General features: G+C 34.2%; 11 protein-coding genes across 45 annotated transcripts; 5 read left to right on the forward strand and 6 right to left on the reverse strand.

The window, feature by feature from the left end:
- Window positions 1–2,593: 2,593 nt before the first annotated feature.
- On the forward strand, window positions 2,594–8,766 carry LOC140006538 (BTB/POZ domain-containing protein At5g17580-like). 5 transcript variants are annotated; one of them, XM_072048597.1, is made up of 4 exons: window positions 2,594–2,899; window positions 6,582–6,708; window positions 6,786–6,855; window positions 7,009–8,766. In XM_072048597.1, exons 2-4 carry the CDS (start codon window positions 6,674–6,676, stop codon window positions 8,629–8,631), a joined length of 1,728 nt encoding a protein of 575 aa, XP_071904698.1. In that variant the 5' UTR covers window positions 2,594–2,899; window positions 6,582–6,673; the 3' UTR covers window positions 8,632–8,766. The 5 variants fall into 5 exon arrangements, with proteins under 5 accessions (XP_071904698.1, XP_071904696.1, XP_071904697.1 ...); XM_072048595.1 differs by having other exon boundaries at window positions 6,603–6,708; XM_072048596.1 differs by having other exon boundaries at window positions 6,610–6,708.
- Window positions 8,767–10,456: 1,690 nt separating this feature from the next.
- LOC113723514 (uncharacterized) lies at window positions 10,457–22,925 on the reverse strand. 8 transcript variants are annotated; one of them, XM_027246569.2, is made up of 9 exons: window positions 21,147–22,925; window positions 19,554–19,728; window positions 18,678–18,793; window positions 16,565–16,624; window positions 14,896–15,043; window positions 14,390–14,456; window positions 11,811–11,882; window positions 11,617–11,682; window positions 10,457–10,875 (listed from the first exon to the last, which is right to left on the reverse strand). In XM_027246569.2, exons 1-9 carry the CDS (start codon window positions 21,373–21,375, stop codon window positions 10,741–10,743), a joined length of 1,068 nt encoding a protein of 355 aa, XP_027102370.2. In that variant the 5' UTR covers window positions 21,376–22,925; the 3' UTR covers window positions 10,457–10,740. The 8 variants fall into 8 exon arrangements, with proteins under 8 accessions (XP_027102370.2, XP_071904733.1, XP_071904732.1 ...); XM_072048632.1 differs by lacking the exon at window positions 19,554–19,728 and having other exon boundaries at window positions 18,678–18,768; window positions 21,147–21,300; window positions 21,389–22,923; XM_072048631.1 differs by lacking the exon at window positions 19,554–19,728 and having other exon boundaries at window positions 21,147–21,300; window positions 21,389–22,922.
- Window positions 22,926–24,484: 1,559 nt separating this feature from the next.
- Window positions 24,485–27,947, forward strand: LOC140006540 (BTB/POZ domain-containing protein At5g17580-like). 3 transcript variants are annotated; one of them, XM_072048601.1, is made up of 4 exons: window positions 24,485–25,190; window positions 25,784–25,889; window positions 25,967–26,036; window positions 26,190–27,947. In XM_072048601.1, exons 2-4 carry the CDS (start codon window positions 25,855–25,857, stop codon window positions 27,810–27,812), a joined length of 1,728 nt encoding a protein of 575 aa, XP_071904702.1. In that variant the 5' UTR covers window positions 24,485–25,190; window positions 25,784–25,854; the 3' UTR covers window positions 27,813–27,947. The 3 variants fall into 3 exon arrangements, with proteins under 3 accessions (XP_071904702.1, XP_071904704.1, XP_071904701.1); XM_072048603.1 differs by having other exon boundaries at window positions 25,791–25,889; XM_072048600.1 differs by having other exon boundaries at window positions 24,485–25,889.
- Window positions 27,948–29,637: 1,690 nt separating this feature from the next.
- Window positions 29,638–42,106, reverse strand: LOC113723515 (uncharacterized). 8 transcript variants are annotated; one of them, XM_027246570.2, is made up of 9 exons: window positions 40,328–42,106; window positions 38,735–38,909; window positions 37,859–37,974; window positions 35,746–35,805; window positions 34,077–34,224; window positions 33,571–33,637; window positions 30,992–31,063; window positions 30,798–30,863; window positions 29,638–30,056 (listed from the first exon to the last, which is right to left on the reverse strand). In XM_027246570.2, the coding sequence occupies exons 1-9, from the start codon at window positions 40,554–40,556 to the stop codon at window positions 29,922–29,924; spliced, it is 1,068 nt and encodes a 355-aa protein (XP_027102371.1). In that variant the 5' UTR covers window positions 40,557–42,106; the 3' UTR covers window positions 29,638–29,921. The 8 variants fall into 8 exon arrangements, with proteins under 8 accessions (XP_027102371.1, XP_071904718.1, XP_071904717.1 ...); XM_072048617.1 differs by lacking the exon at window positions 38,735–38,909 and having other exon boundaries at window positions 37,859–37,949; window positions 40,328–40,481; window positions 40,570–42,104; XM_072048616.1 differs by lacking the exon at window positions 38,735–38,909 and having other exon boundaries at window positions 40,328–40,481; window positions 40,570–42,103.
- A 1,559-nt stretch (window positions 42,107–43,665) lies between these two features.
- LOC140006541 (BTB/POZ domain-containing protein At5g17580-like) lies at window positions 43,666–47,128 on the forward strand. 3 transcript variants are annotated; one of them, XM_072048605.1, is made up of 4 exons: window positions 43,666–44,371; window positions 44,965–45,070; window positions 45,148–45,217; window positions 45,371–47,128. In XM_072048605.1, exons 2-4 carry the CDS (start codon window positions 45,036–45,038, stop codon window positions 46,991–46,993), a joined length of 1,728 nt encoding a protein of 575 aa, XP_071904706.1. In that variant the 5' UTR covers window positions 43,666–44,371; window positions 44,965–45,035; the 3' UTR covers window positions 46,994–47,128. The 3 variants fall into 3 exon arrangements, with proteins under 3 accessions (XP_071904706.1, XP_071904707.1, XP_071904705.1); XM_072048606.1 differs by having other exon boundaries at window positions 44,972–45,070; XM_072048604.1 differs by having other exon boundaries at window positions 43,666–45,070.
- A 1,690-nt stretch (window positions 47,129–48,818) lies between these two features.
- Window positions 48,819–61,287, reverse strand: LOC140006544 (uncharacterized). Of its 8 annotated transcripts, none has more exons than XM_072048618.1 (9): window positions 59,509–61,287; window positions 57,916–58,090; window positions 57,040–57,155; window positions 54,927–54,986; window positions 53,258–53,405; window positions 52,752–52,818; window positions 50,173–50,244; window positions 49,979–50,044; window positions 48,819–49,237 (listed from the first exon to the last, which is right to left on the reverse strand). In XM_072048618.1, exons 1-9 carry the CDS (start codon window positions 59,735–59,737, stop codon window positions 49,103–49,105), a joined length of 1,068 nt encoding a protein of 355 aa, XP_071904719.1. In that variant the 5' UTR covers window positions 59,738–61,287; the 3' UTR covers window positions 48,819–49,102. The 8 variants fall into 8 exon arrangements, with proteins under 8 accessions (XP_071904719.1, XP_071904726.1, XP_071904725.1 ...); XM_072048625.1 differs by lacking the exon at window positions 57,916–58,090 and having other exon boundaries at window positions 57,040–57,130; window positions 59,509–59,662; window positions 59,751–61,285; XM_072048624.1 differs by lacking the exon at window positions 57,916–58,090 and having other exon boundaries at window positions 59,509–59,662; window positions 59,751–61,284.
- A 1,559-nt stretch (window positions 61,288–62,846) lies between these two features.
- On the forward strand, window positions 62,847–66,309 carry LOC140006542 (BTB/POZ domain-containing protein At5g17580-like). Of its 3 annotated transcripts, none has more exons than XM_072048608.1 (4): window positions 62,847–63,552; window positions 64,146–64,251; window positions 64,329–64,398; window positions 64,552–66,309. In XM_072048608.1, the coding sequence occupies exons 2-4, from the start codon at window positions 64,217–64,219 to the stop codon at window positions 66,172–66,174; spliced, it is 1,728 nt and encodes a 575-aa protein (XP_071904709.1). In that variant the 5' UTR covers window positions 62,847–63,552; window positions 64,146–64,216; the 3' UTR covers window positions 66,175–66,309. The 3 variants fall into 3 exon arrangements, with proteins under 3 accessions (XP_071904709.1, XP_071904710.1, XP_071904708.1); XM_072048609.1 differs by having other exon boundaries at window positions 64,153–64,251; XM_072048607.1 differs by having other exon boundaries at window positions 62,847–64,251.
- A 1,690-nt stretch (window positions 66,310–67,999) lies between these two features.
- Window positions 68,000–80,526, reverse strand: LOC140006547 (uncharacterized). Its single transcript, XM_072048633.1, has 10 exons — window positions 80,509–80,526; window positions 78,698–78,851; window positions 77,105–77,279; window positions 76,221–76,336; window positions 74,108–74,167; window positions 72,439–72,586; window positions 71,933–71,999; window positions 69,354–69,425; window positions 69,160–69,225; window positions 68,000–68,418 (listed from the first exon to the last, which is right to left on the reverse strand). The coding sequence occupies exons 1-10, from the start codon at window positions 80,509–80,511 to the stop codon at window positions 68,284–68,286; spliced, it is 996 nt and encodes a 331-aa protein (XP_071904734.1). The 5' UTR covers window positions 80,512–80,526; the 3' UTR covers window positions 68,000–68,283.
- A 1,508-nt stretch (window positions 80,527–82,034) lies between these two features.
- Window positions 82,035–85,497, forward strand: LOC113723513 (BTB/POZ domain-containing protein At5g17580-like). 3 transcript variants are annotated; one of them, XM_072048610.1, is made up of 4 exons: window positions 82,035–82,740; window positions 83,334–83,439; window positions 83,517–83,586; window positions 83,740–85,497. In XM_072048610.1, exons 2-4 carry the CDS (start codon window positions 83,405–83,407, stop codon window positions 85,360–85,362), a joined length of 1,728 nt encoding a protein of 575 aa, XP_071904711.1. In that variant the 5' UTR covers window positions 82,035–82,740; window positions 83,334–83,404; the 3' UTR covers window positions 85,363–85,497. The 3 variants fall into 3 exon arrangements, with proteins under 3 accessions (XP_071904711.1, XP_071904712.1, XP_027102369.1); XM_072048611.1 differs by having other exon boundaries at window positions 83,341–83,439; XM_027246568.2 differs by having other exon boundaries at window positions 82,036–83,439.
- Window positions 85,498–87,187: 1,690 nt separating this feature from the next.
- On the reverse strand, window positions 87,188–99,921 carry LOC140006543 (uncharacterized). 2 transcript variants are annotated; one of them, XM_072048612.1, is made up of 10 exons: window positions 99,556–99,921; window positions 97,716–97,869; window positions 96,123–96,297; window positions 95,247–95,362; window positions 93,296–93,355; window positions 91,627–91,774; window positions 91,121–91,187; window positions 88,542–88,613; window positions 88,348–88,413; window positions 87,188–87,606 (listed from the first exon to the last, which is right to left on the reverse strand). In XM_072048612.1, the coding sequence occupies exons 1-10, from the start codon at window positions 99,781–99,783 to the stop codon at window positions 87,472–87,474; spliced, it is 1,221 nt and encodes a 406-aa protein (XP_071904713.1). In that variant the 5' UTR covers window positions 99,784–99,921; the 3' UTR covers window positions 87,188–87,471. The 2 variants fall into 2 exon arrangements, with proteins under 2 accessions (XP_071904713.1, XP_071904714.1); XM_072048613.1 differs by lacking the exon at window positions 96,123–96,297 and having other exon boundaries at window positions 95,247–95,297; window positions 99,556–99,914.
- Window positions 99,922–103,110: 3,189 nt separating this feature from the next.
- LOC140006997 (uncharacterized) lies at window positions 103,111–105,129 on the reverse strand. The gene has a single exon (XM_072049668.1). It carries the CDS (start codon window positions 105,127–105,129, stop codon window positions 103,111–103,113), a length of 2,019 nt encoding a protein of 672 aa, XP_071905769.1.
- Between the last annotated feature and the right edge of the window lie 3,502 nt (window positions 105,130–108,631).

Here is a 108,631-nt window from a genome sequence, read left to right on the forward strand (position 1 = left end):
CGTACAAAAATTCTCTCAACACATTTTTAAATTGCATTTTTTCCTACCTCGTATATATCACATTGCTAAACAAAGAAAAAGAATGATAGAAATGGGATGGAAATTATTGATAGCCATAGACGAATCTGCCTACAATACATTCATGTCCCTATTCATTGTTTGTATAAAATACTACTATGTATTATTTTGATGGGAAAACATGAATAACTAAGCAAAGAGATTGACTAGACTATTAAACGACTAAATTCATTGGAGAAAAAAAAAATTGATCCTCTCTGTTCATTGGAGTTTGTGTTAAAATTAAACCTCCTTTTAATTTTTAACCACCATTTTATGTTGTATAAAAAATTGCTACTTGAATCAAGAAGGATCATTCCATTAAAAAATTGAGCCCCTTTGTACAATCTTTAGAACAATGGCAGATGAACAAACAGGTATTTCTTGAAGTAACTTTTTATCATTAACCCATCCAGCTCACTATTTTTGCAGAAATTTCCTATCAAGATTAACACTTAAGTACATAATTAAAACAATCAGAAGAATCCATCTATATGAACAAACTACTGTACAATTCATAAGAATACCTTTTTTTTGCATGTCTACTGAGACAACAAAATTAGAAGTTGCAGGAGGATCAAGCAGCCAAAACCAAGAACACATGAATCAATTTTAGAAACATGGTGGAGAGTGAAGCCATTTTACATAAACATAAATTTGTCTCTCTCTTTGTTTTCCTCAATGGATTAGGCAGTATCACTTATTCCTACCCTGGAAATTGGGTTTTAATGACAACCTGATTTCTTCAAGAGATCAGCCTTTAGTTTCAGCTGTAAAGTAATAAGCAAATGTTTGCTGCAATCAAGGAAAATCTGCTGAAGCCTGCATAAACTGGAGCCACACCAAATTTCTTCACCAGTTCAAGCAAAAATAGACACACCAAAACGTTGCATACCTGATCAATCATCACGAAAGCAGAATAACTCAGATGGGGTATAAAACTAAGATGGAGAATCAAGTAGCACAAAAGCACATAGATTTTTCTCTTTATGTTATATGAGAGCTTATTAGAGAAAACACCTCAACTCCCTTAGATTCAACTGTTTAGTCACTATTGTGGATATTCCAACAAGCCGGCAGTATAGCTTGGTGGACAAATTGAATACAAAAACCATGATTTCACTGACAAATACTTTTAAACATCTGAAATATTGCAGGATGAAATAAACAGCAACACCAACAGAGTCCATAGGAAAGCAATTACCTGATGATTGCACCAAGAACAAGAGGTATTGTGTCTACTTGAAAACCAACTTTATCCACAAGAAGACCAGACCTTATGCTTCCGATAAATGCACCACCAATAAATGTACTAACGACAAGTTCCTGGAGAAAGGAATTTCCTTCAGAACCAAGTTCACAATAGATACAATAGGACCATTCATCACTCTGCACTAGACAACCAAGAAAGTTAAAAGCAAACATACAATCTAAGAAAATCAGTACCTCAATAAATGTTAGATTGTTCATGACTCAGATAACAACAAACATGGGTATGTATTTATTTTTGAGTAAAACAAGATTATGTATAACAGTAATTTTTTTACCAACTTTAGCACATGTAATTGAGAGAGAGTGATGCGGATAAGGGTGTGCAATAACTTCAACCTTGGGTCAAGGATCCTTTGGTCAACATTGATGGTCCGATGACAAGATCAAGATCCAAGAAGGTGAAGGAAGCTTTAAGAGCCTTGATCATTCACCATACAAGCAAGGAGCAGGCTAAGTTTGAAGAATTAATGGACCATGAAGTTACCTTGCTCACTTGTACATTTGAAGTGCAAGAATGATCTCCTACTTGGTAGATTAGTTAGTTGTTTTAAAGCTGCCTAGTTTAGTAGTTGTTAGGCGTTGAGTATTTTATTACTTATTGCACAGATACTCACATATCTGATCACTTAATCGAGAAAGCAGCTTCTGCTCTTCCTGCTGCTCTTGCTGTTCTTGCTGCTGTTTTCTGGTGGCTGAAACTTGAAGTCGCTTCTTGTAGTCTGAGCAAGAAAGGGAATGGAAACATGGGCTCTGCTTGGATTAGCTATTTTTAGGGTTGTTTTTCAAAAACAGCACTGTAGCATTTCGTTTTTCAAATACAAGTCCGTTTGAATTAGTTGTTTTTGTAATTATTTTTCAAAAACTATATTCCAAACTTCTACTATAAATGTTTTATGGATTATTTTTTGATGTATTTTTAAAACATATTTTCGAGTATTTTTATAATTTATAATTTTTATATTTTTATAACAATATACATTTATACATTTATAATATATTTATAAATAAATATATTTATATAAAAATATATAAATGTATTATATTACATAATATAAATATATTTATAAATGTATAAATAGGGGTGCAAACGAATCGAGTTGCTCGCGAGCAGTTCGGTCAACGCTCGACTCGAGCTTAGTCAATATCGAGTTCGAACTAGTTTGTTTATAATACGAGTCGAGTTCGAGCCTCGCGAGCCGTGTAAAATTACATAAATACCCCTACTTATTTAACTAATTACTAAACTAGAAACTAGATACAATTTCTCCGAGGACTAAGGACCAAGAGTCCAAGACAGCGGACACCCCTAACACAAACACGCCTCTTTCTTCTTCCCACTCGGCTGTTCCGCTGTCGGCAACTCGGCATTCCTCTTTCCCCAAATCAAAAGCAAACCCTAGCCGCCGCTACCACTGTTTTCACCACTCACCAGTTGGCCACTTCTGCCACCACCACTGCCGTCCTTCAATTGAAGAGCCCTTTCTCTCCGAGTCCCAGTTTGTTGGCCAACGTTAGACTCAGCTACGGTAGACATTTCATCAGCTCCATTGGTGGAGGGCCTCGCGAACAGGTAATCCATCACTCTTATTCCCTTATTCTCTGTTTTTGTTGCTGTATAATGATGCTTGGTGGTAGAATAAGTGATTGTTTCCTGTCATTAAAGCCAGATCGACTTCTTCACCTCGTTCCTGTTGTAGAATGTATAGATGTAAAATTATTACTATTAATTTCCTCTTTCCTGTTAATGGCGACGGAGCTGGAGCTCTCGTTAGACTTAGATCTCCTCTTCCTTCCCATTTCCGTCCCCAATTTCAATCAATTAGCCGAAAAAAAAAATTTGTCTCTTCTCAGGTATTCGGTGAATTAAGATTGTACTGATATTGATTGGAAGTTGGAACAAGCGTTTTTGTCTATGTATTTTTTTCTCCTTATTTTTTTTTTTTTTTTTTGAGTTTGGATTTAGGACGGTTTTTGAAGATTGGTAAGAACGTTGGGTTTCTTTTTTTAACTTCTTACATACATTTTCATGGAATATACCTTCTGTTTGATTGAAATAATTTTGGTTTGTAGTTTTTGATTGTTCACTTTTTATTTTCTCATTCTGGGGTAATTTTTAGCTTGTCCTGTTAGAAAATGCAAGCTGGATTGCGTTTAGAAATTATGTGCTTAGTGAACTTAATCAATGTTAAAGTATAAATGGCCTTTTCGGCTGCTGGTGATAGGAGAAAGTATAAATGTTAAAGATATGACAGATTTGTGCACTAAGAGTAAATGGAATGACTTTGATGATATTTAGTCAAGGGTAAGAGTAAATATGCAAAACTCAACTAAGAAGGTAATTAAACATAATCTTTGATATGATTTTTTTTATTTTACATAATCTTGGCTTATGTTACGATTGGATTATCAAGAAGGAACCATATAAAATTATAAACTACCAAAATTACCATGCTATATTCGCCACAAAAAAAAATAAAACAAAATAAAATAAAATAAATCATGGAAGTCAATTTCATTTTTTGTTTTCTTTTCTTGGAAAAAAAATAAGAATCTTTGTGGTCACATTTTCAAGTTTGTGTCCAACCACATTAATATTTTGTTGGTGATAATTGGTGGATATATCAATTTTGCAAGAAAATTAGTTTGTTAATTATATTTCGGAAAATAACTTAATTTTTTTTTTAAATCTAGCTAACGTTCTAGTATGGCTTGTAGAACTTTTCTTGCTTCATTTCTTATTTTCTTCTTGGTTTTATCCATCTAAATCTTTCAGAGATTTGAAAATAACAGAAAGGGATAATTTCAGAAACCTCCCCTGAGGTTTATAACAGTTTCACTGCCCTCCCTTGAAGTTTTCAAAATATCATTAACCTCCCTTAAAACTAATGTTCTTGTAACAAATTAGTCTAATTCAAAAAATCAACAATAAAAAAATGATTTCAAGAGTAAGAAGAATATTTCATACCAAAAATACCCCTTAACTTATTACTAATTGGTTATCAAAAGGAAGTATTAGTTAAAAATAGATAATAAAGACTAAACCCTAGCATGAATGTAATAGAATTTAGTAATAATAACCATTTTCATAGTACTATATAAAATAACAAAATCAAAGTATTGGAGAGGAAAACTTATTAATTTGGAATCAAGATTTATGCAAAAATTTTCTAAACTCTTATAACTAGTTTGGGAGCTGCGATTTGATGAAAAAAAATGTGATAAAAAAGACACTCTTTCTAGTATTTGGGAGTTTTTAAAGAACAGCAAAGGATGAAAAGCGTCTAATTTGGACGAATGAGCTCCCATTGTTATGACTACCAAAGTTTTCCGCCCAAATGCAGGCGGAAAGCATTACAAAAGCCAAGAATGCCTAATAAAATTTTTCTAAATGCCAATTTTGTCCTCAAGGGTATACTAAACAAATTTTTATTGACATATATACCCAAAATCATGCCTTTTCCTACTTTAATTCTCAAACAATATTAAAAACTCTTCTCTTCTTTTCTTTCATAACTTAACATTTCCCATGTTTTTTTTTCTAAGCTAAACATTCAAACTAGCTATTAGTATCAAAATTTGAAAGATTTTGAAAAGGAATTGAACAAAACAAGTATGGCCTTTATAAGAAAAAAATCACTATAGATGGCAAATGATAAAAAATATGAGTAACTCTTATATATACTAACAGTGTATACACTATCACGGTTCGATGAATGATATTTGCGCAAAATTTGGGTTTCAAATTTAGATTCAGATTATGTGTCGTGCATCCAATGGTAAAAATGCATATACTGTTAGTGTATAGAAAATGAATAGAAATTTCCATCATTTGTAATTTAAAAAAAATACAACTCTCAAGTAACGTTTGGATTAATAAAAGGGTATGATTTTAATGGAAAAGCAAATAAATCAAAGTAGAAAAAAATTTTTCTAACCATTTTGTTTGGATTACTTATACAAAGAAAATAAAAGAAAGACCAAATATTTTGGAAAAGAAGGGAAAGAATAGATTATGTGCAGTTACATTTTATCCATAACTTAATAAAATCTAATTGTAAACATATTTAATACTTTACCCTCTTTTGTGTATTTTCATATTCATCTTGTTTTTCTTATGAAAAAATTATGAAATAATAATATTTAATCAGAATTTTAATCTTTGTTTAGGAGAAAGAAATTATAAGAACTACTAAAATATAGAAAAAGAATTTTAAAATGCTAGCAATTATCGTTATAAAATTTAGTATTCAAGATTTTCAATTTTTTTATATTCAAAATCATGGTTAATTTAGTACAAGTAACTAAATTGTTTCTCTCCATATAAATACGTAATATTTCCTAAGTTGTAAGGATAGTATAGTCATGTCACCATTTATGAGATAAGCATTGGGTTCCAAATGACTAATAGGGGAGGTAAGTGGTATTTTCAAAACTTCAAGAGAGGGCAATGCAATTATCAGAAACCTCAAGGAGATTTCTGAAATTATCCCTAACAGAAATCCTGATTTTTGGGTTGAACGTTGGAAGAGTCAAACAGTAGGATAAACATTCACATGTTATATGTTCATCTACACTTATATGTCTAGTAACAATGAAGAGAATTCTCAGCTTTCACAAAATATGCAAAACTTTTGTGTTGCTGCTGGATCTAGTACTAAGGTGAAAAAGCCCTTCAAGAAGGTACTACCATTATTTTCCACACCTTTATTACTTCACTATTTTCCAAAATTTTCCTCTAGTTTACCAATTTGTCTTTTTAAAACGTGGTTTTGGGGAAGTTTTACAGTGCATTTTGATGTCTATTATGACACGCATGTTTTATTGGTTATATTTTTTGCTGGTGCAATTATTGGAATTGAATCACAAGTTGCAATGGTCTTTTAGTGTGAGTGATGATCATACTTGGCTTTAATTTGACTGAGTTACACATTAGGCTGCCTATAGCCATTGAAAACTGTTCTTTACATCATCTACAGGATCTTTGTTGTTCAAAATAAGCACTAAATTTCATGATTATGTAGCTAAAAAGTTTATACCGTATTCAATGTAACACTGATACCAGAAGTTATTTAAGTTTCAATTGAGCATCTGTTGATTGAAGTATGGGCTGGAAAACTTAAGTTATGGTTACTGCATTACATATCACCTCAGATGCACTGTTGTTGCTTCACAAATATCTGTATATTATTGCAAATGAACCAAGTTAAGAACATACTAATTTGTTGTATTACTGGAGAATAATTTGATCTCAGGGTTTCAAGATTTTTGTCTAGCTTGCAGATTTGAATAATCATCATCTCCTTGTTCTGGAACCAATTTGTTGTATCACTGGAAGCTATATATAATGGCCACCGGGCAGTTTATAGATTCTGCAACCAGGTAATAAGTTAAGGACCATACCCTTCTTTGTTAATCTAGGAATCAATTCTGTAAACCATTTTTTCTTCTTTGATCAGGAAGTCAAAATCTAAAGCATCATCAGAAGTGCAACTTTGTGTTGATGGTGTACCTTTTACACTAGACAGGGTAAGAACATCCTCTAGATGCAGCCATTTCGCTTCCCATTTTTTTCATCCTCTAATTGGTTAAGGAAATCTTGTCTTTTAAAGGCCCTGATTTAGATATCCCTTCTGCTTTGTTTAAAGTTTATATAAATCTGATAGTTGTTAACTGTATTAGGAACTTCTGGCTTCTAAATCATCAAAGCTAGCTGTGTTGCTCAAAGATCATCCAAGTGAGGATCTCACAAATGTTCTTAGAGATGCCCCTGCTGACCCAGAAACATTTGAGCTAGTTGCAAGATTCTGCCATGGTTACGAAATCAACCTGTCAACCGAAAATGTCACGCATGTTGCTTGCCTAGCCCACTACCTTGGAATGACTGAGAGCCACTGCACCAATAATTTGTTCAGCAAGGCTCTGGACTTCTTTGAACACCAAGTTGTTTCTAGTTGGAACAAATCCATTAGAGCCCTCAAGGCCGCAGAGGATATTCTTCAACAAGCAGCGGATCTTGGCCTGGTTGGTGCCTGTGTCGAATCAATAATCTTAAAGGCTTTGGAACATCCACATCTTCTTGGAGAATCATTCAAGGACTTGACCTCCAATGATGAAGGAGAGGACAATGAAAATTACTTCAGGCCAAATGTGCGGAGGAAACTCTTTGCTTTGGAATGGAAATCTGAAGATTTGTCAATATTGTCTCTCAGGCTCTATGAGCCCATCATTGGTGCAATGATTGAGCGGGAAATCCCAGCAGAATACATAGCTGCAGCTGTATGTCAGTATGCAAAAAAGTGGGTACTTTTCAGCATGAAAGAAGGGGATGATGGTTCAATTTACAAGAAAAGTATCCAGAGAGAGATAATTGAAGCAGTGGAGAGAATGTTACCAAATGCAAGAGGACTAATACCCTGCGCATTACTATTTGAAATGCTACGGTCTGCAATAGCCTTGGATGCTAGTAACGAGTGTAGAAATGGATTTGAAATCAGGATTGGGAAGCAATTAGACCAGGCGACTGTGAAAGATCTCCTGATACCTTCTCAAGGATATGCCAAGGAAGAACGGTATGACACAGAATGCGTGAGGAGGCTCATGAAGAATTTCTATCGCAATTATACTGGAAAAGATGGACATGAATTGATCACAGTGGCAGAACTTATTGAGAACTTTCTGATTGAAATTGCTAGTGACATAGACTTAAAGATGAGCACATTTATATCACTTGCTGACTTTTCACTTGCAGCATCTAGAGGAATTCTACAAAATTCAGATGGAATGTACAGGGCTATAGATATCTACTTAGACAAGCATAGATATCTGACAGAATCTGAGAGAGAAGAGGTATGCCACCTGTTGGATTGCAGCAAGATGTCTCCAGAAGCTTGCTTACATGCTTCAAGGAATGAAAGATTGCCTGTGAGAGTAATGGTGCAAGTGCTATTTGCAGTTCAGTTGCAAATGCGAGAGACTATGCCAAAGGAAATCAAGGGATCAGAGGAGGGGAGATTATTTTTAAAAGGGGCAGAGGAAGAGGAAGAGGAAGAGGAAGCAGCAACAAGGGGTTGCAACAGCGAAGAAGAAGTGATCAAGGCAGAGATGGAAAAGATGAGCAGCAAAGTGTTGGAACTGGAAAGAGAATGCGATATGATGAGAAGGGAAATCCTGAATGGTAGCTGCAGGAAAGCTAGAAAAGGAAAAGTGAACATGTGGAAAGAAATGAAGAGGAAGTTAGGATGCATAACCAGCATGCATGATTGCAACTGCCATGTCAAGAAGAAGAAGGTCCATCCAAAATAGGAATGCAAATATCAGCTTTCTTTCTTTGTACTCTTTTTCCTTATTCTTTTGTTTTTTTGACTTGAATATGTCTGATAGGATATTTCTGGAGATTGCTTATTAATTGATGGGACGACTATGAATGTTCTGCTCTAACTAGACCTTGATCTTTTGGCAGTTCTAGTTTAAGTGGTTCTCATTTCAAGTTTCATTTTTTCAATTATTTGTTGCTAAGTCAAAAGTTATTTTCTACTTCTTAGATTATGTTGGAAAGTGAAACTATGTAATTTTCCATAGTACGGCACAGCACCTGTGATGATACAGATTTTTGTTGGTTATCATTTCCTGCATCAAATGTGAATGCAGAATTAAGTTCTTTTCTTCTAGTGTTAAGGATGGTTGGTGGCAATAGAAAAACCAAATGAAGCCATGATCTGAGTTTCAAGCAAATTGTGCTACCTGTTCTGCAATATTGCACCAAGTTTTTTTCCATTGATATTTTATGTAGCGTTAATCATGCTTTGCCCTCTCAACGCAATACGGAATCACCCTTTATCATTCCAATATTGGATATATCCACTTTGTTCCCCACCTCCTGCCTTTTCTTTCTCTTTTGGATCTAACGTCAACAATCTATTCTACTCTTATGCTAGAGGGGAGAGCGTAATTAGACTTGTACGAGATTGGAGGTGAGTTTTTAAACCAGACAAGTGTATTAATGCATTTTCTAAATCTTATGACGAAAGGAAGTATTATACTTCCCGCTAATGCACGAGGGAGGGCAGACCAAAGCCCAATGGTTGCATGTATACACTTTGTCACCTCACTTGGGCAAATTTTTAGAAATAATGTAAAAAAAAGTCACAAATTTAGGGGGAAATGCACACCATTTCTTCATATAGGGTCACTGCAATTGAGCTATGCAGCACCTTGACATATCATTTCCTTTTTCATTTTTTTCAACACCATTTGCAAACTTTTGCATTCGAATCCCAAAAAGAATTTTTTTTTTTTAAAATGGTGTCCTAGATGTGGCGACACTGTTAATTGATAATTTGTGGTATCTCATGGGATGTACAGCTATATATACCCAAAAAAAAAAGGTACGCTTTTTGCAAAAGTCAATACAAATGGCCTTTGCAGTAAAGAGCCAAAATTTGCCATCCAAGCGAACCTTTGCCACAAAGATTTCTATTTACTTCTCTTGCGTATGTACCTCATTTTGTATTTCATAATTTCAGCAGCATTTTTGAACAATTGACTAACCATAATATATTTCAAAACATACTTTTTAAATTTATGATTTTCTAATATTTTCATTATCAATTAACACTGTAGTCGAAATATTGGCACTCAGCATTGTAACAGACCTCTCATTATCATTGCCGATTTTTTGACCGAATTTTTTTCCCCTTCTTTTGGTGGAATAATTCGATGAATTAATTGCTTTGGCGTTATTTATCCCAACTTAGCTTTGTTGAACTGATGGGAATACTGAGAATCTTATTTTAGATGAATTAACTTCAATAAGAATTGCCCAAACAAATTGTATGTTATTGTAAATTGGTTTCTCTGACAAAATGAAGCATAGCAAAGGATTGTTACTGCATACGCTTTATCTAGAGAAGAGGCAAACTCATCTAATCTTATTTTAGATGAACATCAGATTGAAGATTTCTTGGTGCTCAATATATATGTATATGTGTGTATATATATATATATATAGACATGTATAGACACACATCATGATTCCAACATTAATGGAAATTCTCGACAAAGAAACAACATCTTTATATTTTTTGACCCTTAAAAAATCGTTTTGAATTAGGACAAGAAGATGCAAAAATGAGCAAGCAGCAAAATTAGCACGTTGTTAAGCTGTTGCCTGCAAAACTCCCCCCAGAGTAAAAAAAATACAAGATGGTCACAAATTCTATAGTACAGTCTATATTGATATCCTTGTCATCTCTATTTTGCACAATAAAGCTGTCGCTGATACGCAGGTAGGAGCTGTAAAGTCACAGGTGGTATTGAAACCCTTTTGGCATGAAGGCAAGCACAAAAGAGTCTTTTCTGCACCGAATTGGGGTGAATATATCCTCGACAGATTGAGTTCAACAACAAAATGTTTCAATCAACCTCTTTTTCGGGTCCAACGTACATAGTACAACATGCTGAAATCAAGATAAGTGTACAGCCAACTAGTCTACCAAATGTTGGAACTATTCTAGATAAGCTCATTCCAAGCAATTGAGTTGAAGCAGCCTAATAACAACACCAAGGAGAAGGAAAGAGGATGCAATTAGCAAGAGATATTGTGTTAGGTTTCAAATGCAGTCGTGTAACTAGCATGAAATTAGGATATCAATTCAGCAACTATAATAATTATACAAGAGCCCAACAAATTCCAAATTCCAAACTCCATCTAACTGCTAACAACAGGGCCTTTAACTGCTACACTGTTAATCGTGGTGTTTGAACTAACTAACAACTTCCTATTAGCTAACACTTCTTTCCCGGCTTGTAAATTGCGGAGCGGATTAGAAATCTAACACTTCCATAAGACACTATCACAAACATGAAAGCATACAACTGCATATTTTTCCCTTTCAAGGATTCTCGTAGATATGAATCTCGAGTATATGTGGAGGCATATGGAAAAACTCATTAAGTCAGTGTTATTACATACTGTCAGTACAACTGATCAAATGTTGCATACTGTCATTAAGTCAAAGTTATTATCCAAAAAATAAGAAAAAAATCATTAAGTCAATGTGATCACATAACTACTTACAGATACAGGAGAACTCCCACAATAATAGGCCAGTTTGTTTCCACCTTTTTTTAATATATAAATTACCAAAGCCATAAAATGTATCATGACATCATCAGAAAGACACTGCATGTTCCTAACTGAATGTTACCACATAGAGAGTGAGACAGCTGGTATAAAAGAACTGCATCATATCCAGACTAAATGGTACAGTATGAAGCACTACATAATACCTGAAGATACAGAATATTCACAACTTTGCTGGTTTTCTCAAGCTGAAGTGCACGTGCTACAGTTATCTGAAGAGAGAAAAATGTGTCAATGGGCATCCAAGAAATAGTTATGATCAATATTCAGCCACAATTCGTTTTCAGATCAAATTTTGAAATTCAAACAATGTGAAAGGATTAGAGCTTCAGAGAGTGACCTCTGCCAAGAAAGCTAATGAACCAAGTATCACCATCAGAAGAAGAGTATAAAAACCAGGAAGCACAAAACCCTACATGAGTACACGAAAAAGAAATAGTTGTAAGAAAGCAAGATAAAAAATGATACATCATGTAGTTGGTAAACAGCAGATGTCTTTTAAATCAGTGCAATGTCTAAAACACGCAAAAGAAGCACACATCAGACGATCATTTACATACTTTTGTCCATGCCATTCGAAGCAAAAGATTACAAATTACAATCTTTATTCAACAAAAGAACCTAAACCAAGAGATATGATTAAAAGCTCGTGTCATCTTAATGCTTAATTCACTTAGAGAATAGAAAGGCTACAGCATTTACCTACGGAGTAAATATATATGGCCAAAAGACTCCACTTGTACATTGGATCTGACCTTTTACATTTTCTTGCACATAAAAGGACCTTCTAAACAATTTTCACAAGATTAAAATGTGCCCATAGGTATATCTATCTCAGGATGACAATCGACAAGCAACAATAGATTCTGCTGTTCGAGGTTAACCCGTGACCATGTAAGAATTACAACTCCAACAATCTACCTTTTTTTTCTTTTATTTGCACTTGCATTTTCTAATCTTTTATGTGGCAGTATATGTTGGCTTTCTAAATTACATTCAGTAACAAAACCATCCCATTAGTACCTTATACAATTTGATTTTCTAGTCAAGTTGTTGATTATATTTGAACTCCAACTTTCATATTAGCTTTATCAGTAAACAAAGGCATAAGATTATCTGCTGATAAACTTCCTTAGAATTTTGCTTTTACTTGAGTAGTTTATGCCAATAAAACTAAATAAGTTTGAAATTGCTATAATCTGTTAGGCAAAAAGGAAAAAATAGACTACCAAGCAAAGCCACAATAAAACCAAGTAGATCCAATGCACTCATCAGACAACCATAGTAGAAGCAACATTTTTTGTATGATTTATTGGGGTCAGGATTCTATAAAAAGAAAGTAAAAAAGGAAAAAAGCTCTTTTGTAATTCTTCTCCTTATTTCTGTCCTTGTGATGGCAAGATATAAGCTGCATAGTTGAAAGGAAAAACGCCGGCATTCAGGTCTGTTGAAAAGTTAATAATATTGTTATTACCACTGCTTGAGGCACACTCCATTTGTGTGCTACACAAGGGTGTGCTAAATAAGCAGAGAGAATGTAATTGTTGATTTAGGAGGTGATATATAGTCAATCTAGTAACTCAAAACCAGTAAGGAATTTTTTGAAACCACAAAAAATGACATGACACTAGTCTATCTTCAGGCTATAGATAGAGTAAGAGAAGATTATTGAAAGGAAAAGTCTACAATAAGTCTTTTTAATGAGATTGTATGTCCTAAACCTAAATGAAACATGAGATTGCATGTCTTCACAAAAGCACAGAATCTTTTTGAGGATGACGGCAGATAGGAGTAATCATCCCAAACTCTATGCCCAAGCCAAGAAAGTGTATATTTTGGACAAAAGAAACTACATGAGCAATAAAAGTGAAGGGGACTGAGTCTTGTTATGCAGGAGACTAAACAGACTATTCCTTCTCTCTTACAGATACCTTAGTCTCTTTTTTTCCACGAAGGGGATGAAGGGGGTTAACATACCGAGCTATCCCTTCTCTATCATTTTTTTGTGAGTTCTGAGCTCCTAAGCACCTTGCTATAAAGTTCTTAGGGCTGTTTAAAGTAGCTTCCATTCGCTCATTGTTATTTCCTAATGCCTTTAGTGCATGGACTGATATTATACAAAAAGCAAAAGAAAAACAGTACTTCCCTAATGAGAGCCCCAACTAGAATACAGTGGTGACCAAAATATCATAAAAAAAGCAAAAGAAACTTGCAAAAGCATATAATAAATAAATAGTATCTATAAACAGCTTGAAACCAATAATGAATTACCTCTACTTTTCAGTTTTAACATTAAAAAAGGCATGGGCACATTGTAAAACAAGACAAATGGAGAAAGATAAAGATACTCAGTTGAATATTTTTTTTTTAAATGCGTTTTAGGAGATATCAGTTCAAATGAAACCTGAAAATTGTCAGCAACTAATGGCACAGAATAATCACTTAAAAGTTTAACTCATCCAAACGAAATTGTGTTAAACAACATATATGAGAAAGTTATACACCCTCATTACACAAAAAGGAACTACATTTCTAGCAGCCGTCACAATTACAAATCACGCACTAGAGCACATTGGTAACATTAAAAAGGGAGTAGAAGCACCTTAGATCTCTTGAAATTTCATATGAAAAGACTTGCACCACATTCACCACCTACCCAGTCCCCAAGTGATTTAAGTCTCAATAATTTTTTTTTTTTTTTTTGACAGTCACAACAAGTCATGGCGCAACTAGATGCAATAGCTTTCAGATAAGCAAATAATTGCAACCCTTTTCAATTTAATTTGGAAAACATCATCATTTCAAATATCCATAAACTTGCATGTAATAACACATCTAGGCAATAGCTCATAAAGAAACATGAAATGAATGATACAAACATACAGCAATAAGAAATTTTAACTCAAATTGCAATCTTACTTCAAAGATGAATGCACATATTGCTGCAGCAGGAGTGGCAAATAAGCCAAATGCAAAGACAGTGAGTCTGAAACATCAAAAGAAAACTATCAGAAAAATTGGGAACAGATAAAAAGGCCAATTATGACATACCCACTCATGTAATTTGTATACTTCAAAGGTGTCCAAGATGAAAACTAACATCACAATTTGTTTGGATGAATATCACTGGTCTATCTGATTAAAGCCTCAAACCAAAAAGACAAATAACAGTTCTCAATGTCATAGGAAAGCAACTCTAGTATATTTATTAATGTAAGAAGACAACCAAAGGAGCAAAATATACATTGATAAATAGGACCAAAAGTTTTAGAAATGTAACTTTATTAAATGGGGTAAACCAAAGTTCTTTTCTCCCTCCATTTCCCCACTAGTCAACTATACTCATCCCACCCATCTTCTGAAGTGTAGGAAGTAAATATGTACAAATCAATCAATGAACCAGACAAGCAAACCATTGATCTTACAAAGGTTGATCAGCTGCCTTAGCTCCAGCCCTTATAAAGCAGTAGCTAACTCCGCCAACTGTTGATGAAACTAAACCAACTAGAACTGCATATAAATGATTACTTCCCTTGACATAAGAAATATTTGCTTCTCCAGCTTCAGTTGAGCCTGCCACAAAAAGTTGGACAAATGACACTAATAACAAACAATTCAGTAATGCTAAAGCAGGACATAAGGTATCTGATTATACTATTAGAACATCAGAGGGTGCAGAAAAATTTTATCACTCCTCTTATTTATGATCCCAAGGAAAATAGTAGAGGACAATGAAAATCCTTAAATGGTTTTATGCCTATGGTGGTAAAACTTATTTTAGAAGGCTTTAAGATATTAAAAATTTAGGAACTTGCTAACTAGTTAAAAAGTATAGATGGAAATAGTGCTCTTACAAATATAAATAATAACAGCAACCAGAAAACTAGAATTTTGAGAGAAGCTTTGCAGGATAGTTGCTAATTAACAGGGAGATCCTGGGTAATTTCTGATTTTACAGCATTTCAGATCATTGTACTACTAATTAGAGTATAGATTTCTCTTGCATAGTAGCATAGACCTTTAAAATTTCCATGAATACCATAGAAAAAACTAATGCTTTCTTGACCTTTCATGGGTCAACTACCAGAGAATACATGGCAATCCTCTGCATAGCTTTCAAAATGAAATGACAAATGACAGCTCTTCTAAGTGTTGTGGCAAAATATCAGTCAGGAAATTGTAAGCTAGGAAAAATAATCACCGATTATCCGCTGCTTTAGCAAAATTAATGGTTTGGAATTGAATTCAAACAGGAATCCTTTGGAGCAAACATGCCGAATATATTCCTAACCCTGAAAACATTTACATAAGGATTAAGGACAGCCTAAGCTAGATTAGCTTCAGCTGGGTAATGTTATCTTTCTTCTCTTTTAAAGGTAGTTCACTTGCAACAATTCAGAAAGGAGATTTGTGATCTTAGTGGTACTCTAGTAACTGAACATGGACAAATGGAGACTGTATAAGCATTTGAGCTGTGTAAAGAGATGCACTGGCAAGTTAGGACAGTGCCATAGAAGTATCTATTACTTCTTGCATTTAGTATCCCAGTTTCACGCTAAAGTTTGTCAAATCTTGATAACAGCTTGAACTTTTTTTATTTCTTTCTCTAGAACTATTTCCAAGATCCAGCTTATTCTTATTTTTAATTAAAAAGCAATTAAATATCTAGCTTCCTTGAACTCTTGGATGCTAAATTTGAGGAATAAAATGGAATTACCCATGTCAAAGATGCATAAGGATTGCATAGCTAGAAATATTTTGTATTCTGATAAGTTGGCATTAAGATAAGGTTTGAAGATCCATGCACTAAGTACACTAAGCTTTTAATATGTCATCAGGCTTTTACACTAGGCAGAAATGACAGCTGCAAATATATCTTTCCATATATTTAGAGAAATATGCTTACTTGACTCAGTTTAACAGGTTGTGTTCTGTATAATGTGATCATTGTTATAGAAGTTGAAACAAACATAAGGAAAATGAAAATGCAGGTACATGGGAATATCGATACTCAAAATTAATAAGTTGCATTCCTTCTTCAAGAAGCCAGTCTCATAGAATTACATAAGAAGCTCCACAAACTCGCTTGTTTACCTTGTATGTTGAGCACTGGCCGGAAGATAAAAAGTACGCCAAAGAAACTGCAAGCAAGACCTGTAGAGTGGGTCAAAGTAAACACAAAATGAACAAAAAAGAGGAATACAAAATAAAAAGAATATTTATATTTAAGGGACACAACAAGCAAAATGAAAGATAAGATATAGCTGGAACAGAAGATAGAAAACTTGAAACCTCTTTACACCCAAAGGTGAAGTAAAAATTGGAAATGACGAACTTGTCTCCTACAGTCTTCCAAATGACCCAACTAACTAGTAAACACTTCTAATGCACTGTGATCTTCAGATTCAACATAGGCAACAAGGATATGGTTAGACATCAAATTCGGAATGAAAAAGCAGCAATGTGAGCTTGTCCCTAATTATGCTCATTCCTTCCCTAATTAAACACCCCACTGTTGCATCAATAATGATCTTACTAACAAAACTTCTAAAACTTCTTGGCATTCATGGTGTATTTTCTGAGCATTAAGGTAAGACATCAAATTCGGAATGAAAAAGCAGCAATGTGAGCTTGTCCCTAATTATGCTCATTCCTTCCCTAATTAAACACCCCACTGTTGCATCAATAATGATCTTACTAACAAAACTTCTAAAACTTCTTGGCATTCATGGTGTATTTTCTGAGCATTAAGGTAACATTGACCTATTTTATCTTCCAATTTGCTTGTCCCTGTGGAATGGCTCTTACAAGAAACGAGATCTTGAACCATTTGTCCAATGAAAAGAATCTTTGGGGCATGCTTTAGATTCCTATATAACAAGAGGACCAGCTTTCTGATTAGAGGCAAGCAACATGGGGAAGCATATATTGGTGAGTTTGATGATTCAGCCTAAGTAGGAGGATTAATGAATGATGAATTATCTGTTAGAGGCCCAGTTGTTAAAAATCTAGTAATTCAGCTGCTTGATGCTAAAGCTGGTTCGGGAGTTGAAATAAGGAATCCTACAGAAACTTGTCCTCAAGGTGCCTCCCTGGAAACAACGGACGCTGAGCCTTAATGAGAGTTCTTATTGGAGAATACTGCATCACATGTCAATAAGCAGAAGACCTGCATCTGCTGCCCTTTGCTCTTAAGAATGTTTTTCGTTTGGTTTTAGCCACTAGAAATCAAGTCTTCTATAATCAACAGAATGAAGCAATAAATTTAAGGAAGAGTAAGTTTACTGCAAACATTGGCTAACTTCAAAAAAAACCATGTTCAGAGATTGGAAACAGTTTTGGGTTATGTAATGCTGTCACAGTATATTAATGATTCCTCTAGCATTGAGCATGGTTTCCAATATAACTGCATCAAAGATATTTCAGAAATTTTGGAAGTACTTTTTATGTATTTTTTAGGTTTGGCATGTAGTCCACTTGGATTAGGTTTTAAAAGCGCAAATATATTTGGGGTTGGAATCAAGTCCTATCAGCAATCGATAAAACACCAAGGATAACTTGTTGCTAAGGCACAAAAGTCAACCTCAATCAGATTTAGCTGGTCTCAACAATATTTCTCTGTGTAGTATCTGATGCCAATGTCCCAAGGTAGGGCATCCCAAATGCTCCAATTAACGATGACCCTTCTTGTAGCTATAATTCAAGCTTTGCAGCCATTCTTTTAGAGTGTATGATGTTATTACAAGCCTAATGTCTTTAGTATTTAGGTCAAACTTCGCACTTACCTGTTCTTTAGAGCTAATTCAAAGCTTCATTTTCCTCTTTTACCAGAAGAATTTCAATACTCAGAAATCCGATATTCCTTAATCTTAACCAATGAAGATTGCATAATTTCCTTAACCAACTTCGTTTTTCAATTAGACCGTCTAAGTCGTACTAAGTAGTACTTGAAAACTTTTCTCAATGCGTCTTCAGGAAATTTTCTACTTCATGGAGAACTTGTAAACTTTTCTCCTTTTCTCTTCAAAAGACCTAGTTGTGTCCAAGGCCTACTAAGCAGTACTTCTAGACTTTTATCCTTATCTCTTCAGATTACCTTCTACTTCCAACAGACTGATAATTGCAAATAGGTTTGCAGTACATGTAATAGTTGCCTAAATTACAGATATATTGTCACTGTAGAATGTCTAATAACAAAGAAAATTACCTCCTATTTCTGCAATTTTTAACTTCTCATGCAATATGACTCTTGCAGCAACTGCAGCCACAATTGGAGTAGTAAAGTTCAACATGATTGCCTGAGAAAGAGGTACTCTTTGAATGCTGAAAAGGAAATTAGCTCACACATTGTCACAAGTAAATCATCAAAGTCCACAAACATAACTCACCAAAAAAGAAAAACCAAACGCATGGAACAGCAGAGTAAAATAAAAGAACAAAATATTTAATTATGCAAATGAGAACATCAACCCCCCTCCCCTCCCCCCCCCCCCCCCCCCAAAAAAAAAGAACTAGCTCTGACGAACAACCCAAAAAATAGAAGAGAAAAGAAATTATATAACGGCTAAAAATGCTGCAAATGAGTTCCTTAGAAAGTCAAAGAATAGAACATGAGCAGATTTATTATCATTCCAACTGCCAATAAGGGTGATCTAAGTGCTACTTGAAAAACTGAAAGCAGCGTTGTAACAGATACAGTTTTTGCATAGTGGTGTGTAATATTGTGTAAGCTCAAAAGCTGTATTTGACAAAACAAAATAATTTAGCATGTGTACATCTAGAAAATGTTTAAGAACCAGAAAGTAAAAATGTAAGATAGATAAAAATATAGTGGCTTTATACACAATCTCAAAAGCACTCTAAGTTCTGCAGACAAGACCTAAAAGAAGCACTTCTGTAGCAACAGAGTATAGATACAATCTGTAATAAGTCCTCGGAAAAGGCTAAATCATGCTTCCACTTATTAAAATGATGTATAAACTGCATGGAAGAGAAATTTACAATAAACAAGATCAGCAGCTGAGCTTACTAAGTTGTTAGTCTGACCAAATGCAACTCAATTGGTTCAAGCATTAGAACTCACCAATAAATAAAACTCAACAATGAGAGGTATCCCATGAATGCTCTTAGAACCAATAGTTTTCTGACACTTGATGTACCAAATATTGGCTGTCTGCTTCTTTTCAACCATACAAACGACAAAATCAAAATAACTGTACATCTGGTAAATGCCATCTCAAAAAGAGGAATTGATTGAGCTGTCATTAAGGATGAGCAAAACGATTTATTCCATTAGAATGGGCACAACTTGAAGCATGGGAAGAGACAAGACATTACATGCCCTGAATGAAAAGATTACCCTGTCATTTTAATGACGAAAGATGAAAGTATAAAAGGACCCATTTCAATTAGAGATTCATATCAAAGTAAATAAAGGGGTAATCACGAAAACTCAGAACGAATGCTACATAATATACTTCTAAGATTTACCAAAAACCACCATTCTAACATCTAACTCTTTGCTCTGATTAAAAATCTGTATTGAGTTTCAAGATGGACATTATCGTGGTTGAAGCTAATATTGCAGAGCTGACCAAGCACTAAAAACAGAAAAATCTGTAACATGGTGACTTATAGAGCCAGGGCACCGTAAATCTTGCAGATCCATGGTCCAATTTTAAATGGAAAGCAGCATATTGAACTTGAAACATTTCTCACAATTCTCAAATATGTAAATAGTTGTTCAGCTTTAGCTGAAATGCCCACATTTGCATTAATTAAGCAGAAAAAAGAAAAGGATGTATTCAGACTTCTAAACAAAATAAATTAACTAGTAAAAAAAGAAACATTGCAATTATAGAGGAAAAAAGAGTAATATCCAGTCAATTCACCAAAGAATTGTCAATCAGTTAATTACATTTACTAAGACAAAAATTTAATGATTTATTACTTCATGAAAACATCTAAATATCATCTCTTCATATAATGGTTCAACTTTATATTTCTAATTGGATATTTTACCATCCAATTACTCTATGTATTATGGTCATCAAAGGACTGGAGAATCCATTAGTTTTGACAAACCAAAAAAGGATTTAACTGAAGGAAATCTCAACGTAAAGGAGATAAGAGGAAATCTCTGGCATAATTAAGCTTATATATGCCTTAAATGTCTTTGACTCTTTGACTCCTAAGACCACTATTTGACATCACCATAATTTAAAGCTATGCATACAATATTTTCCATGGTCGAGTGGGGGACATAGTCAAAGAAAATACAGCCAGTCATGGAGGAGAGGAGGGAAGCTCCCATATTTGAAAGATAAGGAACCTTCAAGCCCGAATCATGTACTCCACCTTTTCAATTGAAGGCCCAAATTTTCATCTACATAGTTCGGAAGGATTAGCTTTCACTCCTTACATTGATCACATAAAGTTATTAATGAGAGGACAAATCTTCACCAATCTCTTTCTCGTAAAGGAAGATGTAATTGGCCTCATGTTTATTCACACCAAGAAAAAAGATGATAACTAAATAAATCACACAAAGCTTATAATTGAAACCACAGAAATAAAGATCTCTCTTCAAAGTGCTAAGCAACTAACAACTTGTTCAAAATAACTTTTTGTTTGATTGAGAGCTATTATTCGTAAATTGAATCAGTGAGTTACTTACCAGTGAAAACATCTGAAAGAACTTCCATGATACAGTAGATAATAGATGATAAGGCCATGCATAGCATACCAGAGTACCTAGAACCATCCCATATCCAAACGGTAAACTGCACGAATGGTGATGTCTCTGTTTCAGCCAATCTTGTTATTTGCTCCTGTAAGATACTAAAAGTAAGAAATATAATAGCCTTTCCTATGTTTAACCAACATATTTGAAGCAGAACAAGCATAAGTGATTCATACCAATAAAACTATGGCCAGAAACAATTTACTTCTCTGGGAAACCAAATTAGCACATGAAATACTAGCCATCAACCAGATAACAAATTCTACCCACTGATGCATTCTGAACAAGACTAGAAATTTTTTTTCTTGATATATGTGTGTAAATTGGAATAAAACACAAGAATCAAGCAGCAGTACAATGCCTTTACATGAGAATCCCAACTCAAGAAAATTAAAAGACAATAAAAACTAGACAGCCAAAACAAAGACTTTTGAAGCTTCAATTTAATCATAATGATCAGCCAACCACTAAATACTCATCCTACTGCAAGAATTGATACTTCCTATTTCAGACAGATGTAACTTTGACTCATCATATTTTCAAACAACATCAGAAAACTATAAAAAAAAAAAATCAAAGGAAAACAGTAACAGATACAAAAGAGCTACTTATAGCATTCAATTAAATTTAAGGAGAAAGAGCAATATCCCAAATCCACTAGAAATCTAACACCAGTCATGTAAAACAAAGAGAATGATATTTCAGTAGGTAATCAAGTTCTTTTAAGTTATGTAGAAATAAGTGGCAAATAATGCCGTTACTCCCCTTTTCCAGTAAGGGTTTTGGTCAGTGAATTGTAATTAGTGTTTAGAGTTAACTACAGTAAACAATCACCAGCAATGACAGAATAGTCTATTTGCCCCTTCAAGAGTACTAACAGAATTAAACAGCTGGGACAAGATTAAAAGAAATTCAGATACTTGGGCTTCCATCTGAGGAGGTTAACTGTCATTAATGTTCTCTCCCACTTAGAAATTGTCAATTATGCTTCCTAAAGTATTGGAAGAAAACCAATAAAGTGAACAAGTTCCATGGAATTTCCAATGGGAAGAATATAAACCATCTCATCTTCATCAATTTCTCAGCTCAATCTTCAGCAATTCCTGATAATCTATCAAACTTAGAATCACTTGGCCATAAAATCCATCTTACTAAACCATCCACCGATCCAGCATTTGATACTACCAGATATTCATCGTCTTTCAAACAGGTAAAGTACTGGATCTAAAACCATTCCCTTTCAAATAATAATCAACCCTTTTTTTCAAACAATCAACCTTATAATAGCACAAAACTTTGATCGCCAGCTCAACACAACTAACCAAAAATCGAAAATTAAGTAGCTTATATTCAAAGCTTTGAAATTTCATCCTTTATCACAAATAAATAACTATTACATATATTTTCCTATTCATAAGTAGTTTCTCAAGAAATATAATTGACAGTGATCACCCAACAACAAAAAGAATACGATTCCAGTATAAGCAAAGTCAAGTCTATGCAATTTTAAGGAGTGAAGTTCAACTTAGATTAGAAACATATCCGAATTTCAAATACTAGCTCCAAAAATCTACTATACTAAGCTCGGCTTGATCAAATAAATAAACATTTTTTTCCGTTTGAGTAATTAACTATCTATAGAACATTATTTCTACTGTAAATTACACAAATAAACAAATGTTTGAAGCCAAAAAAAAAAAATTCATAAGAAGGAACCATATAAAATTATAAACTACCAAAATTACCATGCTATATTCGCCACAAAAAAAAATAAAACAAAATAAAATAAAATAAATCATGGAAGTCAATTTCATTTTTTGTTTTCTTTTCTTGGAAAAAAAATAAGAATCTTTGTGGTCACATTTTCAAGTTTGTGTCCAACCACATTAATATTTTGTTGGTGATAATTGGTGGATATATCAATTTTGCAAGAAAATTAGTTTGTTAATTATATTTCGGAAAATAACTTAATTTTTTTTTTAAATCTAGCTAACGTTCTAGTATGGCTTGTAGAACTTTTCTTGCTTCATTTCTTATTTTCTTCTTGGTTTTATCCATCTAAATCTTTCAGAGATTTGAAAATAACAGAAAGGGATAATTTCAGAAACCTCCCCTGAGGTTTATAACAGTTTCACTGCCCTCCCTTGAAGTTTTCAAAATATCATTAACCTCCCTTAAAACTAATGTTCTTGTAACAAATTAGTCTAATTCAAAAAATCAACAATAAAAAAATGATTTCAAGAGTAAGAAGAATATTTCATACCAAAAATACCCCTTAACTTATTACTAATTGGTTATCAAAAGGAAGTATTAGTTAAAAATAGATAATAAAGACTAAACCCTAGCATGAATGTAATAGAATTTAGTAATAATAACCATTTTCATAGTACTATATAAAATAACAAAATCAAAGTATTGGAGAGGAAAACTTATTAATTTGGAATCAAGATTTATGCAAAAATTTTCTAAACTCTTATAACTAGTTTGGGAGCTGCGATTTGATGAAAAAAAATGTGATAAAAAAGACACTCTTTCTAGTATTTGGGAGTTTTTAAAGAACAGCAAAGGATGAAAAGCGTCTAATTTGGACGAATGAGCTCCCATTGTTATGACTACCAAAGTTTTCCGCCCAAATGCAGGCGGAAAGCATTACAAAAGCCAAGAATGCCTAATAAAATTTTTCTAAATGCCAATTTTGTCCTCAAGGGTATACTAAACAAATTTTTATTGACATATATACCCAAAATCATGCCTTTTCCTACTTTAATTCTCAAACAATATTAAAAACTCTTCTCTTCTTTTCTTTCATAACTTAACATTTCCCATGTTTTTTTTTCTAAGCTAAACATTCAAACTAGCTATTAGTATCAAAATTTGAAAGATTTTGAAAAGGAATTGAACAAAACAAGTATGGCCTTTATAAGAAAAAAATCACTATAGATGGCAAATGATAAAAAATATGAGTAACTCTTATATATACTAACAGTGTATACACTATCACGGTTCGATGAATGATATTTGCGCAAAATTTGGGTTTCAAATTTAGATTCAGATTATGTGTCGTGCATCCAATGGTAAAAATGCATATACTGTTAGTGTATAGAAAATGAATAGAAATTTCCATCATTTGTAATTTAAAAAAAATACAACTCTCAAGTAACGTTTGGATTAATAAAAGGGTATGATTTTAATGGAAAAGCAAATAAATCAAAGTAGAAAAAAAATTTTCTAACCATTTTGTTTGGATTACTTATACAAAGAAAATAAAAGAAAGACCAAATATTTTGGAAAAGAAGGGAAAGAATAGATTATGTGCAGTTACATTTTATCCATAACTTAATAAAATCTAATTGTAAACATATTTAATACTTTACCCTCTTTTGTGTATTTTCATATTCATCTTGTTTTTCTTATGAAAAAATTATGAAATAATAATATTTAATCAGAATTTTAATCTTTGTTTAGGAGAAAGAAATTATAAGAACTACTAAAATATAGAAAAAGAATTTTAAAATGCTAGCAATTATCGTTATAAAATTTAGTATTCAAGATTTTCAATTTTTTTATATTCAAAATCATGGTTAATTTAGTACAAGTAACTAAATTGTTTCTCTCCATATAAATACGTAATATTTCCTAAGTTGTAAGGATAGTATAGTCATGTCACCATTTATGAGATAAGCATTGGGTTCCAAATGACTAATAGGGGAGGTAAGTGGTATTTTCAAAACTTCAAGAGAGGGCAATGCAATTATCAGAAACCTCAAGGAGATTTCTGAAATTATCCCTAACAGAAATCCTGATTTTTGGGTTGAACGTTGGAAGAGTCAAACAGTAGGATAAACATTCACATGTTATATGTTCATCTACACTTATATGTCTAGTAACAATGAAGAGAATTCTCAGCTTTCACAAAATATGCAAAACTTTTGTGTTGCTGCTGGATCTAGTACTAAGGTGAAAAAGCCCTTCAAGAAGGTACTACCATTATTTTCCACACCTTTATTACTTCACTATTTTCCAAAATTTTCCTCTAGTTTACCAATTTGTCTTTTTAAAACGTGGTTTTGGGGAAGTTTTACAGTGCATTTTGATGTCTATTATGACACGCATGTTTTATTGGTTATATTTTTTGCTGGTGCAATTATTGGAATTGAATCACAAGTTGCAATGGTCTTTTAGTGTGAGTGATGATCATACTTGGCTTTAATTTGACTGAGTTACACATTAGGCTGCCTATAGCCATTGAAAACTGTTCTTTACATCATCTACAGGATCTTTGTTGTTCAAAATAAGCACTAAATTTCATGATTATGTAGCTAAAAAGTTTATACCGTATTCAATGTAACACTGATACCAGAAGTTATTTAAGTTTCAATTGAGCATCTGTTGATTGAAGTATGGGCTGGAAAACTTAAGTTATGGTTACTGCATTACATATCACCTCAGATGCACTGTTGTTGCTTCACAAATATCTGTATATTATTGCAAATGAACCAAGTTAAGAACATACTAATTTGTTGTATTACTGGAGAATAATTTGATCTCAGGGTTTCAAGATTTTTGTCTAGCTTGCAGATTTGAATAATCATCATCTCCTTGTTCTGGAACCAATTTGTTGTATCACTGGAAGCTATATATAATGGCCACCGGGCAGTTTATAGATTCTGCAACCAGGTAATAAGTTAAGGACCATACCCTTCTTTGTTAATCTAGGAATCAATTCTGTAAACCATTTTTTCTTCTTTGATCAGGAAGTCAAAATCTAAAGCATCATCAGAAGTGCAACTTTGTGTTGATGGTGTACCTTTTACACTAGACAGGGTAAGAACATCCTCTAGATGCAGCCATTTCGCTTCCCATTTTTTTCATCCTCTAATTGGTTAAGGAAATCTTGTCTTTTAAAGGCCCTGATTTAGATATCCCTTCTGCTTTGTTTAAAGTTTATATAAATCTGATAGTTGTTAACTGTATTAGGAACTTCTGGCTTCTAAATCATCAAAGCTAGCTGTGTTGCTCAAAGATCATCCAAGTGAGGATCTCACAAATGTTCTTAGAGATGCCCCTGCTGACCCAGAAACATTTGAGCTAGTTGCAAGATTCTGCCATGGTTACGAAATCAACCTGTCAACCGAAAATGTCACGCATGTTGCTTGCCTAGCCCACTACCTTGGAATGACTGAGAGCCACTGCACCAATAATTTGTTCAGCAAGGCTCTGGACTTCTTTGAACACCAAGTTGTTTCTAGTTGGAACAAATCCATTAGAGCCCTCAAGGCCGCAGAGGATATTCTTCAACAAGCAGCGGATCTTGGCCTGGTTGGTGCCTGTGTCGAATCAATAATCTTAAAGGCTTTGGAACATCCACATCTTCTTGGAGAATCATTCAAGGACTTGACCTCCAATGATGAAGGAGAGGACAATGAAAATTACTTCAGGCCAAATGTGCGGAGGAAACTCTTTGCTTTGGAATGGAAATCTGAAGATTTGTCAATATTGTCTCTCAGGCTCTATGAGCCCATCATTGGTGCAATGATTGAGCGGGAAATCCCAGCAGAATACATAGCTGCAGCTGTATGTCAGTATGCAAAAAAGTGGGTACTTTTCAGCATGAAAGAAGGGGATGATGGTTCAATTTACAAGAAAAGTATCCAGAGAGAGATAATTGAAGCAGTGGAGAGAATGTTACCAAATGCAAGAGGACTAATACCCTGCGCATTACTATTTGAAATGCTACGGTCTGCAATAGCCTTGGATGCTAGTAACGAGTGTAGAAATGGATTTGAAATCAGGATTGGGAAGCAATTAGACCAGGCGACTGTGAAAGATCTCCTGATACCTTCTCAAGGATATGCCAAGGAAGAACGGTATGACACAGAATGCGTGAGGAGGCTCATGAAGAATTTCTATCGCAATTATACTGGAAAAGATGGACATGAATTGATCACAGTGGCAGAACTTATTGAGAACTTTCTGATTGAAATTGCTAGTGACATAGACTTAAAGATGAGCACATTTATATCACTTGCTGACTTTTCACTTGCAGCATCTAGAGGAATTCTACAAAATTCAGATGGAATGTACAGGGCTATAGATATCTACTTAGACAAGCATAGATATCTGACAGAATCTGAGAGAGAAGAGGTATGCCACCTGTTGGATTGCAGCAAGATGTCTCCAGAAGCTTGCTTACATGCTTCAAGGAATGAAAGATTGCCTGTGAGAGTAATGGTGCAAGTGCTATTTGCAGTTCAGTTGCAAATGCGAGAGACTATGCCAAAGGAAATCAAGGGATCAGAGGAGGGGAGATTATTTTTAAAAGGGGCAGAGGAAGAGGAAGAGGAAGAGGAAGCAGCAACAAGGGGTTGCAACAGCGAAGAAGAAGTGATCAAGGCAGAGATGGAAAAGATGAGCAGCAAAGTGTTGGAACTGGAAAGAGAATGCGATATGATGAGAAGGGAAATCCTGAATGGTAGCTGCAGGAAAGCTAGAAAAGGAAAAGTGAACATGTGGAAAGAAATGAAGAGGAAGTTAGGATGCATAACCAGCATGCATGATTGCAACTGCCATGTCAAGAAGAAGAAGGTCCATCCAAAATAGGAATGCAAATATCAGCTTTCTTTCTTTGTACTCTTTTTCCTTATTCTTTTGTTTTTTTGACTTGAATATGTCTGATAGGATATTTCTGGAGATTGCTTATTAATTGATGGGACGACTATGAATGTTCTGCTCTAACTAGACCTTGATCTTTTGGCAGTTCTAGTTTAAGTGGTTCTCATTTCAAGTTTCATTTTTTCAATTATTTGTTGCTAAGTCAAAAGTTATTTTCTACTTCTTAGATTATGTTGGAAAGTGAAACTATGTAATTTTCCATAGTACGGCACAGCACCTGTGATGATACAGATTTTTGTTGGTTATCATTTCCTGCATCAAATGTGAATGCAGAATTAAGTTCTTTTCTTCTAGTGTTAAGGATGGTTGGTGGCAATAGAAAAACCAAATGAAGCCATGATCTGAGTTTCAAGCAAATTGTGCTACCTGTTCTGCAATATTGCACCAAGTTTTTTTCCATTGATATTTTATGTAGCGTTAATCATGCTTTGCCCTCTCAACGCAATACGGAATCACCCTTTATCATTCCAATATTGGATATATCCACTTTGTTCCCCACCTCCTGCCTTTTCTTTCTCTTTTGGATCTAACGTCAACAATCTATTCTACTCTTATGCTAGAGGGGAGAGCGTAATTAGACTTGTACGAGATTGGAGGTGAGTTTTTAAACCAGACAAGTGTATTAATGCATTTTCTAAATCTTATGACGAAAGGAAGTATTATACTTCCCGCTAATGCACGAGGGAGGGCAGACCAAAGCCCAATGGTTGCATGTATACACTTTGTCACCTCACTTGGGCAAATTTTTAGAAATAATGTAAAAAAAAGTCACAAATTTAGGGGGAAATGCACACCATTTCTTCATATAGGGTCACTGCAATTGAGCTATGCAGCACCTTGACATATCATTTCCTTTTTCATTTTTTTCAACACCATTTGCAAACTTTTGCATTCGAATCCCAAAAAGAATTTTTTTTTTTTAAAATGGTGTCCTAGATGTGGCGACACTGTTAATTGATAATTTGTGGTATCTCATGGGATGTACAGCTATATATACCCAAAAAAAAAAGGTACGCTTTTTGCAAAAGTCAATACAAATGGCCTTTGCAGTAAAGAGCCAAAATTTGCCATCCAAGCGAACCTTTGCCACAAAGATTTCTATTTACTTCTCTTGCGTATGTACCTCATTTTGTATTTCATAATTTCAGCAGCATTTTTGAACAATTGACTAACCATAATATATTTCAAAACATACTTTTTAAATTTATGATTTTCTAATATTTTCATTATCAATTAACACTGTAGTCGAAATATTGGCACTCAGCATTGTAACAGACCTCTCATTATCATTGCCGATTTTTTGACCGAATTTTTTTCCCCTTCTTTTGGTGGAATAATTCGATGAATTAATTGCTTTGGCGTTATTTATCCCAACTTAGCTTTGTTGAACTGATGGGAATACTGAGAATCTTATTTTAGATGAATTAACTTCAATAAGAATTGCCCAAACAAATTGTATGTTATTGTAAATTGGTTTCTCTGACAAAATGAAGCATAGCAAAGGATTGTTACTGCATACGCTTTATCTAGAGAAGAGGCAAACTCATCTAATCTTATTTTAGATGAACATCAGATTGAAGATTTCTTGGTGCTCAATATATATGTATATGTGTGTATATATATATATATATAGACATGTATAGACACACATCATGATTCCAACATTAATGGAAATTCTCGACAAAGAAACAACATCTTTATATTTTTTGACCCTTAAAAAATCGTTTTGAATTAGGACAAGAAGATGCAAAAATGAGCAAGCAGCAAAATTAGCACGTTGTTAAGCTGTTGCCTGCAAAACTCCCCCCAGAGTAAAAAAAATACAAGATGGTCACAAATTCTATAGTACAGTCTATATTGATATCCTTGTCATCTCTATTTTGCACAATAAAGCTGTCGCTGATACGCAGGTAGGAGCTGTAAAGTCACAGGTGGTATTGAAACCCTTTTGGCATGAAGGCAAGCACAAAAGAGTCTTTTCTGCACCGAATTGGGGTGAATATATCCTCGACAGATTGAGTTCAACAACAAAATGTTTCAATCAACCTCTTTTTCGGGTCCAACGTACATAGTACAACATGCTGAAATCAAGATAAGTGTACAGCCAACTAGTCTACCAAATGTTGGAACTATTCTAGATAAGCTCATTCCAAGCAATTGAGTTGAAGCAGCCTAATAACAACACCAAGGAGAAGGAAAGAGGATGCAATTAGCAAGAGATATTGTGTTAGGTTTCAAATGCAGTCGTGTAACTAGCATGAAATTAGGATATCAATTCAGCAACTATAATAATTATACAAGAGCCCAACAAATTCCAAATTCCAAACTCCATCTAACTGCTAACAACAGGGCCTTTAACTGCTACACTGTTAATCGTGGTGTTTGAACTAACTAACAACTTCCTATTAGCTAACACTTCTTTCCCGGCTTGTAAATTGCGGAGCGGATTAGAAATCTAACACTTCCATAAGACACTATCACAAACATGAAAGCATACAACTGCATATTTTTCCCTTTCAAGGATTCTCGTAGATATGAATCTCGAGTATATGTGGAGGCATATGGAAAAACTCATTAAGTCAGTGTTATTACATACTGTCAGTACAACTGATCAAATGTTGCATACTGTCATTAAGTCAAAGTTATTATCCAAAAAATAAGAAAAAAATCATTAAGTCAATGTGATCACATAACTACTTACAGATACAGGAGAACTCCCACAATAATAGGCCAGTTTGTTTCCACCTTTTTTTAATATATAAATTACCAAAGCCATAAAATGTATCATGACATCATCAGAAAGACACTGCATGTTCCTAACTGAATGTTACCACATAGAGAGTGAGACAGCTGGTATAAAAGAACTGCATCATATCCAGACTAAATGGTACAGTATGAAGCACTACATAATACCTGAAGATACAGAATATTCACAACTTTGCTGGTTTTCTCAAGCTGAAGTGCACGTGCTACAGTTATCTGAAGAGAGAAAAATGTGTCAATGGGCATCCAAGAAATAGTTATGATCAATATTCAGCCACAATTCGTTTTCAGATCAAATTTTGAAATTCAAACAATGTGAAAGGATTAGAGCTTCAGAGAGTGACCTCTGCCAAGAAAGCTAATGAACCAAGTATCACCATCAGAAGAAGAGTATAAAAACCAGGAAGCACAAAACCCTACATGAGTACACGAAAAAGAAATAGTTGTAAGAAAGCAAGATAAAAAATGATACATCATGTAGTTGGTAAACAGCAGATGTCTTTTAAATCAGTGCAATGTCTAAAACACGCAAAAGAAGCACACATCAGACGATCATTTACATACTTTTGTCCATGCCATTCGAAGCAAAAGATTACAAATTACAATCTTTATTCAACAAAAGAACCTAAACCAAGAGATATGATTAAAAGCTCGTGTCATCTTAATGCTTAATTCACTTAGAGAATAGAAAGGCTACAGCATTTACCTACGGAGTAAATATATATGGCCAAAAGACTCCACTTGTACATTGGATCTGACCTTTTACATTTTCTTGCACATAAAAGGACCTTCTAAACAATTTTCACAAGATTAAAATGTGCCCATAGGTATATCTATCTCAGGATGACAATCGACAAGCAACAATAGATTCTGCTGTTCGAGGTTAACCCGTGACCATGTAAGAATTACAACTCCAACAATCTACCTTTTTTTTCTTTTATTTGCACTTGCATTTTCTAATCTTTTATGTGGCAGTATATGTTGGCTTTCTAAATTACATTCAGTAACAAAACCATCCCATTAGTACCTTATACAATTTGATTTTCTAGTCAAGTTGTTGATTATATTTGAACTCCAACTTTCATATTAGCTTTATCAGTAAACAAAGGCATAAGATTATCTGCTGATAAACTTCCTTAGAATTTTGCTTTTACTTGAGTAGTTTATGCCAATAAAACTAAATAAGTTTGAAATTGCTATAATCTGTTAGGCAAAAAGGAAAAAATAGACTACCAAGCAAAGCCACAATAAAACCAAGTAGATCCAATGCACTCATCAGACAACCATAGTAGAAGCAACATTTTTTGTATGATTTATTGGGGTCAGGATTCTATAAAAAGAAAGTAAAAAAGGAAAAAAGCTCTTTTGTAATTCTTCTCCTTATTTCTGTCCTTGTGATGGCAAGATATAAGCTGCATAGTTGAAAGGAAAAACGCCGGCATTCAGGTCTGTTGAAAAGTTAATAATATTGTTATTACCACTGCTTGAGGCACACTCCATTTGTGTGCTACACAAGGGTGTGCTAAATAAGCAGAGAGAATGTAATTGTTGATTTAGGAGGTGATATATAGTCAATCTAGTAACTCAAAACCAGTAAGGAATTTTTTGAAACCACAAAAAATGACATGACACTAGTCTATCTTCAGGCTATAGATAGAGTAAGAGAAGATTATTGAAAGGAAAAGTCTACAATAAGTCTTTTTAATGAGATTGTATGTCCTAAACCTAAATGAAACATGAGATTGCATGTCTTCACAAAAGCACAGAATCTTTTTGAGGATGACGGCAGATAGGAGTAATCATCCCAAACTCTATGCCCAAGCCAAGAAAGTGTATATTTTGGACAAAAGAAACTACATGAGCAATAAAAGTGAAGGGGACTGAGTCTTGTTATGCAGGAGACTAAACAGACTATTCCTTCTCTCTTACAGATACCTTAGTCTCTTTTTTTCCACGAAGGGGATGAAGGGGGTTAACATACCGAGCTATCCCTTCTCTATCATTTTTTTGTGAGTTCTGAGCTCCTAAGCACCTTGCTATAAAGTTCTTAGGGCTGTTTAAAGTAGCTTCCATTCGCTCATTGTTATTTCCTAATGCCTTTAGTGCATGGACTGATATTATACAAAAAGCAAAAGAAAAACAGTACTTCCCTAATGAGAGCCCCAACTAGAATACAGTGGTGACCAAAATATCATAAAAAAAGCAAAAGAAACTTGCAAAAGCATATAATAAATAAATAGTATCTATAAACAGCTTGAAACCAATAATGAATTACCTCTACTTTTCAGTTTTAACATTAAAAAAGGCATGGGCACATTGTAAAACAAGACAAATGGAGAAAGATAAAGATACTCAGTTGAATATTTTTTTTTTAAATGCGTTTTAGGAGATATCAGTTCAAATGAAACCTGAAAATTGTCAGCAACTAATGGCACAGAATAATCACTTAAAAGTTTAACTCATCCAAACGAAATTGTGTTAAACAACATATATGAGAAAGTTATACACCCTCATTACACAAAAAGGAACTACATTTCTAGCAGCCGTCACAATTACAAATCACGCACTAGAGCACATTGGTAACATTAAAAAGGGAGTAGAAGCACCTTAGATCTCTTGAAATTTCATATGAAAAGACTTGCACCACATTCACCACCTACCCAGTCCCCAAGTGATTTAAGTCTCAATAATTTTTTTTTTTTTTTTTGACAGTCACAACAAGTCATGGCGCAACTAGATGCAATAGCTTTCAGATAAGCAAATAATTGCAACCCTTTTCAATTTAATTTGGAAAACATCATCATTTCAAATATCCATAAACTTGCATGTAATAACACATCTAGGCAATAGCTCATAAAGAAACATGAAATGAATGATACAAACATACAGCAATAAGAAATTTTAACTCAAATTGCAATCTTACTTCAAAGATGAATGCACATATTGCTGCAGCAGGAGTGGCAAATAAGCCAAATGCAAAGACAGTGAGTCTGAAACATCAAAAGAAAACTATCAGAAAAATTGGGAACAGATAAAAAGGCCAATTATGACATACCCACTCATGTAATTTGTATACTTCAAAGGTGTCCAAGATGAAAACTAACATCACAATTTGTTTGGATGAATATCACTGGTCTATCTGATTAAAGCCTCAAACCAAAAAGACAAATAACAGTTCTCAATGTCATAGGAAAGCAACTCTAGTATATTTATTAATGTAAGAAGACAACCAAAGGAGCAAAATATACATTGATAAATAGGACCAAAAGTTTTAGAAATGTAACTTTATTAAATGGGGTAAACCAAAGTTCTTTTCTCCCTCCATTTCCCCACTAGTCAACTATACTCATCCCACCCATCTTCTGAAGTGTAGGAAGTAAATATGTACAAATCAATCAATGAACCAGACAAGCAAACCATTGATCTTACAAAGGTTGATCAGCTGCCTTAGCTCCAGCCCTTATAAAGCAGTAGCTAACTCCGCCAACTGTTGATGAAACTAAACCAACTAGAACTGCATATAAATGATTACTTCCCTTGACATAAGAAATATTTGCTTCTCCAGCTTCAGTTGAGCCTGCCACAAAAAGTTGGACAAATGACACTAATAACAAACAATTCAGTAATGCTAAAGCAGGACATAAGGTATCTGATTATACTATTAGAACATCAGAGGGTGCAGAAAAATTTTATCACTCCTCTTATTTATGATCCCAAGGAAAATAGTAGAGGACAATGAAAATCCTTAAATGGTTTTATGCCTATGGTGGTAAAACTTATTTTAGAAGGCTTTAAGATATTAAAAATTTAGGAACTTGCTAACTAGTTAAAAAGTATAGATGGAAATAGTGCTCTTACAAATATAAATAATAACAGCAACCAGAAAACTAGAATTTTGAGAGAAGCTTTGCAGGATAGTTGCTAATTAACAGGGAGATCCTGGGTAATTTCTGATTTTACAGCATTTCAGATCATTGTACTACTAATTAGAGTATAGATTTCTCTTGCATAGTAGCATAGACCTTTAAAATTTCCATGAATACCATAGAAAAAACTAATGCTTTCTTGACCTTTCATGGGTCAACTACCAGAGAATACATGGCAATCCTCTGCATAGCTTTCAAAATGAAATGACAAATGACAGCTCTTCTAAGTGTTGTGGCAAAATATCAGTCAGGAAATTGTAAGCTAGGAAAAATAATCACCGATTATCCGCTGCTTTAGCAAAATTAATGGTTTGGAATTGAATTCAAACAGGAATCCTTTGGAGCAAACATGCCGAATATATTCCTAACCCTGAAAACATTTACATAAGGATTAAGGACAGCCTAAGCTAGATTAGCTTCAGCTGGGTAATGTTATCTTTCTTCTCTTTTAAAGGTAGTTCACTTGCAACAATTCAGAAAGGAGATTTGTGATCTTAGTGGTACTCTAGTAACTGAACATGGACAAATGGAGACTGTATAAGCATTTGAGCTGTGTAAAGAGATGCACTGGCAAGTTAGGACAGTGCCATAGAAGTATCTATTACTTCTTGCATTTAGTATCCCAGTTTCACGCTAAAGTTTGTCAAATCTTGATAACAGCTTGAACTTTTTTTATTTCTTTCTCTAGAACTATTTCCAAGATCCAGCTTATTCTTATTTTTAATTAAAAAGCAATTAAATATCTAGCTTCCTTGAACTCTTGGATGCTAAATTTGAGGAATAAAATGGAATTACCCATGTCAAAGATGCATAAGGATTGCATAGCTAGAAATATTTTGTATTCTGATAAGTTGGCATTAAGATAAGGTTTGAAGATCCATGCACTAAGTACACTAAGCTTTTAATATGTCATCAGGCTTTTACACTAGGCAGAAATGACAGCTGCAAATATATCTTTCCATATATTTAGAGAAATATGCTTACTTGACTCAGTTTAACAGGTTGTGTTCTGTATAATGTGATCATTGTTATAGAAGTTGAAACAAACATAAGGAAAATGAAAATGCAGGTACATGGGAATATCGATACTCAAAATTAATAAGTTGCATTCCTTCTTCAAGAAGCCAGTCTCATAGAATTACATAAGAAGCTCCACAAACTCGCTTGTTTACCTTGTATGTTGAGCACTGGCCGGAAGATAAAAAGTACGCCAAAGAAACTGCAAGCAAGACCTGTAGAGTGGGTCAAAGTAAACACAAAATGAACAAAAAAGAGGAATACAAAATAAAAAGAATATTTATATTTAAGGGACACAACAAGCAAAATGAAAGATAAGATATAGCTGGAACAGAAGATAGAAAACTTGAAACCTCTTTACACCCAAAGGTGAAGTAAAAATTGGAAATGACGAACTTGTCTCCTACAGTCTTCCAAATGACCCAACTAACTAGTAAACACTTCTAATGCACTGTGATCTTCAGATTCAACATAGGCAACAAGGATATGGTTAGACATCAAATTCGGAATGAAAAAGCAGCAATGTGAGCTTGTCCCTAATTATGCTCATTCCTTCCCTAATTAAACACCCCACTGTTGCATCAATAATGATCTTACTAACAAAACTTCTAAAACTTCTTGGCATTCATGGTGTATTTTCTGAGCATTAAGGTAAGACATCAAATTCGGAATGAAAAAGCAGCAATGTGAGCTTGTCCCTAATTATGCTCATTCCTTCCCTAATTAAACACCCCACTGTTGCATCAATAATGATCTTACTAACAAAACTTCTAAAACTTCTTGGCATTCATGGTGTATTTTCTGAGCATTAAGGTAACATTGACCTATTTTATCTTCCAATTTGCTTGTCCCTGTGGAATGGCTCTTACAAGAAACGAGATCTTGAACCATTTGTCCAATGAAAAGAATCTTTGGGGCATGCTTTAGATTCCTATATAACAAGAGGACCAGCTTTCTGATTAGAGGCAAGCAACATGGGGAAGCATATATTGGTGAGTTTGATGATTCAGCCTAAGTAGGAGGATTAATGAATGATGAATTATCTGTTAGAGGCCCAGTTGTTAAAAATCTAGTAATTCAGCTGCTTGATGCTAAAGCTGGTTCGGGAGTTGAAATAAGGAATCCTACAGAAACTTGTCCTCAAGGTGCCTCCCTGGAAACAACGGACGCTGAGCCTTAATGAGAGTTCTTATTGGAGAATACTGCATCACATGTCAATAAGCAGAAGACCTGCATCTGCTGCCCTTTGCTCTTAAGAATGTTTTTCGTTTGGTTTTAGCCACTAGAAATCAAGTCTTCTATAATCAACAGAATGAAGCAATAAATTTAAGGAAGAGTAAGTTTACTGCAAACATTGGCTAACTTCAAAAAAAACCATGTTCAGAGATTGGAAACAGTTTTGGGTTATGTAATGCTGTCACAGTATATTAATGATTCCTCTAGCATTGAGCATGGTTTCCAATATAACTGCATCAAAGATATTTCAGAAATTTTGGAAGTACTTTTTATGTATTTTTTAGGTTTGGCATGTAGTCCACTTGGATTAGGTTTTAAAAGCGCAAATATATTTGGGGTTGGAATCAAGTCCTATCAGCAATCGATAAAACACCAAGGATAACTTGTTGCTAAGGCACAAAAGTCAACCTCAATCAGATTTAGCTGGTCTCAACAATATTTCTCTGTGTAGTATCTGATGCCAATGTCCCAAGGTAGGGCATCCCAAATGCTCCAATTAACGATGACCCTTCTTGTAGCTATAATTCAAGCTTTGCAGCCATTCTTTTAGAGTGTATGATGTTATTACAAGCCTAATGTCTTTAGTATTTAGGTCAAACTTCGCACTTACCTGTTCTTTAGAGCTAATTCAAAGCTTCATTTTCCTCTTTTACCAGAAGAATTTCAATACTCAGAAATCCGATATTCCTTAATCTTAACCAATGAAGATTGCATAATTTCCTTAACCAACTTCGTTTTTCAATTAGACCGTCTAAGTCGTACTAAGTAGTACTTGAAAACTTTTCTCAATGCGTCTTCAGGAAATTTTCTACTTCATGGAGAACTTGTAAACTTTTCTCCTTTTCTCTTCAAAAGACCTAGTTGTGTCCAAGGCCTACTAAGCAGTACTTCTAGACTTTTATCCTTATCTCTTCAGATTACCTTCTACTTCCAACAGACTGATAATTGCAAATAGGTTTGCAGTACATGTAATAGTTGCCTAAATTACAGATATATTGTCACTGTAGAATGTCTAATAACAAAGAAAATTACCTCCTATTTCTGCAATTTTTAACTTCTCATGCAATATGACTCTTGCAGCAACTGCAGCCACAATTGGAGTAGTAAAGTTCAACATGATTGCCTGAGAAAGAGGTACTCTTTGAATGCTGAAAAGGAAATTAGCTCACACATTGTCACAAGTAAATCATCAAAGTCCACAAACATAACTCACCAAAAAAGAAAAACCAAACGCATGGAACAGCAGAGTAAAATAAAAGAACAAAATATTTAATTATGCAAATGAGAACATCAACCCCCCTCCCCTCCCCCCCCCCCCCCCCCCAAAAAAAAAGAACTAGCTCTGACGAACAACCCAAAAAATAGAAGAGAAAAGAAATTATATAACGGCTAAAAATGCTGCAAATGAGTTCCTTAGAAAGTCAAAGAATAGAACATGAGCAGATTTATTATCATTCCAACTGCCAATAAGGGTGATCTAAGTGCTACTTGAAAAACTGAAAGCAGCGTTGTAACAGATACAGTTTTTGCATAGTGGTGTGTAATATTGTGTAAGCTCAAAAGCTGTATTTGACAAAACAAAATAATTTAGCATGTGTACATCTAGAAAATGTTTAAGAACCAGAAAGTAAAAATGTAAGATAGATAAAAATATAGTGGCTTTATACACAATCTCAAAAGCACTCTAAGTTCTGCAGACAAGACCTAAAAGAAGCACTTCTGTAGCAACAGAGTATAGATACAATCTGTAATAAGTCCTCGGAAAAGGCTAAATCATGCTTCCACTTATTAAAATGATGTATAAACTGCATGGAAGAGAAATTTACAATAAACAAGATCAGCAGCTGAGCTTACTAAGTTGTTAGTCTGACCAAATGCAACTCAATTGGTTCAAGCATTAGAACTCACCAATAAATAAAACTCAACAATGAGAGGTATCCCATGAATGCTCTTAGAACCAATAGTTTTCTGACACTTGATGTACCAAATATTGGCTGTCTGCTTCTTTTCAACCATACAAACGACAAAATCAAAATAACTGTACATCTGGTAAATGCCATCTCAAAAAGAGGAATTGATTGAGCTGTCATTAAGGATGAGCAAAACGATTTATTCCATTAGAATGGGCACAACTTGAAGCATGGGAAGAGACAAGACATTACATGCCCTGAATGAAAAGATTACCCTGTCATTTTAATGACGAAAGATGAAAGTATAAAAGGACCCATTTCAATTAGAGATTCATATCAAAGTAAATAAAGGGGTAATCACGAAAACTCAGAACGAATGCTACATAATATACTTCTAAGATTTACCAAAAACCACCATTCTAACATCTAACTCTTTGCTCTGATTAAAAATCTGTATTGAGTTTCAAGATGGACATTATCGTGGTTGAAGCTAATATTGCAGAGCTGACCAAGCACTAAAAACAGAAAAATCTGTAACATGGTGACTTATAGAGCCAGGGCACCGTAAATCTTGCAGATCCATGGTCCAATTTTAAATGGAAAGCAGCATATTGAACTTGAAACATTTCTCACAATTCTCAAATATGTAAATAGTTGTTCAGCTTTAGCTGAAATGCCCACATTTGCATTAATTAAGCAGAAAAAAGAAAAGGATGTATTCAGACTTCTAAACAAAATAAATTAACTAGTAAAAAAAGAAACATTGCAATTATAGAGGAAAAAAGAGTAATATCCAGTCAATTCACCAAAGAATTGTCAATCAGTTAATTACATTTACTAAGACAAAAATTTAATGATTTATTACTTCATGAAAACATCTAAATATCATCTCTTCATATAATGGTTCAACTTTATATTTCTAATTGGATATTTTACCATCCAATTACTCTATGTATTATGGTCATCAAAGGACTGGAGAATCCATTAGTTTTGACAAACCAAAAAAGGATTTAACTGAAGGAAATCTCAACGTAAAGGAGATAAGAGGAAATCTCTGGCATAATTAAGCTTATATATGCCTTAAATGTCTTTGACTCTTTGACTCCTAAGACCACTATTTGACATCACCATAATTTAAAGCTATGCATACAATATTTTCCATGGTCGAGTGGGGGACATAGTCAAAGAAAATACAGCCAGTCATGGAGGAGAGGAGGGAAGCTCCCATATTTGAAAGATAAGGAACCTTCAAGCCCGAATCATGTACTCCACCTTTTCAATTGAAGGCCCAAATTTTCATCTACATAGTTCGGAAGGATTAGCTTTCACTCCTTACATTGATCACATAAAGTTATTAATGAGAGGACAAATCTTCACCAATCTCTTTCTCGTAAAGGAAGATGTAATTGGCCTCATGTTTATTCACACCAAGAAAAAAGATGATAACTAAATAAATCACACAAAGCTTATAATTGAAACCACAGAAATAAAGATCTCTCTTCAAAGTGCTAAGCAACTAACAACTTGTTCAAAATAACTTTTTGTTTGATTGAGAGCTATTATTCGTAAATTGAATCAGTGAGTTACTTACCAGTGAAAACATCTGAAAGAACTTCCATGATACAGTAGATAATAGATGATAAGGCCATGCATAGCATACCAGAGTACCTAGAACCATCCCATATCCAAACGGTAAACTGCACGAATGGTGATGTCTCTGTTTCAGCCAATCTTGTTATTTGCTCCTGTAAGATACTAAAAGTAAGAAATATAATAGCCTTTCCTATGTTTAACCAACATATTTGAAGCAGAACAAGCATAAGTGATTCATACCAATAAAACTATGGCCAGAAACAATTTACTTCTCTGGGAAACCAAATTAGCACATGAAATACTAGCCATCAACCAGATAACAAATTCTACCCACTGATGCATTCTGAACAAGACTAGAAATTTTTTTTCTTGATATATGTGTGTAAATTGGAATAAAACACAAGAATCAAGCAGCAGTACAATGCCTTTACATGAGAATCCCAACTCAAGAAAATTAAAAGACAATAAAAACTAGACAGCCAAAACAAAGACTTTTGAAGCTTCAATTTAATCATAATGATCAGCCAACCACTAAATACTCATCCTACTGCAAGAATTGATACTTCCTATTTCAGACAGATGTAACTTTGACTCATCATATTTTCAAACAACATCAGAAAACTATAAAAAAAAAAAATCAAAGGAAAACAGTAACAGATACAAAAGAGCTACTTATAGCATTCAATTAAATTTAAGGAGAAAGAGCAATATCCCAAATCCACTAGAAATCTAACACCAGTCATGTAAAACAAAGAGAATGATATTTCAGTAGGTAATCAAGTTCTTTTAAGTTATGTAGAAATAAGTGGCAAATAATGCCGTTACTCCCCTTTTCCAGTAAGGGTTTTGGTCAGTGAATTGTAATTAGTGTTTAGAGTTAACTACAGTAAACAATCACCAGCAATGACAGAATAGTCTATTTGCCCCTTCAAGAGTACTAACAGAATTAAACAGCTGGGACAAGATTAAAAGAAATTCAGATACTTGGGCTTCCATCTGAGGAGGTTAACTGTCATTAATGTTCTCTCCCACTTAGAAATTGTCAATTATGCTTCCTAAAGTATTGGAAGAAAACCAATAAAGTGAACAAGTTCCATGGAATTTCCAATGGGAAGAATATAAACCATCTCATCTTCATCAATTTCTCAGCTCAATCTTCAGCAATTCCTGATAATCTATCAAACTTAGAATCACTTGGCCATAAAATCCATCTTACTAAACCATCCACCGATCCAGCATTTGATACTACCAGATATTCATCGTCTTTCAAACAGGTAAAGTACTGGATCTAAAACCATTCCCTTTCAAATAATAATCAACCCTTTTTTTCAAACAATCAACCTTATAATAGCACAAAACTTTGATCGCCAGCTCAACACAACTAACCAAAAATCGAAAATTAAGTAGCTTATATTCAAAGCTTTGAAATTTCATCCTTTATCACAAATAAATAACTATTACATATATTTTCCTATTCATAAGTAGTTTCTCAAGAAATATAATTGACAGTGATCACCCAACAACAAAAAGAATACGATTCCAGTATAAGCAAAGTCAAGTCTATGCAATTTTAAGGAGTGAAGTTCAACTTAGATTAGAAACATATCCGAATTTCAAATACTAGCTCCAAAAATCTACTATACTAAGCTCGGCTTGATCAAATAAATAAACATTTTTTTCCGTTTGAGTAATTAACTATCTATAGAACATTATTTCTACTGTAAATTACACAAATAAACAAATGTTTGAAGCCAAAAAAAAAAAATTCATAAGAAGGAACCATATAAAATTATAAACTACCAAAATTACCATGCTATATTCGCCACAAAAAAAAATAAAACAAAATAAAATAAAATAAATCATGGAAGTCAATTTCATTTTTTGTTTTCTTTTCTTGGAAAAAAAATAAGAATCTTTGTGGTCACATTTTCAAGTTTGTGTCCAACCACATTAATATTTTGTTGGTGATAATTGGTGGATATATCAATTTTGCAAGAAAATTAGTTTGTTAATTATATTTCGGAAAATAACTTAATTTTTTTTTTAAATCTAGCTAACGTTCTAGTATGGCTTGTAGAACTTTTCTTGCTTCATTTCTTATTTTCTTCTTGGTTTTATCCATCTAAATCTTTCAGAGATTTGAAAATAACAGAAAGGGATAATTTCAGAAACCTCCCCTGAGGTTTATAACAGTTTCACTGCCCTCCCTTGAAGTTTTCAAAATATCATTAACCTCCCTTAAAACTAATGTTCTTGTAACAAATTAGTCTAATTCAAAAAATCAACAATAAAAAAATGATTTCAAGAGTAAGAAGAATATTTCATACCAAAAATACCCCTTAACTTATTACTAATTGGTTATCAAAAGGAAGTATTAGTTAAAAATAGATAATAAAGACTAAACCCTAGCATGAATGTAATAGAATTTAGTAATAATAACCATTTTCATAGTACTATATAAAATAACAAAATCAAAGTATTGGAGAGGAAAACTTATTAATTTGGAATCAAGATTTATGCAAAAATTTTCTAAACTCTTATAACTAGTTTGGGAGCTGCGATTTGATGAAAAAAAATGTGATAAAAAAGACACTCTTTCTAGTATTTGGGAGTTTTTAAAGAACAGCAAAGGATGAAAAGCGTCTAATTTGGACGAATGAGCTCCCATTGTTATGACTACCAAAGTTTTCCGCCCAAATGCAGGCGGAAAGCATTACAAAAGCCAAGAATGCCTAATAAAATTTTTCTAAATGCCAATTTTGTCCTCAAGGGTATACTAAACAAATTTTTATTGACATATATACCCAAAATCATGCCTTTTCCTACTTTAATTCTCAAACAATATTAAAAACTCTTCTCTTCTTTTCTTTCATAACTTAACATTTCCCATGTTTTTTTTTCTAAGCTAAACATTCAAACTAGCTATTAGTATCAAAATTTGAAAGATTTTGAAAAGGAATTGAACAAAACAAGTATGGCCTTTATAAGAAAAAAATCACTATAGATGGCAAATGATAAAAAATATGAGTAACTCTTATATATACTAACAGTGTATACACTATCACGGTTCGATGAATGATATTTGCGCAAAATTTGGGTTTCAAATTTAGATTCAGATTATGTGTCGTGCATCCAATGGTAAAAATGCATATACTGTTAGTGTATAGAAAATGAATAGAAATTTCCATCATTTGTAATTTAAAAAAAATACAACTCTCAAGTAACGTTTGGATTAATAAAAGGGTATGATTTTAATGGAAAAGCAAATAAATCAAAGTAGAAAAAAAATTTTCTAACCATTTTGTTTGGATTACTTATACAAAGAAAATAAAAGAAAGACCAAATATTTTGGAAAAGAAGGGAAAGAATAGATTATGTGCAGTTACATTTTATCCATAACTTAATAAAATCTAATTGTAAACATATTTAATACTTTACCCTCTTTTGTGTATTTTCATATTCATCTTGTTTTTCTTATGAAAAAATTATGAAATAATAATATTTAATCAGAATTTTAATCTTTGTTTAGGAGAAAGAAATTATAAGAACTACTAAAATATAGAAAAAGAATTTTAAAATGCTAGCAATTATCGTTATAAAATTTAGTATTCAAGATTTTCAATTTTTTTATATTCAAAATCATGGTTAATTTAGTACAAGTAACTAAATTGTTTCTCTCCATATAAATACGTAATATTTCCTAAGTTGTAAGGATAGTATAGTCATGTCACCATTTATGAGATAAGCATTGGGTTCCAAATGACTAATAGGGGAGGTAAGTGGTATTTTCAAAACTTCAAGAGAGGGCAATGCAATTATCAGAAACCTCAAGGAGATTTCTGAAATTATCCCTAACAGAAATCCTGATTTTTGGGTTGAACGTTGGAAGAGTCAAACAGTAGGATAAACATTCACATGTTATATGTTCATCTACACTTATATGTCTAGTAACAATGAAGAGAATTCTCAGCTTTCACAAAATATGCAAAACTTTTGTGTTGCTGCTGGATCTAGTACTAAGGTGAAAAAGCCCTTCAAGAAGGTACTACCATTATTTTCCACACCTTTATTACTTCACTATTTTCCAAAATTTTCCTCTAGTTTACCAATTTGTCTTTTTAAAACGTGGTTTTGGGGAAGTTTTACAGTGCATTTTGATGTCTATTATGACACGCATGTTTTATTGGTTATATTTTTTGCTGGTGCAATTATTGGAATTGAATCACAAGTTGCAATGGTCTTTTAGTGTGAGTGATGATCATACTTGGCTTTAATTTGACTGAGTTACACATTAGGCTGCCTATAGCCATTGAAAACTGTTCTTTACATCATCTACAGGATCTTTGTTGTTCAAAATAAGCACTAAATTTCATGATTATGTAGCTAAAAAGTTTATACCGTATTCAATGTAACACTGATACCAGAAGTTATTTAAGTTTCAATTGAGCATCTGTTGATTGAAGTATGGGCTGGAAAACTTAAGTTATGGTTACTGCATTACATATCACCTCAGATGCACTGTTGTTGCTTCACAAATATCTGTATATTATTGCAAATGAACCAAGTTAAGAACATACTAATTTGTTGTATTACTGGAGAATAATTTGATCTCAGGGTTTCAAGATTTTTGTCTAGCTTGCAGATTTGAATAATCATCATCTCCTTGTTCTGGAACCAATTTGTTGTATCACTGGAAGCTATATATAATGGCCACCGGGCAGTTTATAGATTCTGCAACCAGGTAATAAGTTAAGGACCATACCCTTCTTTGTTAATCTAGGAATCAATTCTGTAAACCATTTTTTCTTCTTTGATCAGGAAGTCAAAATCTAAAGCATCATCAGAAGTGCAACTTTGTGTTGATGGTGTACCTTTTACACTAGACAGGGTAAGAACATCCTCTAGATGCAGCCATTTCGCTTCCCATTTTTTTCATCCTCTAATTGGTTAAGGAAATCTTGTCTTTTAAAGGCCCTGATTTAGATATCCCTTCTGCTTTGTTTAAAGTTTATATAAATCTGATAGTTGTTAACTGTATTAGGAACTTCTGGCTTCTAAATCATCAAAGCTAGCTGTGTTGCTCAAAGATCATCCAAGTGAGGATCTCACAAATGTTCTTAGAGATGCCCCTGCTGACCCAGAAACATTTGAGCTAGTTGCAAGATTCTGCCATGGTTACGAAATCAACCTGTCAACCGAAAATGTCACGCATGTTGCTTGCCTAGCCCACTACCTTGGAATGACTGAGAGCCACTGCACCAATAATTTGTTCAGCAAGGCTCTGGACTTCTTTGAACACCAAGTTGTTTCTAGTTGGAACAAATCCATTAGAGCCCTCAAGGCCGCAGAGGATATTCTTCAACAAGCAGCGGATCTTGGCCTGGTTGGTGCCTGTGTCGAATCAATAATCTTAAAGGCTTTGGAACATCCACATCTTCTTGGAGAATCATTCAAGGACTTGACCTCCAATGATGAAGGAGAGGACAATGAAAATTACTTCAGGCCAAATGTGCGGAGGAAACTCTTTGCTTTGGAATGGAAATCTGAAGATTTGTCAATATTGTCTCTCAGGCTCTATGAGCCCATCATTGGTGCAATGATTGAGCGGGAAATCCCAGCAGAATACATAGCTGCAGCTGTATGTCAGTATGCAAAAAAGTGGGTACTTTTCAGCATGAAAGAAGGGGATGATGGTTCAATTTACAAGAAAAGTATCCAGAGAGAGATAATTGAAGCAGTGGAGAGAATGTTACCAAATGCAAGAGGACTAATACCCTGCGCATTACTATTTGAAATGCTACGGTCTGCAATAGCCTTGGATGCTAGTAACGAGTGTAGAAATGGATTTGAAATCAGGATTGGGAAGCAATTAGACCAGGCGACTGTGAAAGATCTCCTGATACCTTCTCAAGGATATGCCAAGGAAGAACGGTATGACACAGAATGCGTGAGGAGGCTCATGAAGAATTTCTATCGCAATTATACTGGAAAAGATGGACATGAATTGATCACAGTGGCAGAACTTATTGAGAACTTTCTGATTGAAATTGCTAGTGACATAGACTTAAAGATGAGCACATTTATATCACTTGCTGACTTTTCACTTGCAGCATCTAGAGGAATTCTACAAAATTCAGATGGAATGTACAGGGCTATAGATATCTACTTAGACAAGCATAGATATCTGACAGAATCTGAGAGAGAAGAGGTATGCCACCTGTTGGATTGCAGCAAGATGTCTCCAGAAGCTTGCTTACATGCTTCAAGGAATGAAAGATTGCCTGTGAGAGTAATGGTGCAAGTGCTATTTGCAGTTCAGTTGCAAATGCGAGAGACTATGCCAAAGGAAATCAAGGGATCAGAGGAGGGGAGATTATTTTTAAAAGGGGCAGAGGAAGAGGAAGAGGAAGAGGAAGCAGCAACAAGGGGTTGCAACAGCGAAGAAGAAGTGATCAAGGCAGAGATGGAAAAGATGAGCAGCAAAGTGTTGGAACTGGAAAGAGAATGCGATATGATGAGAAGGGAAATCCTGAATGGTAGCTGCAGGAAAGCTAGAAAAGGAAAAGTGAACATGTGGAAAGAAATGAAGAGGAAGTTAGGATGCATAACCAGCATGCATGATTGCAACTGCCATGTCAAGAAGAAGAAGGTCCATCCAAAATAGGAATGCAAATATCAGCTTTCTTTCTTTGTACTCTTTTTCCTTATTCTTTTGTTTTTTTGACTTGAATATGTCTGATAGGATATTTCTGGAGATTGCTTATTAATTGATGGGACGACTATGAATGTTCTGCTCTAACTAGACCTTGATCTTTTGGCAGTTCTAGTTTAAGTGGTTCTCATTTCAAGTTTCATTTTTTCAATTATTTGTTGCTAAGTCAAAAGTTATTTTCTACTTCTTAGATTATGTTGGAAAGTGAAACTATGTAATTTTCCATAGTACGGCACAGCACCTGTGATGATACAGATTTTTGTTGGTTATCATTTCCTGCATCAAATGTGAATGCAGAATTAAGTTCTTTTCTTCTAGTGTTAAGGATGGTTGGTGGCAATAGAAAAACCAAATGAAGCCATGATCTGAGTTTCAAGCAAATTGTGCTACCTGTTCTGCAATATTGCACCAAGTTTTTTTCCATTGATATTTTATGTAGCGTTAATCATGCTTTGCCCTCTCAACGCAATACGGAATCACCCTTTATCATTCCAATATTGGATATATCCACTTTGTTCCCCACCTCCTGCCTTTTCTTTCTCTTTTGGATCTAACGTCAACAATCTATTCTACTCTTATGCTAGAGGGGAGAGCGTAATTAGACTTGTACGAGATTGGAGGTGAGTTTTTAAACCAGACAAGTGTATTAATGCATTTTCTAAATCTTATGACGAAAGGAAGTATTATACTTCCCGCTAATGCACGAGGGAGGGCAGACCAAAGCCCAATGGTTGCATGTATACACTTTGTCACCTCACTTGGGCAAATTTTTAGAAATAATGTAAAAAAAAGTCACAAATTTAGGGGGAAATGCACACCATTTCTTCATATAGGGTCACTGCAATTGAGCTATGCAGCACCTTGACATATCATTTCCTTTTTCATTTTTTTCAACACCATTTGCAAACTTTTGCATTCGAATCCCAAAAAGAATTTTTTTTTTTTAAAATGGTGTCCTAGATGTGGCGACACTGTTAATTGATAATTTGTGGTATCTCATGGGATGTACAGCTATATATACCCAAAAAAAAAAGGTACGCTTTTTGCAAAAGTCAATACAAATGGCCTTTGCAGTAAAGAGCCAAAATTTGCCATCCAAGCGAACCTTTGCCACAAAGATTTCTATTTACTTCTCTTGCGTATGTACCTCATTTTGTATTTCATAATTTCAGCAGCATTTTTGAACAATTGACTAACCATAATATATTTCAAAACATACTTTTTAAATTTATGATTTTCTAATATTTTCATTATCAATTAACACTGTAGTCGAAATATTGGCACTCAGCATTGTAACAGACCTCTCATTATCATTGCCGATTTTTTGACCGAATTTTTTTCCCCTTCTTTTGGTGGAATAATTCGATGAATTAATTGCTTTGGCGTTATTTATCCCAACTTAGCTTTGTTGAACTGATGGGAATACTGAGAATCTTATTTTAGATGAATTAACTTCAATAAGAATTGCCCAAACAAATTGTATGTTATTGTAAATTGGTTTCTCTGACAAAATGAAGCATAGCAAAGGATTGTTACTGCATACGCTTTATCTAGAGAAGAGGCAAACTCATCTAATCTTATTTTAGATGAACATCAGATTGAAGATTTCTTGGTGCTCAATATATATGTATATGTGTGTATATATATATATATATAGACATGTATAGACACACATCATGATTCCAACATTAATGGAAATTCTCGACAAAGAAACAACATCTTTATATTTTTTGACCCTTAAAAAATCGTTTTGAATTAGGACAAGAAGATGCAAAAATGAGCAAGCAGCAAAATTAGCACGTTGTTAAGCTGTTGCCTGCAAAACTCCCCCCAGAGTAAAAAAAATACAAGATGGTCACAAATTCTATAGTACAGTCTATATTGATATCCTTGTCATCTCTATTTTGCACAATAAAGCTGTCGCTGATACGCAGGTAGGAGCTGTAAAGTCACAGGTGGTATTGAAACCCTTTTGGCATGAAGGCAAGCACAAAAGAGTCTTTTCTGCACCGAATTGGGGTGAATATATCCTCGACAGATTGAGTTCAACAACAAAATGTTTCAATCAACCTCTTTTTCGGGTCCAACGTACATAGTACAACATGCTGAAATCAAGATAAGTGTACAGCCAACTAGTCTACCAAATGTTGGAACTATTCTAGATAAGCTCATTCCAAGCAATTGAGTTGAAGCAGCCTAATAACAACACCAAGGAGAAGGAAAGAGGATGCAATTAGCAAGAGATATTGTGTTAGGTTTCAAATGCAGTCGTGTAACTAGCATGAAATTAGGATATCAATTCAGCAACTATAATAATTATACAAGAGCCCAACAAATTCCAAATTCCAAACTCCATCTAACTGCTAACAACAGGGCCTTTAACTGCTACACTGTTAATCGTGGTGTTTGAACTAACTAACAACTTCCTATTAGCTAACACTTCTTTCCCGGCTTGTAAATTGCGGAGCGGATTAGAAATCTAACACTTCCATAAGACACTATCACAAACATGAAAGCATACAACTGCATATTTTTCCCTTTCAAGGATTCTCGTAGATATGAATCTCGAGTATATGTGGAGGCATATGGAAAAACTCATTAAGTCAGTGTTATTACATACTGTCAGTACAACTGATCAAATGTTGCATACTGTCATTAAGTCAAAGTTATTATCCAAAAAATAAGAAAAAAATCATTAAGTCAATGTGATCACATAACTACTTACAGATACAGGAGAACTCCCACAATAATAGGCCAGTTTGTTTCCACCTTTTTTTAATATATAAATTACCAAAGCCATAAAATGTATCATGACATCATCAGAAAGACACTGCATGTTCCTAACTGAATGTTACCACATAGAGAGTGAGACAGCTGGTATAAAAGAACTGCATCATATCCAGACTAAATGGTACAGTATGAAGCACTACATAATACCTGAAGATACAGAATATTCACAACTTTGCTGGTTTTCTCAAGCTGAAGTGCACGTGCTACAGTTATCTGAAGAGAGAAAAATGTGTCAATGGGCATCCAAGAAATAGTTATGATCAATATTCAGCCACAATTCGTTTTCAGATCAAATTTTGAAATTCAAACAATGTGAAAGGATTAGAGCTTCAGAGAGTGACCTCTGCCAAGAAAGCTAATGAACCAAGTATCACCATCAGAAGAAGAGTATAAAAACCAGGAAGCACAAAACCCTACATGAGTACACGAAAAAGAAATAGTTGTAAGAAAGCAAGATAAAAAATGATACATCATGTAGTTGGTAAACAGCAGATGTCTTTTAAATCAGTGCAATGTCTAAAACACGCAAAAGAAGCACACATCAGACGATCATTTACATACTTTTGTCCATGCCATTCGAAGCAAAAGATTACAAATTACAATCTTTATTCAACAAAAGAACCTAAACCAAGAGATATGATTAAAAGCTCGTGTCATCTTAATGCTTAATTCACTTAGAGAATAGAAAGGCTACAGCATTTACCTACGGAGTAAATATATATGGCCAAAAGACTCCACTTGTACATTGGATCTGACCTTTTACATTTTCTTGCACATAAAAGGACCTTCTAAACAATTTTCACAAGATTAAAATGTGCCCATAGGTATATCTATCTCAGGATGACAATCGACAAGCAACAATAGATTCTGCTGTTCGAGGTTAACCCGTGACCATGTAAGAATTACAACTCCAACAATCTACCTTTTTTTTCTTTTATTTGCACTTGCATTTTCTAATCTTTTATGTGGCAGTATATGTTGGCTTTCTAAATTACATTCAGTAACAAAACCATCCCATTAGTACCTTATACAATTTGATTTTCTAGTCAAGTTGTTGATTATATTTGAACTCCAACTTTCATATTAGCTTTATCAGTAAACAAAGGCATAAGATTATCTGCTGATAAACTTCCTTAGAATTTTGCTTTTACTTGAGTAGTTTATGCCAATAAAACTAAATAAGTTTGAAATTGCTATAATCTGTTAGGCAAAAAGGAAAAAATAGACTACCAAGCAAAGCCACAATAAAACCAAGTAGATCCAATGCACTCATCAGACAACCATAGTAGAAGCAACATTTTTTGTATGATTTATTGGGGTCAGGATTCTATAAAAAGAAAGTAAAAAAGGAAAAAAGCTCTTTTGTAATTCTTCTCCTTATTTCTGTCCTTGTGATGGCAAGATATAAGCTGCATAGTTGAAAGGAAAAACGCCGGCATTCAGGTCTGTTGAAAAGTTAATAATATTGTTATTACCACTGCTTGAGGCACACTCCATTTGTGTGCTACACAAGGGTGTGCTAAATAAGCAGAGAGAATGTAATTGTTGATTTAGGAGGTGATATATAGTCAATCTAGTAACTCAAAACCAGTAAGGAATTTTTTGAAACCACAAAAAATGACATGACACTAGTCTATCTTCAGGCTATAGATAGAGTAAGAGAAGATTATTGAAAGGAAAAGTCTACAATAAGTCTTTTTAATGAGATTGTATGTCCTAAACCTAAATGAAACATGAGATTGCATGTCTTCACAAAAGCACAGAATCTTTTTGAGGATGACGGCAGATAGGAGTAATCATCCCAAACTCTATGCCCAAGCCAAGAAAGTGTATATTTTGGACAAAAGAAACTACATGAGCAATAAAAGTGAAGGGGACTGAGTCTTGTTATGCAGGAGACTAAACAGACTATTCCTTCTCTCTTACAGATACCTTAGTCTCTTTTTTTCCACGAAGGGGATGAAGGGGGTTAACATACCGAGCTATCCCTTCTCTATCATTTTTTTGTGAGTTCTGAGCTCCTAAGCACCTTGCTATAAAGTTCTTAGGGCTGTTTAAAGTAGCTTCCATTCGCTCATTGTTATTTCCTAATGCCTTTAGTGCATGGACTGATATTATACAAAAAGCAAAAGAAAAACAGTACTTCCCTAATGAGAGCCCCAACTAGAATACAGTGGTGACCAAAATATCATAAAAAAAGCAAAAGAAACTTGCAAAAGCATATAATAAATAAATAGTATCTATAAACAGCTTGAAACCAATAATGAATTACCTCTACTTTTCAGTTTTAACATTAAAAAAGGCATGGGCACATTGTAAAACAAGACAAATGGAGAAAGATAAAGATACTCAGTTGAATATTTTTTTTTTAAATGCGTTTTAGGAGATATCAGTTCAAATGAAACCTGAAAATTGTCAGCAACTAATGGCACAGAATAATCACTTAAAAGTTTAACTCATCCAAACGAAATTGTGTTAAACAACATATATGAGAAAGTTATACACCCTCATTACACAAAAAGGAACTACATTTCTAGCAGCCGTCACAATTACAAATCACGCACTAGAGCACATTGGTAACATTAAAAAGGGAGTAGAAGCACCTTAGATCTCTTGAAATTTCATATGAAAAGACTTGCACCACATTCACCACCTACCCAGTCCCCAAGTGATTTAAGTCTCAATAATTTTTTTTTTTTTTTTTGACAGTCACAACAAGTCATGGCGCAACTAGATGCAATAGCTTTCAGATAAGCAAATAATTGCAACCCTTTTCAATTTAATTTGGAAAACATCATCATTTCAAATATCCATAAACTTGCATGTAATAACACATCTAGGCAATAGCTCATAAAGAAACATGAAATGAATGATACAAACATACAGCAATAAGAAATTTTAACTCAAATTGCAATCTTACTTCAAAGATGAATGCACATATTGCTGCAGCAGGAGTGGCAAATAAGCCAAATGCAAAGACAGTGAGTCTGAAACATCAAAAGAAAACTATCAGAAAAATTGGGAACAGATAAAAAGGCCAATTATGACATACCCACTCATGTAATTTGTATACTTCAAAGGTGTCCAAGATGAAAACTAACATCACAATTTGTTTGGATGAATATCACTGGTCTATCTGATTAAAGCCTCAAACCAAAAAGACAAATAACAGTTCTCAATGTCATAGGAAAGCAACTCTAGTATATTTATTAATGTAAGAAGACAACCAAAGGAGCAAAATATACATTGATAAATAGGACCAAAAGTTTTAGAAATGTAACTTTATTAAATGGGGTAAACCAAAGTTCTTTTCTCCCTCCATTTCCCCACTAGTCAACTATACTCATCCCACCCATCTTCTGAAGTGTAGGAAGTAAATATGTACAAATCAATCAATGAACCAGACAAGCAAACCATTGATCTTACAAAGGTTGATCAGCTGCCTTAGCTCCAGCCCTTATAAAGCAGTAGCTAACTCCGCCAACTGTTGATGAAACTAAACCAACTAGAACTGCATATAAATGATTACTTCCCTTGACATAAGAAATATTTGCTTCTCCAGCTTCAGTTGAGCCTGCCACAAAAAGTTGGACAAATGACACTAATAACAAACAATTCAGTAATGCTAAAGCAGGACATAAGGTATCTGATTATACTATTAGAACATCAGAGGGTGCAGAAAAATTTTATCACTCCTCTTATTTATGATCCCAAGGAAAATAGTAGAGGACAATGAAAATCCTTAAATGGTTTTATGCCTATGGTGGTAAAACTTATTTTAGAAGGCTTTAAGATATTAAAAATTTAGGAACTTGCTAACTAGTTAAAAAGTATAGATGGAAATAGTGCTCTTACAAATATAAATAATAACAGCAACCAGAAAACTAGAATTTTGAGAGAAGCTTTGCAGGATAGTTGCTAATTAACAGGGAGATCCTGGGTAATTTCTGATTTTACAGCATTTCAGATCATTGTACTACTAATTAGAGTATAGATTTCTCTTGCATAGTAGCATAGACCTTTAAAATTTCCATGAATACCATAGAAAAAACTAATGCTTTCTTGACCTTTCATGGGTCAACTACCAGAGAATACATGGCAATCCTCTGCATAGCTTTCAAAATGAAATGACAAATGACAGCTCTTCTAAGTGTTGTGGCAAAATATCAGTCAGGAAATTGTAAGCTAGGAAAAATAATCACCGATTATCCGCTGCTTTAGCAAAATTAATGGTTTGGAATTGAATTCAAACAGGAATCCTTTGGAGCAAACATGCCGAATATATTCCTAACCCTGAAAACATTTACATAAGGATTAAGGACAGCCTAAGCTAGATTAGCTTCAGCTGGGTAATGTTATCTTTCTTCTCTTTTAAAGGTAGTTCACTTGCAACAATTCAGAAAGGAGATTTGTGATCTTAGTGGTACTCTAGTAACTGAACATGGACAAATGGAGACTGTATAAGCATTTGAGCTGTGTAAAGAGATGCACTGGCAAGTTAGGACAGTGCCATAGAAGTATCTATTACTTCTTGCATTTAGTATCCCAGTTTCACGCTAAAGTTTGTCAAATCTTGATAACAGCTTGAACTTTTTTTATTTCTTTCTCTAGAACTATTTCCAAGATCCAGCTTATTCTTATTTTTAATTAAAAAGCAATTAAATATCTAGCTTCCTTGAACTCTTGGATGCTAAATTTGAGGAATAAAATGGAATTACCCATGTCAAAGATGCATAAGGATTGCATAGCTAGAAATATTTTGTATTCTGATAAGTTGGCATTAAGATAAGGTTTGAAGATCCATGCACTAAGTACACTAAGCTTTTAATATGTCATCAGGCTTTTACACTAGGCAGAAATGACAGCTGCAAATATATCTTTCCATATATTTAGAGAAATATGCTTACTTGACTCAGTTTAACAGGTTGTGTTCTGTATAATGTGATCATTGTTATAGAAGTTGAAACAAACATAAGGAAAATGAAAATGCAGGTACATGGGAATATCGATACTCAAAATTAATAAGTTGCATTCCTTCTTCAAGAAGCCAGTCTCATAGAATTACATAAGAAGCTCCACAAACTCGCTTGTTTACCTTGTATGTTGAGCACTGGCCGGAAGATAAAAAGTACGCCAAAGAAACTGCAAGCAAGACCTGTAGAGTGGGTCAAAGTAAACACAAAATGAACAAAAAAGAGGAATACAAAATAAAAAGAATATTTATATTTAAGGGACACAACAAGCAAAATGAAAGATAAGATATAGCTGGAACAGAAGATAGAAAACTTGAAACCTCTTTACACCCAAAGGTGAAGTAAAAATTGGAAATGACGAACTTGTCTCCTACAGTCTTCCAAATGACCCAACTAACTAGTAAACACTTCTAATGCACTGTGATCTTCAGATTCAACATAGGCAACAAGGATATGGTTAGACATCAAATTCGGAATGAAAAAGCAGCAATGTGAGCTTGTCCCTAATTATGCTCATTCCTTCCCTAATTAAACACCCCACTGTTGCATCAATAATGATCTTACTAACAAAACTTCTAAAACTTCTTGGCATTCATGGTGTATTTTCTGAGCATTAAGGTAAGACATCAAATTCGGAATGAAAAAGCAGCAATGTGAGCTTGTCCCTAATTATGCTCATTCCTTCCCTAATTAAACACCCCACTGTTGCATCAATAATGATCTTACTAACAAAACTTCTAAAACTTCTTGGCATTCATGGTGTATTTTCTGAGCATTAAGGTAACATTGACCTATTTTATCTTCCAATTTGCTTGTCCCTGTGGAATGGCTCTTACAAGAAACGAGATCTTGAACCATTTGTCCAATGAAAAGAATCTTTGGGGCATGCTTTAGATTCCTATATAACAAGAGGACCAGCTTTCTGATTAGAGGCAAGCAACATGGGGAAGCATATATTGGTGAGTTTGATGATTCAGCCTAAGTAGGAGGATTAATGAATGATGAATTATCTGTTAGAGGCCCAGTTGTTAAAAATCTAGTAATTCAGCTGCTTGATGCTAAAGCTGGTTCGGGAGTTGAAATAAGGAATCCTACAGAAACTTGTCCTCAAGGTGCCTCCCTGGAAACAACGGACGCTGAGCCTTAATGAGAGTTCTTATTGGAGAATACTGCATCACATGTCAATAAGCAGAAGACCTGCATCTGCTGCCCTTTGCTCTTAAGAATGTTTTTCGTTTGGTTTTAGCCACTAGAAATCAAGTCTTCTATAATCAACAGAATGAAGCAATAAATTTAAGGAAGAGTAAGTTTACTGCAAACATTGGCTAACTTCAAAAAAAACCATGTTCAGAGATTGGAAACAGTTTTGGGTTATGTAATGCTGTCACAGTATATTAATGATTCCTCTAGCATTGAGCATGGTTTCCAATATAACTGCATCAAAGATATTTCAGAAATTTTGGAAGTACTTTTTATGTATTTTTTAGGTTTGGCATGTAGTCCACTTGGATTAGGTTTTAAAAGCGCAAATATATTTGGGGTTGGAATCAAGTCCTATCAGCAATCGATAAAACACCAAGGATAACTTGTTGCTAAGGCACAAAAGTCAACCTCAATCAGATTTAGCTGGTCTCAACAATATTTCTCTGTGTAGTATCTGATGCCAATGTCCCAAGGTAGGGCATCCCAAATGCTCCAATTAACGATGACCCTTCTTGTAGCTATAATTCAAGCTTTGCAGCCATTCTTTTAGAGTGTATGATGTTATTACAAGCCTAATGTCTTTAGTATTTAGGTCAAACTTCGCACTTACCTGTTCTTTAGAGCTAATTCAAAGCTTCATTTTCCTCTTTTACCAGAAGAATTTCAATACTCAGAAATCCGATATTCCTTAATCTTAACCAATGAAGATTGCATAATTTCCTTAACCAACTTCGTTTTTCAATTAGACCGTCTAAGTCGTACTAAGTAGTACTTGAAAACTTTTCTCAATGCGTCTTCAGGAAATTTTCTACTTCATGGAGAACTTGTAAACTTTTCTCCTTTTCTCTTCAAAAGACCTAGTTGTGTCCAAGGCCTACTAAGCAGTACTTCTAGACTTTTATCCTTATCTCTTCAGATTACCTTCTACTTCCAACAGACTGATAATTGCAAATAGGTTTGCAGTACATGTAATAGTTGCCTAAATTACAGATATATTGTCACTGTAGAATGTCTAATAACAAAGAAAATTACCTCCTATTTCTGCAATTTTTAACTTCTCATGCAATATGACTCTTGCAGCAACTGCAGCCACAATTGGAGTAGTAAAGTTCAACATGATTGCCTGAGAAAGAGGTACTCTTTGAATGCTGAAAAGGAAATTAGCTCACACATTGTCACAAGTAAATCATCAAAGTCCACAAACATAACTCACCAAAAAAGAAAAACCAAACGCATGGAACAGCAGAGTAAAATAAAAGAACAAAATATTTAATTATGCAAATGAGAACATCAACCCCCCTCCCCTCCCCCCCCCCCCCCCCCCAAAAAAAAAGAACTAGCTCTGACGAACAACCCAAAAAATAGAAGAGAAAAGAAATTATATAACGGCTAAAAATGCTGCAAATGAGTTCCTTAGAAAGTCAAAGAATAGAACATGAGCAGATTTATTATCATTCCAACTGCCAATAAGGGTGATCTAAGTGCTACTTGAAAAACTGAAAGCAGCGTTGTAACAGATACAGTTTTTGCATAGTGGTGTGTAATATTGTGTAAGCTCAAAAGCTGTATTTGACAAAACAAAATAATTTAGCATGTGTACATCTAGAAAATGTTTAAGAACCAGAAAGTAAAAATGTAAGATAGATAAAAATATAGTGGCTTTATACACAATCTCAAAAGCACTCTAAGTTCTGCAGACAAGACCTAAAAGAAGCACTTCTGTAGCAACAGAGTATAGATACAATCTGTAATAAGTCCTCGGAAAAGGCTAAATCATGCTTCCACTTATTAAAATGATGTATAAACTGCATGGAAGAGAAATTTACAATAAACAAGATCAGCAGCTGAGCTTACTAAGTTGTTAGTCTGACCAAATGCAACTCAATTGGTTCAAGCATTAGAACTCACCAATAAATAAAACTCAACAATGAGAGGTATCCCATGAATGCTCTTAGAACCAATAGTTTTCTGACACTTGATGTACCAAATATTGGCTGTCTGCTTCTTTTCAACCATACAAACGACAAAATCAAAATAACTGTACATCTGGTAAATGCCATCTCAAAAAGAGGAATTGATTGAGCTGTCATTAAGGATGAGCAAAACGATTTATTCCATTAGAATGGGCACAACTTGAAGCATGGGAAGAGACAAGACATTACATGCCCTGAATGAAAAGATTACCCTGTCATTTTAATGACGAAAGATGAAAGTATAAAAGGACCCATTTCAATTAGAGATTCATATCAAAGTAAATAAAGGGGTAATCACGAAAACTCAGAACGAATGCTACATAATATACTTCTAAGATTTACCAAAAACCACCATTCTAACATCTAACTCTTTGCTCTGATTAAAAATCTGTATTGAGTTTCAAGATGGACATTATCGTGGTTGAAGCTAATATTGCAGAGCTGACCAAGCACTAAAAACAGAAAAATCTGTAACATGGTGACTTATAGAGCCAGGGCACCGTAAATCTTGCAGATCCATGGTCCAATTTTAAATGGAAAGCAGCATATTGAACTTGAAACATTTCTCACAATTCTCAAATATGTAAATAGTTGTTCAGCTTTAGCTGAAATGCCCACATTTGCATTAATTAAGCAGAAAAAAGAAAAGGATGTATTCAGACTTCTAAACAAAATAAATTAACTAGTAAAAAAAGAAACATTGCAATTATAGAGGAAAAAAGAGTAATATCCAGTCAATTCACCAAAGAATTGTCAATCAGTTAATTACATTTACTAAGACAAAAATTTAATGATTTATTACTTCATGAAAACATCTAAATATCATCTCTTCATATAATGGTTCAACTTTATATTTCTAATTGGATATTTTACCATCCAATTACTCTATGTATTATGGTCATCAAAGGACTGGAGAATCCATTAGTTTTGACAAACCAAAAAAGGATTTAACTGAAGGAAATCTCAACGTAAAGGAGATAAGAGGAAATCTCTGGCATAATTAAGCTTATATATGCCTTAAATGTCTTTGACTCTTTGACTCCTAAGACCACTATTTGACATCACCATAATTTAAAGCTATGCATACAATATTTTCCATGGTCGAGTGGGGGACATAGTCAAAGAAAATACAGCCAGTCATGGAGGAGAGGAGGGAAGCTCCCATATTTGAAAGATAAGGAACCTTCAAGCCCGAATCATGTACTCCACCTTTTCAATTGAAGGCCCAAATTTTCATCTACATAGTTCGGAAGGATTAGCTTTCACTCCTTACATTGATCACATAAAGTTATTAATGAGAGGACAAATCTTCACCAATCTCTTTCTCGTAAAGGAAGATGTAATTGGCCTCATGTTTATTCACACCAAGAAAAAAGATGATAACTAAATAAATCACACAAAGCTTATAATTGAAACCACAGAAATAAAGATCTCTCTTCAAAGTGCTAAGCAACTAACAACTTGTTCAAAATAACTTTTTGTTTGATTGAGAGCTATTATTCGTAAATTGAATCAGTGAGTTACTTACCAGTGAAAACATCTGAAAGAACTTCCATGATACAGTAGATAATAGATGATAAGGCCATGCATAGCATACCAGAGTACCTAGAACCATCCCATATCCAAACGGTAAACTGCACGAATGGTGATGTCTCTGTTTCAGCCAATCTTGTTATTTGCTCCTGTAAGATACTAAAAGTAAGAAATATAATAGCCTTTCCTATGTTTAACCAACATATTTGAAGCAGAACAAGCATAAGTGATTCATACCAATAAAACTATGGCCAGAAACAATTTACTTCTCTGGGAAACCAAATTAGCACATGAAATACTAGCCATCAACCAGATAACAAATTCTACCCACTGATGCATTCTGAACAAGACTAGAAATTTTTTTTCTTGATATATGTGTGTAAATTGGAATAAAACACAAGAATCAAGCAGCAGTACAATGCCTTTACATGAGAATCCCAACTCAAGAAAATTAAAAGACAATAAAAACTAGACAGCCAAAACAAAGACTTTTGAAGCTTCAATTTAATCATAATGATCAGCCAACCACTAAATACTCATCCTACTGCAAGAATTGATACTTCCTATTTCAGACAGATGTAACTTTGACTCATCATATTTTCAAACAACATCAGAAAACTATAAAAAAAAAAAATCAAAGGAAAACAGTAACAGATACAAAAGAGCTACTTATAGCATTCAATTAAATTTAAGGAGAAAGAGCAATATCCCAAATCCACTAGAAATCTAACACCAGTCATGTAAAACAAAGAGAATGATATTTCAGTAGGTAATCAAGTTCTTTTAAGTTATGTAGAAATAAGTGGCAAATAATGCCGTTACTCCCCTTTTCCAGTAAGGGTTTTGGTCAGTGAATTGTAATTAGTGTTTAGAGTTAACTACAGTAAACAATCACCAGCAATGACAGAATAGTCTATTTGCCCCTTCAAGAGTACTAACAGAATTAAACAGCTGGGACAAGATTAAAAGAAATTCAGATACTTGGGCTTCCATCTGAGGAGGTTAACTGTCATTAATGTTCTCTCCCACTTAGAAATTGTCAATTATGCTTCCTAAAGTATTGGAAGAAAACCAATAAAGTGAACAAGTTCCATGGAATTTCCAATGGGAAGAATATAAACCATCTCATCTTCATCAATTTCTCAGCTCAATCTTCAGCAATTCCTGATAATCTATCAAACTTAGAATCACTTGGCCATAAAATCCATCTTACTAAACCATCCACCGATCCAGCATTTGATACTACCAGATATTCATCGTCTTTCAAACAGGTAAAGTACTGGATCTAAAACCATTCCCTTTCAAATAATAATCAACCCTTTTTTTCAAACAATCAACCTTATAATAGCACAAAACTTTGATCGCCAGCTCAACACAACTAACCAAAAATCGAAAATTAAGTAGCTTATATTCAAAGCTTTGAAATTTCATCCTTTATCACAAATAAATAACTATTACATATATTTTCCTATTCATAAGTAGTTTCTCAAGAAATATAATTGACAGTGATCACCCAACAACAAAAAGAATACGATTCCAGTATAAGCAAAGTCAAGTCTATGCAATTTTAAGGAGTGAAGTTCAACTTAGATTAGAAACATATCCGAATTTCAAATACTAGCTCCAAAAATCTACTATACTAAGCTCGGCTTGATCAAATAAATAAACATTTTTTTCCGTTTGAGTAATTAACTATCTATAGAACATTATTTCTACTGTAAATTACACAAATAAACAAATGTTTGAAGCCAAAAAAAAAAAATTCATAAGAAGGAACCATATAAAATTATAAACTACCAAAATTACCATGCTATATTCGCCACAAAAAAAAATAAAACAAAATAAAATAAAATAAATCATGGAAGTCAATTTCATTTTTTGTTTTCTTTTCTTGGAAAAAAAATAAGAATCTTTGTGGTCACATTTTCAAGTTTGTGTCCAACCACATTAATATTTTGTTGGTGATAATTGGTGGATATATCAATTTTGCAAGAAAATTAGTTTGTTAATTATATTTCGGAAAATAACTTAATTTTTTTTTTAAATCTAGCTAACGTTCTAGTATGGCTTGTAGAACTTTTCTTGCTTCATTTCTTATTTTCTTCTTGGTTTTATCCATCTAAATCTTTCAGAGATTTGAAAATAACAGAAAGGGATAATTTCAGAAACCTCCCCTGAGGTTTATAACAGTTTCACTGCCCTCCCTTGAAGTTTTCAAAATATCATTAACCTCCCTTAAAACTAATGTTCTTGTAACAAATTAGTCTAATTCAAAAAATCAACAATAAAAAAATGATTTCAAGAGTAAGAAGAATATTTCATACCAAAAATACCCCTTAACTTATTACTAATTGGTTATCAAAAGGAAGTATTAGTTAAAAATAGATAATAAAGACTAAACCCTAGCATGAATGTAATAGAATTTAGTAATAATAACCATTTTCATAGTACTATATAAAATAACAAAATCAAAGTATTGGAGAGGAAAACTTATTAATTTGGAATCAAGATTTATGCAAAAATTTTCTAAACTCTTATAACTAGTTTGGGAGCTGCGATTTGATGAAAAAAAATGTGATAAAAAAGACACTCTTTCTAGTATTTGGGAGTTTTTAAAGAACAGCAAAGGATGAAAAGCGTCTAATTTGGACGAATGAGCTCCCATTGTTATGACTACCAAAGTTTTCCGCCCAAATGCAGGCGGAAAGCATTACAAAAGCCAAGAATGCCTAATAAAATTTTTCTAAATGCCAATTTTGTCCTCAAGGGTATACTAAACAAATTTTTATTGACATATATACCCAAAATCATGCCTTTTCCTACTTTAATTCTCAAACAATATTAAAAACTCTTCTCTTCTTTTCTTTCATAACTTAACATTTCCCATGTTTTTTTTTCTAAGCTAAACATTCAAACTAGCTATTAGTATCAAAATTTGAAAGATTTTGAAAAGGAATTGAACAAAACAAGTATGGCCTTTATAAGAAAAAAATCACTATAGATGGCAAATGATAAAAAATATGAGTAACTCTTATATATACTAACAGTGTATACACTATCACGGTTCGATGAATGATATTTGCGCAAAATTTGGGTTTCAAATTTAGATTCAGATTATGTGTCGTGCATCCAATGGTAAAAATGCATATACTGTTAGTGTATAGAAAATGAATAGAAATTTCCATCATTTGTAATTTAAAAAAAATACAACTCTCAAGTAACGTTTGGATTAATAAAAGGGTATGATTTTAATGGAAAAGCAAATAAATCAAAGTAGAAAAAAAATTTTCTAACCATTTTGTTTGGATTACTTATACAAAGAAAATAAAAGAAAGACCAAATATTTTGGAAAAGAAGGGAAAGAATAGATTATGTGCAGTTACATTTTATCCATAACTTAATAAAATCTAATTGTAAACATATTTAATACTTTACCCTCTTTTGTGTATTTTCATATTCATCTTGTTTTTCTTATGAAAAAATTATGAAATAATAATATTTAATCAGAATTTTAATCTTTGTTTAGGAGAAAGAAATTATAAGAACTACTAAAATATAGAAAAAGAATTTTAAAATGCTAGCAATTATCGTTATAAAATTTAGTATTCAAGATTTTCAATTTTTTTATATTCAAAATCATGGTTAATTTAGTACAAGTAACTAAATTGTTTCTCTCCATATAAATACGTAATATTTCCTAAGTTGTAAGGATAGTATAGTCATGTCACCATTTATGAGATAAGCATTGGGTTCCAAATGACTAATAGGGGAGGTAAGTGGTATTTTCAAAACTTCAAGAGAGGGCAATGCAATTATCAGAAACCTCAAGGAGATTTCTGAAATTATCCCTAACAGAAATCCTGATTTTTGGGTTGAACGTTGGAAGAGTCAAACAGTAGGATAAACATTCACATGTTATATGTTCATCTACACTTATATGTCTAGTAACAATGAAGAGAATTCTCAGCTTTCACAAAATATGCAAAACTTTTGTGTTGCTGCTGGATCTAGTACTAAGGTGAAAAAGCCCTTCAAGAAGGTACTACCATTATTTTCCACACCTTTATTACTTCACTATTTTCCAAAATTTTCCTCTAGTTTACCAATTTGTCTTTTTAAAACGTGGTTTTGGGGAAGTTTTACAGTGCATTTTGATGTCTATTATGACACGCATGTTTTATTGGTTATATTTTTTGCTGGTGCAATTATTGGAATTGAATCACAAGTTGCAATGGTCTTTTAGTGTGAGTGATGATCATACTTGGCTTTAATTTGACTGAGTTACACATTAGGCTGCCTATAGCCATTGAAAACTGTTCTTTACATCATCTACAGGATCTTTGTTGTTCAAAATAAGCACTAAATTTCATGATTATGTAGCTAAAAAGTTTATACCGTATTCAATGTAACACTGATACCAGAAGTTATTTAAGTTTCAATTGAGCATCTGTTGATTGAAGTATGGGCTGGAAAACTTAAGTTATGGTTACTGCATTACATATCACCTCAGATGCACTGTTGTTGCTTCACAAATATCTGTATATTATTGCAAATGAACCAAGTTAAGAACATACTAATTTGTTGTATTACTGGAGAATAATTTGATCTCAGGGTTTCAAGATTTTTGTCTAGCTTGCAGATTTGAATAATCATCATCTCCTTGTTCTGGAACCAATTTGTTGTATCACTGGAAGCTATATATAATGGCCACCGGGCAGTTTATAGATTCTGCAACCAGGTAATAAGTTAAGGACCATACCCTTCTTTGTTAATCTAGGAATCAATTCTGTAAACCATTTTTTCTTCTTTGATCAGGAAGTCAAAATCTAAAGCATCATCAGAAGTGCAACTTTGTGTTGATGGTGTACCTTTTACACTAGACAGGGTAAGAACATCCTCTAGATGCAGCCATTTCGCTTCCCATTTTTTTCATCCTCTAATTGGTTAAGGAAATCTTGTCTTTTAAAGGCCCTGATTTAGATATCCCTTCTGCTTTGTTTAAAGTTTATATAAATCTGATAGTTGTTAACTGTATTAGGAACTTCTGGCTTCTAAATCATCAAAGCTAGCTGTGTTGCTCAAAGATCATCCAAGTGAGGATCTCACAAATGTTCTTAGAGATGCCCCTGCTGACCCAGAAACATTTGAGCTAGTTGCAAGATTCTGCCATGGTTACGAAATCAACCTGTCAACCGAAAATGTCACGCATGTTGCTTGCCTAGCCCACTACCTTGGAATGACTGAGAGCCACTGCACCAATAATTTGTTCAGCAAGGCTCTGGACTTCTTTGAACACCAAGTTGTTTCTAGTTGGAACAAATCCATTAGAGCCCTCAAGGCCGCAGAGGATATTCTTCAACAAGCAGCGGATCTTGGCCTGGTTGGTGCCTGTGTCGAATCAATAATCTTAAAGGCTTTGGAACATCCACATCTTCTTGGAGAATCATTCAAGGACTTGACCTCCAATGATGAAGGAGAGGACAATGAAAATTACTTCAGGCCAAATGTGCGGAGGAAACTCTTTGCTTTGGAATGGAAATCTGAAGATTTGTCAATATTGTCTCTCAGGCTCTATGAGCCCATCATTGGTGCAATGATTGAGCGGGAAATCCCAGCAGAATACATAGCTGCAGCTGTATGTCAGTATGCAAAAAAGTGGGTACTTTTCAGCATGAAAGAAGGGGATGATGGTTCAATTTACAAGAAAAGTATCCAGAGAGAGATAATTGAAGCAGTGGAGAGAATGTTACCAAATGCAAGAGGACTAATACCCTGCGCATTACTATTTGAAATGCTACGGTCTGCAATAGCCTTGGATGCTAGTAACGAGTGTAGAAATGGATTTGAAATCAGGATTGGGAAGCAATTAGACCAGGCGACTGTGAAAGATCTCCTGATACCTTCTCAAGGATATGCCAAGGAAGAACGGTATGACACAGAATGCGTGAGGAGGCTCATGAAGAATTTCTATCGCAATTATACTGGAAAAGATGGACATGAATTGATCACAGTGGCAGAACTTATTGAGAACTTTCTGATTGAAATTGCTAGTGACATAGACTTAAAGATGAGCACATTTATATCACTTGCTGACTTTTCACTTGCAGCATCTAGAGGAATTCTACAAAATTCAGATGGAATGTACAGGGCTATAGATATCTACTTAGACAAGCATAGATATCTGACAGAATCTGAGAGAGAAGAGGTATGCCACCTGTTGGATTGCAGCAAGATGTCTCCAGAAGCTTGCTTACATGCTTCAAGGAATGAAAGATTGCCTGTGAGAGTAATGGTGCAAGTGCTATTTGCAGTTCAGTTGCAAATGCGAGAGACTATGCCAAAGGAAATCAAGGGATCAGAGGAGGGGAGATTATTTTTAAAAGGGGCAGAGGAAGAGGAAGAGGAAGAGGAAGCAGCAACAAGGGGTTGCAACAGCGAAGAAGAAGTGATCAAGGCAGAGATGGAAAAGATGAGCAGCAAAGTGTTGGAACTGGAAAGAGAATGCGATATGATGAGAAGGGAAATCCTGAATGGTAGCTGCAGGAAAGCTAGAAAAGGAAAAGTGAACATGTGGAAAGAAATGAAGAGGAAGTTAGGATGCATAACCAGCATGCATGATTGCAACTGCCATGTCAAGAAGAAGAAGGTCCATCCAAAATAGGAATGCAAATATCAGCTTTCTTTCTTTGTACTCTTTTTCCTTATTCTTTTGTTTTTTTGACTTGAATATGTCTGATAGGATATTTCTGGAGATTGCTTATTAATTGATGGGACGACTATGAATGTTCTGCTCTAACTAGACCTTGATCTTTTGGCAGTTCTAGTTTAAGTGGTTCTCATTTCAAGTTTCATTTTTTCAATTATTTGTTGCTAAGTCAAAAGTTATTTTCTACTTCTTAGATTATGTTGGAAAGTGAAACTATGTAATTTTCCATAGTACGGCACAGCACCTGTGATGATACAGATTTTTGTTGGTTATCATTTCCTGCATCAAATGTGAATGCAGAATTAAGTTCTTTTCTTCTAGTGTTAAGGATGGTTGGTGGCAATAGAAAAACCAAATGAAGCCATGATCTGAGTTTCAAGCAAATTGTGCTACCTGTTCTGCAATATTGCACCAAGTTTTTTTCCATTGATATTTTATGTAGCGTTAATCATGCTTTGCCCTCTCAACGCAATACGGAATCACCCTTTATCATTCCAATATTGGATATATCCACTTTGTTCCCCACCTCCTGCCTTTTCTTTCTCTTTTGGATCTAACGTCAACAATCTATTCTACTCTTATGCTAGAGGGGAGAGCGTAATTAGACTTGTACGAGATTGGAGGTGAGTTTTTAAACCAGACAAGTGTATTAATGCATTTTCTAAATCTTATGACGAAAGGAAGTATTATACTTCCCGCTAATGCACGAGGGAGGGCAGACCAAAGCCCAATGGTTGCATGTATACACTTTGTCACCTCACTTGGGCAAATTTTTAGAAATAATGTAAAAAAAAGTCACAAATTTAGGGGGAAATGCACACCATTTCTTCATATAGGGTCACTGCAATTGAGCTATGCAGCACCTTGACATATCATTTCCTTTTTCATTTTTTTCAACACCATTTGCAAACTTTTGCATTCGAATCCCAAAAAGAATTTTTTTTTTTTAAAATGGTGTCCTAGATGTGGCGACACTGTTAATTGATAATTTGTGGTATCTCATGGGATGTACAGCTATATATACCCAAAAAAAAAAGGTACGCTTTTTGCAAAAGTCAATACAAATGGCCTTTGCAGTAAAGAGCCAAAATTTGCCATCCAAGCGAACCTTTGCCACAAAGATTTCTATTTACTTCTCTTGCGTATGTACCTCATTTTGTATTTCATAATTTCAGCAGCATTTTTGAACAATTGACTAACCATAATATATTTCAAAACATACTTTTTAAATTTATGATTTTCTAATATTTTCATTATCAATTAACACTGTAGTCGAAATATTGGCACTCAGCATTGTAACAGACCTCTCATTATCATTGCCGATTTTTTGACCGAATTTTTTTCCCCTTCTTTTGGTGGAATAATTCGATGAATTAATTGCTTTGGCGTTATTTATCCCAACTTAGCTTTGTTGAACTGATGGGAATACTGAGAATCTTATTTTAGATGAATTAACTTCAATAAGAATTGCCCAAACAAATTGTATGTTATTGTAAATTGGTTTCTCTGACAAAATGAAGCATAGCAAAGGATTGTTACTGCATACGCTTTATCTAGAGAAGAGGCAAACTCATCTAATCTTATTTTAGATGAACATCAGATTGAAGATTTCTTGGTGCTCAATATATATGTATATGTGTGTATATATATATATATATAGACATGTATAGACACACATCATGATTCCAACATTAATGGAAATTCTCGACAAAGAAACAACATCTTTATATTTTTTGACCCTTAAAAAATCGTTTTGAATTAGGACAAGAAGATGCAAAAATGAGCAAGCAGCAAAATTAGCACGTTGTTAAGCTGTTGCCTGCAAAACTCCCCCCAGAGTAAAAAAAATACAAGATGGTCACAAATTCTATAGTACAGTCTATATTGATATCCTTGTCATCTCTATTTTGCACAATAAAGCTGTCGCTGATACGCAGGTAGGAGCTGTAAAGTCACAGGTGGTATTGAAACCCTTTTGGCATGAAGGCAAGCACAAAAGAGTCTTTTCTGCACCGAATTGGGGTGAATATATCCTCGACAGATTGAGTTCAACAACAAAATGTTTCAATCAACCTCTTTTTCGGGTCCAACGTACATAGTACAACATGCTGAAATCAAGATAAGTGTACAGCCAACTAGTCTACCAAATGTTGGAACTATTCTAGATAAGCTCATTCCAAGCAATTGAGTTGAAGCAGCCTAATAACAACACCAAGGAGAAGGAAAGAGGATGCAATTAGCAAGAGATATTGTGTTAGGTTTCAAATGCAGTCGTGTAACTAGCATGAAATTAGGATATCAATTCAGCAACTATAATAATTATACAAGAGCCCAACAAATTCCAAATTCCAAACTCCATCTAACTGCTAACAACAGGGCCTTTAACTGCTACACTGTTAATCGTGGTGTTTGAACTAACTAACAACTTCCTATTAGCTAACACTTCTTTCCCGGCTTGTAAATTGCGGAGCGGATTAGAAATCTAACACTTCCATAAGACACTATCACAAACATGAAAGCATACAACTGCATATTTTTCCCTTTCAAGGATTCTCGTAGATATGAATCTCGAGTATATGTGGAGGCATATGGAAAAACTCATTAAGTCAGTGTTATTACATACTGTCAGTACAACTGATCAAATGTTGCATACTGTCATTAAGTCAAAGTTATTATCCAAAAAATAAGAAAAAAATCATTAAGTCAATGTGATCACATAACTACTTACAGATACAGGAGAACTCCCACAATAATAGGCCAGTTTGTTTCCACCTTTTTTTAATATATAAATTACCAAAGCCATAAAATGTATCATGACATCATCAGAAAGACACTGCATGTTCCTAACTGAATGTTACCACATAGAGAGTGAGACAGCTGGTATAAAAGAACTGCATCATATCCAGACTAAATGGTACAGTATGAAGCACTACATAATACCTGAAGATACAGAATATTCACAACTTTGCTGGTTTTCTCAAGCTGAAGTGCACGTGCTACAGTTATCTGAAGAGAGAAAAATGTGTCAATGGGCATCCAAGAAATAGTTATGATCAATATTCAGCCACAATTCGTTTTCAGATCAAATTTTGAAATTCAAACAATGTGAAAGGATTAGAGCTTCAGAGAGTGACCTCTGCCAAGAAAGCTAATGAACCAAGTATCACCATCAGAAGAAGAGTATAAAAACCAGGAAGCACAAAACCCTACATGAGTACACGAAAAAGAAATAGTTGTAAGAAAGCAAGATAAAAAATGATACATCATGTAGTTGGTAAACAGCAGATGTCTTTTAAATCAGTGCAATGTCTAAAACACGCAAAAGAAGCACACATCAGACGATCATTTACATACTTTTGTCCATGCCATTCGAAGCAAAAGATTACAAATTACAATCTTTATTCAACAAAAGAACCTAAACCAAGAGATATGATTAAAAGCTCGTGTCATCTTAATGCTTAATTCACTTAGAGAATAGAAAGGCTACAGCATTTACCTACGGAGTAAATATATATGGCCAAAAGACTCCACTTGTACATTGGATCTGACCTTTTACATTTTCTTGCACATAAAAGGACCTTCTAAACAATTTTCACAAGATTAAAATGTGCCCATAGGTATATCTATCTCAGGATGACAATCGACAAGCAACAATAGATTCTGCTGTTCGAGGTTAACCCGTGACCATGTAAGAATTACAACTCCAACAATCTACCTTTTTTTTCTTTTATTTGCACTTGCATTTTCTAATCTTTTATGTGGCAGTATATGTTGGCTTTCTAAATTACATTCAGTAACAAAACCATCCCATTAGTACCTTATACAATTTGATTTTCTAGTCAAGTTGTTGATTATATTTGAACTCCAACTTTCATATTAGCTTTATCAGTAAACAAAGGCATAAGATTATCTGCTGATAAACTTCCTTAGAATTTTGCTTTTACTTGAGTAGTTTATGCCAATAAAACTAAATAAGTTTGAAATTGCTATAATCTGTTAGGCAAAAAGGAAAAAATAGACTACCAAGCAAAGCCACAATAAAACCAAGTAGATCCAATGCACTCATCAGACAACCATAGTAGAAGCAACATTTTTTGTATGATTTATTGGGGTCAGGATTCTATAAAAAGAAAGTAAAAAAGGAAAAAAGCTCTTTTGTAATTCTTCTCCTTATTTCTGTCCTTGTGATGGCAAGATATAAGCTGCATAGTTGAAAGGAAAAACGCCGGCATTCAGGTCTGTTGAAAAGTTAATAATATTGTTATTACCACTGCTTGAGGCACACTCCATTTGTGTGCTACACAAGGGTGTGCTAAATAAGCAGAGAGAATGTAATTGTTGATTTAGGAGGTGATATATAGTCAATCTAGTAACTCAAAACCAGTAAGGAATTTTTTGAAACCACAAAAAATGACATGACACTAGTCTATCTTCAGGCTATAGATAGAGTAAGAGAAGATTATTGAAAGGAAAAGTCTACAATAAGTCTTTTTAATGAGATTGTATGTCCTAAACCTAAATGAAACATGAGATTGCATGTCTTCACAAAAGCACAGAATCTTTTTGAGGATGACGGCAGATAGGAGTAATCATCCCAAACTCTATGCCCAAGCCAAGAAAGTGTATATTTTGGACAAAAGAAACTACATGAGCAATAAAAGTGAAGGGGACTGAGTCTTGTTATGCAGGAGACTAAACAGACTATTCCTTCTCTCTTACAGATACCTTAGTCTCTTTTTTTCCACGAAGGGGATGAAGGGGGTTAACATACCGAGCTATCCCTTCTCTATCATTTTTTTGTGAGTTCTGAGCTCCTAAGCACCTTGCTATAAAGTTCTTAGGGCTGTTTAAAGTAGCTTCCATTCGCTCATTGTTATTTCCTAATGCCTTTAGTGCATGGACTGATATTATACAAAAAGCAAAAGAAAAACAGTACTTCCCTAATGAGAGCCCCAACTAGAATACAGTGGTGACCAAAATATCATAAAAAAAGCAAAAGAAACTTGCAAAAGCATATAATAAATAAATAGTATCTATAAACAGCTTGAAACCAATAATGAATTACCTCTACTTTTCAGTTTTAACATTAAAAAAGGCATGGGCACATTGTAAAACAAGACAAATGGAGAAAGATAAAGATACTCAGTTGAATATTTTTTTTTTAAATGCGTTTTAGGAGATATCAGTTCAAATGAAACCTGAAAATTGTCAGCAACTAATGGCACAGAATAATCACTTAAAAGTTTAACTCATCCAAACGAAATTGTGTTAAACAACATATATGAGAAAGTTATACACCCTCATTACACAAAAAGGAACTACATTTCTAGCAGCCGTCACAATTACAAATCACGCACTAGAGCACATTGGTAACATTAAAAAGGGAGTAGAAGCACCTTAGATCTCTTGAAATTTCATATGAAAAGACTTGCACCACATTCACCACCTACCCAGTCCCCAAGTGATTTAAGTCTCAATAATTTTTTTTTTTTTTTTTGACAGTCACAACAAGTCATGGCGCAACTAGATGCAATAGCTTTCAGATAAGCAAATAATTGCAACCCTTTTCAATTTAATTTGGAAAACATCATCATTTCAAATATCCATAAACTTGCATGTAATAACACATCTAGGCAATAGCTCATAAAGAAACATGAAATGAATGATACAAACATACAGCAATAAGAAATTTTAACTCAAATTGCAATCTTACTTCAAAGATGAATGCACATATTGCTGCAGCAGGAGTGGCAAATAAGCCAAATGCAAAGACAGTGAGTCTGAAACATCAAAAGAAAACTATCAGAAAAATTGGGAACAGATAAAAAGGCCAATTATGACATACCCACTCATGTAATTTGTATACTTCAAAGGTGTCCAAGATGAAAACTAACATCACAATTTGTTTGGATGAATATCACTGGTCTATCTGATTAAAGCCTCAAACCAAAAAGACAAATAACAGTTCTCAATGTCATAGGAAAGCAACTCTAGTATATTTATTAATGTAAGAAGACAACCAAAGGAGCAAAATATACATTGATAAATAGGACCAAAAGTTTTAGAAATGTAACTTTATTAAATGGGGTAAACCAAAGTTCTTTTCTCCCTCCATTTCCCCACTAGTCAACTATACTCATCCCACCCATCTTCTGAAGTGTAGGAAGTAAATATGTACAAATCAATCAATGAACCAGACAAGCAAACCATTGATCTTACAAAGGTTGATCAGCTGCCTTAGCTCCAGCCCTTATAAAGCAGTAGCTAACTCCGCCAACTGTTGATGAAACTAAACCAACTAGAACTGCATATAAATGATTACTTCCCTTGACATAAGAAATATTTGCTTCTCCAGCTTCAGTTGAGCCTGCCACAAAAAGTTGGACAAATGACACTAATAACAAACAATTCAGTAATGCTAAAGCAGGACATAAGGTATCTGATTATACTATTAGAACATCAGAGGGTGCAGAAAAATTTTATCACTCCTCTTATTTATGATCCCAAGGAAAATAGTAGAGGACAATGAAAATCCTTAAATGGTTTTATGCCTATGGTGGTAAAACTTATTTTAGAAGGCTTTAAGATATTAAAAATTTAGGAACTTGCTAACTAGTTAAAAAGTATAGATGGAAATAGTGCTCTTACAAATATAAATAATAACAGCAACCAGAAAACTAGAATTTTGAGAGAAGCTTTGCAGGATAGTTGCTAATTAACAGGGAGATCCTGGGTAATTTCTGATTTTACAGCATTTCAGATCATTGTACTACTAATTAGAGTATAGATTTCTCTTGCATAGTAGCATAGACCTTTAAAATTTCCATGAATACCATAGAAAAAACTAATGCTTTCTTGACCTTTCATGGGTCAACTACCAGAGAATACATGGCAATCCTCTGCATAGCTTTCAAAATGAAATGACAAATGACAGCTCTTCTAAGTGTTGTGGCAAAATATCAGTCAGGAAATTGTAAGCTAGGAAAAATAATCACCGATTATCCGCTGCTTTAGCAAAATTAATGGTTTGGAATTGAATTCAAACAGGAATCCTTTGGAGCAAACATGCCGAATATATTCCTAACCCTGAAAACATTTACATAAGGATTAAGGACAGCCTAAGCTAGATTAGCTTCAGCTGGGTAATGTTATCTTTCTTCTCTTTTAAAGGTAGTTCACTTGCAACAATTCAGAAAGGAGATTTGTGATCTTAGTGGTACTCTAGTAACTGAACATGGACAAATGGAGACTGTATAAGCATTTGAGCTGTGTAAAGAGATGCACTGGCAAGTTAGGACAGTGCCATAGAAGTATCTATTACTTCTTGCATTTAGTATCCCAGTTTCACGCTAAAGTTTGTCAAATCTTGATAACAGCTTGAACTTTTTTTATTTCTTTCTCTAGAACTATTTCCAAGATCCAGCTTATTCTTATTTTTAATTAAAAAGCAATTAAATATCTAGCTTCCTTGAACTCTTGGATGCTAAATTTGAGGAATAAAATGGAATTACCCATGTCAAAGATGCATAAGGATTGCATAGCTAGAAATATTTTGTATTCTGATAAGTTGGCATTAAGATAAGGTTTGAAGATCCATGCACTAAGTACACTAAGCTTTTAATATGTCATCAGGCTTTTACACTAGGCAGAAATGACAGCTGCAAATATATCTTTCCATATATTTAGAGAAATATGCTTACTTGACTCAGTTTAACAGGTTGTGTTCTGTATAATGTGATCATTGTTATAGAAGTTGAAACAAACATAAGGAAAATGAAAATGCAGGTACATGGGAATATCGATACTCAAAATTAATAAGTTGCATTCCTTCTTCAAGAAGCCAGTCTCATAGAATTACATAAGAAGCTCCACAAACTCGCTTGTTTACCTTGTATGTTGAGCACTGGCCGGAAGATAAAAAGTACGCCAAAGAAACTGCAAGCAAGACCTGTAGAGTGGGTCAAAGTAAACACAAAATGAACAAAAAAGAGGAATACAAAATAAAAAGAATATTTATATTTAAGGGACACAACAAGCAAAATGAAAGATAAGATATAGCTGGAACAGAAGATAGAAAACTTGAAACCTCTTTACACCCAAAGGTGAAGTAAAAATTGGAAATGACGAACTTGTCTCCTACAGTCTTCCAAATGACCCAACTAACTAGTAAACACTTCTAATGCACTGTGATCTTCAGATTCAACATAGGCAACAAGGATATGGTTAGACATCAAATTCGGAATGAAAAAGCAGCAATGTGAGCTTGTCCCTAATTATGCTCATTCCTTCCCTAATTAAACACCCCACTGTTGCATCAATAATGATCTTACTAACAAAACTTCTAAAACTTCTTGGCATTCATGGTGTATTTTCTGAGCATTAAGGTAAGACATCAAATTCGGAATGAAAAAGCAGCAATGTGAGCTTGTCCCTAATTATGCTCATTCCTTCCCTAATTAAACACCCCACTGTTGCATCAATAATGATCTTACTAACAAAACTTCTAAAACTTCTTGGCATTCATGGTGTATTTTCTGAGCATTAAGGTAACATTGACCTATTTTATCTTCCAATTTGCTTGTCCCTGTGGAATGGCTCTTACAAGAAACGAGATCTTGAACCATTTGTCCAATGAAAAGAATCTTTGGGGCATGCTTTAGATTCCTATATAACAAGAGGACCAGCTTTCTGATTAGAGGCAAGCAACATGGGGAAGCATATATTGGTGAGTTTGATGATTCAGCCTAAGTAGGAGGATTAATGAATGATGAATTATCTGTTAGAGGCCCAGTTGTTAAAAATCTAGTAATTCAGCTGCTTGATGCTAAAGCTGGTTCGGGAGTTGAAATAAGGAATCCTACAGAAACTTGTCCTCAAGGTGCCTCCCTGGAAACAACGGACGCTGAGCCTTAATGAGAGTTCTTATTGGAGAATACTGCATCACATGTCAATAAGCAGAAGACCTGCATCTGCTGCCCTTTGCTCTTAAGAATGTTTTTCGTTTGGTTTTAGCCACTAGAAATCAAGTCTTCTATAATCAACAGAATGAAGCAATAAATTTAAGGAAGAGTAAGTTTACTGCAAACATTGGCTAACTTCAAAAAAAACCATGTTCAGAGATTGGAAACAGTTTTGGGTTATGTAATGCTGTCACAGTATATTAATGATTCCTCTAGCATTGAGCATGGTTTCCAATATAACTGCATCAAAGATATTTCAGAAATTTTGGAAGTACTTTTTATGTATTTTTTAGGTTTGGCATGTAGTCCACTTGGATTAGGTTTTAAAAGCGCAAATATATTTGGGGTTGGAATCAAGTCCTATCAGCAATCGATAAAACACCAAGGATAACTTGTTGCTAAGGCACAAAAGTCAACCTCAATCAGATTTAGCTGGTCTCAACAATATTTCTCTGTGTAGTATCTGATGCCAATGTCCCAAGGTAGGGCATCCCAAATGCTCCAATTAACGATGACCCTTCTTGTAGCTATAATTCAAGCTTTGCAGCCATTCTTTTAGAGTGTATGATGTTATTACAAGCCTAATGTCTTTAGTATTTAGGTCAAACTTCGCACTTACCTGTTCTTTAGAGCTAATTCAAAGCTTCATTTTCCTCTTTTACCAGAAGAATTTCAATACTCAGAAATCCGATATTCCTTAATCTTAACCAATGAAGATTGCATAATTTCCTTAACCAACTTCGTTTTTCAATTAGACCGTCTAAGTCGTACTAAGTAGTACTTGAAAACTTTTCTCAATGCGTCTTCAGGAAATTTTCTACTTCATGGAGAACTTGTAAACTTTTCTCCTTTTCTCTTCAAAAGACCTAGTTGTGTCCAAGGCCTACTAAGCAGTACTTCTAGACTTTTATCCTTATCTCTTCAGATTACCTTCTACTTCCAACAGACTGATAATTGCAAATAGGTTTGCAGTACATGTAATAGTTGCCTAAATTACAGATATATTGTCACTGTAGAATGTCTAATAACAAAGAAAATTACCTCCTATTTCTGCAATTTTTAACTTCTCATGCAATATGACTCTTGCAGCAACTGCAGCCACAATTGGAGTAGTAAAGTTCAACATGATTGCCTGAGAAAGAGGTACTCTTTGAATGCTGAAAAGGAAATTAGCTCACACATTGTCACAAGTAAATCATCAAAGTCCACAAACATAACTCACCAAAAAAGAAAAACCAAACGCATGGAACAGCAGAGTAAAATAAAAGAACAAAATATTTAATTATGCAAATGAGAACATCAACCCCCCTCCCCTCCCCCCCCCCCCCCCCCCCCCCCCCCCAAAAAAAAGAACTAGCTCTGACGAACAACCCAAAAAATAGAAGAGAAAAGAAATTATATAACGGCTAAAAATGCTGCAAATGAGTTCCTTAGAAAGTCAAAGAATAGAACATGAGCAGATTTATTATCATTCCAACTGCCAATAAGGGTGATCTAAGTGCTACTTGAAAAACTGAAAGCAGCGTTGTAACAGATACAGTTTTTGCATAGTGGTGTGTAATATTGTGTAAGCTCAAAAGCTGTATTTGACAAAACAAAATAATTTAGCATGTGTACATCTAGAAAATGTTTAAGAACCAGAAAGTAAAAATGTAAGATAGATAAAAATATAGTGGCTTTATACACAATCTCAAAAGCACTCTAAGTTCTGCAGACAAGACCTAAAAGAAGCACTTCTGTAGCAACAGAGTATAGATACAATCTGTAATAAGTCCTCGGAAAAGGCTAAATCATGCTTCCACTTATTAAAATGATGTATAAACTGCATGGAAGAGAAATTTACAATAAACAAGATCAGCAGCTGAGCTTACTAAGTTGTTAGTCTGACCAAATGCAACTCAATTGGTTCAAGCATTAGAACTCACCAATAAATAAAACTCAACAATGAGAGGTATCCCATGAATGCTCTTAGAACCAATAGTTTTCTGACACTTGATGTACCAAATATTGGCTGTCTGCTTCTTTTCAACCATACAAACGACAAAATCAAAATAACTGTACATCTGGTAAATGCCATCTCAAAAAGAGGAATTGATTGAGCTGTCATTAAGGATGAGCAAAACGATTTATTCCATTAGAATGGGCACAACTTGAAGCATGGGAAGAGACAAGACATTACATGCCCTGAATGAAAAGATTACCCTGTCATTTTAATGACGAAAGATGAAAGTATAAAAGGACCCATTTCAATTAGAGATTCATATCAAAGTAAATAAAGGGGTAATCACGAAAACTCAGAACGAATGCTACATAATATACTTCTAAGATTTACCAAAAACCACCATTCTAACATCTAACTCTTTGCTCTGATTAAAAATCTGTATTGAGTTTCAAGATGGACATTATCGTGGTTGAAGCTAATATTGCAGAGCTGACCAAGCACTAAAAACAGAAAAATCTGTAACATGGTGACTTATAGAGCCAGGGCACCGTAAATCTTGCAGATCCATGGTCCAATTTTAAATGGAAAGCAGCATATTGAACTTGAAACATTTCTCACAATTCTCAAATATGTAAATAGTTGTTCAGCTTTAGCTGAAATGCCCACATTTGCATTAATTAAGCAGAAAAAAGAAAAGGATGTATTCAGACTTCTAAACAAAATAAATTAACTAGTAAAAAAAGAAACATTGCAATTATAGAGGAAAAAAGAGTAATATCCAGTCAATTCACCAAAGAATTGTCAATCAGTTAATTACATTTACTAAGACAAAAATTTAATGATTTATTACTTCATGAAAACATCTAAATATCATCTCTTCATATAATGGTTCAACTTTATATTTCTAATTGGATATTTTACCATCCAATTACTCTATGTATTATGGTCATCAAAGGACTGGAGAATCCATTAGTTTTGACAAACCAAAAAAGGATTTAACTGAAGGAAATCTCAACGTAAAGGAGATAAGAGGAAATCTCTGGCATAATTAAGCTTATATATGCCTTAAATGTCTTTGACTCTTTGACTCCTAAGACCACTATTTGACATCACCATAATTTAAAGCTATGCATACAATATTTTCCATGGTCGAGTGGGGGACATAGTCAAAGAAAATACAGCCAGTCATGGAGGAGAGGAGGGAAGCTCCCATATTTGAAAGATAAGGAACCTTCAAGCCCGAATCATGTACTCCACCTTTTCAATTGAAGGCCCAAATTTTCATCTACATAGTTCGGAAGGATTAGCTTTCACTCCTTACATTGATCACATAAAGTTATTAATGAGAGGACAAATCTTCACCAATCTCTTTCTCGTAAAGGAAGATGTAATTGGCCTCATGTTTATTCACACCAAGAAAAAAGATGATAACTAAATAAATCACACAAAGCTTATAATTGAAACCACAGAAATAAAGATCTCTCTTCAAAGTGCTAAGCAACTAACAACTTGTTCAAAATAACTTTTTGTTTGATTGAGAGCTATTATTCGTAAATTGAATCAGTGAGTTACTTACCAGTGAAAACATCTGAAAGAACTTCCATGATACAGTAGATAATAGATGATAAGGCCATGCATAGCATACCAGAGTACCTAGAACCATCCCATATCCAAACGGTAAACTGCACGAATGGTGATGTCTCTGTTTCAGCCAATCTTGTTATTTGCTCCTGTAAGATACTAAAAGTAAGAAATATAATAGCCTTTCCTATGTTTAACCAACATATTTGAAGCAGAACAAGCATAAGTGATTCATACCAATAAAACTATGGCCAGAAACAATTTACTTCTCTGGGAAACCAAATTAGCACATGAAATACTAGCCATCAACCAGATAACAAATTCTACCCACTGATGCATTCTGAACAAGACTAGAAATTTTTTTTCTTGATATATGTGTGTAAATTGGAATAAAACACAAGAATCAAGCAGCAGTACAATGCCTTTACATGAGAATCCCAACTCAAGAAAATTAAAAGACAATAAAAACTAGACAGCCAAAACAAAGACTTTTGAAGCTTCAATTTAATCATAATGATCAGCCAACCACTAAATACTCATCCTACTGCAAGAATTGATACTTCCTATTTCAGACAGATGTAACTTTGACTCATCATATTTTCAAACAACATCAGAAAACTATAAAAAAAAAAAATCAAAGGAAAACAGTAACAGATACAAAAGAGCTACTTATAGCATTCAATTAAATTTAAGGAGAAAGAGCAATATCCCAAATCCACTAGAAATCTAACACCAGTCATGTAAAACAAAGAGAATGATATTTCAGTAGGTAATCAAGTTCTTTTAAGTTATGTAGAAATAAGTGGCAAATAATGCCGTTACTCCCCTTTTCCAGTAAGGGTTTTGGTCAGTGAATTGTAATTAGTGTTTAGAGTTAACTACAGTAAACAATCACCAGCAATGACAGAATAGTCTATTTGCCCCTTCAAGAGTACTAACAGAATTAAACAGCTGGGACAAGATTAAAAGAAATTCAGATACTTGGGCTTCCATCTGAGGAGGTTAACTGTCATTAATGTTCTCTCCCACTTAGAAATTGTCAATTATGCTTCCTAAAGTATTGGAAGAAAACCAATAAAGTGAACAAGTTCCATGGAATTTCCAATGGGAAGAATATAAACCATCTCATCTTCATCAATTTCTCAGCTCAATCTTCAGCAATTCCTGATAATCTATCAAACTTAGAATCACTTGGCCATAAAATCCATCTTACTAAACCATCCACCGATCCAGCATTTGATACTACCAGATATTCATCGTCTTTCAAACAGGTAAAGTACTGGATCTAAAACCATTCCCTTTCAAATAATAATCAACCCTTTTTTTCAAACAATCAACCTTATAATAGCACAAAACTTTGATCGCCAGCTCAACACAACTAACCAAAAATCGAAAATTAAGTAGCTTATATTCAAAGCTTTGAAATTTCATCCTTTATCACAAATAAATAACTATTACATATATTTTCCTATTCATAAGTAGTTTCTCAAGAAATATAATTGACAGTGATCACCCAACAACAAAAAGAATACGATTCCAGTATAAGCAAAGTCAAGTCTATGCAATTTTAAGGAGTGAAGTTCAACTTAGATTAGAAACATATCCGAATTTCAAATACTAGCTCCAAAAATCTACTATACTAAGCTCGGCTTGATCAAATAAATAAACATTTTTTTCCGTTTGAGTAATTAACTATCTATAGAACATTATTTCTACTGTAAATTACACAAATAAACAAATGTTTGAAGCCAAAAAAAAAAAATTCATAAGAAGGAACCATATAAAATTATAAACTACCAAAATTACCATGCTATATTCGCCACAAAAAAAATAAAACAAAATAAAATAAAATAAATCATGGAAGTCAATTTCATTTTTTGTTTTCTTTTCTTGGAAAAAAAATAAGAATCTTTGTGGTCACATTTTCAAGTTTGTGTCCAACCACATTAATATTTTGTTGGTGATAATTGGTGGATATATCAATTTTGCAAGAAAATTAGTTTGTTAATTATATTTCGGAAAATAACTTAATTTTTTTTTTAAATCTAGCTAACGTTCTAGTATGGCTTGTAGAACTTTTCTTGCTTCATTTCTTATTTTCTTCTTGATTTTATCCATCTAAATCTTTCAGAGATTTGAAAATAACAGAAAGGGATAATTTCAGAAACCTCCCCTGAGGTTTATAACAGTTTCACTGCCCTCCCTTGAAGTTTTCAAAATATCATTAACCTCCCTTAAAACTAATGTTCTTGTAACAAATTAGTCTAATTCAAAAAATCAACAATAAAAAAATGATTTCAAGAGTAAGAAGAATATTTCATACCAAAAATACCCCTTAACTTATTACTAATTGGTTATCAAAAGGAAGTATTAGTTAAAAATAGATAATAAAGACTAAACCCTAGCATGAATGTAATAGAATTTAGTAATAATAACCATTTTCATAGTACTATATAAAATAACAAAATCAAAGTATTGGAGAGGAAAACTTATTAATTTGGAATCAAGATTTATGCAAAAATTTTCTAAACTCTTATAACTAGTTTGGGAGCTGCGATTTGATGAAAAAAAATGTGATAAAAAAGACACTCTTTCTAGTATTTGGGAGTTTTTAAAGAACAGCAAAGGATGAAAAGCGTCTAATTTGGACGAATGAGCTCCCATTGTTATGACTACCAAAGTTTTCCGCCCAAATGCAGGCGGAAAGCATTACAAAAGCCAAGAATGCCTAATAAAATTTTTCTAAATGCCAATTTTGTCCTCAAGGGTATACTAAACAAATTTTTATTGACATATATACCCAAAATCATGCCTTTTCCTACTTTAATTCTCAAACAATATTAAAAACTCTTCTCTTCTTTTCTTTCATAACTTAACATTTCCCATGTTTTTTTTTCTAAGCTAAACATTCAAACTAGCTATTAGTATCAAAATTTGAAAGATTTTGAAAAGGAATTGAACAAAACAAGTATGGCCTTTATAAGAAAAAAATCACTATAGATGGCAAATGATAAAAAATATGAGTAACTCTTATATATACTAACAGTGTATACACTATCACGGTTCGATGAATGATATTTGCGCAAAATTTGGGTTTCAAATTTAGATTCAGATTATGTGTCGTGCATCCAATGGTAAAAATGCATATACTGTTAGTGTATAGAAAATGAATAGAAATTTCCATCATTTGTAATTTAAAAAAAATACAACTCTCAAGTAACGTTTGGATTAATAAAAGGGTATGATTTTAATGGAAAAGCAAATAAATCAAAGTAGAAAAAAAATTTTCTAACCATTTTGTTTGGATTACTTATACAAAGAAAATAAAAGAAAGACCAAATATTTTGGAAAAGAAGGGAAAGAATAGATTATGTGCAGTTACATTTTATCCATAACTTAATAAAATCTAATTGTAAACATATTTAATACTTTACCCTCTTTTGTGTATTTTCATATTCATCTTGTTTTTCTTATGAAAAAATTATGAAATAATAATATTTAATCAGAATTTTAATCTTTGTTTAGGAGAAAGAAATTATAAGAACTACTAAAATATAGAAAAAGAATTTTAAAATGCTAGCAATTATCGTTATAAAATTTAGTATTCAAGATTTTCAATTTTTTTATATTCAAAATCATGGTTAATTTAGTACAAGTAACTAAATTGTTTCTCTCCATATAAATACGTAATATTTCCTAAGTTGTAAGGATAGTATAGTCATGTCACCATTTATGAGATAAGCATTGGGTTCCAAATGACTAATAGGGGAGGTAAGTGGTATTTTCAAAACTTCAAGAGAGGGCAATGCAATTATCAGAAACCTCAAGGAGATTTCTGAAATTATCCCTAACAGAAATCCTGATTTTTGGGTTGAACGTTGGAAGAGTCAAACAGTAGGATAAACATTCACATGTTATATGTTCATCTACACTTATATGTCTAGTAACAATGAAGAGAATTCTCAGCTTTCACAAAATATGCAAAACTTTTGTGTTGCTGCTGGATCTAGTACTAAGGTGAAAAAGCCCTTCAAGAAGGTACTACCATTATTTTCCACACCTTTATTACTTCACTATTTTCCAAAATTTTCCTCTAGTTTACCAATTTGTCTTTTTAAAACGTGGTTTTGGGGAAGTTTTACAGTGCATTTTGATGTCTATTATGACACGCATGTTTTATTGGTTATATTTTTTGCTGGTGCAATTATTGGAATTGAATCACAAGTTGCAATGGTCTTTTAGTGTGAGTGATGATCATACTTGGCTTTAATTTGACTGAGTTACACATTAGGCTGCCTATAGCCATTGAAAACTGTTCTTTACATCATCTACAGGATCTTTGTTGTTCAAAATAAGCACTAAATTTCATGATTATGTAGCTAAAAAGTTTATACCGTATTCAATGTAACACTGATACCAGAAGTTATTTAAGTTTCAATTGAGCATCTGTTGATTGAAGTATGGGCTGGAAAACTTAAGTTATGGTTACTGCATTACATATCACCTCAGATGCACTGTTGTTGCTTCACAAATATCTGTATATTATTGCAAATGAACCAAGTTAAGAACATACTAATTTGTTGTATTACTGGAGAATAATTTGATCTCAGGGTTTCAAGATTTTTGTCTAGCTTGCAGATTTGAATAATCATCATCTCCTTGTTCTGGAACCAATTTGTTGTATCACTGGAAGCTATATATAATGGCCACCGGGCAGTTTATAGATTCTGCAACCAGGTAATAAGTTAAGGACCATACCCTTCTTTGTTAATCTAGGAATCAATTCTGTAAACCATTTTTTCTTCTTTGATCAGGAAGTCAAAATCTAAAGCATCATCAGAAGTGCAACTTTGTGTTGATGGTGTACCTTTTACACTAGACAGGGTAAGAACATCCTCTAGATGCAGCCATTTCGCTTCCCATTTTTTTCATCCTCTAATTGGTTAAGGAAATCTTGTCTTTTAAAGGCCCTGATTTAGATATCCCTTCTGCTTTGTTTAAAGTTTATATAAATCTGATAGTTGTTAACTGTATTAGGAACTTCTGGCTTCTAAATCATCAAAGCTAGCTGTGTTGCTCAAAGATCATCCAAGTGAGGATCTCACAAATGTTCTTAGAGATGCCCCTGCTGACCCAGAAACATTTGAGCTAGTTGCAAGATTCTGCCATGGTTACGAAATCAACCTGTCAACCGAAAATGTCACGCATGTTGCTTGCCTAGCCCACTACCTTGGAATGACTGAGAGCCACTGCACCAATAATTTGTTCAGCAAGGCTCTGGACTTCTTTGAACACCAAGTTGTTTCTAGTTGGAACAAATCCATTAGAGCCCTCAAGGCCGCAGAGGATATTCTTCAACAAGCAGCGGATCTTGGCCTGGTTGGTGCCTGTGTCGAATCAATAATCTTAAAGGCTTTGGAACATCCACATCTTCTTGGAGAATCATTCAAGGACTTGACCTCCAATGATGAAGGAGAGGACAATGAAAATTACTTCAGGCCAAATGTGCGGAGGAAACTCTTTGCTTTGGAATGGAAATCTGAAGATTTGTCAATATTGTCTCTCAGGCTCTATGAGCCCATCATTGGTGCAATGATTGAGCGGGAAATCCCAGCAGAATACATAGCTGCAGCTGTATGTCAGTATGCAAAAAAGTGGGTACTTTTCAGCATGAAAGAAGGGGATGATGGTTCAATTTACAAGAAAAGTATCCAGAGAGAGATAATTGAAGCAGTGGAGAGAATGTTACCAAATGCAAGAGGACTAATACCCTGCGCATTACTATTTGAAATGCTACGGTCTGCAATAGCCTTGGATGCTAGTAACGAGTGTAGAAATGGATTTGAAATCAGGATTGGGAAGCAATTAGACCAGGCGACTGTGAAAGATCTCCTGATACCTTCTCAAGGATATGCCAAGGAAGAACGGTATGACACAGAATGCGTGAGGAGGCTCATGAAGAATTTCTATCGCAATTATACTGGAAAAGATGGACATGAATTGATCACAGTGGCAGAACTTATTGAGAACTTTCTGATTGAAATTGCTAGTGACATAGACTTAAAGATGAGCACATTTATATCACTTGCTGACTTTTCACTTGCAGCATCTAGAGGAATTCTACAAAATTCAGATGGAATGTACAGGGCTATAGATATCTACTTAGACAAGCATAGATATCTGACAGAATCTGAGAGAGAAGAGGTATGCCACCTGTTGGATTGCAGCAAGATGTCTCCAGAAGCTTGCTTACATGCTTCAAGGAATGAAAGATTGCCTGTGAGAGTAATGGTGCAAGTGCTATTTGCAGTTCAGTTGCAAATGCGAGAGACTATGCCAAAGGAAATCAAGGGATCAGAGGAGGGGAGATTATTTTTAAAAGGGGCAGAGGAAGAGGAAGAGGAAGAGGAAGCAGCAACAAGGGGTTGCAACAGCGAAGAAGAAGTGATCAAGGCAGAGATGGAAAAGATGAGCAGCAAAGTGTTGGAACTGGAAAGAGAATGCGATATGATGAGAAGGGAAATCCTGAATGGTAGCTGCAGGAAAGCTAGAAAAGGAAAAGTGAACATGTGGAAAGAAATGAAGAGGAAGTTAGGATGCATAACCAGCATGCATGATTGCAACTGCCATGTCAAGAAGAAGAAGGTCCATCCAAAATAGGAATGCAAATATCAGCTTTCTTTCTTTGTACTCTTTTTCCTTATTCTTTTGTTTTTTTGACTTGAATATGTCTGATAGGATATTTCTGGAGATTGCTTATTAATTGATGGGACGACTATGAATGTTCTGCTCTAACTAGACCTTGATCTTTTGGCAGTTCTAGTTTAAGTGGTTCTCATTTCAAGTTTCATTTTTTCAATTATTTGTTGCTAAGTCAAAAGTTATTTTCTACTTCTTAGATTATGTTGGAAAGTGAAACTATGTAATTTTCCATAGTACGGCACAGCACCTGTGATGATACAGATTTTTGTTGGTTATCATTTCCTGCATCAAATGTGAATGCAGAATTAAGTTCTTTTCTTCTAGTGTTAAGGATGGTTGGTGGCAATAGAAAAACCAAATGAAGCCATGATCTGAGTTTCAAGCAAATTGTGCTACCTGTTCTGCAATATTGCACCAAGTTTTTTTCCATTGATATTTTATGTAGCGTTAATCATGCTTTGCCCTCTCAACGCAATACGGAATCACCCTTTATCATTCCAATATTGGATATATCCACTTTGTTCCCCACCTCCTGCCTTTTCTTTCTCTTTTGGATCTAACGTCAACAATCTATTCTACTCTTATGCTAGAGGGGAGAGCGTAATTAGACTTGTACGAGATTGGAGGTGAGTTTTTAAACCAGACAAGTGTATTAATGCATTTTCTAAATCTTATGACGAAAGGAAGTATTATACTTCCCGCTAATGCACGAGGGAGGGCAGACCAAAGCCCAATGGTTGCATGTATACACTTTGTCACCTCACTTGGGCAAATTTTTAGAAATAATGTAAAAAAAAGTCACAAATTTAGGGGGAAATGCACACCATTTCTTCATATAGGGTCACTGCAATTGAGCTATGCAGCACCTTGACATATCATTTCCTTTTTCATTTTTTTCAACACCATTTGCAAACTTTTGCATTCGAATCCCAAAAAGAATTTTTTTTTTTTAAAATGGTGTCCTAGATGTGGCGACACTGTTAATTGATAATTTGTGGTATCTCATGGGATGTACAGCTATATATACCCAAAAAAAAAAGGTACGCTTTTTGCAAAAGTCAATACAAATGGCCTTTGCAGTAAAGAGCCAAAATTTGCCATCCAAGCGAACCTTTGCCACAAAGATTTCTATTTACTTCTCTTGCGTATGTACCTCATTTTGTATTTCATAATTTCAGCAGCATTTTTGAACAATTGACTAACCATAATATATTTCAAAACATACTTTTTAAATTTATGATTTTCTAATATTTTCATTATCAATTAACACTGTAGTCGAAATATTGGCACTCAGCATTGTAACAGACCTCTCATTATCATTGCCGATTTTTTGACCGAATTTTTTTCCCCTTCTTTTGGTGGAATAATTCGATGAATTAATTGCTTTGGCGTTATTTATCCCAACTTAGCTTTGTTGAACTGATGGGAATACTGAGAATCTTATTTTAGATGAATTAACTTCAATAAGAATTGCCCAAACAAATTGTATGTTATTGTAAATTGGTTTCTCTGACAAAATGAAGCATAGCAAAGGATTGTTACTGCATACGCTTTATCTAGAGAAGAGGCAAACTCATCTAATCTTATTTTAGATGAACATCAGATTGAAGATTTCTTGGTGCTCAATATATATGTATATGTGTGTATATATATATATATATAGACATGTATAGACACACATCATGATTCCAACATTAATGGAAATTCTCGACAAAGAAACAACATCTTTATATTTTTTGACCCTTAAAAAATCGTTTTGAATTAGGACAAGAAGATGCAAAAATGAGCAAGCAGCAAAATTAGCACGTTGTTAAGCTGTTGCCTGCAAAACTCCCCCCAGAGTAAAAAAAATACAAGATGGTCACAAATTCTATAGTACAGTCTATATTGATATCCTTGTCATCTCTATTTTGCACAATAAAGCTGTCGCTGATACGCAGGTAGGAGCTGTAAAGTCACAGGTGGTATTGAAACCCTTTTGGCATGAAGGCAAGCACAAAAGAGTCTTTTCTGCACCGAATTGGGGTGAATATATCCTCGACAGATTGAGTTCAACAACAAAATGTTTCAATCAACCTCTTTTTCGGGTCCAACGTACATAGTACAACATGCTGAAATCAAGATAAGTGTACAGCCAACTAGTCTACCAAATGTTGGAACTATTCTAGATAAGCTCATTCCAAGCAATTGAGTTGAAGCAGCCTAATAACAACACCAAGGAGAAGGAAAGAGGATGCAATTAGCAAGAGATATTGTGTTAGGTTTCAAATGCAGTCGTGTAACTAGCATGAAATTAGGATATCAATTCAGCAACTATAATAATTATACAAGAGCCCAACAAATTCCAAATTCCAAACTCCATCTAACTGCTAACAACAGGGCCTTTAACTGCTACACTGTTAATCGTGGTGTTTGAACTAACTAACAACTTCCTATTAGCTAACACTTCTTTCCCGGCTTGTAAATTGCGGAGCGGATTAGAAATCTAACACTTCCATAAGACACTATCACAAACATGAAAGCATACAACTGCATATTTTTCCCTTTCAAGGATTCTCGTAGATATGAATCTCGAGTATATGTGGAGGCATATGGAAAAACTCATTAAGTCAGTGTTATTACATACTGTCAGTACAACTGATCAAATGTTGCATACTGTCATTAAGTCAAAGTTATTATCCAAAAAATAAGAAAAAAATCATTAAGTCAATGTGATCACATAACTACTTACAGATACAGGAGAACTCCCACAATAATAGGCCAGTTTGTTTCCACCTTTTTTTAATATATAAATTACCAAAGCCATAAAATGTATCATGACATCATCAGAAAGACACTGCATGTTCCTAACTGAATGTTACCACATAGAGAGTGAGACAGCTGGTATAAAAGAACTGCATCATATCCAGACTAAATGGTACAGTATGAAGCACTACATAATACCTGAAGATACAGAATATTCACAACTTTGCTGGTTTTCTCAAGCTGAAGTGCACGTGCTACAGTTATCTGAAGAGAGAAAAATGTGTCAATGGGCATCCAAGAAATAGTTATGATCAATATTCAGCCACAATTCGTTTTCAGATCAAATTTTGAAATTCAAACAATGTGAAAGGATTAGAGCTTCAGAGAGTGACCTCTGCCAAGAAAGCTAATGAACCAAGTATCACCATCAGAAGAAGAGTATAAAAACCAGGAAGCACAAAACCCTACATGAGTACACGAAAAAGAAATAGTTGTAAGAAAGCAAGATAAAAAATGATACATCATGTAGTTGGTAAACAGCAGATGTCTTTTAAATCAGTGCAATGTCTAAAACACGCAAAAGAAGCACACATCAGACGATCATTTACATACTTTTGTCCATGCCATTCGAAGCAAAAGATTACAAATTACAATCTTTATTCAACAAAAGAACCTAAACCAAGAGATATGATTAAAAGCTCGTGTCATCTTAATGCTTAATTCACTTAGAGAATAGAAAGGCTACAGCATTTACCTACGGAGTAAATATATATGGCCAAAAGACTCCACTTGTACATTGGATCTGACCTTTTACATTTTCTTGCACATAAAAGGACCTTCTAAACAATTTTCACAAGATTAAAATGTGCCCATAGGTATATCTATCTCAGGATGACAATCGACAAGCAACAATAGATTCTGCTGTTCGAGGTTAACCCGTGACCATGTAAGAATTACAACTCCAACAATCTACCTTTTTTTTCTTTTATTTGCACTTGCATTTTCTAATCTTTTATGTGGCAGTATATGTTGGCTTTCTAAATTACATTCAGTAACAAAACCATCCCATTAGTACCTTATACAATTTGATTTTCTAGTCAAGTTGTTGATTATATTTGAACTCCAACTTTCATATTAGCTTTATCAGTAAACAAAGGCATAAGATTATCTGCTGATAAACTTCCTTAGAATTTTGCTTTTACTTGAGTAGTTTATGCCAATAAAACTAAATAAGTTTGAAATTGCTATAATCTGTTAGGCAAAAAGGAAAAAATAGACTACCAAGCAAAGCCACAATAAAACCAAGTAGATCCAATGCACTCATCAGACAACCATAGTAGAAGCAACATTTTTTGTATGATTTATTGGGGTCAGGATTCTATAAAAAGAAAGTAAAAAAGGAAAAAAGCTCTTTTGTAATTCTTCTCCTTATTTCTGTCCTTGTGATGGCAAGATATAAGCTGCATAGTTGAAAGGAAAAACGCCGGCATTCAGGTCTGTTGAAAAGTTAATAATATTGTTATTACCACTGCTTGAGGCACACTCCATTTGTGTGCTACACAAGGGTGTGCTAAATAAGCAGAGAGAATGTAATTGTTGATTTAGGAGGTGATATATAGTCAATCTAGTAACTCAAAACCAGTAAGGAATTTTTTGAAACCACAAAAAATGACATGACACTAGTCTATCTTCAGGCTATAGATAGAGTAAGAGAAGATTATTGAAAGGAAAAGTCTACAATAAGTCTTTTTAATGAGATTGTATGTCCTAAACCTAAATGAAACATGAGATTGCATGTCTTCACAAAAGCACAGAATCTTTTTGAGGATGACGGCAGATAGGAGTAATCATCCCAAACTCTATGCCCAAGCCAAGAAAGTGTATATTTTGGACAAAAGAAACTACATGAGCAATAAAAGTGAAGGGGACTGAGTCTTGTTATGCAGGAGACTAAACAGACTATTCCTTCTCTCTTACAGATACCTTAGTCTCTTTTTTTCCACGAAGGGGATGAAGGGGGTTAACATACCGAGCTATCCCTTCTCTATCATTTTTTTGTGAGTTCTGAGCTCCTAAGCACCTTGCTATAAAGTTCTTAGGGCTGTTTAAAGTAGCTTCCATTCGCTCATTGTTATTTCCTAATGCCTTTAGTGCATGGACTGATATTATACAAAAAGCAAAAGAAAAACAGTACTTCCCTAATGAGAGCCCCAACTAGAATACAGTGGTGACCAAAATATCATAAAAAAAGCAAAAGAAACTTGCAAAAGCATATAATAAATAAATAGTATCTATAAACAGCTTGAAACCAATAATGAATTACCTCTACTTTTCAGTTTTAACATTAAAAAAGGCATGGGCACATTGTAAAACAAGACAAATGGAGAAAGATAAAGATACTCAGTTGAATATTTTTTTTTTAAATGCGTTTTAGGAGATATCAGTTCAAATGAAACCTGAAAATTGTCAGCAACTAATGGCACAGAATAATCACTTAAAAGTTTAACTCATCCAAACGAAATTGTGTTAAACAACATATATGAGAAAGTTATACACCCTCATTACACAAAAAGGAACTACATTTCTAGCAGCCGTCACAATTACAAATCACGCACTAGAGCACATTGGTAACATTAAAAAGGGAGTAGAAGCACCTTAGATCTCTTGAAATTTCATATGAAAAGACTTGCACCACATTCACCACCTACCCAGTCCCCAAGTGATTTAAGTCTCAATAATTTTTTTTTTTTTTTTTGACAGTCACAACAAGTCATGGCGCAACTAGATGCAATAGCTTTCAGATAAGCAAATAATTGCAACCCTTTTCAATTTAATTTGGAAAACATCATCATTTCAAATATCCATAAACTTGCATGTAATAACACATCTAGGCAATAGCTCATAAAGAAACATGAAATGAATGATACAAACATACAGCAATAAGAAATTTTAACTCAAATTGCAATCTTACTTCAAAGATGAATGCACATATTGCTGCAGCAGGAGTGGCAAATAAGCCAAATGCAAAGACAGTGAGTCTGAAACATCAAAAGAAAACTATCAGAAAAATTGGGAACAGATAAAAAGGCCAATTATGACATACCCACTCATGTAATTTGTATACTTCAAAGGTGTCCAAGATGAAAACTAACATCACAATTTGTTTGGATGAATATCACTGGTCTATCTGATTAAAGCCTCAAACCAAAAAGACAAATAACAGTTCTCAATGTCATAGGAAAGCAACTCTAGTATATTTATTAATGTAAGAAGACAACCAAAGGAGCAAAATATACATTGATAAATAGGACCAAAAGTTTTAGAAATGTAACTTTATTAAATGGGGTAAACCAAAGTTCTTTTCTCCCTCCATTTCCCCACTAGTCAACTATACTCATCCCACCCATCTTCTGAAGTGTAGGAAGTAAATATGTACAAATCAATCAATGAACCAGACAAGCAAACCATTGATCTTACAAAGGTTGATCAGCTGCCTTAGCTCCAGCCCTTATAAAGCAGTAGCTAACTCCGCCAACTGTTGATGAAACTAAACCAACTAGAACTGCATATAAATGATTACTTCCCTTGACATAAGAAATATTTGCTTCTCCAGCTTCAGTTGAGCCTGCCACAAAAAGTTGGACAAATGACACTAATAACAAACAATTCAGTAATGCTAAAGCAGGACATAAGGTATCTGATTATACTATTAGAACATCAGAGGGTGCAGAAAAATTTTATCACTCCTCTTATTTATGATCCCAAGGAAAATAGTAGAGGACAATGAAAATCCTTAAATGGTTTTATGCCTATGGTGGTAAAACTTATTTTAGAAGGCTTTAAGATATTAAAAATTTAGGAACTTGCTAACTAGTTAAAAAGTATAGATGGAAATAGTGCTCTTACAAATATAAATAATAACAGCAACCAGAAAACTAGAATTTTGAGAGAAGCTTTGCAGGATAGTTGCTAATTAACAGGGAGATCCTGGGTAATTTCTGATTTTACAGCATTTCAGATCATTGTACTACTAATTAGAGTATAGATTTCTCTTGCATAGTAGCATAGACCTTTAAAATTTCCATGAATACCATAGAAAAAACTAATGCTTTCTTGACCTTTCATGGGTCAACTACCAGAGAATACATGGCAATCCTCTGCATAGCTTTCAAAATGAAATGACAAATGACAGCTCTTCTAAGTGTTGTGGCAAAATATCAGTCAGGAAATTGTAAGCTAGGAAAAATAATCACCGATTATCCGCTGCTTTAGCAAAATTAATGGTTTGGAATTGAATTCAAACAGGAATCCTTTGGAGCAAACATGCCGAATATATTCCTAACCCTGAAAACATTTACATAAGGATTAAGGACAGCCTAAGCTAGATTAGCTTCAGCTGGGTAATGTTATCTTTCTTCTCTTTTAAAGGTAGTTCACTTGCAACAATTCAGAAAGGAGATTTGTGATCTTAGTGGTACTCTAGTAACTGAACATGGACAAATGGAGACTGTATAAGCATTTGAGCTGTGTAAAGAGATGCACTGGCAAGTTAGGACAGTGCCATAGAAGTATCTATTACTTCTTGCATTTAGTATCCCAGTTTCACGCTAAAGTTTGTCAAATCTTGATAACAGCTTGAACTTTTTTTATTTCTTTCTCTAGAACTATTTCCAAGATCCAGCTTATTCTTATTTTTAATTAAAAAGCAATTAAATATCTAGCTTCCTTGAACTCTTGGATGCTAAATTTGAGGAATAAAATGGAATTACCCATGTCAAAGATGCATAAGGATTGCATAGCTAGAAATATTTTGTATTCTGATAAGTTGGCATTAAGATAAGGTTTGAAGATCCATGCACTAAGTACACTAAGCTTTTAATATGTCATCAGGCTTTTACACTAGGCAGAAATGACAGCTGCAAATATATCTTTCCATATATTTAGAGAAATATGCTTACTTGACTCAGTTTAACAGGTTGTGTTCTGTATAATGTGATCATTGTTATAGAAGTTGAAACAAACATAAGGAAAATGAAAATGCAGGTACATGGGAATATCGATACTCAAAATTAATAAGTTGCATTCCTTCTTCAAGAAGCCAGTCTCATAGAATTACATAAGAAGCTCCACAAACTCGCTTGTTTACCTTGTATGTTGAGCACTGGCCGGAAGATAAAAAGTACGCCAAAGAAACTGCAAGCAAGACCTGTAGAGTGGGTCAAAGTAAACACAAAATGAACAAAAAAGAGGAATACAAAATAAAAAGAATATTTATATTTAAGGGACACAACAAGCAAAATGAAAGATAAGATATAGCTGGAACAGAAGATAGAAAACTTGAAACCTCTTTACACCCAAAGGTGAAGTAAAAATTGGAAATGACGAACTTGTCTCCTACAGTCTTCCAAATGACCCAACTAACTAGTAAACACTTCTAATGCACTGTGATCTTCAGATTCAACATAGGCAACAAGGATATGGTTAGACATCAAATTCGGAATGAAAAAGCAGCAATGTGAGCTTGTCCCTAATTATGCTCATTCCTTCCCTAATTAAACACCCCACTGTTGCATCAATAATGATCTTACTAACAAAACTTCTAAAACTTCTTGGCATTCATGGTGTATTTTCTGAGCATTAAGGTAACATTGACCTATTTTATCTTCCAATTTGCTTGTCCCTGTGGAATGGCTCTTACAAGAAACGAGATCTTGAACCATTTGTCCAATGAAAAGAATCTTTGGGGCATGCTTTAGATTCCTATATAACAAGAGGACCAGCTTTCTGATTAGAGGCAAGCAACATGGGAAAGCATATATTGGTGAGTTTGATGATTCAGCCTAAGTAGGAGGATTAATGAATGATGAATTATCTGTTAGAGGCCCAGTTGTTAAAAATCTAGTAATTCAGCTGCTTGATGCTAAAGCTGGTTCGGGAGTTGAAATAAGGAATCCTACAGAAACTTGTCCTCAAGGTGCCTCCCTGGAAACAACGGACGCTGAGCCTTAATGAGAGTTCTTATTGGAGAATACTGCATCACATGTCAATAAGCAGAAGACCTGCATCTGCTGCCCTTTGCTCTTAAGAATGTTTTTCGTTTGGTTTTAGCCACTAGAAATCAAGTCTTCTATAATCAACAGAATGAAGCAATAAATTTAAGGAAGAGTAAGTTTACTGCAAACATTGGCTAACTTCAAAAAAAACCATGTTCAGAGATTGGAAACAGTTTTGGGTTATGTAATGCTGTCACAGTATATTAATGATTCCTCTAGCATTGAGCATGGTTTCCAATATAACTGCATCAAAGATATTTCAGAAATTTTGGAAGTACTTTTTATGTATTTTTTAGGTTTGGCATGTAGTCCACTTGGATTAGGTTTTAAAAGCGCAAATATATTTGGGGTTGGAATCAAGTCCTATCAGCAATCGATAAAACACCAAGGATAACTTGTTGCTAAGGCACAAAAGTCAACCTCAATCAGATTTAGCTGGTCTCAACAATATTTCTCTGTGTAGTATCTGATGCCAATGTCCCAAGGTAGGGCATCCCAAATGCTCCAATTAACGATGACCCTTCTTGTAGCTATAATTCAAGCTTTGCAGCCATTCTTTTAGAGTGTATGATGTTATTACAAGCCTAATGTCTTTAGTATTTAGGTCAAACTTCGCACTTACCTGTTCTTTAGAGCTAATTCAAAGCTTCATTTTCCTCTTTTACCAGAAGAATTTCAATACTCAGAAATCCGATATTCCTTAATCTTAACCAATGAAGATTGCATAATTTCCTTAACCAACTTCGTTTTTCAATTAGACCGTCTAAGTCGTACTAAGTAGTACTTGAAAACTTTTCTCAATGCGTCTTCAGGAAATTTTCTACTTCATGGAGAACTTGTAAACTTTTCTCCTTTTCTCTTCAAAAGACCTAGTTGTGTCCAAGGCCTACTAAGCAGTACTTCTAGACTTTTATCCTTATCTCTTCAGATTACCTTCTACTTCCAACAGACTGATAATTGCAAATAGGTTTGCAGTACATGTAATAGTTGCCTAAATTACAGATATATTGTCACTGTAGAATGTCTAATAACAAAGAAAATTACCTCCTATTTCTGCAATTTTTAACTTCTCATGCAATATGACTCTTGCAGCAACTGCAGCCACAATTGGAGTAGTAAAGTTCAACATGATTGCCTGAGAAAGAGGTACTCTTTGAATGCTGAAAAGGAAATTAGCTCACACATTGTCACAAGTAAATCATCAAAGTCCACAAACATAACTCACCAAAAAAGAAAAACCAAACGCATGGAACAGCAGAGTAAAATAAAAGAACAAAATATTTAATTATGCAAATGAGAACATCAACCCCCCTCCCCTCCCCCCCCCCCCCCCCCCAAAAAAAAAGAACTAGCTCTGACGAACAACCCAAAAAATAGAAGAGAAAAGAAATTATATAACGGCTAAAAATGCTGCAAATGAGTTCCTTAGAAAGTCAAAGAATAGAACATGAGCAGATTTATTATCATTCCAACTGCCAATAAGGGTGATCTAAGTGCTACTTGAAAAACTGAAAGCAGCGTTGTAACAGATACAGTTTTTGCATAGTGGTGTGTAATATTGTGTAAGCTCAAAAGCTGTATTTGACAAAACAAAATAATTTAGCATGTGTACATCTAGAAAATGTTTAAGAACCAGAAAGTAAAAATGTAAGATAGATAAAAATATAGTGGCTTTATACACAATCTCAAAAGCACTCTAAGTTCTGCAGACAAGACTTAAAAGAAGCACTTCTGTAGCAACAGAGTATAGATACAATCTGTAATAAGTCCTCGGAAAAGGCTAAATCATGCTTCCACTTATTAAAATGATGTATAAACTGCATGGAAGAGAAATTTACAATAAACAAGATCAGCAGCTGAGCTTACTAAGTTGTTAGTCTGACCAAATGCAACTCAATTGGTTCAAGCATTAGAACTCACCAATAAATAAAACTCAACAATGAGAGGTATCCCATGAATGCTCTTAGAACCAATAGTTTTCTGACACTTGATGTACCAAATATTGGCTGTCTGCTTCTTTTCAACCATACAAACGACAAAATCAAAATAACTGTACATCTGGTAAATGCCATCTCAAAAAGAGGAATTGATTGAGCTGTCATTAAGGATGAGCAAAACGATTTATTCCATTAGAATGGGCACAACTTGAAGCATGGGAAGAGACAAGACATTACATGCCCTGAATGAAAAGATTACCCTGTCATTTTAATGACGAAAGATGAAAGTATAAAAGGACCCATTTCAATTAGAGATTCATATCAAAGTAAATAAAGGGGTAATCACGAAAACTCAGAACGAATGCTACATAATATACTTCTAAGATTTACCAAAAACCACCATTCTAACATCTAACTCTTTGCTCTGATTAAAAATCTGTATTGAGTTTCAAGATGGACATTATCGTGGTTGAAGCTAATATTGCAGAGCTGACCAAGCACTAAAAACAGAAAAATCTGTAACATGGTGACTTATAGAGCCAGGGCACCGTAAATCTTGCAGATCCATGGTCCAATTTTAAATGGAAAGCAGCATATTGAACTTGAAACATTTCTCACAATTCTCAAATATGTAAATAGTTGTTCAGCTTTAGCTGAAATGCCCACATTTGCATTAATTAAGCAGAAAAAAGAAAAGGATGTATTCAGACTTCTAAACAAAATAAATTAACTAGTAAAAAAAGAAACATTGCAATTATAGAGGAAAAAAGAGTAATATCCAGTCAATTCACCAAAGAATTGTCAATCAGTTAATTACATTTACTAAGACAAAAATTTAATGATTTATTACTTCATGAAAACATCTAAATATCATCTCTTCATATAATGGTTCAACTTTATATTTCTAATTGGATATTTTACCATCCAATTACTCTATGTATTATGGTCATCAAAGGACTGGAGAATCCATTAGTTTTGACAAACCAAAAAAGGATTTAACTGAAGGAAATCTCAACGTAAAGGAGATAAGAGGAAATCTCTGGCATAATTAAGCTTATATATGCCTTAAATGTCTTTGACTCTTTGACTCCTAAGACCACTATTTGACATCACCATAATTTAAAGCTATGCATACAATATTTTCCATGGTCGAGTGGGGGACATAGTCAAAGAAAATACAGCCAGTCATGGAGGAGAGGAGGGAAGCTCCCATATTTGAAAGATAAGGAACCTTCAAGCCCGAATCATGTACTCCACCTTTTCAATTGAAGGCCCAAATTTTCATCTACATAGTTCGGAAGGATTAGCTTTCACTCCTTACATTGATCACATAAAGTTATTAATGAGAGGACAAATCTTCACCAATCTCTTTCTCGTAAAGGAAGATGTAATTGGCCTCATGTTTATTCACACCAAGAAAAAAGATGATAACTAAATAAATCACACAAAGCTTATAATTGAAACCACAGAAATAAAGATCTCTCTTCAAAGTGCTAAGCAACTAACAACTTGTTCAAAATAACTTTTTGTTTGATTGAGAGCTATTATTCGTAAATTGAATCAGTGAGTTACTTACCAGTGAAAACATCTGAAAGAACTTCCATGATACAGTAGATAATAGATGATAAGGCCATGCATAGCATACCAGAGTACCTAGAACCATCCCATATCCAAACGGTAAACTGCACGAATGGTGATGTCTCTGTTTCAGCCAATCTTGTTATTTGCTCCTGTAAGATACTAAAAGTAAGAAATATAATAGCCTTTCCTATGTTTAACCAACATATTTGAAGCAGAACAAGCATAAGTGATTCATACCAATAAAACTATGGCCAGAAACAGTTTACTTCTCTGGGAAACCAAATTAGCACATGAAATACTAGCCATCAACCAGATAACAAATTCTACCCACTGATGCATTCTGAACAAGACTAGAAATTTTTTTTCTTGATATATGTGTGTAAATTGGAATAAAACACAAGAATCAAGCAGCAGTACAATGCCTTTACATGAGAATCCCAACTCAAGAAAATTAAAAGACAATAAAAACTAGACAGCCAAAACAAAGACTTTTGAAGCTTCAATTTAATCATAATGATCAGCCAACCACTAAATACTCATCCTACTGCAAGAATTGATACTTCCTATTTCAGACAGATGTAACTTTGACTCATCATATTTTCAAACAACATCAGAAAACTATAAAAAAAAAAAAAAAAATCAAAGGAAAACAGTAACAGATACAAAAGAGCTACTTATAGCATTCAATTAAATTTAAGGAGAAAGAGCAATATCCCAAATCCACTAGAAATCTAACACCAGTCATGTAAAACAAAGAGAATGATATTTCAGTAGGTAATCAAGTTCTTTTAAGTTATGTAGAAATAAGTGGCAAATAATGCCGTTACTCCCCTTTTCCAGTAAGGGTTTTGGTCAGTGAATTGTAATTAGTGTTTAGAGTTAACTACAGTAAACAATCACCAGCAATGACAGAATAGTCTATTTGCCCCTTCAAGAGTACTAACAGAATTAAACAGCTGGGACAAGATTAAAAGAAATTCAGATACTTGGGCTTCCATCTGAGGAGGTTAACTGTCATTAATGTTCTCTCCCACTTAGAAATTGTCAATTATGCTTCCTAAAGTATTGGAAGAAAACCAATAAAGTGAACAAGTTCCATGGAATTTCCAATGGGAAGAATATAAACCATCTCATCTTCATCAATTTCTCAGCTCAATCTTCAGCAATTCCTGATAATCTATCAAACTTAGAATCACTTGGCCATAAAATCCATCTTACTAAACCATCCACCGATCCAGCATTTGATACTACCAGATATTCATCGTCTTTCAAACAGGTAAAGTACTGGATCTAAAACCATTCCCTTTCAAATAATAATCAACCCTTTTTTTCAAACAATCAACCTTATAATAGCACAAAACTTTGATCGCCAGCTCAACACAACTAACCAAAAATCGAAAATTAAGTAGCTTATATTCAAAGCTTTGAAATTTCATCCTTTATCACAAATAAATAACTATTACATATATTTTCCTATTCATAAGTAGTTTCTCAAGAAATATAATTGACAGTGATCACCCAACAACAAAAAGAATACGATTCCAGTATAAGCAAAGTCAAGTCTATGCAATTTTAAGGAGTGAAGTTCAACTTAGATTAGAAACATATCCGAATTTCAAATACTAGCTCCAAAAATCTACTATACTAAGCTCGGCTTGATCAAATAAATAAACATTTTTTTCCGTTTGAGTAATTAACTATCTATAGAACATTATTTCTACTGTAAATTACACAAATAAACAAATGTTTGAAGCCAAAAAAAAAAAATTCTCCATAAATACTTGAAATGAACAGACAAAATGTTGAAATTTTGCAAGATTTTCAGCGAAATTCACCTTAACAGGCCTTCTTCTGGAGTGAGAAACGGAGAAGATGTTGACTCTAGGTCTTTGTGATTGATTCAACAATGGAGTAATATGTTCATCGGAAATTGAAATCGCGTCCTCCATAGGAGAAGAAGAAGGTGATAATGATTCTGTTGCGGCGGTTGCGGTCATCTCCACTGCCACTCCACCACCGTGCTCAATGTCTTCTCCTCCGCTGTTGTCTGCCGGCGAAGCCATGGCTTCTTCTGCAAAATTTTGAGCTAAAATTTTTTGGGAATTTGAAATTTTAATTTTTGATCCACGGATGAATAAAATATATATAATAAGTCGTGGAAAGTATTGGGAGGCTTTTGGTCAAAAGTTTGAAAGTGAGGTATGTGCCACAGTGAATTAATTGCTCTTATATTCCAACAAAATTCTTTTAAGGTTTAATTATATTTAGCCCCCTGTAATTAATGATCAGTTGCAATTAACCCCTTACATTTATGAAATCTATAAATTACCTTTGATAACTAATAATCCAATTTATAATTCTCAAATGACACTTCTTCTTATTCTATTCTTTCTCGTTTATCCTATGCTTAGATATTTTTTCTTCACTTTCACTACTTTAATCATATGCATATATGAAAATTTCAAAATAATCTATTGGAGAATTTCTTCTCACAGTTCAATATGTATAATAATTTTAATAGAAAATACTCGTAGTAACAAATTTAAAATTTATGTATTTGGTAAAAAAAAAATGTAAGCATTTTCTTTGTTAGTTATTACATCAACCAACTTTGTTTGTCAATTTTGTTCATATTTGAAATCCAACTTCCAAATCCATAGTATTCTAATTGCTTATCACGAAGATTATTGCCTATTTGTTGGGATGTTGAAGTTGATTGAGAGCTAAACTAACACAATATTTGGTCTAATATGTGAGAGTGGCAAAAGTTATTGCGTTGTTTGGATTGCGAGTTTTCGTACAAAAATTCTCTCAACACATTTTTAAATTGCATTTTTTCCTACCTCGTATATATCACATTGCTAAACAAAGAAAAAGAATGATAGAAATGGGATGGAAATTATTGATAGCCATAGACGAATCTGCCTACAATACATTCATGTCCCTATTCATTGTTTGTATAAAATACTACTATGTATTATTTTGATGGGAAAACATGAATAACTAAGCAAAGAGATTGACTAGACTATTAAACGACTAAATTCATTGGAGAAAAAAAAAATTGATCCTCTCTGTTCATTGGAGTTTGTGTTAAAATTAAACCTCCTTTTAATTTTTAACCACCATTTTATGTTGTATAAAAAATTGCTACTTGAATCAAGAAGGATCATTCCATTAAAAAATTGAGCCCCTTTGTACAATCTTTAGAACAATGGCAGATGAACAAACAGGTATTTCTTGAAGTAACTTTTTATCATTAACCCATCCAGCTCACTATTTTTGCAGAAATTTCCTATCAAGATTAACACTTAAGTACATAATTAAAACAATCAGAAGAATCCATCTATATGAACAAACTACTGTACAATTCATAAGAATACCTTTTTTTTGCATGTCTACTGAGACAACAAAATTAGAAGTTGCAGGAGGATCAAGCAGCCAAAACCAAGAACACATGAATCAATTTTAGAAACCATGGTGGAGAGTGAAGCCATTTTACATAAACATAAATTTGTCTCTCTCTTTGTTTTCCTCAATGGATTAGGCAGTATCACTTATTCCTACCCTGGAAATTGGGTTTTAATGACAACCTGATTTCTTCAAGAGATCAGCCTTTAGTTTCAGCTGTAAAGTAATAAGCAAATGTTTGCTGCAATCAAGGAAAATCTGCTGAAGCCTGCATAAACTGGAGCCACACCAAATTTCTCCACCAGTTCAAGCAAAAATAGACACACGAAAACGTTGCATACCTGATCAATCATCACGAAAGCAGAATAACTCAGATGGGGTATAAAACTAAGATGGAGAATCAAGTAGTACAAAAGCACAGAGATTTTTCTCTTTATGTTATATGAGAGCTTATTAGAGAAAACACCTCAACTCCCTTAGATTCAACTGTTTAGTCACTATTGTGGATATTCCAACAAGCCGACAGTATAGCTTGGTGGACAAATTGAATACAAAAACCATGATTTCACAGACAAATACTTTTAAACATCTGAAATATTGCAGGATGAAATAAACAGCAACACCAACAGAGTCCATAGGAAAGCAATTACCTGATGATTGCACCAAGAACAAGAGGTATTGTGTCTACTTGAAAACCAACTTTATCCACAAGAAAACCAGACCTTATGCTTCCGATAAATGCACCACCAATAAATGTACTAATGACAAGTTCCTGGAGAAAGGAATTTCCTTCAGAACCAAGTTCACAATAGATACAATAGGACCATTCATCACTCTGCACTAGACAACCAAGAAAGTTAAAAGCAAACATACAATCTAAGAAAATCAGTACCTCAATAATTGTTAGATTGTTCATGACTCAGATAACAACAAACATGGGTATATATTTATTTTTGAGTAAAACAAGATTATGTATAACAGTAATTTTTTTACCAATTTTAGCACATGTGATTGAGAGAGAGAGAGAGAGAGAGAGAGAGAGAGAGAGAGACTTACCCGATGTGATATCCAAAGAGAAAGTTGGAGACAGAAGCAACCAATGCATGAGAAAAAGCAGGTAACCACCCCAACTCAGTTGCTTTATCCGAACCATTTTCTAGAATTGACTTTTTTTCAATCCCTGTTTAACTCCAGAAACATATTAAAGAAAAAGATTCAACCTTTCACAAATACACAAAAACCCACAAATATTTGCACAAATACTCTCATTTCTGATCATTTAATCCCGGAAAGTAGCTCCTGCCACTCTTGCTGCTGTTTTCTGGTGGCTGAAGCTTGACATAGCTTCTTGTAGTGTGAGCAAGAAATGGAAGGGAAACATGGGGACTTCTTCCCCCGTTTTTAACTATTCGGTCATCTAAGTCATTAGCAAATCGATACTAATAAACTTATAAATATGGTTAAAATCAAATGAATGAATCCTAATTGTATACCAGTTCAAGAGAAGTCATTCTTTGTTGCAGTCAAATAGCATTTGGAACCATAATGTCAGTGTCTTTCTTTGGTGGAGTATCAATGCACTTTGATTATCATAAGGATAAGGTATGCAATTACTATTCCAAGTTTTGCCGTAGAATGTAGACATGATGCTTCAACTCAATACCGCATTTTTTGAAGGCAAAATCTATCTTAATGGACTTGGTTAATCTACATATATCATCCAGACCTCCCAAACAAAGAGAAAATAGAGAAGCCTTGAGCAAAAGAGCTACTCCCTAAAGTAGTAGGTATTCTGCAAGCAAATTCTACTTGCTGATTTAAGTGAAGTGAGAAACAATAATGATTGCTATTCCTATAATACATACAAGGACTGAGGAACAAAGCTAATCTTAGCATCATAAGTATAAAATTTCATGAATTTATCCTTAAAATACTCTACTGATCAAGATGTCCTAGAATTTATATATTTGGAATTCGAAGAATCAATGGAACTTTAGCACTCCAGATTGATAGAAAGTTAAACTATTTATGCCTTCCCCTACTAGATGTTGGACTGTAGGGTCATGCATCAAGGCCTCCTGCTTTGTAGCCCACTCCAAGACGATGAGCACATCTTGTTGGGCCAATTCTTTGTTTTCGGGTACATGCATCGCAATGTAGCAGAGGAGAATGAGTGAAGGTATCTGAACCATTTGTTCACCAAAATAAATCAAGGGGATGAGGTGCTTCGCCCCTCCAGCCTCAATAATTGCCTTGCAGTGATTCACATGCAGGAAATTGTCAGTGCAAGCAAACTTGGTTAGAGCAATTGCCGCCTCACAAATGATCTCGGGTTCCCTGTCATCAAGAAGCCGTACCAGTGGCCCGATGATTCTAGTTTCTGTAGCCCGGAATGTCCTGGCCAAATTCCCAATAGATTTGAGGCTGGGGATGAGGAGGTCTTGGTCTTCTTTCTCAATGATTCTCAGAAATTGGTCTATAACTGCTCTCGCAGCTGGAGCAGTAGGCTTGAAAGCCGAGCGTCTCAAATCTGCATTTTCTTCTGCTACTGCCGTGATCTCCATCAGTGCCATCGCTGAATTATACTGAACTTCATCAGGACCTTTCTCTAACAAAACTGCAAAGCATAAGAGGGCTCTGGATTCTGTAATACTTCGACAGACGCTAATGTTTCCCGTACAGAGATGCCAAAGAGCTCTGGCAGACATTGCTTTCATTGCTGTCTTAGTAGCAGGATCCTCTAACTCCCTCCCCTTGATGCTGGATCCAGCTAATGCAACGTGGCGGGCTTGATGGTGGTGTTGATGCTGATGTTGTTGGTTACTCTGGTGCTTTAAGTTATTGTTGTGATTGATCACGGCATTGTTATCCTGTGCTTGCTGGGTTTTGGGAAATGCAGTGGATTTCATGGCCATAGTGTTGGTAATCACGTTATGCATTTGGCTGGGCGTGTCACTTCCTAGCGGATGTGATATTTGACCGTGAAGATATTCATCATCAGCAGTAGCACTAGCAGGTCCCTTCATATTGATATTATTATTATTATTGCGGTGGATTTGGATGGCGTTATTGGAGCTAGAATTAGCCATTACGACGGTGTGAATGGACATGGCTTGTTTGCTAGCAATGGCATACTTGCTGTGCTCTTGAATGGTCTCAAACGCAAGATGACTGACCAGCAGCCGAATAATATTGTTCTGAGCAAAATGATCTTGACAATCTGGGTGATTTGCGGCCAGCTCCGAGATAGCCCAAGCCACCATGACTTGGACCTTCATGTGACCCTCCTTGAGGATTTTAGCAAACACCGAAGAAACACCCGCATTCACAATCTGTTCGACGCTTTCGGGATCACGGCCCAGAAGTCCAATAGCCCTTGCTGCATTCTCCTGTCCCTCCATTCGACCTTCCTTAGCCAGCTTCAGCAACGGTGCAACCCCACCTTCCTCTATGATCAGCTTCCCATATCGATCGTTATCCCGGGCCAAGGAAACCAGAGACGTAGCCGCGTCCGCGCGTTCTTCCAGGGTACCAGAGCACAGGATGGCAATCTGCTCCCATATCAAGCACAGGATGGGCTCGTTTGCAGCAATCGGAGGAAGCCCGAGATATTCGTCATCGCGATCATCCGCCGGGGTGGATACCCGGAGGAGCCATGACACGTCCCCCATAGAATTCTCGAGTTGTTGGGAGATTTTTCTGAAAGCCGCTGCGGGAATGATGGTAAAGACCCGTTTCAAGCCATTGGCCCTGCACTTGAATATGAGGGTGAGGGCCTTGTCGAGGACTTGCTCCGTCTCATAAATGATGCGGCGGGTGGGGCGTTCGTACAATTCGCTGCTGGCACGGGCAGCCTGCCTCAGCAGCCCCGCCAGCTTCTCCGTCTTGGTCTTGATCTCCAAACATTCTTGCCTGAAAGAGCTGGTATCATCCGCGGATTTCGTCACCTGGTCCGCCAACTGTATTGGTTTTGCTAGGATTTGTTTAACGATGTCTGCCATCGCCGCAGCGGACCATTGTTCTCAAAAGGATATAATAATCCACAAAAAACTCTCTATCTAATTTCTAAATGAAAACCAAAGTATATATATGATATATATACTGACCTTTTACATCTAGACTAACACAAATCTACAAAAGGCCATGATTCTTGAGAAAGGAAGGACGCAAATAGAAAAATGGAGTAGTAATTAATAGAAACAAATTCTTGAGGCTTTTGGTCTACACTGGCATTTAACTAGTAACGTTTGTATGATCAGATGAAAAGATATCCTATGTACCCTTGTATTATCATTTACTAAGGTGGGGTTTAGAGGAATTATTGTGCAGGTGGTGTTGGGGCAATAGTGTTTCAAGAGAAGTTGGGTGATTACCGGAGGAGGAGGTGGTGATGCATGGCAAGTGCAGCCGTGGCTAGGACGGTGGTAGTGGTGACAGGAGATTGAGGATGGGAAGTGCAATGGCCAAACGCAATTGTCTCTTTTTGGTTTTCTCTGGCAAGTTAATTTTGTAAGATTTTCTAATTTTTAGATTTCTTTTTTTTTTAGCTTCCTATTTGTTTGGGTCTTTGTTGTTGCTGTTATTGTCTCTTTGCTGTTGTGTTCACCCAAGAATAATGTTAACGACAGTTACAAGCTTATTTCTAGGAAGTGCATTGCATTGGGTGGACAGTTACAAAAAAAAGCCATATGTAGAGTGATGAAGGGAAACTCCTGACCTCATAATGCCTTCAATCATAGTAATAGTTAATCCACCAATGGATGATAGGTGCTTTTTTTGTGCTTGTACTTTTAATTTACTCCCTCCGTCCCATTGTTAATGTCATGTTTCACCTTTTTCATTGTCCCAAAATTAGAGTCATGCTAAAATTTTTTCCTTCCAGGATTCCATTCTTACCCTTGTTGTGCACATGTAAAAAAGTCCCAAAAAATTTAATAGGACCCACCATTTATTCCCATTTAGAGAAGTTCGAAGTGTGTGCTGGACAACTCCCAATTTATGAGGCCACTATTGATACGTGTCCTTTACGTATGAAAAGATGCATTTGATTGAAGTGGGACCCACAGAATTATGACTCTTTAAAAAACACAAACTTCAGTTGACTAATGTACTTCCAGCAGGGTAAATTTGGAAGTAAAGCCTCGGTTGACAATCATAGTTCACGGTGCATAAAAAGTGCTATTCCCGAAAAACGTCCTTCCATTTTGGGACGGAGGGAGTACTATTTTAGCTTTTATTTGTTTTTGACACCATAATAGTAATAGCCTTTTTTTTTTGACACGGTGAGTATCTAGATCTATACCCGACTAATCTCACAGCGCCCAGACAGAACGGACTCAACTGATGTCCAAGACGGTAACAACTAGGACTCGAACTAGAGATCTTAGAGTAAAGATCCTGAGCAGAAATCGGTTGAACTACCCCAGTGCGGGCTAGTAATAGCCTTATTTATTAACGTCTATTCTACAAAAATCATGTTTGTTACAAGATTTTAAGGCTGTTCAAACCGAGCTGGACAAAAAAATTCAAGAAAATCGACCCAACCCAACCTGAAAATTTCGAGTACCAGGTTTGCATTTGAGAGCGGGACTAGTCATGGTTCAGGTTAGTAACCAATTAGGTCGGGTTGTGGTTCACATGTTTGTAGAACCGTGCGGCTTCATTTGTAAGATTTTTTTTTTTTTTTGCTTTTTATATGTGAGGTTAAATATATAAATTTATTTATCAAAACTAATATAATAGGAAAGGTCTAATCATTGTTCACAAATATTTTTATCTTGGAGATGATGCATTTTTGTTATTTCAAGAATATAACAATGTTAACTTTTTTTAAAGTTAAACTTATCAATTATTATAACGTTTCATGTTTTGTTATTGTAATAAATATTATTTATAATTTTTTTAAGATGAACATATGCGGGATGATGGTTATGTGATGATTATTAATTTTAATGATGAAACAAATAATAAAATTCTAAAAATTTAGTTAATTTTTAATTATTTATTATTAAATTTTATTTTTTTAAAACATAGATACCTGGTCGGGTACTCGCGAGTACTTGAAACAGTGTGCTAGGTACCCTTGTGGCCGTTGGGCAGCTACAGTTCGATAAAGTTCTCTTTAAGTTGTTATGGTATAATTGTACTTCTTATTCTTATGCTACTATTTCTGATGTACATATCTTGATTTAATTTAAATAATTGTCTTTACGGTTGGCAATGCTTAATAATTTGAGACAGGACATATGGATCATATCTTTAGATGCAATGTATATTCTCGTATAACTAAACAGATTTTGTGTGAAATTCAGATGCGCTTGAAGTTGTGAATTCGTTATGCAATGCAAAAACATGATAAACAGTAGAAAAGGCAAAAAAAATTTTGATTTTATTTTCTCCAGGAAATGATAAAAGCAACTCTCCTTTAAATTAAATCAAGGGGCTCCTTTAAGTTCAATTTTGGAATTTATAGTACTAAAAAATGTAATTTCTAAGTTGAAAATGTGAAATGAAACATGTAATTATAAGGCATAATTTCACAAACCTCCCTTGAGGTTTCTCACAATTACAAAGAGCTACTCTCAATTTTAAAAATTACATATATCTCCCCTACTTTTACTGCTTAGTAACAGTGTAAGTCCAAGAATATAGATTTTCTTTCAAAAATCCTGAATTGCCTTTTTTGCAAAACTAAGAAAGAAAAATACAGTATATTTAATCATTTTCTTCCACACTTTGCATAAATCAATAAGTCAAATCCCTAACAACCATCCAACCATAAGTTTTAAAATCAAGTAACCATCCAAAAGATCTTAAATTGTATATACCATATCAATACTTGCCATAATAAAAAATACACACACAAAACTCCATTGACAACCAATTTCATACCCCCAAATTGTCTACTAAGTGGAGGGCATTATATGTGTTTCACTATGTCAAGAGAGGTAAGTGTAATTTCTTAAACTTGAGGGGAGTCGAGTGAAATTGTCAGAAGGGAGGTTTCTAAAATTATCCCTAATTATAATGATGCATATTATTCTGATTTAATCACACTTAAGCCCCATATAATTAGTTTAGTAGTTTATCGTCCCGTTCTCTTACTTTTTCAATTCTATTTTTTCCTCATCTTGAAGGCCATCACTTATTTCTATAGAGTATTATGATTTATATACTCTATTCGGGAGAAAGGAGAACTAAACCCAAAATCTTTCATTCTTGATCTCAACCTTTTTATTTAATCTCAACCTTATGACATACTCGCAATACATTATTGATTTGTTTTACCAAACTCAAGACCAAGATCTCCTTTACAAATTTGAATACTTGCAATACATCATCAATTGTTGCACCTTATCCTTTTTATCTCATTATGTTTGTAATTCTATATATTTCACTATTACTAACTTATTCATCACTAGTGCTTAAGGCACACTCTAACATGTGTGCAATTAACAAAAAATATATTTATCACAATTATCTCTTTAAAAAGTTTTTTAATGG

Source organism: Coffea arabica, chromosome 5e (genome assembly GCF_036785885.1).
Source record: "Coffea arabica cultivar ET-39 chromosome 5e, Coffea Arabica ET-39 HiFi, whole genome shotgun sequence".
Taxonomy (NCBI): domain Eukaryota; kingdom Viridiplantae; phylum Streptophyta; class Magnoliopsida; order Gentianales; family Rubiaceae; genus Coffea; species Coffea arabica.

What these genes read in the sequence shown, in the direction of transcription:
- LOC113723513 (XM_072048610.1), top strand. Translation starts at nt 83,405, where the DNA reads ATGGCCACCGGGCAGTTTATAGATTCTGCAACCAG. An exon ending in TTTATAGATTCTGCAACCAG is followed by an intron (nt 83,440 to 83,516) that starts GTAATAAGTTAA and finishes TTCTTTGATCAG; the next exon opens with GAAGTCAAAATCTAAAGCAT. An exon ending in TACCTTTTACACTAGACAGG is followed by an intron (nt 83,587 to 83,739) that starts GTAAGAACATCC and finishes TAACTGTATTAG; the next exon opens with GAACTTCTGGCTTCTAAATC.
- LOC140006542 (XM_072048607.1), top strand. Translation starts at nt 64,217, where the DNA reads ATGGCCACCGGGCAGTTTATAGATTCTGCAACCAG. An exon ending in TTTATAGATTCTGCAACCAG is followed by an intron (nt 64,252 to 64,328) that starts GTAATAAGTTAA and finishes TTCTTTGATCAG; the next exon opens with GAAGTCAAAATCTAAAGCAT. An exon ending in TACCTTTTACACTAGACAGG is followed by an intron (nt 64,399 to 64,551) that starts GTAAGAACATCC and finishes TAACTGTATTAG; the next exon opens with GAACTTCTGGCTTCTAAATC.
- LOC140006543 (XM_072048612.1), bottom strand. Translation starts at nt 99,783, where the DNA reads ATGGCTTCGCCGGCAGACAACAGCGGAGGAGAAGACATTGAGCACGGT. An exon ending in TCTTTCAGATGTTTTCACTG is followed by an intron (nt 96,298 to 97,715) that starts GTAAGTAACTCA and finishes CCTTAATGACAG; the next exon opens with CTCAATCAATTCCTCTTTTT. An exon ending in TATGTGCATTCATCTTTGAA is followed by an intron (nt 88,614 to 91,120) that starts GTAAGATTGCAA and finishes GTACTCATGTAG; the next exon opens with GGTTTTGTGCTTCCTGGTTT.
- LOC140006541 (XM_072048604.1), top strand. Translation starts at nt 45,036, where the DNA reads ATGGCCACCGGGCAGTTTATAGATTCTGCAACCAG. An exon ending in TTTATAGATTCTGCAACCAG is followed by an intron (nt 45,071 to 45,147) that starts GTAATAAGTTAA and finishes TTCTTTGATCAG; the next exon opens with GAAGTCAAAATCTAAAGCAT. An exon ending in TACCTTTTACACTAGACAGG is followed by an intron (nt 45,218 to 45,370) that starts GTAAGAACATCC and finishes TAACTGTATTAG; the next exon opens with GAACTTCTGGCTTCTAAATC.
- LOC113723514 (XM_027246569.2), bottom strand. Translation starts at nt 21,375, where the DNA reads ATGCTTGTTCTGCTTCAAATATGTTGGTTAAACATAGGAAAGGCTATT. An exon ending in GCCAGTGCTCAACATACAAG is followed by an intron (nt 15,044 to 16,564) that starts GTAAACAAGCGA and finishes TTTTTGTGGCAG; the next exon opens with GCTCAACTGAAGCTGGAGAA. An exon ending in TGAATATTCTGTATCTTCAG is followed by an intron (nt 10,876 to 11,616) that starts GTATTATGTAGT and finishes TGTTGTTATTAG; the next exon opens with GCTGCTTCAACTCAATTGCT.
- LOC140006544 (XM_072048618.1), bottom strand. Translation starts at nt 59,737, where the DNA reads ATGCTTGTTCTGCTTCAAATATGTTGGTTAAACATAGGAAAGGCTATT. An exon ending in TCTTTCAGATGTTTTCACTG is followed by an intron (nt 58,091 to 59,508) that starts GTAAGTAACTCA and finishes CCTTAATGACAG; the next exon opens with CTCAATCAATTCCTCTTTTT. An exon ending in TATGTGCATTCATCTTTGAA is followed by an intron (nt 50,245 to 52,751) that starts GTAAGATTGCAA and finishes GTACTCATGTAG; the next exon opens with GGTTTTGTGCTTCCTGGTTT.
- LOC113723515 (XM_027246570.2), bottom strand. Translation starts at nt 40,556, where the DNA reads ATGCTTGTTCTGCTTCAAATATGTTGGTTAAACATAGGAAAGGCTATT. An exon ending in AAAAATTGCAGAAATAGGAG is followed by an intron (nt 35,806 to 37,858) that starts GTAATTTTCTTT and finishes CCCACTCTACAG; the next exon opens with GTCTTGCTTGCAGTTTCTTT. An exon ending in TGAATATTCTGTATCTTCAG is followed by an intron (nt 30,057 to 30,797) that starts GTATTATGTAGT and finishes TGTTGTTATTAG; the next exon opens with GCTGCTTCAACTCAATTGCT.
- LOC140006997 (XM_072049668.1), bottom strand. Translation starts at nt 105,129, where the DNA reads ATGGCAGACATCGTTAAACAAATCCTAGCAAAACCAATACAGTTGGCG.
- LOC140006538 (XM_072048597.1), top strand. Translation starts at nt 6,674, where the DNA reads ATGGCCACCGGGCAGTTTATAGATTCTGCAACCAG. An exon ending in TTTATAGATTCTGCAACCAG is followed by an intron (nt 6,709 to 6,785) that starts GTAATAAGTTAA and finishes TTCTTTGATCAG; the next exon opens with GAAGTCAAAATCTAAAGCAT. An exon ending in TACCTTTTACACTAGACAGG is followed by an intron (nt 6,856 to 7,008) that starts GTAAGAACATCC and finishes TAACTGTATTAG; the next exon opens with GAACTTCTGGCTTCTAAATC.
- LOC140006540 (XM_072048600.1), top strand. Translation starts at nt 25,855, where the DNA reads ATGGCCACCGGGCAGTTTATAGATTCTGCAACCAG. An exon ending in TTTATAGATTCTGCAACCAG is followed by an intron (nt 25,890 to 25,966) that starts GTAATAAGTTAA and finishes TTCTTTGATCAG; the next exon opens with GAAGTCAAAATCTAAAGCAT. An exon ending in TACCTTTTACACTAGACAGG is followed by an intron (nt 26,037 to 26,189) that starts GTAAGAACATCC and finishes TAACTGTATTAG; the next exon opens with GAACTTCTGGCTTCTAAATC.
- LOC140006547 (XM_072048633.1), bottom strand. An exon ending in AAAAATTGCAGAAATAGGAG is followed by an intron (nt 74,168 to 76,220) that starts GTAATTTTCTTT and finishes CCCACTCTACAG; the next exon opens with GTCTTGCTTGCAGTTTCTTT. An exon ending in GCCAGTGCTCAACATACAAG is followed by an intron (nt 72,587 to 74,107) that starts GTAAACAAGCGA and finishes TTTTTGTGGCAG; the next exon opens with GCTCAACTGAAGCTGGAGAA.